Source organism: Euleptes europaea, chromosome 4 (assembly GCF_029931775.1).
Source record: "Euleptes europaea isolate rEulEur1 chromosome 4, rEulEur1.hap1, whole genome shotgun sequence".
Taxonomy (NCBI): Eukaryota; Metazoa; Chordata; class Lepidosauria; order Squamata; family Sphaerodactylidae; genus Euleptes; species Euleptes europaea.
The window spans coordinates 89,484,096-89,628,274 of record NC_079315.1 but is presented as its reverse complement, the minus strand read 5'-3'; the positions used below and the strand labels follow the sequence as shown (position 1 = coordinate 89,628,274).

General features: G+C 42.6%; 3 protein-coding genes across 3 annotated transcripts; 1 reads left to right on the top strand and 2 right to left on the bottom strand.

Annotated features, from left to right (window-relative positions):
• Nucleotides 1-31,079: 31,079 nt before the first annotated feature.
• Nucleotides 31,080-66,195, top strand: POC5 (POC5 centriolar protein). The gene is made up of 13 exons (XM_056848605.1): nt 31,080-31,107; nt 35,189-35,289; nt 39,980-40,082; nt 45,192-45,302; nt 46,121-46,314; nt 48,526-48,702; nt 56,117-56,233; nt 56,968-57,147; nt 58,084-58,246; nt 61,805-61,980; nt 62,663-62,773; nt 64,152-64,328; nt 65,977-66,195. The coding sequence occupies exons 2-13, from the start codon at nt 35,206-35,208 to the stop codon at nt 66,121-66,123; spliced, it is 1,740 nt and encodes a 579-aa protein (XP_056704583.1). The 5' UTR covers nt 31,080-31,107; nt 35,189-35,205; the 3' UTR covers nt 66,124-66,195.
• Nucleotides 66,196-68,865: 2,670 nt separating this feature from the next.
• ANKDD1B (ankyrin repeat and death domain containing 1B) lies at nt 68,866-114,630 on the bottom strand. Its single transcript, XM_056849024.1, has 15 exons — nt 114,501-114,630; nt 107,528-107,631; nt 104,443-104,541; nt 103,532-103,630; nt 103,329-103,433; nt 101,063-101,161; nt 99,427-99,525; nt 95,822-95,920; nt 90,480-90,578; nt 85,339-85,437; nt 83,029-83,127; nt 75,710-75,805; nt 73,035-73,230; nt 69,863-69,994; nt 68,866-68,924 (listed from the first exon to the last, which is right to left on the bottom strand). Exons 1-15 carry the CDS (start codon nt 114,628-114,630, stop codon nt 68,866-68,868), a joined length of 1,614 nt encoding a protein of 537 aa, XP_056705002.1.
• A 4,978-nt stretch (nt 114,631-119,608) lies between these two features.
• Nucleotides 119,609-143,730, bottom strand: POLK (DNA polymerase kappa). The gene is made up of 14 exons (XM_056848095.1): nt 143,590-143,730; nt 141,860-141,979; nt 139,975-140,127; nt 137,574-137,705; nt 135,234-135,387; nt 133,630-133,875; nt 131,317-131,441; nt 130,305-130,471; nt 128,700-128,732; nt 127,430-127,523; nt 123,000-123,171; nt 121,160-122,023; nt 119,816-119,867; nt 119,609-119,702 (listed from the first exon to the last, which is right to left on the bottom strand). Exons 1-14 carry the CDS (start codon nt 143,722-143,724, stop codon nt 119,618-119,620), a joined length of 2,532 nt encoding a protein of 843 aa, XP_056704073.1. The 5' UTR covers nt 143,725-143,730; the 3' UTR covers nt 119,609-119,617.
• Between the last annotated feature and the right edge of the window lie 449 nt (nt 143,731-144,179).

Below are 144,179 nucleotides of genomic sequence, written 5' to 3'. Positions count from 1 at the left end.
GCCCAAAATATTTCACCTTGTACCAGCTCCTCTTACTGAGCAGACAATAAGAATTAGTTTGTACATTTCAAGTTGGATGATTCATCCCTTCTTCTGCACGCTGTCAACTAGTGTATGTACAAAATAAATGATTAATGTCCTTTATAGTTCTTGAGCAAGTCACTGATCATGAAAAACAATACTCTTGACATAAGGAAACTGGAAAAGGTATTGCACCATGAGATAGAAACCTAAGAAATTTATGTTAAGCTATTTAAAGCTGGTATTTTAAATGAGAATACTGAGCCTAGCCCATAATAAGGAAGTGTAATGGGCACGGAAAATGGTGTGGAGGCAGGAGCAACTAGTGGAAAAAATATATGTGGTTTTAAAATTGTACATACAAAAGGATACCTCTGTAATGTTCTGTGCTCTTTTGGTTCCTTACTATGTGTGTTTATTATGTGTATAAATATTGCTTAACACCTATAGCTTAATAGTTAAATGCTAAGAACTATTATTTCTGCAAGCATTTTTATTATTGCACTTTTCCCTTGTATGAGATATTCCTCCCCATTCTCTCATATCTAATAAATATTTTCCTTTCTTGTGTTTAGGGATCCTTTGCTTTATTCAATGATTGAGAGCCAGCGTGGTGTAGTAGTTAAGAGTGGTGGTTTGGAGCGGTGGACTCTGGAGAACCGGGTTTGATTCCCCACTCCTCCACATGAGCAGCAGATGCTAATCTGGTGAACTGGGTTGGTTTCCCCTTGGTTGACCTTGGGCTAGACACAGCTCTCGTAGAGCTCTCTCAGCCCCACCTACCTCACAGCGTATCTGTTGTGGGAAGGGGAAGGGAAAATAATGGTAAGCCAGTTTGATTCTTCCTTAAGTGGTAGAGAAAGTCGGCATAGAAAAACCAACTCTTCTTCTTTTCAAATTATTATCTGCCAATATCTGCATATTGGTTGCTGATTGGTTTCCAAGCACAGTTGAAAGCATTGGGGTTTATCTATAAAGCCCTAATGGCCTGGAACCTGGGTCCTTTTATCATCACCTTTCCCTATGTGAGCATACCCAGACATTAAGATGCTGTTGAGTGTGCTACCATTTGCTGAACTCAGGCAGCCATCCCCAACAACAGGGCTGTTTCCATTGCTTGTCAAATTCCCACTCCACTGTCATATGCCAGGTGCCTTCATTGTCTAGTTTCAGGCACAAGGTTAAAAAAATCTATTTTCATCAACTTTTGATGCTCTGTTTTATGTTGTGTATGACTGCTCCTCTCCTAAATTTGTGGCTGGATTGATAGTATCACACAAATATACATGATGGAGGTATGTGTGAATCCCATGAACAAGGCAGAAGAGAAACTATCATACATGTCAATTCTGGTGTGAAAACTTTACTCTCTTGCCAACTGTAGAACTCTATGCTGCCTGTTATGAAAGCATTAATATTATTACTATTTTTAATTCAGGTGAAGTTCTTTGTTTGAAATGGCACATCTATTTAATATAATAGTCCTGGATATTTAAATAAGCAACGTTGTTCTGCCAAAGCAATATGCAATTTTCCTTTGGCAAAAGAGGAGAAAAAGAAAGAAGAGGGAAATTATAATTCCATCCTCCAAAATGAAATCTTAGGAGAGCATCTTAATAACAAAGGCCCATGTGGTAATTTGAAGAAAATGCAACTGAACTAAGTATAGAGGAATTTCATAGTTTTCTTTCATGTTTTTAAAGGATCATGCTTCCTTTTCAGATTTAGGGATCAGCAGAAAAAAGACATTAGATAGCAGGCTCTGATAAAATTGCTTGAAGAGCTATTTGACGATATTAACTTTCTATCTGTTTAAAGGTACATGGACGTCTTTGTCAGCCTTGATAAAATTTAAAAGCTACAGTTACCTACAGAATGGGCGCAACCATTAGCAAAAATAGCAAAAAAATGTGGGATGCTACGATTATGTATAGATTAATATCCATGACATAAATTAAGAAGGATCACTTTTCCCTGTCCTCCCATGAAGAAAAGTTTGGTGACACAGCAGGTGTCAACACTAATGGATGCATCTCTAGGCTTATTGCAAATTCCATTAGATGAATAGAATTCATTTTTGTGCATCTTTAAATGTGGAGCCCTGTGGTGCAGAGTGGTAAACTGCAGTACCGCAGTCCAAAGCTCTGCTCACAACCTGAGTTCGATCCCGACGGAAGTTGGTTTCAGGTAGCCGGCTCAAGGTTGACTCAGCCTTCCATCCTTCTGAGGGGGGTAAAATGAGGACCCAGCTTGCTGGGGGTAAAGGGAAGATGACTGGGGAAGGCACTGGCAAACCACCCCTTAAACAAAGTCTGCCTAGAAAATGTCAGGATGTGACATCACCCCATGGGTCAAGAATGACCTGGTGCTTGCACAGGGGACCTTTACCTTTTATTAAATGTGGTGCTCCATTTGAATAAAGTTTTCATTATGGGAGAAGAGAAAAAGACATACCTTCAGTTCTTTCACAGTCAATGCTTCACCACCAACTTTTACTTGACAGGCCCTCTTTGCTATGTGATCCCAGCCATTATGTAGTGAACATGTTGATGTCACAATATCATGTTGCCAATCAGATCTGGATACATGAACAGATCACCTCCACTCAAAATTGGTGGTGGCATGGACACATCCTTATTGCCCTAGCACTGAGTAAACACCATATATACAATTTTTTCTTCATGTAATGGTTTACAAATGTAAGTGGAATACAAATACACTAAACTTGTGGTTCTATTCTACCTGGCTTTTAACAAGAATTATTTGGCTCTCTGATTACTGTTTTATTGTTTTTGGTTTGTGTAGATAATGGTTTTTTTATTGTATTAATTGTTATTCAATGTATGTTCTTTCTTCGTTGCATATTGCATCATTCTGTTGAGCAGCAGCATAAAAATATCCTGAATAAACAAATATTCAAAAGGGTGGGCCAGTATTTCATGGGTGGGAGCAGAAATGTTTCCAAAACATGCACCTGTATTGCTAGTTGATCCGGTACTCAAACCTGGCTTTTGAACCCTAAAGAAGTCCAGTCTTGTTACACTGAAGAACCATGAGTTTGGCCTGTTACAGCCCTAGCGGTGATAGTGAAAAAGAATATGTTCTAAGCAGAAGCAGCCTAACCATGTGCTCTCAGGAACTTCAGACACCGTGAAGGCCAAATGAAGGCAATAATTCAACAGTCTTCTTAATGAGAAGACAGTATGTCTTGACTGTATAATTGCTGACATAAAGTTTTAGAGCTGCATAGTTGCTTATCTGATGATCTTGCAGCCTTGGACACACCTTTTTATGGTGATAACGATGGGAGGGACAAGTTAAAGGGTTCCTTAGATGAGAACCGTGGCTAAGGAAGAGAATTTTCTTGGAAGACACTGGTCATGTTGAACCCCCAAAATAAAATAATTGGTTAGTACATTGAGATAATTGGATAAGCCAGAAAAAGTTGTTGCTTCTCCTAAGAATGGGGTGGGGGACTTCCTCTAAGCAATGATCTTTTCTTTCTGTCTTCTTGTCTTGCTCTATTCTATTGCTTCTTTTTGATTTCATTACCTTTTTAAGGTTAACTGTGTTTTTCCTTTTCATCTTGGTTTTTCCTTGTTGGAATAGTTTTGGAGGGTCCCCTTTTTGGAGGGAGGATTCCACCTAGGAAATTTAAAGAAAAGATAGCTATGCAAACTGCTTCGGATCAAGGTAGGAACTCAGGATAACTTAGAGGGCTTAGTTTAGCTTTCAACTGCATGAACTAAAGAATACAGCATTCTACAGATAAATGAAAAAAGTATTTAATACTTTGATTTTATGGGGCTAGTTTTATTAAGAATGTTTTTAATTTGACAGGAGATGATGTTTTGGACATGTTGTGTGCCGCCCTGGGCCTGGCTTTTACTGGGGCAGGCAGGATATAAATTTAATAAAATAAAATAAAATAAAGAGCAGACAGCAGCATCAATTGATGCAAAGACTCACAGGGTCACAAAGATCAACCAGATTGCAGAGTTCCATAAAAGTAATTGAGCAATGGTAACACTTGTACATAATGCTAGTTTTATAGTTTACTGCTAGAATTTCTGATTTGATGCAATAATTGTAATCCATTTATTTGAAAGAGAAGATGTTGGAAAGACAAGCTGTCTCTTCAAGAAGGGCAGTTTATTTATTTATTTTTCATACTTCTAGCCCACTCTCCCCCAGCCAAGGCCGGGTTACAACATTAAAATTTTACAATATAACTATAAAACATATAAAATTGTTAAAACCATTCTATTAATTATAAAATGATGGTCGCCATATATATAAAGTGCCCACTGTTGCAGATGATGCCAACCATAAATTAATACTTAAAAATAGGTTGGCTAACCCCCCCCCCCAATAAGATGATTGTGGACTAGGATGTCTGTCTGTCTGTCTAACACCTGTATACAAATGATATTGATAGCCATCTCTCTGGTAATTCTTCCACCCCCTTCATTTGTCTCAAACACCTGTTTCAAATTTGTTTTATGATGATGCCTTGTGGGTTTCACGTTGGCTTAAGCTGTTTGCTAAAATTCTTTTGTACTTTACTGTTCCCAGGAGTTTTTAGATGTAAATTACCAAAACACCAAAGTCTAGTGTTTTCTTCAAGCCCTCCATCACACCATCTACCTTGGTTTATTAATGGTCACATGATTGAAAAGGTGAACAAACCTTTGATATTTGGGTATTCTTTTTTCCTAAAACTTGTCTTGGGTAGGTCATATTAACGCTGCTAAGAAGTTAACCTCAGTGCATTCTTCAACCCTCTTATAATTTTTCCAGACCTCAGGAGGTAACTATGTACCAGCTGCCATTTGGGCCTTTCAGGCTAAGGTTGTTCCATTATTATTATATGGTATACCTTTGACCATAGCCAAGGTTAATGATATGATTCTCATTTCGTTTCTTTTTTCCGTTCAATGTCAAATTTGCCAATGTGTATTTCTGGTCCTGTAATTCATTTGAAATTTTCTGAACCATCCCTAGAGGCAAGGCTTGGATAGCAACATTCATTTTCAGATTAAAAATCTTCTGTTCTTCAGAAAGATGTTATTTGTATCAGCTTACTCGTGATGGTTTTTGAAGCACATGGGCAAAATTAGTAGATGACAAGTTACAGAAACTTTCTTTCAAGTTACTTAAGCAAATAGAATATACTTCTATACTTAAATTGATTAAATCTACTGTGCTACATTTGGATAAATGGAGTACTTGTTGTAGAGCTTGGAGGGTGTGCTCTCTGTAGGTCTCCAAATCCTAAAGACTCTGCCTGCTTATTGAAAGCTAAGAGTGCCCAAATATTGAACCCAGTTTTCTAAAGCAAAATTAAATGTGTTGCTGTTAGGGAAAATATTGGGTAGGGTTGCAGGGACTCCATTTCCTGAGTGACTTTGTGATTGTAAATCTGGAAAATCAGATACTATTTGGCATTTTTATCGACTGTAATAAATATAGTATTGCCCAAGACAAGTGGATTACAGTTTACATTAAAAAATGTACTCCAGCTTCAGAGCTGGAGATCGTAACTAGGTTGTTAGCTGATATTGATCCTCACGTGACTCTTGCAGTGGTAAAATTTTTGTCTATGGCATTTAATAAAGATAGATAATGTAAATACTGCATTTATAATTATGTATCTTGTATCTTTCTCTGCTTGCTTATGACCAATCAGTTTGTAAGCATTAATAAATTGAATGGAATGAATGTCCAACACTGATAATTGTTTTCAATGATGAGAAGGCTGGATAAAGCAGAGTAGTAACACATTTTAAAAATCTAATTAATTTTTCTCATTTATAATGTTACAACATTTACAAATTTTAAATAGGCTTGAGTGTCTTCAAGCCTTCCATTCCCACAGTTGGTATGAGGGCTGCCATCATCACATGGGGCTCCTTTGGGCTTCATTTGTTGGAAGTAAAGATCTTTAAAAGAAGAAGAAGAGTTATAAATAACCTGATTTTCTCTACCTTTCAAGGAGTCTCAAACCGGCTTACAATCGCCTTCCCTTCCTCTCCCCACCACAGATACCTTGTGAGGTAGGTGGGGCTGAGAGTGTTTGGCGAGAACTGTGACTAGCTCAAGGTCACCCAGCTGGGTTCATGGGGAATCAAACCTGGTTCTCCAGATTAGAGTCCTCCGCTCTTAATCACTACACCATGCTGTCTCTGTCTCAGCCTCAGATTCCAGAAGGGGGACTATAGAGAGTCAGAATGATAGATGGATCAGGACCTGCACATTTCTTTCTTTCTACTGTTCTGATGTTGTCCCTTTGATGTGTAGATTGCTACTCTCAGGGAATCGTCCTTCCAGCTAACACCTTCCCTCTCTCTCCATCTTGCAACCATGGGAGCAGGACATGCTTTCTGCATCTCCATCCATCCTAGTTTAGTTAGTTAGAATGGAGTTCTTCACAATAAAGGACTCATTAGCTTATTGCAGGGATGGGGAACCTCAGGCCCGAGGACATTTTCTGTGGTCCTCGGTAGCTCCGGGGCCAGGTGTGTGTGTGTGGGGGAGGCGTGGAGGCTGGGGCCTGGTTGCATGGGGCTGGCATGTGTGTGGGTGTGTGTGGGGAAGGCTTTTCTTTCTTTTCTTCCTCTTTTTCTGTCACTCTCCTTTCTCTCCCCTTTTCTGTCTCTTTGTCTGTCTCCCTCCGTCCTTTTCTTTCTTTCTTCCCCTCCCTCCATTTCTTTCTCCCTTTCTCCCTCTTTTTCCCTCCCTCCCTTTTCCTCTTTCTCTATTTTCTTTCCTTCCTCCCTTCCTTCCCTGCGGATCGGCTGCGGGCTGCGCCCCCCTGGTGCCTCGTTTGCTCGTGCCCACTGCTGGCTACCCTCCCGCCTGGGGGGGGAGGACGACGGGAGCGGGGGTGCCCTCTAGGCCTTCTCTGCGTGGCATCCCCTGGGGTTGCCAACCTCCAGGTGGTGGCTGGAGACCTGGCAACCCTAGCCTCCCCCCCCCCCCGCGCTGGGAGATCTACACCTGGTTATGGCCCCCGAATGATGTTATAAATGTGCAAATGGTCCTTGGCAGGAAAAGGTTCCCCACCCCTGGCTTATTGCTACAAAAGGTTCTGTGTGGGTATTATTTCCTTAAGCAGCAGCCTAACATATATTCTGCAGTGCACATGTGCCTTGAGCAATCTGCTGATCCTATTAGCGATGAGGGCCACAGAGCTGCTTTATACTTTTTTTTCCTTACCTGCTTAACCACTTATCAAATAGGTGGCTAGTTTTGGAATGGTAGGGTCACCTGGAAAATGTTGGTCCTGCATCACAACATTGCAATGCTTTTCCAGGTTTGAGTATGAAAGAATTTTGTTGATAGTGCTTTTTTGCCATTTCTACCCACTACCAGAGGTTTTGCTGAGAAACAGATGACAGCTATCTGCTGAACACATATTAATATATAGACGTTTCTACTCTGAAGTTTAATTTTTCAGTTTGAATGTCAGCATTTCCTTTAGCTTATACACAAGCGACCTCAAGGTATGGCTACATATTTACGTACGAATATGAGCTCAATTTCAGACTCAAACAATATTCTTTGAGGAACTAAAGTCATCAGCACTTTAAATATTATAACTGCAACATGGAACAGTTTCTTATATGATTCAAAGAAGGAATATTCTCACTGGTCCCTTTATGATTTTTGCCCTTTCTTGATTTCTTCCCCCCTCCTCAGCTATATTTTTTGCCAGCAACTAAAAAAAAAGAGTTCAGTCATTTTAAAAAGTAAAAAATGCCAGCTATCATAGTTTGGGGAATGCTTGGGTGCAGACAAGAAAAAGAATTGAGACATATATCTGACTAATGGGTAACATGTCTGATTCTGGTGTTGGTTCAAAATGGGCTTCCATTGCTGTTAATTTTGTTGCTTTATGTCTGTTTGTGTGGTTATGGGGTGCATTCTGTCAGGAATACTAAACATACTTACTAAGGAGCAAGACTCCCTAAATAACCTTAGTATTGAGCTGTAAACATCATAATCATCAATATATCTAAATCTCAGTGTTTAAAAATGTTGTATTCTTCTGTCAAATACAGAGAGCCCTAATTTCCATCATTTAAATGTAGGTCAAGTTCATTCTTTTTGTATCATTCTCCTCCATAAACATTACTTTAATTTCTTATTGTTTACCAAATTGAGTACTAGGGAGGAATGGTCTCCTGCTTTGGCAGGAGACCTCCTCCTGAGCCCTGCTGGCTTTGCCCGCTGCCACTCAGCAGAATAAAAAGGCGACATGTGGGGTGATCCTGAAGAGGTAATAGTGTACCTTATTAGGGGCAAACAGTTGCCCAAAATACAGTGCCTGAAATACCTTACAAGTCTGTAAATGGTCATTGGATCTTTCAAGGATAGGAGAGTACCATATAGCTTGTTGGAAATCAAATGGGAAACTTCCATCTAAGAATATCAGAAAGAAATACTCCTAGATACCTGGTTAAGAGCCCTGGCTTGGAACAGGTAAAATGTGCACATGTAGGCACTGCTTCTGGGGAAATGATGGAGCATTTTGTTATTGAGTGCATGCCCTTTTTTAAAAAAAAAACTTGGAAATATGAGTGTAGACAGAGAAGCAAAATCTAAATTGGCTATCTTTATTGCAAAACTGGCTACTCACTTCAAAATTCAGAAATAAGTTGGGATAAAAAGTAACTGTCTTCATTTTCCTGCATGTTGCATTGTGTTTTGGAACCATGTCGGTTTTTTGTATCCACAAAAATTATAAATCTTAAGAAGAATTTACTGCGCCTGTTAAAGGTAACATTGCATTGTTTGTAATGGGAACACTGACCTGCTTTATGCATTAACCTGTAGGAAAACATTAAAGGTAAAGGTCCCCTGTGCAAGCACCGGGTCATTCCTGTCCCATGGAGTGACATCACATCCTGACATTTACTAGGCAGACTTTGTTTACGGGGTGGTTTGCCAGTGCCTTCCCCTGTCATCTTTCCTTTACCCCAAGCAAGCTGGGTCCTCATAGCAGGAATCAGGAAGACAGCTTTTGTTCCTTCAAGCCAGCTCATGCTGTTGCAATCAGTACTGGCATTCATTGTGCATGCATACCCAGTCAAAGGCACCGCTGTGAGGAAAAACACTTAGCGTTCCAGTATCTCCTCTCACACTGACTACTAGCTGAAAATGAGTGAGGAACAGACTGAAGGGAACAGACAATGATGTTTCAAAATAATTGACATTTCCACTCACAGCACAATCCTGAGGGGTGGGTGGGTAAAAGTGCCCAGGGAGCTGACCAGCTGCTTTACCGGTGTATCTTGGAGATACGCCGGTGTAGTGTCCTGCTCCTGCTGCACCGTGGCCCCCTGCCAGGGAACTGCTGGTGCCACCCTCTGCTTCAGCCAGGGAAAGGGTAGGGACAAGGGCATGGCAGCAGTTAGTTGGCTCCCTAAGCCGTCCCAGCCTGGGAACTCCCCTCCTCCAGAACCAACATAAAGTTATGCCAGCAAAAACGAGAGCATAATGTATATGCAACAGAAAAGGACCCTAGTGTGCCCAGTGGAACTGCTGATCAAGCAACCATGGCACCCATTGCCTTGCAGGATCAGAGCTCTATGCAACAGTGGAAGCTGATGGAGTAGGGAGTTAATGTGCACGTTCATACAGTGGATGGGTGTTATTTGCCATCTGTCTGGCAAGTCCACCCCCTCACAGGTGCGCTGCGATAGGGAGGGCTTGCCCTGTCTCCTCATGGCTTCCTAGAGCAGCTTGCAGAGACACAAGGGCCATACTAGATACTTCTTTCGTACTTCCCTGCTGCTGTTCAATAAAGTCTGGAGTGATCTACAACACTGTCCCTGTCTGTCACTGAGCAGATGAGACTATAACTAGGAAATGCATCTTTCTGCTAGCAAGGGAAAATGTGTGTATTGTGGGGTATTAATATTGAGATCTTTAACCCTATGTATATCGTGGTTGAGATTCAGACCAACACTCAAATAATGAGGGGAATAAGCTTTTCAAAATAAAAGAGGATTTTATTTAACTGACAGGGAAAAAAATAAGCTTAACAAGATTAAGTGGCTTTTGCAAAGAAAATGATAATTTTACAGAATGGAAAAATAAGGGTGTTTAGTAAAACAGTGAAACCTTTCCCTACTAAGCTGCCTGCCTATGGTGGGGGGTGGGGAGGGAGGCTAAGAAAAAGAAGGGGAAGCCAAAAATCATACATGTCTACTCTTGAAGGCAATGCAGCTCTGGACAGGGAAACTGCCCAAATGGGAGAAGTGCAGCAGAATAGGGTTGAGAAGTAGAGGGGCCAACCAAGAGGCTGGGGTAACAGGTGGGAATCCCAAACCAGCTACAAATTGGATGGACTGAGGGATAACTTTTTATATACACTTTTAGTTGTATTGAGAAAGGGGACAGTGTATTTGCTGTGACAAGGCTGGGTTCCAGGTAGAAACTCTGAATCTTATTGGGGTAATTAGTTTACCTACCCAGAATACCAGTTTTGCCTGGTTTAACAAAGGTCTGGGCAGCGCTTGATGGCCTTTAACAAAGGCCAAGAGATGGCCAATGGGCTAGTTTGAAAAGAAAGTCTTTGTTAGCATCGTGGAGGGGAGTTTTCCTTATAAAGTATTGGAAATATTCTTTTGGGGAGATTGGGAGGTTGGGTGTTGTTAATATTGATAGATGGGTAGTTTACATGATTGATTCAGGTCAGAGATCTTCCTACACAACCATTAAGATGAGGGGGGAATAGCTAGGATTGTCCTGTTGCTTATTGTCTTCTTGGAGATCTGGGTTGTTCATTAAGACCAAGTTATCAGGGAGGAGGGTCCTTGGGGGAAATGGCCCTCTGGCTGACTCTCACCAGAGATGGGCTTTTTGCAAAATGGATGGAGGAGCTGCCTTCATATTATTTTCATGCCCTCAGCATGACTCGCTGCCCTTTTGATATCAGTTTGATGCAGACTCCATCTTTAATTGTTAGGCCCATGCTGAAATGTATATATGTACAATGATAAAAATGGGGACGTCCCCATGAGGGGGCATCCTGGGGGCATCAATTTGTTTGCTGCTCCCATCCCCTCATGCCATACCACTCTCTGGCCCCAACACTCTCAATTTTGTGATTTCTCCATAGGGCATCCCAGAATGATTCCCCCCTTCACACATCCAAGAGGGTGGGCTTGGATGCCATGGAGCTCATGCTGGGATTGATATTGTCAGTCTTCGTAATGCTGCTGGACCACTGGGTGGGTGGGGTGCAGAAGTGCTGCCTGGAGGGACTGTGAAGGGGTGTCTCAGCCAAAATGATGGATGTCCAGGGCAGCCCATCAGCTGTGCTGTCCTGTTCCTCCTTTTTGCAATTTGTGGGGGGTGGGAGAATATCAGCTCCATCACTTTCACCTGCCTCTGGTCTCTCCCCATGTGGGGGCTGAACCAGGAGCCTTAGAGTATGGTATCTCAGTGCCTTTCCACTGAGCCATGTCTATCTGTGCAATGTCATCTGCTCGGTCCCATGTGGCTATTTATGACATCGGGGTTTCAGTATGGTGCCTAATGCCTTATGGCATGCCTCCTTTGCATTTGAAGAAGAAGAGTTAGTTTTTATACGCCAGCTTTCTCTACCACGTAAGGAAGAATCAAACCGGCTTACAATCACCTTCCCTTCCCATAGCAGACACCCTATGAGGTAGGTGGGGCTGAGAGTGTGTGACTAGCTCAAGGTCACACACCCAGCTTCATGTGTAGGAGTGGGGAAACCAACCTGGTTTACCAAATTAGCGTCTGCCACTCAAGTGGAGGAGTGGGGAAACAAATCCAGTTCACCAGATCAGAGTATATGCATCTTACGTTTTTCCCCCAGGGGAAGGGGGTATGTGGTTTGGAGCAAGGTGTATGGTTGCAGGCAGTGATTTTGCTGCCAGTCAGACACTTGCCAAGGGGATGGGTAGGCATCCTATCCGTTGCGTGGCTGCCCTTCCCCTGTGGGCTATGAGGGGTCACTCAGGCCACATGCCTCTGTTGGAGCTGTGCTGTTGCAGGGTCTTTCCTCTCTGTCCCCTAGTGCTCCATGGGGGGGGGAGTGGCACTGAGGGCCAGTGGTTGCATTGGTGGGTGGCTACGACTGTGTGTGCCACTCAGAGGGATGTCATTGAGTGCTGCTACCTAATATGACCTGCTGATATTTTGGCTGAAAGGATAACACAATATAAGCTTCCTGGTGGTGAATATATTTTAAAATGTGACTTTAGAGTTGACTCTAGCTATCATATGTATCCTACCCCTCTTTCAAAGACCGCAGGGCAGTATCCATGATTCATTGTCTACCCATTCCATTCCCTGTCCTATGAGGTAGGTCAGGCCGAGAGAAAGATTGACTGGCCCAAGGTCAGCCAGTAAGCTTCATGGTTGAGTGGGGCATTTGAGCCCGTGTGTTCCCATTTCTGCTCCAGCATTCTGGTAACTCTAGTAACCACACTGGCTCTACAGGTATGGAATGGACAGACACCCAAATAAACAGTCTGACTAATATAAAGTTGGGTTTGACAGGCGTGAGTGACAGTGTTTATGAAATGAAAGTACCGGTACTTGACTTCCCCCATCCTATCTTCCCAGAAGCATCAAAGACAATTTTAGGCAGAAGTGGAACCATTGGTTCAGGTGCTCTGTCTCAGAGCCATTCTGCCCAATGACTTTTCATCATAGAAGGGGCTCCTGCAAACCCTTACTTGTGACAAAAACCCTAGCATGGGGAAAACGTTAGGGGTCAACTAGAAAGTGAGGCCTGAATATTGCAAATCCCTGATGTTACATTAGAAACTTGAGAAACCATCCTTAACAAAGTATAGTTATCCCCTTTTTGCCAGCTTTTTTCTTAGTGTGCAAGTTAACACCTCTTAAGGTTTTACCTTCTAGACGCGTATTCGTTAAAGGAAAACAAATAGACTTAAGTGCATTAGACAGGAAAAATTCGCTTTGATTTTATGAAGCTCCTTACTGACATAAGAGGGAAAGAGCTCTTTCTTTCATACACACACACACACACACACACACACACACACACACACACACTCCTATAGCATCAAATGTAACTGGGGGGAAAGACTACAGGGAACAGAATTTAATGGATTGCGATTACTGTTCTGGAACAGAGTGAACCTCTTTATAGCCCATGAGAAGATGATGTGAACTGAATTCAAACAAAGGGTTGATAATGGATTTTACTGCAAGATACAGTGTTTTTTTAAGGTGCTCTTGTGATTTCTCTCTTTCGAACAGTCCCAATTTAAAAAGAAATATTTAAAGTAAGAACTTTATTAGCTAGAAAAACAAAGGATTTTGTCGTGTCCCCCCCGCCCAATATTTAGTTTTACATTTTTTTTACCATGCCAAAAGAATGAACGTTCCCATTTTGGTAAATGCTAATATTGTTCTGTTTGGATCATCTGAAGCTAATTTCTTTGCACATTCTTTATTGGAGGGACTCTTCTTGCTTGTTTATTCTTCCTTTCTCTAGCCAGCACAGTGTGTAGTTGATAATGGGGCTAATCAATTGTGCCTCAGCCAATGATTTAAAACGAGGCAGAATCCATGTTGGCAATTCCATCTGGTTGTCTCCTGCCTCACTCCAAATCAAACGTGCGGACATTTTGTTCCCCTCTAATCAGCACGGTGATAGAAGGGGGGGGAAAACAATGATTGCCTCAGAGCCTTCACAACCTGCTTGTGCCTTCCCAGAACCATTTGGCAGTTAAAAAACGTGTTGAACCTTTGGTCTTCTCTGACTCAACAGGACCGCACTTACGATTTTTTTCCCCGCGCAAGAACATTAAGCACAATCCACTTGAATGCTCTCCCAAGCAAGATCTTTTAACTGCAGAAGAGCATTACCACTCATTCAGTGGTAATGCTCTTTTGCAGTTGCACAGGAGAACTTGGACAGAAGAACTCAGTACATTGTGCCTCTTATTTCTTCTCGATCAGTTGTTAGGGACGAAAGGAAGAAAGCAAAAATACAAATTTTTTAATGACATTCTGTGCACCAACTCTCTTTCCTAATATTTCATCCCTTTCATTCTCATGTACACTGCCTTGGCAAATGCCAGGAGATTTGGAGGCTGGTGCCCAAGGAGGGCACAGTTTGGGCAAGATGTGATATCACGTCCAGATGATGCCTCTTAGAGCACCGCTACGGACATTCCCCCCGCCCCGCTCAGTTCCTTGGGGGCGAGAAATTGAGGCAGGGGATAGGTAAAGGGGAAGACTAGTATAACTCTTGCAACAGTGGGCTTCATCCTACCAAAACAAAAGCATTGTCCTATTACTGTTAATTTCCTGGGTAGCCATTTGTGTTTCACTCAATTAAGTTTAAACAAATTAACAACTCTGCTGAAGATGGCTGCTTAGTGATGTCTTTGAAGCACAATAGCTCTACAATGATTTCTTATCCAAAGCACCAGCTTACAGCAAATGTTTGTGTGGCATTTACTGTGTGATAATCCATGAAAAACCACATTCACAATATTTAGTAAAAAGTGGTTCTGTATTTCTAAATAACTTTGTATGTCAGGGATAGTTTCTTGAAAAACCATGGTTGACAGAGGCTGTTCCACACTACCTCCTCGTGCCATAGACCAGAGCACTAACTCTTCCTCATCAAGTGAGGAGACTGAAGATTCATACAAGGAGGAGGCTGAGCACCTGGAACATCCCAGATGGAGACGGCTGAGGTGCTTCTAAGAGCTCCCTTCAATGTCCAGGCGTCTGAGGAGCCAGGATCAGCTCCCTCGTCCTGGGATACAGCCTTGCCTTCTTCTTTGGATTCTGACACCCCACCCCAAGCTCACTGCAGCCTCCAAAGTCTCTTTCTAACTGACTCTTCAAGCCCACAAGGCTAAGAACCACCCCAATTCTGTTGGATCACTCACTATTGTAACTATGCATGGTGCCTTTAAGAACTAGTAGCTTGCTGCTAGAGCAGTGGGGCTTGCATCCCCCTTTCCTTGCAGGAGTATTTAAGGCTTCAGTCCACCCGCAGCCTTTGCCATAACATCACCTAAGCTCTTTGTGTTGTTGCCGCCAGTCCCATTATGATGATGCCTTTCTTGACTCCTGGACCTCAGCCTTGAGCAGGACATCTTGGTCTGGAATTGCTGTAATTTGTTCATGTGATTACTAAAGAGAATCCAAATGATGTTGCTGTCAAATGGTTGTAGATTAGTGTTTTCTGTGTTGTTCTGTCTGTTTTTCCCAGACCTGGTTTGTGGCTATATTTTGGGCTTTGAATGGAGGGGCAGCACTAGCCTGTGCAGAGCCAACCGTCAAAGCTCTACTGATACACATTGCAGGAGTGGCCCAATTGTGACATGGTTTCTAATGTCTCATCATTTCTTGTGCTGCCATTTCAAAATGTCCTGCAGTGCAGTCCCCTCCTGGCTTACAGTCTATGGTTGCAAATAGGAAACAGGATCAGGAAATGTTTAATTAAAATCCAATACTCTCTGAGACCAGTATGACACTGAGGGGGAGCATAAGCTCATAATTCCCCCCCTTGCAAGCACAGACATTTTAAAAATTACTTTCAGTCCCATTAGTGCATAACAATGAAATAGCACAACTGACAGATTTTTTTAAATGAAAAAGTGGTGAGATTGCAAAAATGAAAAGAGATATGGAAATTATTAATTTAAGGATCAATTACACTAACCATGCTGGTGGGCCATGGCTCGGTGGTTTTCATGCAGGAGATACTAAATTCATCCCTGGCATCTCCAGCTAATCTCTCAGCAGATGCCAAAAAAACACCTTTCTCTGCCTGATAGTCTGCCTGTCATAGTAGACAGGAGCGAGTTAAATGTTCAGGGGGGGAGCTGTTTGGTGCCTTTATTTGTAAGTAGGGGGGGAATCAACTTTCCAGAGTGGTGTTTTGTCATGGACAAGGGTACTGGTACCTCCCCCCGGAGGGTGGGGGAACCATTACATTCTGAAAAGGAAGAGTCTAAGGGCATCTCCAGAAGCCCCCTTCGATGTCCAGGATGTGTTGGTTTTCTCACCTTGGTAGGTAGCCACACTTTTCTCCTTGGGCTCAGATTTCAAACCCATAATTCCACAACCAGCTGTAGCCTGAACAGTGTCGTCAGGCCAAGCCTAACAACTAGGGTTGCCAGGTGCCCGCTGGTGGCAGGCAACCCCCCGGCAATTTACCACTCTGTCCACCGACCACCTGAGGGTTGGTGGGCAAACGGGCACATGCGCGTACATACCGCGTGCACGTCACTTCCGGTTTAGAACCGGAAGTGCCACCTCGCAAGGGGCCTTATATCACCCAAACTCTTAGTTTGAGTGGTAAAGGGCCACTTTACCACTCAAACTAAGAGGTATAAGGCCCCTTGCAAGGTGGCACTTCCGGTTCACGCACATTCCCGATAGCAGCCGAATAGCCTCCCACTGGAGGAGAGGGGGGACCTGGCAACCCTACAAACAACCAGGAGGAGGGTTGAGGGTGGAGACATGGGAGAGCCAGTGGTACGAGTGAGATAATGTCACTTCTGGCAGAAGATAATTCATAGTGGGTAGCCGTGTTAGTCTGTTTGCAGTAGTCAAAAAGGGCAAGAGTCCAGTAGCACCTTAAAGACTAACAAAAATATTTTCTGGTAGGGTATGAGCTTTCGTGAGCCACAGCTCACTTCTTCAGATACAGCTAGAATGTGAATCCATTGGTCTTTAAGTAGAGGAACAGTATGTAAATATGAATAGCAGGCTTGATGGGATTAGGTGTGATATGCAGAAGAGTCTGTTATGTCCAGGGGAGAGATGGGTGTGGAGAAATCAGCATTGGTAATGGGTCATGAATGCAAGGTCTTTATTCAGCCCAGGTAAATGCATTGACTTTAGTTTGAATATCAACTGTAATTCAGCAGTTTCTCTTTCCAATCTCCCTTTAAAATTCCTTTGTAAGAGAACTGCTACTCTTAAATCTGCAACAGAATGTCCTGGAAGGTTGAAATGTTCACCCACTGGTTTTTGACCAGGGAAAGGGCCCCTGCGTGGAAGCAAGGCAAAGGCAAATTACTTAAATATCTACCTTTAATAGAAAGCTAAGATGCTGACCCCTTAGGATGCATCTCAAACTGAAACCAAACCTGAGAGTTCGTACAACTGAATTTGTACATGTTAATTTTTTGCCACTCAAATTCCCCAGGGCCATTTTTAAAAAGCTGCATCAGATGATGTTCTGCAAAAATGGCCTGCAGTTTTTAAAACTTTCAAGTGTCAATAAAACAAGACAACCCATGATGGTGGATTTGTCATATTCATGGTCACGTTAAAAGTTTTTTCCCCCTATTAAAATGGGACTAGGTATATTTTCTTTTCCCCAGAGTTTGCCTGCTCTCTCAGCAACGCCTACACTCTTTTACTCCTTTCGTACTCTCTGCCAGCCTCACAGGCATTTCCAGTAGGAAGACTCATACAATTACCTAATGGTGCAGAACAAGCACGACAGCCCTCTCTGCTGCGTGCCCCATTTCGACAAGGATATGTTCGGCATGACTCAGAATGAATCAGACCGTAGAAAGAGAAAGCAGCCTCACAAACAATAGATGACAGTCTACAATTTAGAGCCAGAATACCACACTGCCTAATCATCATTACCCGACCACCAATTGTACTGTTCATTGTATGTCTGTAATAGAATGTGTGTGTATACCCATGGTTATGCCCAGAAAAATAAAAGCTGTTGATTAACAACACTGTGACCTAAATCACCCATAATCCATGGTTCCAAAACACTGCTTTATTAAAACCTACTAGTCAGTGACGTGATGGAGCAAAATTCAACCTTTTGGGGCATAGGACTCGAACAAGAAAGGGAAAGAGAGCACAAACACGTCTTTGCTTGCTTTTATCACAATCAGCAGTAAACAAGCATCCCCCTAAAGTCCATTTCCTGTTCCTACAAGCTCATCACAAAGATGCACTAACCTCCATATTTTAGGCCCTGTTCCTGGGCAGTTGAGGGTGAAGGTGATCCGTAGTCAACAGTATTAGGTCTCCTAGCTGCTCAAAATTAGCCAGCCAGCAAATTTGACCCACAGTCTTTTAACAGCACTCTGCAAGTATCACCAAGCCTCCTCTGGCCCATTACTTGGCGCAATGAATCTTGCTGGACAGCACAGCTAGGGCCCTTGCCTGTTCCATTCTTTAGTGCACAGAATGAACCTTTGCCTGATATGGATCAGGTAGCCAGCAGCACAAGATTTATGGTAGGCTCAGGTCCTGACACAGCGAGAGCAAAATCAGGGCAGGGAGGCTTATTTCCTAAGAACAGGCAAAGCAAACATATCAATGCAAATAATGTAATAAGCAGAGAAATAATACTGCAACATTCAATGTTCAAAAGCAGACAGCAGGTTGTGACTAGCTGGTTAGCTAGACGACCAATACTGCAGTCCTAAACAGAGGCCTTTTATGCACAGGTTGTTTCTGTGGCGATCACACATATACACCCCTGACTATTTCAGGACTTTGTTTTCATTATGCACGTCTTTTCCGACCTTTAGAAGTCCCTTTGCTGTCTCCCCGTGTTCCCCCCACATTTTCTGGATGCTGCTTCTGGCAGCATCCAGAAAACGCAGGGAAAATGCGTGGAAAGAGCAAAGTAAGCCAGCGTGGAGTAGTGGTTAAGAGCGGTGGTTTGGAGCAGTGGACTCTGGAGAACCAGGTTTGATTCCCCACTCCTCCACATGAGCGGCGGAGGCTAATCTGGTGAACTGGATTTGTTTCCCCGCTCCTACGCACAAAGCCAGCTGGGTGACCTTGGGCTAGTCACACTTTCTCAGCCCCACCTACCTCACAGGCTGTCTGTTGTGGGGAAGGGAAGGCGATTGTAAGCTGGTTTGATTCTCCATTAAGTGGTAGAGAAAGATGGCATACAAAAACCAACTCTTCTTCTTCTTAAAAGAATGGCAATGATGTACATAATGCAAACAAAACTCTGAAGTAGTTGGGGAGGGGAGATGATCGCCATGGAAACAACTCATGCATAAAAGGCCAGAATTACAGCTTTCTAAGCCCAGTGGCTCGGGAGCCACATGTGGCTCTTTGACATGCCACCCATGGCTGCTCTGAGCACCATTCCCCGATATGGCACCCACCCCATATTTGAAGAAAGTAAGCAAGGCTCCTGTCTAGTGAGGCTTCCGGTTGCTGCACCAGCTACCACTGGCAGGACAGAAGGATGGCTAAGCTGCAAGCCTCCCTGAGGTGTGGGCATCATGCAGTGACAGAAGGGCCTCTCCAACAAACCACCTGCCCTTCTCTGCAGTCTCTCCTCTCTCATTCCAGCACCTGGTGCCAGGAGGAGAGATCACAGGGAAGAGAGGGTAAAACCACCATCACCACAGCAGTCATCCAGCAAAAGAGCAAGCTGGCCACAGTGGGGAGTGGTGGTTCTAGCACGATCTAGCACAGAAAATCTCATGATGGTTCCCTCAAACTTGTGGCCACTGTACAGCAAACATTATCTGTAGCAGAATCAGCTGCCTTTCAATGTGTGACAGATCCCAGACCCTGGGTCCTTTAAAGAGACTATAAAGACCTTTCATCTTATACGTGCTTGTTGCAATCAACATGCCTAATTTTATTGCCTTTTAATTGGTTTCTGTATAGAATTCTGCTTGTTGTGACTCTAATAATCTTCTGATTGTGGTAGAGTGCATTTTGTGGTTTCGTAATACCCTCTCTTGAGAAATATGCCTATTTCCCTCAAGTGGGTAGCAATTGCTGTGAATTCCTAGGGGAATTCAGTAAGTAGGTAGGATTCTGCTGTATTTCTGATTTATAAAGGCAGAAATTAGTAGAATTTACTGGCGCTCAGTGATAGTTTCATTAGACCATAAGGTCTCTCCCCCCGCCCTTTCCCAACAAGATCTCAAAGTGGTTTATAGCTACATTAAGATGATCACTCAACACACCAGAACTTTTAATATTAGTTAGTTGCTCTGCAAGGAACAAAAGCTGCTTCTTTTGATCAAAATATGAACATGGTGAAGCACCATCTCAGGAACTGTTCAATTCCATAAGAGGAGAAACCTGGATATTGTGCAAACAAAAGGATCAGACATATCCTTCCTCTAGTATTTGTTATGAGAAAGAGTTTTAAACATAAATAGGTTGATCTACAGCACTATGAACAGTCAGATGAGAAATATTGCAAGTTGCTGGGAGAAAAATACAGGTTGGCTAGGTAGTTCATTCCCACAAATTTGTATAAATTTGGGTGTTTTTCCCCCCAGAAACAAGAATGATGATGTAAAGAGGCAGCACAGTTGTCCTCAAAATGCCATTGTTCTGACATACACTCTTTCCCCCAGTACTCAGACTACTTGCTTACTAATACATTCCAGAAAGTCTGGGGTGGATCCAAGGATGCACCTCCACTGCCATCATGAAAACTAACGCTGGTGGAACAACCCTTCCAATTTTTGCCAATTTCCTCCCTCACTTAACCCCCTCCCCATGCTGAGCCTCCTAAATCCCAGAAACAGAATTAGGGTGAGGGTCTCAGTGGGCTATTGTACATCAAAGTCAGTATTGTCTACTCAGACCAGGGTCTCAGGTAGAGGTCTTTCACGTTGCCTAGTCCCTTTAACTGGAGATGCCGGGGATTGAACCTGGGACCTTCTGCATGCCAAGCAGATGTTCTACCACTGAGCCAGGGCCCCTCCCCATATAGTAACATTTCTTTAAAGAGTTATTTCCTTTGTATTCCCTCCCCAAGTGCTATTGTGTTGTGTTTGTTTTTTTAATTGTTGCTGAGTCTCAGGTCATAGCCCTTGTGTTCCAAGGCTCAGTTTGGATGATATACCTTCCTTTGGAGCTGGTCTGTTATCACCAGTCTCCTCCCTCAAGCCTTTTAAAGACCCTAGCCAGGCCTGGGATATGCCTGTGGCCTCCTGTTACCCAGAAGCCCCATGGATGTGTGGCCAACTCCCTCACAGAACAATACCAACCCATTCCAAAATTAATCACATTCAAAAACACAGCTAAATATCTATCCCTAGAATATCATCCAGTTTGTATCATTATTTTTATAAAACAATATTAAAGTATGTTCTGCATGCTTCTTGTTCCAGCATCAGTGCATATATGCTGCTTTTTTCTCCCTCTCCCCAAAGAAATTCCTGATCATTCCACAGTGCAATAGAAATGATTGCAGGAGCTCTTATGGTCAGGTGGACAAGCATCCTCAACAGCCACAGCTGTCTGGGCAGCTGGAGATTTTAAGAGCAAAGTAGGTCCACAGGAGCTATTGGAAAGTGTATGTGGAAAGGCATAATGTTGCATTTCCTTAAAAAAGCAATTAAAGTATGTGCTGGGCACCCTAGTACCACTGAGCACATATGTGCCTTCAGAAAAAAAACACCATTTCTTTTCTGGGAACGGAAGCAGCATAGTGGTAAGGAGAAGGCGATTTTTTTACAGATAAAGATGTGGGAAAGAATGGGAATGCTATTGCCTGCAGAATGTGAGGGACTACAGCGGGTGAAGGGACTGATAGGAATAAGGCAGAAGCCACAACTGCATGATCTCCCACAACTTTTCTCGGTTGCAGCATGACAACCCTGATCCAGCTTGATTTGGCATTTGAGGACCATGTTGAGGGGGTATCAGCAATGCTACTGTTGTATCCCTTCACATGAACCATTACAACTGGACTGGTTTCCCATTACCCCTATCATTTGACTTCTATATGCCCCACCATTACTTTCCACTGTAGTATCTAAGAAGAGTTCTTCATAGGTGTTGCATGTTTGCTTTAAGCTTGGATACTGCAGCAACTCATAGGGTCGCCATGAGTCAGAGGCGACTTGACGGCACTTAACACACACACACTGCAGCAACAGTATCCTTGTTAGTAGCATACTCAACAACTGCCTGTACTGTTAAGTCTCCGATCAGCCCCAATTTCAGTATGGACTTTTCAGGATTGGAAAGTGAAGAAACGAAAAGTGTCATTCTCTATCACGGAACTTCAGTTTATTTCCCATATAAACTGAAATGATGTCCTTGGGATTTGTAGTCTGAGATGGGTCTCTCTCTCATTAAACTAGACAAAGGCTTGCGACTTGTACCAGAGATATAAAAATCAGTTGTGATTTTCATCATGTGTAGCTGAGAATCTTATTGCTATCCCTTTTATTCCCCCCTTTACTGTTATCAGGACCTTAACACTTGCTCATATCAATTATAGGAACAAAACCTGTTTGACAGTACTGACTCTTTATCACCTCTGTTCCAGTAAGACTCAGCTTTGTAGCTGTTTCTTCTCACAGTTCCTTATGTATTCCAGTCACTTCCTCAGTCACTACTCATGATCATCCGTCAGCTCACTGGAGCCTGAACAGTATGATGTGTTGCCACCTGCTGTAGAAGCGATGAAAATTTCTTCAGCAAAAGAGAAGTACAACAGCTGGGCACATCCAGTGGATTAAAATCATGTTTCTAATGGGAGAAATGTTATTCAAGTTGCAAATACATTATTATAAATAAGTGGAATACCTGGGGAAGGTAAAAATGCAATTCACACAGCAGACAATAAAGTGCTGTAGTTTGCCCAGTCTATAGCTAGCAAATGCAACTACATTCATATGTGCTTTTAAATGGAGAACTAAGTGAACACTGGGGTGGATGGAACCAGTCCTATCCTACCACTTCACTGAGCTAATTTTTTTAAAAAAATATTAAAATATTTATACCGCATTTTTTTTGAGCTCAAGTTTGAAGCCTTCCTCCAAATTAAGGGGCCACGCATCCCCCCTCAAAGGCCAAAACAGCCCTGAAAAAGGCCCTCTCTCCCCACCTTTTACTGACAGAAACCAAAGCTTGAAGGTTGGCAATACTGTTGGGATGGCCTAGCAAAGGCTTCTGAGGGCATTTGTTTCTTCAAGAATTGCTTCTATAGTTTTGGAGGGCTTTAACCCAAAGTTTTTTTTTCTTTTTAGATTTCAGATTTTTCTGCAATTCTGAAGCTTTTTCAGGGTTGTAGAAGCAGCGGATCCCTCTGGGGGGATCCGGGTTTGCTGGCCCGCGGGGGTGGGGAACGGGGGGGCAAGTGGGGGTCTCGGCTTACCGGCTGCCTCGGCTGGTCGGGGGCGGTGGGGCGTTGGCGCCTTCCCCCCGTGGGGAGGGGGTGAGCCCATGCTCTACGGGGGGCGGCCGGGGGGAGGCAATGGCGGCGGCTTGCTCCCGGCTGCCCCCGTGGCTGTCTCCCCGCCCCCCGGGCTGGTTTGGCGGGCCTTTCAGGGCCGTCACAGGACTGGGCAGGCTCCAATGAGATCAGAGCTGGCCGGCATGCCGGGGGGGGGAATAAAACACGGCCCCGCCCCCAGCCATGCTTCCCACCACGCCGCTTGTCCCGCCTGCCCTCCCCTTGGTTTCTGGGGTTAGGGTGGGTCATCTGTCACAACTGAGGGTTGGCGGTTTGGGCATGGGGCCGGATCTAGATTGGGGGAAAGACGGCCTGCGTTCCCCGCTTCCCACTCTGGGGACCCTAATAAAGGGTTTTGGGGGGAGGCCATGATTGGTAAAGCCTGTCTCGGGCACTGCGGTTTGGCCTCCTCCCAAGCGGCAGTGGACCACACAGTTGGCTTCCGCCCATGTGGGGACCCAGCATACTGCCATCTCAGGCTGCGCCCAGCAGACGGGTTGGGCGAGGGTGCTATCAGCTGACAGATGGGTCAGCTAATCCCTGGATCCTGCCCTTCATGCTTGCCAATGCCTAACGCTGTAATCAATAAAGTTGTGGCCTGTTTCACTCCAGGTACGTGTACTAGTCATTCTTGGGTAGGACCACGGGTCAGTCGCCAGGTTATGGGTTTTCTCCCCCGGGGTAACGAGCCTCCCCGTCCCGTCCCCCCCACAGGAATGGGGCCGCAAAGATCTGTATTTTTTGTCCATGGCTCCAATTTCTGGATTTAAGTATCCACATACGTGGCCACACTGAGAATTAGATATATTGATTTGATAGGCTAAGCAATTATTCATGTTCAAATAACAAATGAACAACTAATATTGGTTGAAGGCTGGTAGGAAAAATCTCAGGTAAATGACTGCATAACTATATGAATACGTTTGTGTTATATGACTGGCATGCAATTATGTTCATACATACTTATCTTTAAAGCATCATTAACTGTTAAGTGGATAGTTTGCCTTTTTTACTGTCTTTATAAACATAAAGTGACCATTATATTTGAAATGATTTGTGTGTATTTTGCCATGTAGGAAGGAAATTAGATGATGTGTCTTCTACATATGTTATAATATACATACTTGTTTTGTGTAACTAATTTTGCTTAAGAGAGAGAGACAGAACATCTGGGAAGGCTCAAGGCTAAATAACAGAGGCAGTGCTGCCTCAGTCCCTCTCTTAATAGTGTATCTTGATACACGGAGATTCCCATCTGGCAGTTCTGCTGTTTCAGCCTCTCTATAACAGAATTATAGAGAATTATAGCCTTTGAAAATGCAATCCTTACTGTTTTCTTTTTCTTACTCATCATACTGTGAATAGAAGAACATTTTCTAATGGACATGTTGCTCTGTTCCAGCTACCTAGTCATTATGTACGAGGATAATCTTTGAAGAGGTTCTTTAAGTTGTATGGTGGAAGTGCTTGAAGCCTACCTTTAAAAGTGGTACACGAACTGCTGCAAGCAAGAAAAACAAAATAAAAGCAGATCGTCCTTTCATAAATAATTCTGAATAACAGATTTTAGCAGAAACCTCAGCTCTGTTCTGAAAGGTATTGCTAATGTGCATGTTATGGTCCTTCATTACTTTGTGGTTGTAGTGGAAATCCGTGGCACTCGAGGCAAAATGTGTCATCACAAATATGTTCTTTATGTACAAATAGCCATTAAGTCAGTCTCCAGAGATGCTGATCTTTTGATCTTTTACACAAAGTGATTTAGCTGATCACCAGTTCTCTTCCATTTTAAAAGCAGCTTTTCTATAGAAGTATTCAACTGACCAGAGTCATTCTTCTGTGATGCAAGTTTACAAAAGAGAAAGGCTTAACTGTAAATAAGCAGTGAATTCTTTCTGACATTATAATTTTTTTAAAAAAATCCTCTATGCTTAAACTTTAAACTGTTTATTATTGTGTATGTGCTAATTAAGGAATCGGGTTAGAGCGGAATGGTTCTTTGTAGATTACCAAAATTATTTTTTTTGAAACCCTCACTAATATCTATATAGAAAAAACTTTAATGGATTTTCATTTTTCTAAGCTTACTTATGTTGCCTACACAATGGGCTAATACTGCGCGATGCCAGAAGCCCTGACAATAGCATTGAACGAATCCAATGATCATGTACACCAATAACTTTTTTCACAAGACCAGAAGCAAAAAATTGTCTACACAAATGAACTTTTGTAATTCTTTATCAACTAATGCAGACAAATAGGAAAAATCATGCTTAAGGTCACTGAACCATTTTCTCTCCTGTATTTTTAATATTTGCATTCTAAAACTATTGGTCCACAACAAACGAAAAAGTTAAATATCTAAATAAAAATTAGGCAATGTACAATAGGTAAAAGACAGTGTTCTGTACATTCATCTACCCTTACTGGAGCATAAAAGTATCAAAACAAACAATGTGTATGAAACGAATGTATGAAGCACTATCTTCTTTAGACAACAGTAGCATATTGACTGTCCTGGATGAATTCTCTTGATTCATTACTTATATGAGATAGTTGCAGAGGGTAACATTGTTGGCCTGCAATAAAACAGCCAGAGATGCTGTCCAGTAGCACCTTGGAGACTAACAAGATGTTTGGGGTATAAGATCTTGAGAGTCAATGTTCCCTTTGTCAGATACTAACAAAGGGAGCTTTGACTCTCGAGACTTTATACCTCAAAAATAAGTCTCTAAGGTGCTACTGGACTCAAATCTACCCATACTTACATCAGAGTTTCTGTTGCAGGCTACAGGAAATACATTCTTCCAACCATGGAGGCCTCTTGATGGATTTATCTTTCCCTTCCCCATTCTATACTCTTTCTCCACAGACAGAATTATCAACTGAAGGTCCCCTCTTACCTTTACAAAAACAAACAAACCCAGCCCAGTGCCTCCTAGGAACTTGTTCAGTTGCTACAAAGACAAACAGGACTGACTGAACTTGATAACCTGACACCCTTGGCAGGTTCACGATGCTACCTGGCTGCCTTGGTGGTAGTGGGGATTGCCCCGCTAGGAAATCCCTGAGGGCCTGACAACCCAGAGGGAGCATAGCCCCACCCTCATAGTTTACCCACCTGGCTAGGCTGGCAAAGTTTAAATAAGAGACCAGCTTGTGAGCTAAATGTAATTGAAAGAAGGCATTCTTAACAACAGTGCTGATCTGGCATTCATAAGGCCAGATCTAAGAGCACCAAGTGCTTAACTTGATCTATTAAAGAAAGCTTAAGCCCATCTAAGAGTGGCAGATAAAACCAGCTGAACACTCTGCCTTCCCAATCAATATCACCTCCAACTCATCAGTTTGGTCACCTGAAGGCACTTGACCACATCCCCAGGACTTTCACAGCTGCTTCTGGAGGCTTAGATAATGATATAAAACAGATGTTAATTTCTGAATAGCAATTCTGAGTGACAGCTATGATCTATAAATGGGCTGGGATCAAGATACCACAAGGACCATTTCTTTCGGATCCTAGATTCCATTAAGATCTCCCTCCAATACCCACTTACGGCAGGTAGTTATCAGAGATAAGGCTTTACATTGGTAGTTCCACATTTCTGGAATATTTTTTTCCTGTGAAATTCACCTGATGGCTCCATTTAGGTGGCAAGTGAAGCTTCTTTTTAAATTGTTTTTGGGTGAGTGTTTTGAGTTGCCGGCAGCCTTTGATGCTCTGCTCCATGTAAAGTAGATGTTTATCTTGTAGATTCTGGGTGACCCTCCCCAGCCTCATCAGCTTCTATGCAACTCATGCACTATGATATTTTTTCATTTATTAACATCTGCTGCTCTAAAATTTATCTGCAATTGATTAATCTACTTATTTTGTTTTAACTTTGAACATGAGCCACTTTAAACAATAATTGGAAAAGCGGGGTAATACAGTAGAGCAATAGAGATAACTTATACTAAGGTCAGAACGTTGGTACATCTACTTTAGTATGTCTGTTTTGAGTGGCAGTGCCTTTCCAGGAACCCAGGGAGAGAACAGTCTTTCTCAACACCTGTTACCTCAGAAACAATCTCCAAGAACCCACAATATAACATAATCACCACACACATGCACTTCATTTGCAAATATTCAGCGTTATATCATTTAATTTTCTTTTATATATTTACTTGTAAAGCCATAGTGAATCTCGGCATAGCAAATATTGATTAGACTTTTCATTACAAACCTATTATAAGCTTTCTTTTCTTTTGTCTCGTCAACAGCATGTATCATATTTGAAATCATTATCATAGGTTATATGATGTACTTACTGACAGGATTTTCAGAATTATCCTAGCGCTCTAACTCAAACACTAATACCTGAGATAAAACTGATAAAACAATTTAGCAAAAAACAGGTGAGACTGTTTGAAAACACTTTCAGATAGAAAAGTCATATTTTAAGCTCTTCTCTTCATGCATGAACAACAGAAGCCTAGATGAAAAAACTAAATTTAAGAATTCATGATCGCACCAACTAGGAGGCTTTAATGGTAAGAAGTGTCGCCTAGTGTAAATGCAACCACCAGCAATGCTGATATTTTGAGAGGAACTTCTGAAACTGAGTTGCACATTCATATGCAAGCTAATTGTGTAACTTCAAAGGTACTTGGGATATTCTGACTTGAACATGACAGATTGACCCCAATATACCCTACATGGTACGGTGGAAGACATGTGCCTCTACAATATGTAGGCAGACTTAAGGCCAAATTCCCTCCTTTCCCCAACTTTAAAGGTTGGTTTTTTTTGTAAATTAATGTATAATATCAGTGAGGAAAAATAAGTTTTGAAACTTAATTGTGGTATTATTTCAAACTTATTGTAACTGTTCTGCCACATCTGGGTATTATTCTTACATTGCCTCCTAGTCTCGGCATTAAGAACTTCGATTCCTTTAGATTAGTAATATGTGATCATGCCTCTTGTTTGTTCAGATGTATTGAATGATTACTCCTAGATAGGAGTGGGGGGGGGAAGCCTAACCTACTGTCTTTTCATTTAGTCCTTCCTTATTTATTTTCATCTGGTTCATGCATCCTCAACAGCTGTTTAATTTTCTGCCCTCATAAATTGTTGGTTAAGATTAAAAAGTTGAAGATTAATTTAAAAATAGCATGATTGGATATGAATTTAGTTGTCAGAACAGATACACACACCCCAATGTGAGTTAAAGCCCAAGCAATAACCTTTTTTGATAAGAACATAAGTTACCATGCTACATCACATTAACCAATGGTCCATCTACCTCAGTGTTCTACCTGCTTCCAGATGCCTCCACAAAATGCAGACTGTGTTTACAAAGCAAAAAAGCAAAAAGCCGGAGGTACTTTTGTAGGAGTTTTTAGGGTGTGCTTTACTTCTTGGAATGTTCACCTGTGTTTTTAAAACAATACATTTTCTTCTCAAGCACGCTATATTCAGCAAGGACATATGGAGATATACTGGAGTTTTTCTTGGATCTGCTGTTCACTAGTCAAATAGATGGAGAGGCAAGGTGAGTAGACGAAAAGCAAGCATTGCTGCTGTTAACATTCACAGGAACAAATACAAGAGTTAATGTGCTACCTTTTTCTAAAGAGAAGCCTAAATTATTCTTTCTTCACATGAAGTTCTCTCCTAGCATCATAGAATCATAGAGTTGGAAGGGATCACCAGGGTCATCTGGTCCAACCAAATGCACAATGCAGGAAATTCAGAACTACCTCCCGCACACACACCCCAGTGACCCCTACTCCATTCCCGGAAGATGCCCTCCCTCTCATTATCTGCCTAAGGTCATAGAATCAACATTGCTGACAGATGGCCATCTAGTCTCTGCTTAAAAACCTCCAGGAAAGGAGAGCTCACCACCACCCGAGGAAGCCTGTTCCACTGAGGAACTGCTCTGTTAGAAAGTTCTTCCTAATGTTTATATGGAAACTTTTTATTTCATTTCAATCCGTTGGTTCTGGTCCAACCTTCTGGGGCAACAGAAAACAACTCGGCACCATCCTCTATATGACAGCCCTTCAAGTACTTGATGGTCATCATATCATCGTTCAGTCTGCTCCTCTCCAGGCTAAACATACCCTTCAACCTTTCCTCCTAGGACTTGGTCTCCAGACCCCTCACCATCTTTGTTGCCCTCCTCTGGACACGTTCCAGCTTGTCCACATCCTTCTTAAATTGTGGTGCCCAAAACTGAACACAGTACTCTAGGTGAGGTCTAACCAGAGCAGAGTAAAACTCAAAGGTACGTGAGTTTAAAAATGTTAAGTAATTAATATATATATTGTTAAATTGAAATAACCGTTGTCTGAATGTGGCCCAAAGAAAATTCAAGGGTGAGACATGATGACAACTGTTAGCCCTGTTGTAAATCCTCAGCATAAAGTTACCAATATAGACATACTACCTGCAAAACTGCATATACCGGTACTCTAGATATACAAATCCTGCACAGATTACTATTTCACTATATATTGGCGATTGGTGTGTGATAAAATTCTTCCTCTTCTCATTAAACCAACTCACTCTTTGTTGGAATAATACAGATGACCTACAGAAGTAATATTTCCCCCCTTCGTTTTTATTCCACATTTGTAGGGCTAACTCTATCCTTAATAGCATTCAAGGTATACTCAGTGCAGAAGGGCTCAAATTAAAACCAGCTGCTACCTCACTCCCCTCAATTCTAATCAAGCCATTTTTAAAATTTAAAAAAAATAGTAAAAGTGAAGGGTCTACAATGAGAACTTGATAAAAAAATATATATATTCGGATTCTGCAAGCCTTGGGAGGCATCTTCCTCCTCTGAAAACGTAAAGCAGAAGGCAAGCGCACTACTACTCATTGCGGGACAATTTCTTCAAAGGGAGACCTCTTTTGTCGTTTAAATAAAAGCTTCAGTCCTGTGCACCCTTACTTGGGAATAAACCATGTGCGTTATGTGCGGTCATGTCACTTTGATTTATGGAGACCCTATGAATTAACGTCCTCCCAAATGTCCTATTGTTAAGGGCCTTTCTCAGGTTTTGCAGACTAAGGCTTCCTTTATAGAGTTAATCCAGCTTCCTTTTCCCCTGCTGCCGTCCACTTTTCCTAGCATTATTGTCTTTTCTAATGACTCTTGTCATCTTATACTTGTCTAAATAATGCCAGATAAATAAACCTAAAACCAGACGAGCAGCAATAAAAGAAGAGGAGTTGGTTTTCACATGCCGGCTTTCTCTGCCACTTAAGGGAGAATCAAACCGGCTTACAGGTGGGGCTGAGAGAGTGTGACTAGCCCAAGGTCTCCTAGCTGGCTTCATGTGTAGGAGTGGGGAAGCAAATCCAGTTTACCAGATTAGAGTCCGCCACTCATGTGGAAGAGTGGGGGAATCGAACCCGGTTCTCCAGATCAGACTCCACCGCTCTTAAGCACTACACCACTCTGGCTCGCTCAACACACCTTCCTACACTGCCAACGCCCTGACTCCGACCCCCTAGCAACCTCACTCTCGCGGCCTCGCCCTAACCGCCTTTTAACCACCCGCCTCTCAGGCCCGGGCTAGCATCAACCGACCAATCAGCACGCGGAGCCGAGCTCAGCCTCTGACGTCAGAACCCCGGCTCTGTTAGACCTTCCCAAAAACCCTTCACAGAAACTCTGCGAACTTCCAGGCTTTCCATTGGGGTGTCGTCATCCGCCAAGCCCCGCCTCTGAATGGTTAAAGCGGCCTGCGGATTGGCGGCGAAACAACTGGGGACGATTGTCCTGTCAGCGCGCGTTTCACAAAAGGAGCGGGACCAATCGCGTCAGTTTTTTTATTTCGCTACTGGCGGTTTGAAACTGCCAGGGTTGCTTTTGCAGAGAGAGGAGGTGAGTTGTAAAGGGAGGAAGCGCGGCTGCTTCCGGGATGGGGTGTGCGCGTCTTTTTTTTGTGGTTTGCGGGTGAGGAGTAGGCTGAAGAAGTTGGTTGAGGAAGGACAACTCCTGGGGAGGCGTCCTTTGCCCGTCCCTTTGGCTCCCAGGTAGAACGCAACCTGTTGAAGCGCGCGGGGTTTCTCCCAAACCCCCATGCCCGCCACTTAGCTCTGCTGGTGGCTTTCCCACCGTTCCCTCTCCTCGACCGACTTCGGCGCCTTCCTAATTGCACTTTTGCTGGTGCAATTGGCTCGTGGTGCTTGCAACTCTGCTAATTGTTGCCTTAGGAGGCTGGTGTTTTATTTATCCCTAGCTAGGTGCAGCCCTGACCTGGATGGCCTAGGCTAGCCTGATCTCAGAAGCTAAGCAGGGTCAGCCCTGGTTAGTATTTGGATGGGAGACCACCAAGGAAGTCCAGGGTTGCTGTGCAGAGGAAGGCACTGGCAAACCACCTCTGTTTGTCTCTTGCCATGAAAACCCCAAAAAGGGGTCGCCATAAGTCGGCTGAGACTTGACGGCATTTTACACACACAGCTAGGTACAACTCAGTGTCCGAGAAATTACTAGAGGCAGGGTAGTTGGAACAACTTGGGAGGGTGGGCAGATTGCAAACCAAGTTCGCAATATGTGCACAAATGTGTGGCATTGGTAAGCATGTTGTCAACCCTGTAGTCCCATTGCACGCAGTAATCCCTAATCTGTATCTTGCACTCCTGTTGCCCATGCACTCATCAGGGAACTGTACATTGTACATTTTATTCTCACCACTGTTGTGAGGTAAATTAGGCTGGCTCAAGGTCAGTGTGGTGTAGTGGAAGCCTGGGTGACCTTGGGCCAGTCATGGTTCTCTCAGAACTCTCTCAGCCTTGGTAGAAGTAGAAAAGGGGAAGAGTCCAGTAGCCCCTTAAAGACTAACAAAAATATTTTCTGGTAGGGTATGAGCTTTCGTGAGCCACAGCTCACTTCTTCAGATCTTTCTTCAGAGCCTTGGTAGAGTCGGCGACAACCACCCACCCCTGAACATCTCTTGCCCTGAAAACGGGGTTGTAATAAATCAGCTGTGACTTGATGGTACACACAAGGTCACCCAACAAGCTTCCATAGCCAAGTGGTGATGTAAACCTGGGTCTCCAGGATACTGGTTCAGCACTCTAACCACTGCTCACACTGTCAGCCATATACCTTACAGTACACCCCTCTGGTTACGTTTTATACATATCAGTGCTCACTCCTGTGCCTGAAGATAAACAGCTTTGGTGTGTTGACTCAGTTGCTTAAAGCTCTCTACCTTTTTCAAGACTATTGCTGATTCTTTTCTTCCATCCCATCTCTGTACTGGTGAGGTTGCTCATGAAGCCTGTTCTACAGTAAAGGCTTCACTTCTAAACTGTCTCTTGCTACATCTTTAATTTACCTTTGAGCTGACTGGTTTGCTTTAGGCAAGCTACTGTCTCAGGTTCAGCCCCTTGTATGAAATATGGGATGACTACATTGAGCTCCCATACAGCGTTATTCGTGTTTGTGACATGGTTTGCAGGCACTAAGAGGCTTCATTTGTTGTTGTTCTTGTTATTATTATTATTAGAGGTATGTGCACATTATTATTTTTACAGGTACATGCTCATGAAACAATGTGGCTGTAGTTGAAGACAAGTTTCTAAAATTATTTTTGTTGAATGGTTCACCATTATTTAAATGGACAATGGAATAGTCAAATAAACTAGAAATTATCTGTGTGACATTTTTGTTTCATGACACTTGTAGAAAGACGTGTAAAATCTATCCTGGTCTTTCCCTGTGTTTTCAACTGTTGTGTATTAGCCTTAAAGTAACATCTCAGAGCTGGTTGAGACAATATTGCTCTAAAGAAGAGCTGGGGATGGTGCATGCTACTAATGCTTGCACTTGAGTAACGCTCCCCTGAGAGCAGCAAACTACCCCATTTGTCTAAATCAAGATTTGTGGGTCTTCTTCTATTTCTTTAAATTAGAAGACTCTTCACAATATTGCTAAATATATTTTTAGCCCACGGGCTGTAGATATGTTGAAATCTTTGAGAAGGATGCATGTCCTATCAAGTTCCATGTATGGAGGATGAAATATGAGAGGTATGCTGGTATGAAGAAGCTGGTGTTTAAGAACCCAGTGGGGTTATTTCAGTTATGGTAGTAAACTTGTTTCTAATTATTTTATGAGATATATATTGGACAGTGTATAATGAATTAAATGTAAATTATTTTCAAGCAGATAGGGTATGTTGGAGTTAAGAATTATGCTATGTTTTATTTTTGCATTCTTTATTTTTGCAAATTGTGTCTGTTTTTGCTCCTACATTTGATTTTTGTGTTTTGTAGTGCCATGCAAAAGATGTCAGATCAATGTCTGCCCAAACCTGAAGGTGTTTGGATGCACCTTATTCATGTGTTTATTCCAACAGGCTTTAAGGGTTTGGGGGTAATTTAATTTTATTAAGCATTTATATACATTTAATGTTTTATGTGTCCATTAGGATTTTATTTTAGAGCCCCGTGGCGCAGAGTGGTAAGCTGCAGTACTGCAGTCCAAGCTCTGCTCATGACCTGAGTTCAATCCCAATGGAAGTTGGTTTCAGGTAGCCGGCTCAAGGTTGACTCAGCCTTCCATCCTTCTGAGGTCGGTAAAATGAGTACCCAGCTTTGCTGGGGGTAAAGGGAAAATGGCTGGGGAAGGCACTGGCAAACCACCCCATAAACAAAGTCTGCCTAGTAAACGTCGGGATGTGATGTCACCCCATGGGTCAGGAATGACCTGGTGCTAGGATTTTATATATCCTAAATTCTTGCTGTGTGGTGCATTAAGCTGCACTGTATCCAGTTCAAAGTGGGGTATACATTTTATGAATCCCATACAGTAATAAGTTTTTCTGCTTCACCTGTGAGAACACAAATAATTGTGTTCTGAATTAATTACCTTTTCTAAGAAAAAACCTGGGGGGGTTGTATATAACAAAGGAAATCCTATGCCTGCTTACTTTAAATCCCACTGGAAAAGGTGGGGTTTATTTCTGAATATAAGATCAGGTTGCAAGATAGAACAAAACATGACAGCTTGGACTATTCATTCGTAATGTAGAGGTGCATGCAGCCTAAGGAGCTTTTTAAGGTCCCTGAGATGGGAACCTGAGAGAAAAAAGCCTGTGAACTGGCTGTCACTTTTGTTTACTCCAACACAGCTCTCTAGTACAAGCAGAAAGGTAACTCCTGTTGTGTGTGTTCTACCTTGGCAATCAAATTTTCATCAAAAGTCAGGATAGAAATGTCTTAAATATATTTCAGATTAGTGTGAAGAGCAGCTTAATACTCTGCTTCCTATCTCAGTTAATGTACCAATAATATGTATTTGCTTTATTTATAGCCCACCTTTCTCACTGAGACTCAAGGCAGGTTACAGCAATGTAAGGGCAATGTGCTCCTACAGCGTAAGACATCTAATGAACGATGCAATAGTATAGAATTAAAAGACAATGAGAACAACAATCTGCCTAAGGCAGGGTATGCTATAAACTATGTAGTAAGTAGTATTACAACAGTAGCAGTGAAAGCAGGATAATACCTAGAATACACTAAAATTCTATTGTATATGCAGGTGTTCTCCTGAACTTTTCCAATCAGCCAGAGTTCTAATCTCTTCATAAAAATGTCCTTCTGAACATTTCTGTTTTGCACATTCTTCCTGACCTCCTTGGGCAGATCATTTCCACAAGGCGGGAGCCACCATAGGGAGAGCATGTAAATGAGCAGTTGCTGGTCTTGCACATTTGTATGGAGATGAGTGAAGCTGTTGTGGTGGGGAATGGCGGGAGAGGTGGTCCTACTGGTCTGTGGGTCCAATACTAAACTACAGCCGTTGATTGAAAAATGTGGGCTGCTTAATAATATGATTTAAATAGAACATTACTGGATATTTAGTAGCATATAGCACTAGAGGAAATTTTTGGGCAGTCACAAGAACTGGGCTTAGATGGGAAACTAAGTTTACCTTTTGGAATTTTTAATAGGACTGTGTTAATGCAGAATGTCATCATCTGAGGAGAGAACCACAAGTCCTGTTTTGCCAAAAGACTCTGACCGAGGCAGCTCTGTCTCTTCAGATCTTCAGGTAGGCCAGAAGCAGCCTCTCTTGAACTCATGTAGTGTTTTCTGACAGCACATTTTTCATCGGTCTTATATGGCCCTTTAATGTTCATTCAGTTGTGGATCTAGAAAAATAATAGAAAGTAACACAAAATATAAGAGGAAAATAAGTTGTGCATATTTTGCATTTTTACAAACAGATGTGGCATGCTGACTTTTCATATTGCCAAAACTTACTCTGATGTTCAAAATTCACTTTTTCTGCTACTTGTCTTTCATGGTGTAGTGGTTAAAGTGCCGGACTAGGATATGGGAAGCCCAGGTTCAAATCCCCACTCTACCATGGAAACTTGCTGGGTGACTTTGGGCTAGTCGCACACTCTCAGCCTCCACCCTGGCCAGTATTTGGATGGGAGACCTCCCAAGAAATACCAGGGTGACATGGAGGCAGGCAGTGGCAAACCGCCTCTGAAAGTCTCTTGCCTTGAAAACACTACGGGGTCGCCAAACGTCAGCTGTGACTTGATAGCAAAACAACAACAACCGACAACAGTAGCATATTAATTGTGATAGCCTGATAAAAGATTGGAGGTGAACATCTGGTGACTGTTCTGCACCTGCTTGAGCAAAGCATTCTGTTGGGAGTTGTGCATGCACATGTGTTTGCTCACTGATGGGGGGTAGAGTTCCAGCAGTTACTGTGCAGGCCAAGGATGTACAGTTTTAATGTTTAGACTCCCCCATCCCAATGGTTCGTGGCCTCCTTGCCAAGTAAGAGAAAGCCAGAATTGAGATATTACAGTGAACAATAGTGGTGGTTTATGGGGGTTGGGGGGGAGAAGTTGAGAAAGCTGATATTGTATCTGTGCAGTCTGATGCACATTCCATCATTGCCTTCTCCTCCCCTGTCATCATAGCTTGCACAGTTTCTTTGCCGCTGATATTACTTTGTAACTGAGGTAATCTTACAAGGATTACCTTGTAAATCCTTTAGATTTTGTAAAGACATTTTGATGCACTATGTCTTTCCAAAAAGTTTGATGGCATTTGAGATTAAGCATCAGTAATAATTTGTTGAAACATAAGGAAGAAATTACATTTTCAGTTTTTCCCTGCGTTGTATTTACAAAATAAAGCTCCAGTGTCTCTCTGAATATGTATTTTCTGTATCAAAAGCCACTGAAATATCGTGTTTAAGGTTATACTGAAAATGACAATTTTATTAAATGCTATTCCTATCAAAATTTAAAAATGAAAAAGTGTGCTGGAAATATGCTGTAATGAAACAACAGTGATTCTTCTGAAGAAACATGGGTTATGAGTCTAGAGTTCTGAGAATGCCTGCTTGAGCCTTTTGCATACGTGCTCATGCATCAGATGGTCATTGAATGGAAAAGGTGCAGTGTGAATGAGTCATAGTGTAGCCATGTCAGTGAAGACCAAGTAAAGAATTGAGGGAAACATTTGACCTAGCATTAATCCAACGCTGTTATGTGTGCTTTCAGTTTAAATCTCCAAAAGTCTGCATTCCTCGCCTCATAGGACAAACTTTTAACACATATTCTATTTTCTTAAGCATAGCAGTCAGCGATTCTTCTTGCGCTAAGAGTGAGATAGATAAGGTAGTATTCTTAAAAGTATGTTTAAAAGGAAGCATTCTTAAAAGTATGTTTAAAAGGAAGCATAGATTGCTTTTCTATTGGTTACAAGTTGGTGCAGTACTGAGTTGTCATTGTTTGTTTATTTGTTATGGCCAGCATAAAATTACAAACCAATACAGGTGTGTGTGTGTGTGTATACACACACACACACCGATAACTGAAGTGATAGACAGTTGAATAAAATATCCTAAAATGGACAAGTTAAATTACATTTGTCAGCATATTAAAATACAAAAGAGAAAAATACATTATACCATGCATCACCCATCGCTCATCACCTGGTGCGTCGCAAAAAGTATAACCCTTTTTATTTTGAGTGTTCCTTTTAGTAATGGCCTTCCAACAAAAGTTAGCTACATTGTAAGATATAGCGGGATTTTTATCCTCGAGCAGAAATTGAATGATTGAACTCTCATTGGTTATAGATTGATGTAAAAGGCCAAATTGTTGTAACCAGGGGTAGATTATAGTTCTTCTAAATTCTAGGTAAAATTCACAGTGTAATAAAATGTGTGCCAGGGATTATTCCTCTCCCGCCCTCTGTACATAAACATTTTCTCAGCTCTCTAGGTTGATTTAGAAATCTTCCTAGGAGAACAGCCGAGGGAAGGGCATCAAATCGTGCTCTGGAGAATGCCCATCTCAGTTGAGGTGATATAATGTTAAAGAGATATGGGGCCATGGCTTTGCCACCACAGAATAATAAATCCCTATACTCTCCAGAAAGTTGTGCAATCTCCGATTGGAACTCCATATCACTCAAGCGCTGGAGGACTATAGCTTTTGCTCTGTCCAACCCTAGATCCATTAAATGCACAGGATTGATGCCAATTGAAGAAAGTTTATGGATTATCCTAGCTGACCACTGTGGATACGGTGTAGCTGATAGAAGATATCTTAATAGACCAATTGTGTTAAGATGCACTTTCAGCCAGTAATTGATAGTGATACGCCGTATCATTGTTTCTACTTTGGGGAGGCCAGCCTCCAATTTAAGTGCAGCATTCGGTATACAGTTAAGTGCATTAAAAAGAGCGCTAAGATAAACAGATTGGACTCTTTTCAAAGTAATGAAATTATTATAAAATCCCAATTGTGCACCGTAACAGAGTTGGGATAAGGATTTGGCATTAAAGACCTTTATGGCTGCAGGGATACATCCCCCACCCCTTGTCTTGGTGAACCTTAAAACAGCAGTGGCACTCCTCTGTGCTGACGTAGTCACCGAGTTGTCTTTGTGTAATTGGTGTTGCTCTAAAGAGGTACACGTTTCACAGGAGATACCATGGTCTCGTGTTAGATTCAGGGCATGTTTGCTATTGGGACTGGACATGGAACAAGGATGTACCTGAACTAATTTTCTTTGTAATCACTTTGTATATGTGTCTTAACATCGACATGTAGTGTGGATCAACATGGCCACATCAGCTAAATCTAAAAAGTGAGCAAGGTATAACTGACACAGCCACTTTTAACAATGTGGACCTGTTTCTCAAACAGTACAGAAGGTCCAAAAACACCAGTAAGGTCTTAACATGATTTGCAAAAGAAAGACTTAACATTATCTGCAAAAGAAAGGGTGCCATGTTATTCAGTGGGGCTTACTCACAGAAAAGTCTCCTTAGGATTGCAGCCTGAGAGTTTCACTGTGTCAAAAGCTGCTGAAATCCTGTAGGACCATTTTCTCACTCTGAGGGCGAAGGCCCCTTGACATGGGTGAATCCCATCCATCCATCAAGGAGGCGGGACTAAATATTTTCCAGACTTCCTGTCTCCTGAGTGGGAGACAGGAGTCCCCAATCCTCAGTTCTCTTCCTGCCATGTTAGGGAGAGCAGGTGTTTGGTAAAGGTAAAGGTCCCCTGTGCAAGCACCGGGTCATTCCTGACCCATGGGGTGACGTCACATCCCAACGTTTTCTAGGCAGACTTTTGTTTGTGGGGTGGTTTGCCAGTGCCTTCCCCAGTCATCTTCTCTTTACCCCCAGCAAGCTGGGTACTCATTTGACTGACCTCGGAAGGATGGAAGGCTGAGTCAACCTCGAGCCTGCTACCTGAAACCGACTTCTGTTCGGGATCGAACTCAGGTCGTGAGCAGAGCTTTTGACTGCGGTACTGCAGCTTAACACTCTGCGCCACGGGGCTCCTTGGTGTTTGGTAGGAGCCGCTTAAAAAGGGTCCTACATCCTAGCAGAAGGTTTTTATTCTTCCTTTTCTTTCTCCATTCTGTCTTGCCTCTCTTTCCTTCCCCCCTCCACTGGTGGGTAATGCAGCTGAGGCAATGGAGAACCCAGAGGGTTTCAGTGAGGCCTCAGATGGCTTCATTTCCAAGGAGGGTGAGGGAGGGACTGCTCTTCATCACAGTAAAGCAGACAAAGACCTGTGGAAAAACAGTCAGGTGTGGAATAGGAGAGGTGGCGAAAAAATCAAGCCACACGATGTGACTGCTCCTCAGAGGAGGCCTGTTCAGTAGCTACTGATTTTGGCAGGGAAACTGTGCACCAGGAAAAATTGCAGAAACAAAGGCTTGGTATTGGCGCTCACAGTGGAGCAGTTGGGGCCTCTGGTGCTAGGCAAGAGATGATCAGAAGTGGTTTACCATTCCCTGCTCTGTGTCACGACCCTGGTATTCATTGGTGGTCTCCCATCCATCCCAATACTGACCAGGGCTGACCCTGCTTAGCTTTCAAGATGTGATGAGGTCGGGCTAGCTTAGGCTGTCCAGGTAAGGGTCACTACAGAGCAAAAAAATGGTGCCCAGAATCCCTGCTGAGCCAGCTGCAAGGGAAGAGAGAAGATCATGGGGCAATGCAGAACAAATGGCTTGTGTTAGAATGGCCCAGTTCTGCCCATTCCTGGTGAATGTTGCAAATATTCCTTTAAACTTTTTCTGAAGCATAAAATATAAAGGTTCTCTCTTCTCTTGGAAGTTAAAAAAACAAACCTAGTTGTAAATTTGGTTATAATGTATTATATTTAAAAATTACAAAAAAGCAACGTTTTTTGTTCCATGGTTTGACTTGGCAACAAATTTTTATTGCTTTGCTGTTATGATAGGATGAATATGAAGAGCTGCTTCGTTATGCTGTAGTGACGCCAAAGTTTGAACCAAGTACATTGCGACAGTCCCATCATATAGAAGTTCATCAGAAGATTCCAGGTAATGTGTAATAATTGGATGTTTGTTAAGATATGTGGGCCGGGTTTTATGAAAGGAAGGAAGCCCAAGGTAAAGGCAGTCAAAATGAGAGAAGCCAGAGTAGGAACAGGGCTTTACCATTGAACATAAAAGGGGAAACCCCTCCCGTGCTTCCCTGGACACTGTTCACAAGAGTGAATAAGAATCACTATAACTTAGCTTTATGCCCTTGTGTTTAGGCAGTATCTGCCTCATAAAACTGTTGCGGATTACATTGCGTTGTGCTAATTTAAAATACACTGAGCAACAATTTGCCTCATCTTCACTAAAACTTTAAGTATTTTGTGCTTTGCCATAGTCATGACAGCTAATGCAATAAGGCATCATAATTTATAATAAGCATTACTTCAGTGAGATTACACACCACAGATTAGTTTGTCACTTTGTATGTGCTATATTTTATTTGTTATATTTTTATCCATTCCCTAGACAGAGTAAACTACTTCTTGCTAAGCTACACATACATTTTCTCGTGTCTGGTCATTACATTCCTAAAGGTTTTGTGTGGTGTGTGTAACAGAGTAAAAGATGCTGAATAATTTTCTTTAGTCATTCTTTAGTTAGCAACTTTGCCTGGGGCATTTCTAAAAATAACACTTACATGAAAGTTACCTAGGGTTTGTTAATTAACAAAATACAAAGCTAGAAAAAAATAAGTGGAAAATAACTGTATGGATTCAACTACTTGCTTTATTTATTATGATTTTGTCCAGCTGTATCCCAAGGGTTCAAAGTTGTTCTTTTTTACAGCACTTTTCCTCATGGAAATGTTTTTGTCCCAAAAGGGCTCACAATCTAAACAGTCTCTGGGGTGGTGTTGAGGACCCTTAGGCTGGTTGTCCTGGAGGACTTGAGTAGCTCAGGATTTCATGGTCTCAATGACAACCATAGGCCTGTCTCAGGTAATTGGTCCTACACATTGTGCAGGTCACACTGTTAACCTGGAATGTGATATGAAGGTGGAGAAATTGATTACTGTTTCTTTGTCATAGACAGATCATTACCTGCTTGGGCTTAGATTTACAGGGATACCAAGGTTCTGCAAGGGTAGGGAATCTATTCAGTTGATCCATGCACGAAGCCAAATGGATCCAAATGATTTTCTGATGTCTCTGAGGGTCCTGCTGATGGCCTGGTTGACCTCTGGAATGAGGAAATGACCTGGGCAGTTGACAGAATCGCTCCAAGGTGCCCAAGTGTTAAGTCCAAGTAGCCCTTGGTTTATTGAGGGGCTGGGTTGTGGGCGATGAACAGACAAGGGAAACAGCTAGAGTGACAGTGGAGGAAGACTCAGGCCGAATCCAATAGGGCATGGGCAAAAATCTCATTTTAAAATGTACCCTGTGACAGTGATGGTGGCAAAGAAGCAACATTTTCCCACCACCATTGAGTCTGCACTGTGTAGACCAGCAGAACTGTTCCAGAGGGTCAAAGGCCTGTTGGGAAGTGGACTGTTCGGTGGCCCGCTGTGACCATTTTGCTCAGCACTTTCAAGATAAAATCTCTCACATCTGTTCCAACTGTGACTCTACATTAGCAAGGCCAGGATCAGATGGTGCCAGAGTGGTGACTTGTGCAATTGTTTGGGATAATTTTCAGTTTATTCAGTCTGAGGATGTGGACAGGATCCTTGGAAGTTTGACGCCACCTGTTTGTATGACCCTTGCCCTTTGTGGTTACTTAAATCTTCTGGTCCTAAATACACATTTTAATGAAAAGCAATGAGTTCCACAGAACTTACTTCTGAGTAGACACATTTAGGGCTGCATCGAAAAGGCCTCCCAGATTCTGCCTGAAGTAAGATGGGGAACAATCCTCAGAGTTATGTTCTTCTTATCCCTTCCTCCACCTCACCAAGGGCAGGAGGTAAATAACTGAGTTATCCTGCATTTATTGGCGGGGGATCTGTGTTGTTTTTTCTTCAGTTAAATAAATGAAGTTAAATAGTTCAGGTAATAACACGAGCCAGCATGGTGTAGTGGTTAAGAGTGGTGGTTTGGAGTGTTGGACTCTGATCTGGAGAACCAGGTTGGTTTCCCCACTCCTCCACATGAAGCCAGCTGGGTGACCTTGGGCTAGTCACAGCTCTCTCAGCCCCACCTACCTCACAAGGTGTCCGTTGTGGGGAGGGGAAGGTGATTGTAAGCCAGTTTGATTCTGCCTTAAGTGGTAGAGAAGTTCGGTATATAAAAACCAACTCTTCCTCTTCTTTTATATGTATATAAGTTTTACAACAGTGTATGTAAATAAGCTTTATGACTTATTATGACAAGCTGTACGGGGTTCTTTTCTGTTGTAGAACAAACATGGGTCAGTATACCCACATGCAGAGAAATCTTATTCAACAGCCAACATGTAAAATAACAACACTGCTAGGATTCAAATAATGCCAGAACTCTAGAATTTGAAAATAGTTCCAAGAACAATTGCAAGATGATCTGCTGTTGGGTACTCACATCCTAACTAGAGATAAACAGTGTTTAAAAGGTCAACTCTTATTTGCTGCAACATTACATTCCCAGACCATGGGACAAAACACAGTTTAAGAATTTTCTCCTCTTTCCGCAAATCTTGTAAAGATTCATCTACAGAACTGTCACTGTAAAGTACTGGAGATTATCACAGCTTTCCTGTTACCAAACAGACATTAGAGTCTACCAACTGCCTTGAGTGAGTCTAGCTTAGTCTTTGCTGACAAATGTGTATACAGTAGGTGATATAATTTTTGGCTCTTGTTAAATGGCAGTAGGAAAATTAGGGGGATATTCAGTGAGCAACCTTTGCATTACATGACTTTTTTTAAAGAAGTAATTACAAGCATGGATTGTGAAATATCAAACATGTAGCTGTGTTATGTATTACCTGTACGAATTGTTTTTTCCTTTAAATATGTATTTATGTCCCTCATGTCAAGATCCTTCTGTCTTCTGTCTTTTTGTGGACCCTGATGACTGACTTAATCAAAAGCATGAGAGTACCAGTCCTCAGAATGTAAAGACAAAGTTAATGTAATATTCCCTTATCTCAGGATTTTTGAACATAGAGTGTCGCATGTGCTTGTCCCCAAACAGCTGCTCAGACATAGGGTGTGAAAAGCCTTATATAAAGCGTGCAAAATATGTGGACTGGTAGGGAAATAGATGAATTGGAAACTATAAGCTTTGGAAGAGGAAGAGTGCAGCAGGTGGAGACAAATGAGTATATTTCCATCGTACCTGAGAGTCCAAAATAGGAACTAGATTGGAATACTTTAGGAAATCTTGACATTTTATAGTTACTTGAATGGAAGTTTATCGGCATGATTTATTCATGACTACTTAAGTTAGTTTTTTAGAGTTATGAACTACCATAATCTCGTAACATGCGGAATTATTGGTGTTTACATCTAGGGAATCTGATAATTGGGAAAATTATTTTGTGAATTAGCTCTAATAGTTCAAGAAAGCCAGTTACTAATAACAAGACTTCCTTTCAAATAACAGATCTAGTGATATAATTAAAAAGAATTTTCCAGTCTTCTAAGAAAAATTAAATTAGAACTGTTGAATCTAGCATTTGGATGCTTTTAATACTAAAATTTAATTTCCTGGCAAGGATTATTACATTAAACCTAGGAACTTGTCAGACTGCCCAGTCATTTGCAGTAGATCTGGTAGTGGTAACTCATCTACAACTAAATGATGCATCTCCCTAAGAGACTAAGCTTCCAGACTGGACTATTGTAATTAAGTAAGTTCACTTGCAGCTCTTGTCTTTAGAAGTACAGTGCTAATTTCCTGCTGGCTTCAGCAGCTGCTTATGCTTATTCTAAAGATTGGCATGTATTTGATTTTCATGGAAAAATAAGAGAAATCTCCCATTCATCAAGAAACAGTATGGAGAGTATTTTCAGTAGCACATGATCGTGGGAAAAGTGTGTAGCATATTCTAATACCCCAATGCAAAGCCTATGTATAACCTAGTTGATTGATAGAACTGAGTCCTAATAAGTGTGCTTAGGGTGGCAGCCTGCCTGCAGCTCTCAGTAACTTCTTCATCTCACACGCATACTCCTCCCTTATTATGACAGCAAATAATAAGTGTACAAGCAGGGGACCTGCGAGGGGGGGCATCTCATTTAACCTTCCGCCACTTTTTCCTCTTTCCCTTCCCTGCAGCCCATAGCCTGTCCCCTTTTCCTGCTTTCTTCTTTGTTTCTCACCCACCAGTGAACCTACCCTTTGACTTCCCCCCATCTTTGGCTGTATTGAACGATATTTATTTACTTCATATGTACCCTGCTTTTTTCCACAATGGGAACCCAAAGTAGCTTACATCATTCTCCTCTCTTCCATTTCAATCTCACAATAACCCTGTAAGGTAAGTGAGGCTGATATGAGAATGTGTGATTGGCCCAAAGTTACCCAGTGAGCTTCTACAGCAGAGTGGGAATTCGAACCAGTCTCCCATATCCTATTCTGCAACTCTAACCCTATGCCATACTGGCTTTCATGAGGTGACTGCTGTTAAACTGTAGCAAGTAGCTGGGCCTAGGTGAGTCTTACAAGTCATGTGGTAACAAGTCATTCCAGTGGTTGCTGCTAGGCTAGCCCTCATGAGGCTTCCCTCCAGGGCCAAAACAGTCCTGGAAATGGCCTTGCCCCTTCCACCAGCCTTTCACTGACAGAAACCATAGCTTGAAGGGTGGCAATACTATTGTGGTTACCTAGCAATGGGCATTCATTTCTTAAAGCTTCAGGCACTTCTTTCATTTTGGAAGGTTTTAGCTTGGGGCTTTTGTCAGGTTCATAGAAAAAACTATCTGTTCATGGCTCAAGTCTGCAGATTTAAGCACCCACAGAATTAGATATGATGATGATGATATGAGGCCATTCACGTGGAGAGCTTATCTTTATGTAGCATGCTTCATCCTGTTTCTTCCAACTGCCTAGGACAGACTTGGTTCAGGCAAAGGCTATCAGTTGCTGGCCCCAGTATAAGAAATTGTGATAAATGGCAAGAGAAACACAGAACACTGGCCTACCTTACACCAGCCTCTTTAAACCCAGTTATTCCTCATGTTTGAAATAGGAAGAAGTCCAGTAATGGATGAACGCAGGCAAAGAACTGCAGCAGCAGGCCAGAGGAAGCCTGGAAGAAGTTCTGATTTTGCAACATCTACTCGGACAACGAGGATAGAAGGTATAACTCTACTGAGGATGGGAACAGGATGTTAGCTTGGAACTCGATTCCCCAAAACCTGGAAAAGGGGTCAGCTTAATTTACAAGCCAGTCCCAATAGAGATTACTTGTGCATTTTACAAATTAATTCCTGTAGTGTAGCTGAGGCTGAGATATGTATCGAGAGCCGCTCAGTGTCCCACCAGTAACCTTCGGGAGGAGGTGGGAATTTAAAACCTGATCTCTCCAGTTACAGCACTGCCCCTGATTTTAAATCAGATGTCATGCATGTGATAGATGGTGTTTGTATAGTGTGTACATGAAAACTACACTATAAACAAGTATGGGAAGTGATTCTTCTCTTGTTTTTTCATGATCCGTAGCCCCTGTGCAACATCTCCAGGTACTTTCTTTTCTTTTCTTAAAAAAGCAGCTGCAAACAATTGGGAAGAATGTGAAGAAAAGCCTCCCTATAGAAACCTCAGTGTAAAGGAGTTCTCTAGTTGGCCCATATGAGTATATAATATGAGTTTTTGTGCAGATATATGCAAAGAGAAAAGCAATGTTTTTTCTCTCTGGAATAGCTCCAAGCACTATGAAGCATACAGACTTTTCTAACGTGGCACAACTAGCACAAAAGCCTTAAAATTAAAGGCTCTGTCTTAGTATCCTTTTTCCCTCTAGGAATTGCTGATGAGGTTTAAAGGATTAATTTCTTAATGTAACACGGTTTTACATTACATTAACGTATAGGGGGGAAATCTGCCTTCTAAATGTTCAACTTGTGCTTATTTAGGTTTAATAATATGTCTGAGAGCCAAATTGTTCTTTGTTTTCAGTTTCGACATCTGTAAAGGAGCCAGTTCGTCAGGACATGGAAGAATTTTGCGCACTCCGTTCAGAAGAGACTTCTGAAGAATCTTCATCTAGTCAGAGAGAGCTCCAAGAGACGAATGTGACAGAGTTAAGCCTTTCTGATGAAAGAGTGACCCAAATAGAGAGCATACTTGATCTCTGGAGCGGGAGCCTGAAGGTATGTATTGTCTGCTGATTCTAAAAATAACTTTTTGTAGATAACTTTGCAGTTTGTTGTGAAGGTTTGTCAGCATAATGGGACTGGACTATCCCGGGAAAGTGTTTTGTTAGACATAAAAAACCTTTGGGAGCAATCCTGTGCTGGTGTGAGAAAGAAGTTTATTTCATGTTTGCTTCTGTCAGTGGAACTTAGTGGTTCTTACGGTGTAGCATCAAAGAATTATCCTTGATTGAATGATGCCTGTATTTTAAAATAATTATCTTTTGTCTTCACAACTAATAGTCATACCGCTGATGTTGTTTCAAGGAAGAAAGTGAGATTTTGCTTACTCTTTAGTTAAGCATGTACACTGGAACACCTGTGCTAATTTTTAAGCATCTTAAGGAGAAGTGAATTTAGAGTGGAGAAGTCCCCCCATGGGGATGTTTAACCCTTTCCCACTTCTGTTTCTACCTTGGTAAGGTATTGCAATACAGCTTTGGGTGGTGGTTGCTTCAGAAAGTGGTCATGCCCAGATCGTCAACAGCTAATCCCACCCTGGTTGAGAAATACTGCTATTTGACATCTCATTAATCAGAATGACCTCTTCCTTCAAGTAAGAATGTAGTATTCATCTGCTGAGATTGTTCGTTCTACTTAGAGGAGGACATCCTGCCTCACACTGAGTTAGAGGGGGGAATGTTCACTGTCTCTATATCTACTCAAGACATCTGTGGTGGTTATGGTAGGAGGCTGAGTAGGATGACACTGAGGCAACTATACTCTAGGCTCAGACCTTTATTGTGTTTAGGATTATGATGTATTGAAACACCTCAGATTCCCCTGAAGTTGCCTGGAATCTTTCTAAAGCAGCCTCAGACTTGCCTCTCTTTATCTTTGAATGGCCCACAGTCATGAGAATGGGTGATATGAATTTATGATAAATGTTGGTAGCGTGAAAACTGGTGCCCCGCCCCTCCCCAGTTCTCTTATTCAGATGCCGTTGTAACAATACTGGATGTGTTCATGAGGTAAATTCAGTTCCCCCTTTTCTGTGTATTTGACTGGGCGGATAAAACACAAGTGAAGCACAACATGTTTTATTTAACAGAAAACAACAAGGTATTCAGTGGAGTAAGTGTTAAGTGTGGAATGTTTCCGTTTATCAGGATAAAGTGACGCTCCACTGCTACTCAGCAATTACAACCCTTCTCCCACAAGATTAAATGTTTTGTAACTGGGCCCAACTAAAGTACATAAACACTGAGGAGAGTTTCTTGCTTCCTTTCCTCAAAAAGTTTTCCTCAGGTTAGGAGGTTTACTGAACCTGGTTACCAAAATGCACGTTTCCTCCCTTTCACCACACAGTCTCTGGTTCTCAAGAGACTCCCAGAGTAGATTTGATGCTTCTGGCTTTTACCAGGGTTCTTCTTCAAAAAGCTTTCTCCTAAGCCTACACACCCTAACTTTAAAAAACCCAGGTAAAAATCCTTGCTAATCTGATGCTTTTAACGATACCCTCCAAGCCCCTATCCGAGGGAGTTTTTTCTCCCATTTTTTTAAACTGAAGCTTGCTCACTCCCTCTCAGCCGGTAGAGTTCTCTGGGCTCTGGCTGACAATCACTTAGATCTGCCTGACACTATAATCACAAAGGTTGGTTCCGAGCCCTGGAAGAGAGGCAGGACTTTTAGAGATCTTGCCGTGTCTTTTCTGTCAGAGGGAGTTTTCAAGTGTACTGTACATAGTTAGCCTTGTGCAATTAATTTCTTCCATGGGTCAGGTTTGTTCCGCTTTGGACTCAGAATGACAGTTCTAAGAGAGACTCCTGGCTTCTCATGACTGGATTTGCATGAGCAGGGGTCACTAAAGCAGATGTGAATTTGACTGAACTATTGAAATTTGGCTTGGTATTATGGAGTGCCAAAAGGTGGATCCTGAATTTGGTCACAATACACACACACACACACACATCATTGCTGAAATGTGATGCCTTTTGCATTCCTTCCTCCCTCTCCCTCTCCTGTTCTGATTCAGCATTCTGTCTTGTCATGGCTGAATTTTCAATAGACCTCTCTGTCAACGAATGCAGAGTTATTTTTAAAGACAGTAGTGTTGCGCACAAACATCAGTATGTGTTTCAGTGTGCATGATCAGTCATAGATTCTCACCAATTGCAAGTATGGACTGATGCTTGTTTCTTCATTAAAGCTGCTCCTTTAATTCTCCAGACAAATGTCCTGACTGAACTGAGGAAATGGAAGCTTCATTTTATTGAACATCACAGGCTAGAAATGAGCCAGGAGAGAGAGAAACATGCGGCACATGTGAGACATCTGACAAATCAGCTGGAGAACCTGAAGGAGCTGCTACATACGTATGAAATTTCAATAGGGAGAAAGGATGAGGTAATGTATTCTGCTAATTGATTGCAGTAACTGCTACAAAAACCATTAGGGCAGAACTGTATGTTAAATTTAATTATGTGATTACTTGAAGACTTTTTTTCCTGTCCAAATGCAGTCCCTGTGGGGGAGAAAGGCATGGTGGGAGAGGATGCTTAACTCTTTCCTCTTCTACAATTTTCTTGCTGAAAAATGCCACCCCTGGACCAGTTTTACCTCCACTACAGAAAAGTTAAGCGTGCTGTTAATTGTTTTTACTTGCATGGAAGTAAAAGCGGCTCAGGGGAGACTCTTAAAGAGGGAAATGGAATGATTAACCCCCTCTCCTTCTTTCTCCTTTGAAAAAAGCTGCCCTAGTGGCAGCATCTGGAAGAGAAAATAAGGTCTTTTGAAATTATTATTGATCTTAAATGGAATGTGCAGTTCCATCTTTATTTCCTAATGCCAAAAACCAACTGCAGCTAACAGTTGTGTCAGGGCCTGTTCATTCCCCATCCTCACCCAATATATCTATGGCTAGTAACTAATGGTCCTTGCAGCCTGTTGATAACTATCTGTTTTTTTCCTTAAAACTTGCCTGCCAAATGGAACTTAGACCCGAGGTCTGGCATGATGCCTGCTGTGAGAGATCCCCCTCTCTGAGTTTGCTTCTCCAAATCAGTTGCTCAGACGTTGATACAGAAACAATAGATTTATTGAAGCCTTCAGGAGATGAGACAGGCACAGGTAGAAAGTTGCAAGTGAGGGGCTATACGGGTTTACAGAATATATTGACTCCAGGGCACTGGGGCACTGGGGTTCACACTTATTGTTATGGGAAGTTACAAGCTTGGCATAATACAAAACATCAGACGGATCCCAGGAAGTCTGGTGCGGCTATCACACTTCCAAGGCCGCACCGGCCTGAGGGAGTACTGGCAGGAAGAACAGCGGGGGGGAAGATACATGGGCCATCAGGCCTGGCGCCTGAGACCAGAAGGTGTGAACTGCTTTTACGAGTTCACTGATAACACCGCAGGTGATGGAAAGCAGAGACACAAAGACAGAGACCCTCACATTCTGCCCCCCTTAAGGCCCCCCTCCGAGAGGACGAGGCTTATCGGGATAAGCGAGGTGGAATTCTCGGACCAAGCGAGGAGCTGCCATGTGGGGTGCGGCCACCCATTCGTCATGAGCGGAGCCAAGGTTTTTCCAGCGAACAAAGTAAAACAGTTTCCCTTTCTTCCATTTGGAATCTAAAACCTTGGATATTTCCAAATGGGTATCCCCTCCTACTACGGTAGGAATCTCATGAGCGGGAGGGGGGTGGAACTGGGGAGCTGCTACATAAGGTTTGAGGAGGCTTATATGGAAGACTGGATGAACTCCCTTGAGAGTCTTAGGGAGACTCAGTTCCACGGTAACCTCGTTGATTACTCTGGTAATGGGGAAAGGTCCTACATAACGGTCGCTCAGTTTTTTGCAGGGGCGAAGAGAGCGGAGGTTTTTGGTGGACAGATAGACTTGCTCCCCCACCTTGAGTTCCCATCCCGGAGACCGGTGTTTGTCTGCTTGTTCCTTGTACTTGCTTTTTGCCCTTTCCAGATTTTTGAGCAACCATGGCCAGGTGGATTTAACCACCTGAATCCACTCCTGAAGATCAGGGGTAGACTGGAGCTCTGGCGAGACGGGGGCAGAACCGAAAGGGCCAAAATCCGTCCCGTATATAACTTGGAAGGGACTAAAGCCGGTAGAGGAATGAGGCGCATTGTTGTACGCATATTCGGCAAATGGCAGCAGGTCGACCCAGTCGTCCTGGTGGAAATTTACATAGCAACGCAAATAACATTCTACTACCGCATTTACTCGTTCCGTTTGACCATCCGTTTGGGGGTGATAGGCGGAAGAAAGGCCCTGTTCCTCCACTCCCATTAACTTTAGGAAAGCCCGCCAGAATTTGGCAACAAACTGGACCCCCCGGTCGGAGAGGACCTTCCTCGGGATCGAGTGTAGCCTGAGGACGTGCGTGATGAACAGTTTAGCTAAGCCCTGGGCTGAAGGAAGACCTGCACATGGAACGAAATGAACCTGTTTGGAAAAGAGGTCTGTGATAACCCAGAGAACCGTTTTCCCCCGACTTGGAGGTAGGTCGGTGATAAAATCCATGGCGATGACTTCCCAGGGACGGGAGGGGTTCTCAAGCGGTTTGAGAAGCCCCGGGGGTTTTCCCATCCGTTTCTTGGCTGTGGCGCAGGTGGGGCAGCTGCGCACATACAACTCTACATCAGATCTCATACCGGGCCACCAGAATTGCCTTCGAACCAGGTGAAGCGTTTTTATGAAACCGAAATGACCCGCTAGCCTGGCCCCATGTACAAGTCCCAATACTTCTTTGCGAAGGGAAGATGGGACATATAGTTTCCCCCCTTGCACCCACCAAGTGTTGGTTCGTTCCAAGCCAGTGGGGAGGAGATGGTGCTCCTCCTCCCGTAAGGAGGCGTCCCGGAGTCGCTGTTGGAATGCTTCCGGGATACCTTTGAGCGTAGGGGGGGTCTCCGGTTGGCGGGCTTGGGATCGGGTGGTGACGGCCAAGCCAGGGACTTCCCCTCGCTGTTCGGGAGTGAACAGGGAGTCGACGGGGCGATCGAAATCGTTGCGATACTGGGGAAGTCGTGACAAAGCATCAGCTAGGGCATTTTCTTTGCCAGGGACATGTTTGAGGGTGAACCGGAATTTTGCAAAAAATTGGGCCCACCGAATTTGTTTGGCATTGAGTTTTCTAGCTCCCTTGAGAGCCTCAAGATTCTTGTGATCTGTGCACACTTCGAACGGCAGCTCGGCCCCCTCTAAGAAGTGTCTCCATATGGTAAGGGCATGTTTGACCGCTGCTGCCTCCTTCTCCCAAATGGCCCAGTTGATTTCGGACTGGGAAAACTTCTTGGAGAAGTAGGCGCATGGCCTCAACCGTCCCCCCTCATCCCTCTGCAATAGGGCCCCGCCCATGGCTACATCCGAGGCATCCACCTGCACCACGAAGGGCTTGGTGCAATCCGGGTGAGCCAAAACGGGTTCGGATGAAAAAAGTAGCTTTAAACGTTCAAAAGCTTGCTGGCACTGGGGAGACCATTGCAGACGGGCTGAGGGGAGTGCGGCGCTAGCCCCCCTGTCCTTGGTACGCAACAGGGCAGTGAGGGGAAGCGCAACTTGGGCAAAGTTGGGAATGAAATTCCGGTAAAAGTTGGCAAACCCCAAAAACTGTTGAAGTTGGCGGCGGGTAGTGGGGGTTTCCCAGTCCCGCACCGCCTGGACCTTGGCGGGGTCCATTTCCAACCCTTGGTGGGAAATCACATACCCCAGAAATGTAATAGAAGGTTGGTGGAATTCACACTTGGACACCTTAGCATACAGTTTGTGCTCCCGCAGCCGCTGGAGCACTTCTCGCACTAGGCGCACATGTTCTTCCATGGTCTCAGAGTAAATAAGAATGTCATCGAGAAATACCACCACCCCCCGAAACAGTAAATCATGCAAAACTTCATTAATTAATTGCATAAAGACACTCGGAGCCCCCGAAAGTCCGAACGGCATGACCAGGTACTCAAACATCCCAAAACAACTGGAAAAGGCCGTTTTGGGTTCGTCTCCTTCTTTGATGCGAATGCGGTGGTAGGCTTCTACCAAGTCCAGTTTGGTGAAGATTCGGCCCTCCTTTAATTGTGCTAGAAGGTCAGGAATAAGAGGGAGGGGGTAAGCATTAGACTGGGTGACTGCGTTCAGTCTGCGAAAGTCAATACACAGTCTTAAATCTCCCGTCTTTTTCTTTACAAAGAAAGCTGGGGCTGAATAAGGAGCCTTGGAGGGGCGTATGAAACCCCTCGCCAGATTGACATCCAGATAGTCTCGCAATACAGTCTTTTCACTAGGGCTCATGGGGTAAACCTTTCCCTTAGACAGTTTGCCTTCCCCTACAATCTCGATGGCACAGTCCGTTTCTCTGTGGGGAGGCAGTTCGTCGCACTCTCTAACATCGAAAACATCAGTAAACTGCGAGTACTCAGAGGGTAATTGAGGAGAGACTGGGGCGGGGGACCCTACCAGTGCGGCGGCTGGAGTTCTGAGTACCCGTTCCTTGTCATGCAACCCACAGGGGTTTTCGGGGAAGGAAAGCACCCGTTTAACCCAATCAATGGAGGGATTGTGTCCCCTTAACCAGTTCATCCCTAACACCACAGGGGTTACAATAGGGGCGATGGTGAAATACAACCGTTCCCAATGTTCCCCCACGGACATAATCACGGCTGCAGTTCTGTGGGTCACAGGGCCCCGTTTAAAGTCACTCCCGTCCATTTGGGAAAAACGGAGGGGTCCCGGAAGCCGCTTGCGCCGGACACCCAACTTCTTGGCAGTTTCCTCATTTATCATGGTGCGGGCACACCCCGAGTCGACCAACGCGGGGACCTCTAACGGGGGACCCCCTTTGGGTAGGGACAGATGAACACGCACAAATACATTGTCCTCTTGGGCGCTTACCATCGGTGGAGCTCCTTGCACAACGATAGGGACGGTCTGCTGCGGAGCCCCCTCTACAGCAGACCGACGGCGTTTTTTGCCGGCTGTTCCCACTCTTCCTCCTCGCTGGAAGAGGGGGACGGGGTGGTGGCTTCCGGGGAGCCGTCCGAATCAAAGACGGTATTTGTAATCCGGGACCCCGATGGGACCGTAGAGTCGGATGCCCCATCCTGGGGGCGCGCGTGGAGAGCGGAGGGTGCGCCGGAGCGCCGGCTCAGTGGTCCACTTCTGCGGCGAGGCTGGCTGTCGGCGGCCGGTTTCGTCGGCTCGGCCTGGGTTTGGCGGGGGGGGGTCGGACGGCCTGAGCGAGAGGGGCATTGCGATGCAAAGTGACCCTTTCCCCCGCAGATCAGGCAGACGCCGGCCTCGAACCGCTTGCGGCGTTCCGCGGCCGAGAGACCCCCGCCACCCCCTTGCCGGAGTTCCCGGCCACGGTCACCTCGGGGCCTGGGGTCTCGCCCAAGCCGTTGCTTGGACAAGTTCAGGAGTTGTTTGCGATTCTCGATGTCAGCAGCATGGCGAACCCAACCTTCCACATCCGGGGGGTTCCCTTGCATGAAGGCCCAATGTTGGAGGTCTGGGTTGAGACCCTCCCTGAAACATTGTACCAAGGTAGCTTCACTCCAGTCCAGAATTCGGCTAGCCAGTGACTGGAACTCACTTGCATACTGCGCCACCGACTTAGTCCCTTGGCGCAGTTGCATCAGGGAGGCTTTAGCCCGCTCACCCAGAGTCGGGTCCTCAAAACGGTTTCGGAGTGCTACCATGAACTCGTCCAGGGTTCGCAGCACCGGCGAGCGGAGTTCATACTGCAACACCATCCAGGCAGCCGCCTCCCCTTGCAGTAAGGAAGCCACGTACTGCACCCGGGACTCCTCAGAAACGAAGGTTCGGCCTTGTTCCCGCATAAAAATGTCTACTTGGACCATAAAAAAGGTCAACTGGTCTCCCGACCCGTCATACGTGACTTTCAGGTCCCGACGGGCCGGGGGGGCAGGGGTTGCGGGCGGAACTACCGGCGCCCCGTCTGGGGGAGCACCGGCTGGAGGTTGCAACTTCAGCGCATCTAGGGTCGTGGCCATCTCACCCATTACGCGTTGCATGATCTCCATCTGCTCCTGCATAGCCCGGCGGTCTTCCTGCCACTGCTTTCGTTCTTCCTCCATGAGGGCCTCTTTGCGGGCCGGGTCCCCTTCGAGTCCCGTGCTGGGGAAGGCCAACCGGCGATCCTTCGCCGCAGTCCGCGAGAGCGACCAGCCCTTGGGAGAGTCCAGCCAATAAGTAAGCCCCCGGGGACGTCCGTCCCGATCTTGGTCGGGGGCGCGATCCTTCGGTTTCTTTGGCTTGGCTCCCTCCTCCTTCGGGTCCGGCTTCTCCGGCTCGTCCGGTTCCTTGGGGGCATCGGGGTTAGGGGTGGTGTCCTCGTCGGCTGACATTCTGTCCAAAGCGGTACAGCTGCAGTCCGAGAGGCAAGGACTTGCAACTTAATGTGAGAGATCCCCCTCTCTGAGTTTGCTTCTCCAAATCAGTTGCTCAGACGTTGATACAGAAACAATAGATTTATTGAAGCCTTCAGGAGATGAGACAGGCACAGGTAGAAAGTTGCAAGTGAGGGGCTATACGGGTTTACAGAATATATTGACTCCAGGGCACTGGGGCACTGGGGTTCACACTTATTGTTATGGGAAGTTACAAGCTTGGCATAATACAAAACATCAGACGGATCCCAGGAAGTCTGGTGCGGCTATCACACTTCCAAGGCCGCACCGGCCTGAGGGAGTACTGGCAGGAAGAACAGCGGGGGGGAAGATACATGGGCCATCAGGCCTGGCGCCTGAGACCAGAAGGTGTGAACTGCTTTTACGAGTTCACTGATAACACCGCAGGTGATGGAAAGCAGAGACACAAAGACAGAGACCCTCACACCTGCTCTGAAAGGGAGCTGCAGGGAGTAAATACAAAGATTGCCCATGTTTTTGATGTCGTTTCCTCCATTAGCTGGCTGTAAAATCATCAGAGAACGCCCAGAATCTATCTTGCAGGAAGTGTTACATATTGTTTCCTGGAGCTTCCTCTTTTTTCCCATCCCAGAACAAACATTGTACCCATCAGATTTTTTGAGCCAAGTCAGCTCAGAGAAAAAAAGGAAATGGAATGAATAAGTTGCCTTTCAACATGAGCACTCAAGCTTGCTGACTGTTATATTAGGCAGTCATGAATTTCTTAAGCGGAAACAGAAACAATTGCAAGTAGCTCTTGCACGAAGTCAGCTTGACCGTATCTTGTCGTTTTGTTTCCTCTTTCACAAAACAGTAAGATACATTTCACAAAACCCCTTCCATAATGATGACATTGTTTGAATCAAATCGTATCACACATCCAAATTGGACTGCATCATGCAGTATTTTGATGTACACAGCAACATAGATCAGAAAAACAAACGGATGTTCTCACAGTAGCTTTTGTGAATGCTGCACTGTTGCGTGGCAGGATCCAGTCCGTATAAACTGCTGAGCTCTGATTTGTGCCTTTCTGTGTTTTCTATATATAGATGGAAAAATTCCTCAGAGTGGGAAAACAGGGAAAATAGTGTTTTTCTGAATGTTTTTGGGGGGTTTCCTCAGGCTTTCACACTTGTATTTGTTCATGATTGGCTATCGTGGTTTGATGCAAATATCACAGTCGAAGAACAATCATTCTCCTGATTACTTTTATGTTCTTCTGGGTTTCCTTCCATGTATTTGATAACATCTTATCACTTTCAGTTTCCAAATACTAGTGAATTTCAATGATGCCTTTTAAAATTATAGTGGTCAAATGTAATTCACGCATTTTTCAAATACAATGATATTTCTATTTACTTCCTTAGGTCATTGCCAGTTTGACACATGCAATTGAGAAACAAAAGGACAGGATAGAATTAATGAAGAAATTCAATAAGTGGCGCCTTCAGCATTTCATGAGTAAACAAGAGGCCAGACACGAGGTATATGTGGGTGTTTTAATTAATCTTTGAATGGAAAGAACTACTGCATTTTAAAAACAAAATCTGATCTCTGATTTTAAAAACAAAAAACCCACAACTTTAACTGACCAAGTCAGCAGTCCCAAGATGTTCATAGGGAAACCTGGTTCCTCTTTTCCTGAATTAAATCGCAAATTCAGTGTCTCACAATTGGGGTCAGTACACATCATGATGAAGCCGTCCCATGAGGTCTTACTTGGAAATGTTGAAAACATATTGCTGGATTTAGCAGAAGAGTTCTGCAGACAGAAAGGAGATTTTTGCCACCCTCCCCGCATACACTGCAAACCTCCAACCCTCCATCAGCAGAAATCTCTGGTGTATCCGAGCCGTATAATCCCTTGGACTATTGCCCCCAAGTATATTCTCCTTGCAGCGGCAATGGGGCATGCTTGTTTGAAATTTAAGGTGACCGATATGTATGAGATCATTTTTGGTCACTTCAACATGGGCAACATGCTCAGTTTCATTTAATCTTCCCTGTAGTAATCATGCTGCATTTCTCTAGATTTAGTATTCTCCCATACTCTTTGTCCTGCTGTTTCAACATGTTGATAGTAGGTATAATCCTAGCGTAGTGCAATATAAACAAGTCACGTATTTATATCTTGTTAGTACAAGATATTGTTTAATAACTTAAATAGCTGTATCCATGGTGCAAGAAACTCACTCCTCACAATGACGATGTATTTCAGGGATATGCAGATCGACTGGCTAATCGGCTTTATGAAATAGGTTTGTTGAAGAAAGCCTGGGGAATTTGGCGCTCTGCTAGCCACACAAAGTGGAAAGAGACCGTGGAAATGGCCTGTCAATCGAGTGCTGAATCTGTACGTGTTGAGCTATCCAATGACTATGAAGCTAAAATTCAAATGGTAAGGAGGTTTCCAAAGGAATAAAGTTTTGATAAACATTTCAGAACAGGCATTTCCTTCCCCTAGAGCAGTGGTCGGCAAACTCATTAGTCAACAGAGCCAAATATCAACAGTACAACGATTTGAGATTTCTTTTGAGAGCCAATAGATAAAGATGCTCCACCACCACCTTAAAAAAAGGCCTTCAAACTGAGAGAATGGGGCTTGCTGATCGCATGGACATTTCGGCAAACAGCTCCAGGCCTGAATGCCCCGTCTGCACGAGGGGGGGGGACGGAGGCAACGGCTGGGGCCTCCGGCCATTATGCTGCCCCATGAGCCCCTCCCTCTGCCGCGGACCGGGTGCAGCAGGGCGCATGAGTTGGCGGCGCCTGGGGAAGCGCCCTGAGTCCCCGAGGGCGCTTCCTGTTGGGCAAACGCACCCAGTGGTTTCACGGGAGGGAGGGGGCAGGGGGGCGCAGCCGGGACAGCGCGTGCGCACGCGCAAGGGAAGCCCCGCCTCCGCCACTCAGCGCTGCAGACCTGGTGCGGCGAGAGGTGCCCAGCTGGACAGAGGTGGCGTGAAGCTGCCCTGCGCCGGGGCAGGAGTGGAGTGGCTCGGGAGCCCGCACTCAAGGGGCCAAAGAGCCGCATGCGGCTGGCGAGCCGTGGTTTGCTGACCACTGCCCTAGAGTAAGAAATAGTGTCCTATCCCTGCTGTATTAGTATTGTGTTATCTTGAGGCTTGCTGTTGATGAAGAGGGATGATCAATTCCAATACCAGCCTAGATTTCAAATCGTTTGCTGGTACTCTTTAAATTAGTTAAAGCTGCTGCAACCAGAAAATATACTAAATTGTATTACTTTTCAAAAGAGGACAGTGAATCTAAGGAATCTTGTTATGTGCTAGGTTACTCAACCCTCATTAATGTGAAAGTGTTCTTATTTCCTTGGTAGTTAACTGCTGCATTGGAGGAGGCAAGAAATAACCTCCTAGAAATCCAGAACAAAAGGCAGGATTATGAAGATGCCATGAAGAAGGCCTTCATGCGTGGCGTCTGCGCGCTGAATCTAGAAGCAATGACCATATTTCAGGGCAAGGAGATCAAATTGGACCACGGTTAGTATTGCACAGAATAGTGGTTAAAACCAGCCAACAGCATGTGTTGCGCTTTTAAAAAACTATTTTGGACATAAAAGGCATTTGTTCAGATTAGCGGGGTGGGGTGGGGGGGGGAGCCAACATAAATCCATCATTGTCCTATTTCAGTGATTTAATTGGAGGAGGGCTTCAATTAGGATAGTGAAACTGATGCTTGCAAGACCTCCATTTGAATCTTAGAGTGGGCCATGGATACTTTAAACACTCCACCGCAGAACTGATTCTTCAATAAAATAATTTGCATGATACCCGTCCATATTTCTTTTCCATCGATGCCATCAATTCATTCTTGCATCTTTTGAGATGTCTGTTGTTCACAAACGCCATTCTTTGTCAGTTCTGTTGTTCACAAACGCCATTCTTTGTCAGTTCCCCAATCTTCAAAAATAATTCCTCCACAGGTCATTCTCACTCTTGAGAGAGAGGCAGTTAACACATAGCATGAAGAATGGTACAGGGTATGTTGCTAAACAGCTATCAGAACCTATTAAAGTAAGAATTGGGCCCTTTCTGCTGCTACCAGTAACCAGTAAGTAACATGAAAATGGGCAATAGTGAGAGCGTGATTCACACTTAGAAGGGAACAAGGACTCCTCCGGGGCCCTTTGAACACCTAACGACATAATGGAATTTATTAAGGAGTGTCTATTCACAATCCAGTTTTCATAAATTAATAACCCAAAATACAAGAAAGCCAGTTGATAGGAATGTGGAATATTTGCCAGCTGAATCTGTTCCATGTTGTGGAATCAGGGGCACTGTGTTTTTTGGGCTGTGGCTCAGTCGTAGAGCATCTGCTTGGCATGCAGAAGGTACCAGATTCAATCCCTGGCATCTCCAGTTAAAGGGACTAGGTGAGTAGGTGATACGAAAGTCCTCTGCCTGAGACCCTGGAGAGCCACTGCCCGTCTGAGCAGACAATACTGACTTTGATGGACCAAGGGTCTGATTCAGTATAAGGCAGCTTCATGTGTTCATTTCCCAGAGCCAGAGGGGTTGACGTGTGTGATTCTGACCACCAGCATGGTATTCTACTATTTTGTGCATGTGCTTTAAACCAGTATGTACAATACCTGATATTCTCAGAAGAAAAAGGAGATCTGATAAGGTGTTTCCAGTGGCTGGGGTGGTGATGCTTCAGTATGCCATGTGGCTCTTATAGTCAATTATGTTACACAAAACAGACAAATAACTAATAACATATCATTTATGCAAACAAGTATTCAGGCTTTCCTTGTGCAGTGTTTGGTTTCTTGTAGCATGTGTTTTAGCATTTTGGTTTTAACTGCAGGTCATCTGCTCTTGCTTTTGGATTTATCAAATTTATTTAATTAATTTATACCCTGCCTTTCTCCCCAGTGGGGAACCAAAGCAGCTGACACCATTCTCCTCTCCTCCATTTTATCCTCACAACAACCCTGTGGGGTAGGCTAGGCTGAGGGATTGTGACTGGCCCAAGTCACCCAGCAAGCTTCCATGGCACAAGTGGAGATATGAACCTGGGTTTCCTAGATCCTAGTCTGACACTCTTAACCACTACACTGCGCTGGCTCTCTGTATAAAATAGACTCAGGTTAGTCTGGGGCAGGAGTGTTCTTGTCAATTTACACCTCTCTTTTCTGCCACTTGCTGTTCAATTTTCTTATAAAAACAGAACAGCAAGGAATGGCTAAAGAATCAAAGACCAAGGCAGTGTTTTATAAATTTTAGACAGGTTTAGCTAGCGGCCACATGGTGGTACTGTAACCACACAGAATGGCTTATGATAAGCCCTCCAGGAGTAAGCAGAAACCAAGCATCTGCTTGGTAAGGGTGTGTCTTGCACAGTTCCATTTTATTTTGGTTTGGCTCTTCTCTCTCAAGTTTGCTTCCTCAATTATTCAGCCATGTGGAGACTTTCCTCTTTGAACTACACATAAGACAAGATTCGGGGGGTGGGGGGACGACTGAGGAACAAATACAAGCCAGTTCAAGCCAGGATGCCTACTAGCAAGTGTTGGGGAGACTGCCGAGATTGATACTTGAAGAGCATTGCATGGGGGGGGGGGAGGCTGCTCAGGGACGCCATGAGGGATGAAGTCAGTATTTGAGCAAATATATTGCATGAAGAACAGCTGTCGCACGCAAGTTCCCCTAGACTGGAGTGACGCATCCTTGCTAACATCACAGCTCAGTTTCCAATGTTGAGGTTAGTGTTGGCAACAACTGGAGGTCTTTTTATTCCAACTGACTCTGGTGTAGATTAAGAGAGGGTCTTGTTAGGGGAAAGGGTGGCTGTGGTATGAATATTCTGTGGATTACAGCCTTGTATTCTTCAGCTGTACAATAGGCTACTTCTCCTAGTGTTTCTTTGCAAACTGTTACGCTGGAAACTCCCACCAAGAACTGCTGCGTAGTGTTGCCTGCTCTCTTCTCAGAACTGATTGTCTGAAGGTTTTGGGCATCCCTTAGTTCATACCCCCCCACACACACACACTGCAAGTAATCAAATGCATATATGTATGTGCGCCCCCTGTTCCCCAACCTCTTACTTTCTTGGCCTCCCTTTCTGTCAGTCTGTCTCACTCGCTTTGAAGTTTACATTGTAAGCTCGTCAGGCCAGAGACCTTTTTTCCCTTAGATGCTCTGGGAGGTGTCATGTATAAATGAAGAGATATACAGATTATGATGGTGATACATAGATGGTGCTCTTTAGCTGTCTTAAGAGCTGCCATATAGAAGGCTTGTTTTCTACTACACAAGAGCTTAAGGCCAGAAAGATGGGCTTATCTTACAAGACGGTAGATTTTGGTTGAGTGTGAGGAAAATCTTTCTTATGGTAACAGTGGCTTGATAGTGGAACAAATTACCTAAGGGGTGGTGGGCTCTCCCTCAGTGGCAGTTTCTAAGCAGAGGCTGGACAGCCACCTGTTGCTGTTTTATTTTAGATTTGGGCTTCCTGTATTTGGACCCCTTTGAACTCCAGAACTCCGCAATGAATCTTCTTTCTAGTATATTTTTCACTATGCCACTTCACTGCCAGAGTGGCGTGGATGGGAAATTAGTGTATCACTGATGCTGTTTTTATTATTGAAATAATTTTTAGACTGCTTTTCCAGAGCACCTGAAGAGGCTTAACATTTAAAAACAAAAATACAATCCTGTAACAATGAATTAAAATAGCCCATAAAGTAATTGCTAAGCACTAGGTACTATTTGCTCTGTTTTTAAATAGATACTGTGTAATGTAGTAGTAAAAGAAACAACCTCTTTTATAGGTTGCCCTTTTTCCACCATGCGGCTCAGGTTCCTGAGAAGTCTCCCAACTAAGTGCTAAAAAAGACCCAGATGTGCTTAGATTCAGCAAGGTGGCTGTATCATATGCCTTCTTACTTCACCCAAGGCCCCATAGAGCAGCAAGACTTTTTAGTTATCTCTGTGACTTAAACGAAAAATTTAAATTGCTGAAGTGGGGCTTGCTAGCATTCAATGGAGCTCCTAAACAGCAGTCTTTTCTTTTTTGTAATTTGTTTATAGTGTTTGATCTGTCAGATAAGAGAGCAGAACCTGGTTCTGGTGGTGCTCCAGCAGTGAAACCCTCTCAGTCACAATTTGATCGTCCTTTACCTCCTCCACAGTCCTCCTTGCCACCACCACCTCCTCCACCACCACCACCAACAGCTTGTCCCACCTCTGTTCCTGCTGAGGATCTGGTGAGTAAGGAGACATTGAAAACCACTGTTCTTGAGAGCAAGTTCCCAATCCCAACAATCCTATGTGTTCATACACAATAACAATGGTGAAGTGTAGTGGTTAAGAGCTGGTGGTTTGGAGCGGTGGACTCTGAGCGGTTTGATTCCCCGCTCCTCCACATGAGCGGCGGAGGCTAATCTGGTGAACTGGATTTGTTTCCCCACTCCTACACACGAAGCCAGCTGGGTGACCTTGGGCTCGTCACATTCTCAGCCCCACCTACCTCATAGGGTGTCCGTTGTGGGGAGGGGAAGGGAAGGTGATTCTAAGCTGGTTTGATTCTCCCATAAGTAGTAGAGAAAGCCAGCATATAAAAAAAACCTCTTCTTCTTTTTAAAACTTTTTAAAAAATCTCTGGTGTGAAATTACAAATAATTTTATGAGTTTAACAGTAGAGACTGACAGGTCAGATGTCTTAAAAAGAATAGTGTGGCAGGTTAATGACTGTTGCCATACCAACTAAAGTGGTTAGTGGACCGTTCAACTCTTGTGCCACCACATGCAGCAAGCCAACATACGTTGGCATTGGAGGGGTATTTCATTTATAAAGCAGGCTTACATGTTGGTGATAATGGTTAGGGCTTGGAAACATAGTGTGCCTGTTGGATCTAATAGGGTGGTTTTTTTCCTGTTGCTTTACAGTTTTCTTCCCATCAAAGCCATGCAGTTACCTCTCACACCAGATTAGACTCAGCCAGTGCATTAATAGGCCTCGGTGCGGCAGGAGCAGGCACTGCAACGGTCTCACAGCTGGTAACAACAAACTAGATTGTTTATTATTATTATTTATTGCATTTCTATCCTGCTCTCCCCAACCGGAAGGTCGAGCTCAGAGCAGCTTACACAGTCTAAAAACACAATAAAACAATAACCCATTAAAATAGTTTAAAATACAATTTAAAATAGCCCAATAATGTCTTGAAGTGTCTTGAAATGAAGTCCATGGGAACTACCCACTGGGAATGTTTCCTATACGAAACCCCTTTGGGACAAATGGGAGCTGTGTAAAAACACATCCCATGATTTTCCAGTGGAAAAAGTTCCAGGCACCTTGTATACCATGTTTTGTTTCCCCCCTCCCCCCATTTATGAGTATTTGGGAATATGTACACATCAGTATAAGAAGTGTTTTTAGAAAGTTGACTGGGTACTGGTTAACCTTGCAGGCCATAAGTGAGGGAAAGGCCAGTGTTATTTCAGTGTAGCAGAAACATCTGTTCATTACATCTTCCTTTTCTCTTATGTTCCACTGTGCTTAGCTGAAAGGGTCACATGATCATTTCTTGTAAAGCACATTAAAATACCACTCAATCAAAACCAGACATGTTGGTATTACATCCTTATGTATGTTATGAGAAATTATCCTTTTAGGGATGTACCTGAATGTGTGATTGGGAGGCAGGAAGAACCATGTTGCAGAACCCTCCCCCCCTCCCCAAACAGGTATCGGAGTGGATAAGGGCATCTGTGAAGCAATACAAAGTTTCTCCTTGAATTAATGTCAACAAAATTATACACTTTTCCCATTCTCAGACGTGCATAAAATAAGCCTCTATATTTATTATATTGAAATAAGTGCCTTGTTTAATTTCATAAATTTGTATATTACCCTTTAACAATGATTTCAGAGCAGTTCATAGCCCAAGTGTAAAAACAGTAATTGTGAAACAATCTACTAAAAATGCTGATAAATCCAAAAACCTCAAAAAAAAATCCAGTTGGAGCAGTAAAACCATAATGACAAATGGCGGCAATAAAGTCCGTTCAATTGTTTTACAGTTCTTTTACCCTAATTCAACGAAATGCCTGTCAGAAAGGAAGGATCTTTACCTGCCCCTGAAATTACATCAGAGAGGGGGCTGGGCAGGAGAGGGCAATCGGTAACATTTCAGTGTGTTTCCCTGTCTAAATTCCAGGTACATCAACTGATAGGATTATGTGGGTAGCTATAGCTGTTGGCAGCCTTTGACCGAGTGGCTTGTAGAGTTTTTCCTTATGGCCACAAGATCTGTAATCCCTGGTAGTCACACTATGGGGCCCAATTAATGAAGGAGCTTGAGAATATGCTTTGCAGCTTGCGTTTATATATATAAAATTAAATACTAATTGGGTTGCTATTTGTTTGTCATAGCCCTTGACGAGAGTTGTGACGTCAGCACAACAGAAGGCTGGAAGGACTATCACTGCTAGGATCACTGGGAGGTCTGATTTTGGACCAAAGAATCGATATAGTAATAACTTAGCTGTATTTGGAGTTTCGCCTCCCATGAACTCTGTTGTTGTGGAAAAACATCATCCAGTAACTCAAGTAAGTCATGCAGTATTTATATAAAGTTGGACCTTTTCCTTTCTCTACGTAACAGCTTCTTTAATTTCTCTCTTAAGCCAGGCCTCATACTAAATGGGGGATTTCCTAATCATTCAGTTATTTTTGAGCTATGTAGTAGCCTTTTGGCTGAGATTCTTGGGGTTTGATAGTGGATTCTGACCAAACCAAGTACATGAGGAGGCTAAATCTCAGCGAAGAGCAATCTTACCTAGGGTCATAGAGGGTGGGTAGATTTGAACAGACAAAGCAGTACAACCAAACTGCTCTCCTCAGCCAGGGCATAGCCACAGAGATATGGTGGAGAGAGGTCAGGGTGCCTTGAACGGGGCAAGAGGGGCAAATCATACCCTTCTAAAACTGTGCCTGGGGGGCCAATCAGATGAGAGGTAGAGGCCTGAAACTCCCTTGTCCACTTTAATTTGAGCACTGTTTTTAAACACTTAAAAGAGTGTTCTCACAAATAGCAAATGAGGAGGCAAGCTTCTTCCTTGTTCCTGTTCCTTTACATTGCTAGGTATGGACTGCTATGATTGATCCGATAACTAGAAAACCAGCATGTCATAGAGGATAGGCTAGAAACATGGTAGTTTTCTGTATATAGGGACAGTTTTTATATGGGGAAGCATTCAGTCGTGTGCAGCCTAGACACAGCTTTATTGCCTCATCTGTGGGTTTGTGAGAACTAGGTGGTAGATTTAAGCCTATCTCTATTGCCCATTGCAAGGCAATCAGTTTTTAAGTGTGGTGTCTCTAATGCACACGAAGAGAGGGAAATCTGAAAAACCAAGAGGTAAAGAAGACAGTAGGGGAAAAAAGACTTTTGGAAGTTAGTATTCCTTAGAGATATTCAAAGTAAGGCCATGTAAGGTTAGGGAAGTGGATTTTTGAGGCGTCTTGACTAATAGGGCATTAGAAATTATTCTAGATTACTCAAAAGGTGATCTCAGAATATACTTTCTGGAGTTTTGTGTACTTGTCCCCACTCCTTCCCTTTAAGTATATCTGTAGATCGATGTCACTCAGATTCAAGTTTCTTCTGTCTCTTTCCTCTACCTGCTAATACAACAGAGGTCACCTAAAGCTTTTTTGCGATGTTACTTGTCAGTCATAGTATACATTCTTGGGTTTGAGTGAATAAGTATGAGCAGGATCAGAGGCAGTAAGATCAGGATTGACAGGAAGATTATGTATCTTTTCTAATGACGAGCTGTCAGTCAAGTTGTTTGGCTGACACAATAGAAAATTATTAACAAGGGCGAGTTTGGGTGCAGTAAGATTTCATACTTACTGGGTGTAGCTGGGGGAGAAAGTGTGCATATATGAGAGTGATCCTTCTGAGCCCAAAAAGCAAAAAGGCTTAGGGCGGTGGTATGGAGAGAACTGCCTTGTCAGAGAACTTCAGAGTGAGAGACTCCATTTGACGATTTATTTTTATAACTAAACCAAACCCACAAAAGCCTTTACATAGCATTATCCTGCAGTAACCCACCCTCATTCCCGGTCTGACCCAGCTCTTTGCCTTGGAAGCTCTGCATCAATCTTGTGTATTTTGATATTAACATTCTGAAATAGTTCTGTGGGGTTAAGACAGAAAACACATGGCTGCCTCTTGCTTTGTATGTTTCAGCAAACTATATCTCAAGCAACAGCGGCTAAGTATCCTCGAACTTTGCACCATTTCCCCAGCAGCGCCAGCACAAGGCCTCCAGGACACAGTGGGAAAACTCCTTCCCAGCCCCACAGCATCATCCAGTCAATAAAGGTTGTTGACTAGATTGACAGGTTGAAATGCTTATCTTTTACCTTAAGCAGGTGAAGAGGATTTTCCAAGTTGCAGTTTAAAGTACTCCCTGACGTTTCCAGGTGTTAACATAGCAATGTCCTAAGGATGCATCATGTTTTCCCCCCTTCAGAAATGTGATATGTATAAAAATGTTTGAGACATAAAAATAAGCCCCTTGAGTTTGTGCTGTAGTTTGGTGTAACTGCAAATAAGGTCTACTTGAAATTCTTAGTTTCTTAACCTATTTTAGTAAATGTGTGTGCTTATTTAAGAAATCGACTAAATGTTTTTAATAAAAAGGATGAATTTTTTGAATTGTCCTAAGGCTCATGAGTATTTATAGTGCTAGACCCATAGTGGCTATTATGCATAACTTTTACTTCTGAAATGGGTCCTAAACAACTGATACAGTGATCAGAGATGAAATCAGAAATACATTTTGCAGAAGGGAAAACTTGTCTTCACCAGCATTTAATTGAAAAGTGCTATTGTTGCCGTAAGAGAACCTGAGCCACATACAACATGTAATAAACTTGTTTAAAATTAGTTAGGAGATACAAGTAGATGTACAAAACGTAGATAAGCAAAATACATATCAGACACACCTATACAGTGTCCCCTGTTAGCACCAGTTTCTTTTGTTTCTAGTTCATGCAGTTCATTTTTGGCCCATCTGTTTGTTGGAGGTCACACAATGTATTTGTCCATGGTGAATTTCTGAGTTTTACGTGCCCCTGTAGTACGGCCTCCATGGGACACTAAAACATAAAGGGTTGGATCCAGACTAACATTACCACAGGCACAAGGATTTCTGTCCAGTGTGTAATCCCCCCACTTCCTTGTTGCCACAGCAGCCCAAAATGGCTCCAAAGTTCTGTTTCTGGGATGAGGGGCGGGGGACCACTGAGAACAGGATTTATAGGGTCATGAGAAATGTGTGCCGCTGTTGCTCCCCAGCCTGTGATAATCCATTTTGCTTGAGGAGTGATGATGTCATGGGCAGTACCTATGATCTTGACCCTCAACATTATGGTACCAGTGCAAGAAAGGGCAGAAGCTGCAGCAGCTTCAGTGCCACTTTCCTAATATTGGGAGAGACCCAGAGGATGAGTATCATGTGCAGTCACTCCTTGATGTCAGATGATGGCGGACTCGGGTGAAAGGCTATAGTGGATTATTAAACACTGAGGACAGAGCTTTGGGGGTTACCTCCAGCTTGATACTTTTCAGTGGAGACAGTTAATACTCGCAGCTGCGAATTAGTGTCGAGTGAATAAGTCACGGGTGAAGTTATGTATGTGGACGTGAGTCGCCTCAGCCCCAAAGCACACTTACTTGAAAGTTTCCACTTAAAACTAATGATGCTTGTTGATTTGTGCAGATTCTGCAGTTGGAGATCCAGTTGTAACTGATATCCGGGGTTTGAATCACACATTTAGCTATGTGTGTGTTGAATGTAATGAAAGAATTACTCAAGGCATGTGTAAAGAACAACCAAGTGAACAGGGCTGGAGTGGAAGTGATCTGGTGAGATCTCAAAGAAGTGTAGCCAAGGCTTTTTTGGGAGGTGGAGGTGGTAGAAGAGGCTCTCGTGGCAATTTAGAGCTGGGCATCTTTATTCCCCTTAATCATAGTTGAGGTGTCTCCATCTTCCAAGATTCTACTGAAACCAGGCTGCTGACACAAGACTAAACCCAGCACTTCAGTGTGGGTTCTAAAATGTAAGAGCTTTTCATATTAACAAACTTGGTTGATTATTTACTCAGGCATAAACTGAGTTCAAAGTGATACTGCACAGAAAGTATACACAGTATTTAAACTGAGGCTGTAATCCTCGCTTCGCTACTAGCTGATATTCAAAGAACTTCCCTAAGGGACAGTTGTATGCACACTTTCCAATTTTCTCCTCTACCAACAGTATATTTAATGCTATACCAGACTGCGCTGGATGTCCAAGAGCATGTTTTTGGGTGGGACATAAGTATCTTCAGGTAGAAGGGGCCTGAAAAACCCACATAACCTGCATTCCTTTCCTTGCAGAGGCCTGGAAGCCTCTGTGGAGGTGGTGTGGCTGCCCTGCTCCTGACCACTGCCTAACTCCCCCCCCCTTCAAGAACGGGCTGCAATACTCCCAAAATATTATGCCTGCCACTTTGTTCTGGAAATGGTTTTTAGGGTCTGCTTTCTCATATATACACACAATTTAGTGGGGGGGAATTTCCCCCCTTTAAAATATATTTATACAGGAACAAACTGCCTATGCAAGGAATTGTAAAAGAAGAACATAACTTGTGTTTCCTTCAGCACTAAACATAAGCCAAACCACAAATGGCTTGATACGGTTGCCAACCTAATGAAAAGGTTGTATTTGCCATCTACAACTTTTAGCTTAAACTTCCAAAAGTATTTGCTCCATATCTAACATTAAGAATATAATTCACATGTTCAACATGAGGTAGTTACTCATCAGAGAAACTTAATGAGGGAAGAGAGAACATCCTACATTTGTCTGGCCTAAAACAATTGGTCTTGGAAAATATTGTTTTTGTACATTTTGTACATTTTGTACATACAAAATTAAGGTTCAGTAGATTGAAAGAAGCATTTGAACTACAAAGTTTCTGTTATATAAATTTAAGGACAGGAGGAGTGAAGGCTGCTTGCAGCAAAGAGAAATTGTTGCTTTTTCAAATTATTATAGAACATGGCTTCAAGTTCTCTTTGTGGGTGAATTCATAAGATGGCACATTTCTTGGATTCTATGCCAGCATTATTCTCTGCTCGGATCTTCTCTGGAAGAGGAAATATAAAAAAAACACCAGATTGCTAATGAGAATGTCTATGTAATCTATGACAGATGTGAACTAACACAACTGGGCTCTCAGTATCTAGCCTACCTTATGCTACAAAACACATATATTACACTTTAAAGTGAAACCAGAGGTAACTATACAATTATTTAACTTGCCCCTCCCCCCAAAAAAACCCCCTCAAAGTTAGCAGTCTAGCTGTTACTAAATTTCAGAAAGGCATATTTTGCTCTTCCACCTTGGTTCCTATATTTGTCATGTGTGCTGACTGATTAGACTGCAATTGGACTCCTTCACAAATCTATGCCACGTTATGTTCTTTAACTACTAAATATTTTGTAACAATTTTTTCCTTCCCTAGGCAGCAGGGTCCTGCCATTTATGAATTTAAATTGTTCTGAAGACTACAACTTCTCCTCCAACACTTAAAAACACATCTTCTTGGAAAAGGGGACATCACAAAGTAAACGATGCCCACGAAACTATTGTATGATTTGCATTTATTAAGTTCTGCTAAGTGAATATAACAAATGGTACGATTTCTGTAAAAAGTACTGATGGATAATATTGGAACATATCTCAACTGTACGATGTTTAATCTACTGTCGCATTTTTATTTTGTATTTGTTATAATAAAATAGAGTTTAAAAAAACATCTTCTCTATAGGCTGATATCTAGTCTACTTGTCATAGATAATGGGTTGCTATGACACTAGAGCATGCCACAATTGAAATCTGTGTTTTCATTCATCATCAGTCCTTTTTTTGTAAAAAAATATACACTGGTACTCATATATAAGGTTGTACTGATTTCCACCAGTGTCCCTCTCAGGGCTTGGGAGAGTGCCCCCTCCTTTTAATCATATAAAAACATTTTATAGCTACAGGACTTGTATTATTTACTTGTAACTGTTACTCACCAGCTAGATGTTGGAATCCTCCTCTCCTGAGATCTTCATATAAGTGTTTAACGGGATTCTGACCTGCCATTAGGACACCATGTAACCATATCAGAAACATTCTATGTCCATGTTCCTTGTAGCTCTTTTTCCCTAGATATTAAATATACTAAATTTTAGTTGCCTAAAGAAAAAACAAGTTTCTGTAACTAGTTCTTTGAGTGATCATCTGCATTCATGCTGATGTGATTTCTGGCTGCACACAGTTACAATTTGGAAACTTCTAGAACAAGCTTTTAGGTGCAGAAATCTGCTCTTCAGAAATGCAGCCCCATATGCACTTGCCCAAGGGGGTCAAGTCATACCTTCTTTCGTTCTTTCCAAAACTAGGTTATGTCAGAGCAAATTAAAGAGTTAAGAGCTCCAGATGTTTGAGATGGAAAGATCTCTTCTGGGGTGATTGTGACTAGCTGATGGTATGCCTACTACAGTGGGTGCCTTATCCCCACAATGAGACATCTGTCATGATCAGCTAGATTCAAGTCCAATAGCACCTTAGAGACCAACAGAATTTTGGGGGGTATAAACTTTCACGAGTCAAAGCTTCCTTTGCCTGACACGTGGTGTATACAAAGGAGAATACATATTCAAAAAATATGGAGTAGGTTTGGTCTGGGAGGGAAGTTGGGCCTTTCAGAGAGTCTAAGACTGGGGTCCCCAATCTTTTTGAGCACTTTCAGAATTTTGACACAGCATGGTGGGCACAGGTACAAAATAGGTACAAAATAGGAGGCGACGCCAGCCACAAAATGATTGTCACAGCTTAACCAATAATACGGTGCAGCTTCTTGTGCTGTGATGGCAGCTGCTGCCAAAACATCTTTTTAAAAATCTGCACAGCCAATTAGAAGCCTTGTTGGGCAAAATCCCTACCTGGCCCCGCCCATTTCCTGAAAATACCATAGACAGCAGAGAAGCCAAATGAAAAGCGACAGGGAAGTGAGAAATTAGACGGAGCAGAGAGACAGATTGCAAGAGATGACAATACTACTAATTTTAAAAGAAAATCCTAATCCTCAGAAGGCAACTCTGAAGAAAGGTTTTTGCTGTGGCATTTAAAAGAACTGAGTGGGACCTACTGGTTGTGGACTGTAATAATAAAGAACTGAACTGAGTGGGAAGGTACAACTCCACCTCTTTGGCATCTGCAAACAGCTGCATGTGAAGGGATAGAATTTTTACACCTACTAAAAGCTAGCTCTAGAAGTTTCCAAACTAGATCTGCACAGGCACAAAGCCCATCAGCCTTGTGTGCAGAAAACACAAAGAAGTAACATATTACTTTACAGCACATATTATTTTCCACAAAAGTAATTCCACTTCCTTGCTGACTAGGTTTACTTTTTTTCCATATACTTTATTTCAAAGAGACAAGAGGGCATTCTACAAAACAATTTTTTTGTCACAGAGCCTTCATTTTTACATTTAAGACAGTGAAATCTTATCAGACCAACAGTGCAATCCTATGCAGTTATTCCTACTGAAATGAGTGTGCTTAAACTGCAGTTACTCTTCCTAAGATTGCCCTGTTAAACTTGCTTATGACTAAACAAAATTGTAATAAGCTGTATGGCTGAAATAAGGGTCTACAGGAAATCTCTTCAAATGTTGCCCGGAAAGGACATGCAGCTAATTATAAGGAAATCTTGCATTCTCAGTCCATTCTTGACTGATTGGGTGGATTTACTTCCTTTGGGTTAGCAATGCTGATTCTATGACCTTAGGCAGATCATGTGAGGGAGGGCATCTTGGCCATCATCTGGGCATAGAGTAGGGGTCACTGGGGGTATGGGGGGGGAGGTAGTTGTGAATTTCCTGCATTGTGCAGGGGGTTGGACTAGATGACCCTGGTGGCCCCTTCTAACTCTATGATTCTATGAGGCAGGGACAAACTTCTAGTTCCTGTCTCCACCACAGGGAGCATCCTCGCCTGCCATATCATTGTTTGCCTTGTGTGAAAAGCATTTTCTCTTGTATTTGTCTTCGTTCTGCTTCTTTCACTTTTCCCTGTTAGCCCCTCACCCACAAGCCTTGCTATATTGACCAAGCCACCTCAGCTGAAGCCATGATGATGCAGTGAGGATGCTTTTGACAGAGCACTGCATCTGATGCCAATGCATCAGTAGCGGATGTTTGTAACTCTGTAGCCTGGGCCTTAAGGTCAACCTTCATCTGATATTACAAAATCGATGTAACTGCTTCAGCTCTGAAGCAGGTGCTCTGACGACTTGTAACAGCATCCAACTCACCCTGATGGATATCCAATCAATCTAGCATGTCTTCCTCTTCTGAGTGAGAATGGCACATTGAATTTACCATGAGTGCTAAGGAGGTGGAGACAGGAAGCTAGAAGTCTGTTCCTGCCTCAAAACCCAATCACTGATGTCAACCAAGGATGCCCTCTTCTTTCCCTCTGAACAAAAGAAGTGCTTGTGTGGTAGATCTAATGTTCTGTTCCTGGCATACAGGTTCAGGTCATTCTCAGATCCCCTGTTCTGCCTGAGGTGATTGAGCATTACAGCGGGGGGGGGGGTTCTGTTTCAGGTGGGTAGCCGTGTTGGTCTGCAGTAGTAGAGCAAGATTAGAGTCTAGCAGCACTGGACCTGAATCTGGACCTTTCTTTTATAGCACCAAGACCGTGGAACTTCCTTGCCCACTAGTCTTGACAAATCTGCAATCTTACAGGCACAGGGCAAAAATGTTTTTTTTTTTAATTTACCTAAGCTTCTAGGTAATTGACTGCCTGTGAAGTTTTATCAGAAAAATCCATCTTCTGTTATCTCTGTTGGTGGATGCTGATTACCTCACTGTTTTTAGGACCTGCTTTTAAGGACAGTTTTAGATCTTTAACTTATTGATGTTGCTTTTAATAACTTTATTAGCTTGGTTTTGTTATCTGCTCAGAACCAAACTATTTATTACCTTTTTTATACTAGCTTGGGAAATTTGATACAATATGCAGTAGTGTGTGTTTTTTTAACCTGAAGTTTGGCTTCTTTTTTAAGCACACAAACAGAGGCAGGAGTGTGGTTTGGGTGAACTATTTAGACCAGCCGAAAACAGACTTTAACTGAAATGTCCCATATCCTTGTCTTCAAAAAGCATACAACCATTTTCAATCCAGTATATTAACCTGTCCACTGTTCTTCAATAGCTTTGATTTGGTCATCTGTAAATTGCCAGAACCGTGCAAGTTTTTTCCATTCGTGCATTTTTAACAGGTTGTAAGATAGATTCCAGAGGGAGGAGCGGATCTGTTTGGTCTCTACTCTGTGATCTTGTTTAAAAGACAGGATCTCATGGGGCAGATTACCACTTCGGAGATACTCCTAGAAAGTAAAGAGTCCGTAGATAAGCTGTACAGGTTTAACCATGTGACTTTCAAATGATAGGTCTTTACAAATGTTAAAAACTCCCCTGGATGCTAATGTTTCACTAGGACACACCCAATCATCATACCAGTGTTATGATAGGACATCTCCATCCCACCTCCAGGAACAGAAGAGGAGAAAGGAGCATATCCTCAAGCAGAAAGAGCACACCAATACAAAAGAGTGGGTATGGACCACGGTTCCCATTCAGGACACCCAGAGGCCCAGATCAATGGTAGCTAAACATCTCTACACCCACCTCCATCTATTTGTGCAGCATATGAAAATAAATGGACAGAAACAGACTAAACAGAACAACTGGGTTGGGTCCAGATTAAAATTTCCACTCACATGATGCACTTTAGTTAATGGGACAGAATGTTCCTTCCTCCCCGACCTTGCTGCTGCTTCCCAATGGTCTCCCCAAAATGCTGCTCCTGAGGGAAAGGGAACCCTCAGGAACAACATGAGGGCCAGCACCAGGAACTGGTGGAAATTACTCCACCCCTTCTTGTTAGTGGAAAATTTAGTTGGGATCTAACCCCATGGTTCCTTCCAAATTTCTGTTGGGATTCAATGGTTTTCCAAATGCCAGCGGAAAGAAATTAAGCAAAGGTGACCGATTGCTTATAAGGTGATCTTTAGTGACTGTCTCCGAACATCAGACCAAAATGTTTTTCCCCCTCTAGCATTAACAAGAATTGCCAAGGGACATCCAACACAAACATTACAACAAAGACAACCTCAGCAAAATGTCTCATCCAGTTCATATTCTCTCATTTACTCATCCAACAAAATGTGTATTTTGTTATTTAATCTTTTTTTTTGCGCAAAGTGTTACTTTTAAACTAATTTTTTATCTTCTAAACCATACTCTTTTAGAAGTTTCTGAATAAAATTACAATAAATAAGACCATTATATCTTGGTAACATCCAGAGCTGCAATCCTAAGAACACTTTCCTGGGTATAAGCCTCACTGAGTAAAACAAGACTTACTTCTGAGGAGAACTGCTTAGGATTTCTCCCTCTTATGCCTACAATGGTAAGAAACGTAATATATTCCAATATTCATTTAGCATAGTAGTACACTCTCAAAATTTGCAGCTGCAGAAGACCATGGTACAATTTTATGACCCCATTATCTTGATACTTACAGGACAATACTTTTGCAGGACAATAGCTCAAACCCAACCCCTTTCTGACTATATATTACTCTTCCTACACCCTTGACACTGAGAGACACTGTCCTTCAGTGTTACTACTCTGAAGATGCCTGCCACAGTTGCTGGCGAAACGTCAGGAAAGAAAATTCCAAGACCACGGTTACACAGCCCGGATAACCTACAAGAACCAATGAACTCTGACCGTGAAAGCCTTCGACAATATAAGTGCATAAAGTCCGTTTACAACTGGCACATCACATAAAGTCCTATTGCTGGAAGGGCGTCATAAAAAACACTCAAACGAAAGATGCATCATCAAAAACACCGAGCAGAAGCAGCAGACGGTCTTCTAGAAGCATTCAGTTTCGTCATTAGACTTCTTCAGTTCCTACTGGCTTCTGATATGTATGTAATATGCCTAAATTTTACCACAGTGACATGCTGCTTACATACAGCATTCATTCACAATGTTCCAAAACTGGATAGTAGCGGTTATACAGCTTAATTTGATATTGTGGTTCATTGTTTGGTGGCCTGCCTATGTTCCTTTGCATTGCAATTATAATTTAACATTGTGGTGCTAGTTTTGAATACTGTAACATAGCTCAGACAGAAGACATGTCTAATGAATTGTCTGGTCCATTTATGGACCATTTCAACTCAATGACCATGATGGATGTTGACAGGATCTTGGGATTTATGAAAGCTGCCACCTGTACTCTGGATCCCTACCCATCCAAGCTGCTGAAATCATGTAAGGACTTTATGGGAAACCAAACCAAATGTGCTACATTGGGTTCTGTTGCATGGGATCCCAGTGCCATCAGCTAATGAAGGATCTCTGTTCCCCAGCTCCTGTTGCCTGCTGCCATTCAACTGGGCAGTGTGAGGAAATGCCCAGGAAAATGGGGGATGTGATCAGCATCCCCAGGCCAACATCATCTCTTCCAGCATGACCTGGAAATGACATCATCATGCCAGATGATGCTCTAGCATTCACCAGAATCTCTATGGTGAAACCCCACTGCAATGACATCTCTTCTGTGTCACACTGGAAGTGACATCAGTACTCCAGGGACACCAATCACACTGCCCTGCAATCCAGAAGTCCCCATCCTGTACACATCTTCCTCAACACTTTATAGCAATCCATGCAGAGGCCCACCTCAGACATTAGAAACTTAAGGCCTGGCATGAAACCAGCTCTTGCAGGAGATGTTTTATATTCTGAAGCAATCAGTAGGTGGGTTGATAAATCCAAGTTACTTCTTACCTGTTTCCACTTGAAATACCTCTCAGCTTTTATAATCATATCCACAATCAAGGCGTGATTGCTCCTAGAAGCCACCGCTAGTGCAGTTTTTCCTTGCTGAAAATGCAAACAGTGGATCATTGAAAGCACATAAGAAACCTCACACCATAGATGAGACGTAGACAAGTGCACAAACCACAGTCCACAAAGCACAGAATCCAACTGCGGACTACACAATCTGATGGGTTCCTGAAAATATTTAAAAGGATGAAGTCCTCTTGGGTAGCTGTGAGCAGCAATGCAAGTTTTTTGCTGTATTTATAGTCCCCTGGACTACAGTGATTTCTTTTACATCTCTTGAGCACTAACCACCCATTCTAAGAAGACACCTTATATGAAAATCCAAATGCAATACTACATTTACATGGGGAAGCACTAATGGCCAGAAGTTATATCCTTGTTGGTTCTTGTAGGTTATCCGGGCTGTGTAACCGTGGTCTTGGAATTTTCTTTCCTGACGTTTCGCCAGCAACTGTGGCAGGCATCTTCAGAGTAGTAACACTGAAGGACAGTGTCTCTCAGTGTCAAGGGTGTAGAAAGAGTAATATATAGTCAGAAAGGGGTTGGGTTTGAGCTGAGTATTGTCCTGCAAAAGTATTGTCCTGTAAGTATCAAGATAATGTGCTAATGAGGATATGGTATGTTAATATGGAACCATTGTATCCTGAAGTGATCTGAAGATCACTTCAGGATACAATGGTTCCATATTAACATACCATATCCTCATTAGCACATTATCTTGATACTTACAGGACAATACTTTTGCAGGACAATACTCAGCTCAAACCCAACCCCTTTCTGACTATATATTACTCTTTCTACACCCTTGACACTGAGAGACACTGTCCTTCAGTGTTACTACTCTGAAGATGCCTGCCACAGTTGCTGGCGAAACGTCAGGAAAGAAAATTCCAAGACCACGGTTACACAGCCCGGATAACCTACAAGAACCAATGAACTCTGACCGTGAAAGCCTTCGACAATGTTATATCCTTGTGTTTCCACAGGCCTATTTGCTTAGGCCTACTCCTTTTAAAAAATTAACACTCATATGGTTATAATTGGAACCACTTCCTCACATTTGTATGTCCCTATTTCATGGGAAAACATAAACAGCTCCAACTGGGCACTTTGCCATACTGTTAAAAGTTGAGGAGGCTTGAAGATTTTTTCCCTATAATAGAGTCACTGATTCAATCAGAATGTTGATTCACCTCTACTTTAAGCATAATACAGTAAAAACTAAATAGGATCAGACAACCTACACCTGATAAATTTTTATCCAACTATTCCTTCATGGGGTTGGTCCACATTATCTGCACAACATTGCGGGAAGATTGAGAGGTAATCACTTGCCAAATGTCAGTTGGTTATTCATGACAAAACAGATATTTAAACACTGCTTTTTCCAGCCTAAGTTAGACACTCTGACATGGTTCCAACGTAATGGCAAGCCACTGTTCTGGTATTGTGTGAGAAACTCTACTGTGTATATGTGCATCCTTCCTGTACTTCATCCCTTCTCAACTATCAAACTAGAACTTGGCTCCTCAGACCCATACGCTCCTGCAGTGCCCTCTGGGGGCAGTGGAACATCATACCTGGAGTCTTTGGATCATGAGCCCAGTCACTATTTCCTTGTGCAGGTTGCTTTATTTATCAATCCAGACCCCTGAAGGTGTGGTTCCCTTCACCCACATCAGAGTTACACTACATTGCATAGGGGAAGCACCACAATGCTGCAACCTGCCTTCTCCTGCCAGCCTCCTCTCAGTCCCTCTTCCTCCCTTTTTATAGCTCTAGCTTCACACCTGGCCCTTGAGTTAAGCTCCGCCCTCTGTCCCCTGCCCTGCCTTAAAATACCTGGGCCCAGAGAACCATTTTTCTTCCACCCAGGCTTGCTTGCTGCCTCTGCACCCTTTGTGCTTCCTTGGGTCAAGCTACCAAGGCTGTTCTGTTGCTGAGGCTATCCTGACTGCACCTTTTTGCCCTTGGTCCCAGCTTTCTCTACCCAGGTGAGTCTTGCTGCTAGACACAAGGGCCTGGCCTGCCCTCCCTGGCAGTTTATTTCTGGGTTGCCTGCCACAGCTCCACTCACAGAAGGGGATTTTTTCTCCTCACCCTGTCTCTTATAGCCACATACCTGACCTAAAAAGCTGCTCCTGAGGATTGGGGAACCCTGGGCAAAAGCCAAGGATGCAGAACTTGGAGAAGTGTTTCAAGAATGTAATCTGTGAAAATAGTAGACTCCTGCCTCCTTTGCTTTCTACTCATGTAAGGGGCCTTTTGGATCCAATCCAATGGTTTGTGCTTCCTTTGCAAATCAGGATTGCAAACCATGACCCAAACCATGGAATGCAATCCTGATTTGAAAGATAAGCTGTAGTTTGCCAGTTTGGATGTCATGAGATACTATTACTTGCACTGAAGTGGAAATTATTCATTAGTGCTAACCAGATGAGGGAAACAGTGAAGAAGATGGAGGAAGAACCACAGGATATGTTTGCATGGTGCCAGTGCCACTATCTGCTACATTACTCTAGCTGTTAATGGTTAGGCCATTGCTTTAAAAACAAAAGTGTACAACAAAAATAACTGGTCTCTAAACCTGTCATGCACTTTTTGTCTTCTTGTTGCTATAGCTGCACACTGCCACTGTTCTCATATTTTTCAATTGCCCTAACATGCGGTAACACAAGTCCTTGACCATGGACAGGGCTTTTTCTGCTTTGACCCCTGCCTGGTGGAATAGTCACTCTAGTGAAACCAGGGCCCTGCGGGACCTTAAGGAGTTCAGCAGGGCCTGCAAAACAGAGCTATTCCACCAGGCATATGGTTGAGGACAGCTACAGTTTATATCTGCCCCCTCCCAGTTTCCATCTCGACATATTCCTTGAACACATGAAGCTGCCTTATACTGAATCAGACCTTTGGTCCATCAAAGACAGTATTGTCTACTCAGACCGGCAGCAGCTCTCCAGGGTCTCAGGCAGAGGTCTTTCACATCACCTACTTGCCTAGTCCCTTTAACTGGAGATGCCGGGGATTGACCCGGGGACCTTCTGTATGCCAAGCAGATGCTCTACTACTGGGCCACAGCCCCTCCTCCTTGTTATATAGGGCAGAGCCTGACTGCCCACAGGTCCTATGAAACCCAGACTTTATCACACAAGGGTGCCATCAGTGTGCTCATGCTCAGATACTGGGAGTCTGGGCATCGGTATACAGTTTATCATTTTATATTTAATGACGATTATGGGGCTGTTTTAAATCTGTTTTGACTGGACTGTTTATGTGTTTGTTTTAAATGCTTTTATGTATTTATATTGTTGGATGAATTTGTTGTGAAACGCCCCTTGCCAAGGAGGGAGAATTATAAAAGCACTAAATAAATAAATAAATAACAAAAAAGTTAACTCAGACATGTCCATGTCTTTTTAACCCATGAACTAATTCTTCTTGACTGTAATACATGCATCATTTGAATTGCCTCTTTCTTGCTCTTTTATAATAAATGATTACAATCATTAGCTTTTGTTTGCCGTAAGAGCTCTGGTAACACATTTGTAAGTAAGTGTAAGTCTAGGTAACAGCTGTTACTTCCATAGCACTGCAACTCCCTGCCAGCCACTTGAGTGTAATCCAAGTACATTACTACTATTCACAGTACAAGGGGGCATGTATTTCTATGGCTTTAGTGGGTTATCTCTATAATCCTTTTTTATGTTAGCGGATTTACACTGAGAACAGCTGCCCACAATATGAACACTGAATATTGCTCCCCCCACATGTCTTAGGAAAGGGATATGTTGTAAAATGTTTAAGTGGCATGAGGGGGAAACTCATTCCCTCCTGCTGGTGCAAAGAGGTAACCCTGATGCTAGAATAACAGCGTCTGCTGCACATACAAGGATTGAATAAGAGTTTTATCTACCTTTTAAGGAGAATCAAACTGGCTTACAATCGCCTTCCCTTCCTCTCTCCACAACAGACACCTCATGAGGTAGGCAGAGAGAGTTCAGAGAGAACTGTGACTAGCCCAAAATCATTCAACAGGCTTCATGTGGAGGAACAGGGAATCAAACCTGGTTTTCGAGATTAGAGTTCAACACTACAGTGCTGGGGGGGGCGGGGAGGTAGGAACATTCGGTTCCACTGACATAAATGCACTTCCCAAAAAAAAAGAATTTAGTTGATTCAGCTTGGATAGTATGGGCTATGGTCTCTATAATGGTGAATCCTTTCCTTTTCCTTTTATCCCTTAGAAGCTCCTTGATCAATTGATCTTGAGCAGCATATATCTAGTGTTGGAGGGATATAAGGACTGAAACAAATCTTGCCACTGACAATGTAGCCTTGGGGTCCCTATCACTTAGTAAAAAAGGCATTATGTCAGTCACAGAGGCATTGGATTTGTATATTAAAAGGGGGGAAATATAGTGCGATCGAAGTTCCTCGTAAAAGCGGCATTCCAAAAGGGCATGGGCTAATGAGTCAATAGAGCCAGAAGAGCAAGGGCAGATCCTGTCTGAGTATGGTATATTCAGAATTCTGCCCTGCATTACCATAGAAGGGTTAGCATTCAATCTAGCCAAGCAAAAAGCTCTACAGAGACGAGGAGTTGTTAGATAATATGTATAGGCAGGCAGACCACGTGGAGGGGGTATTCCGAAGAACTGGGATGAACAGACACGACGAGCACGAAAAGTAGTACTGTTATAATCGAGCTCATTAATGCGCTTTTTAATTTTGGCAAAAGCTTCAGTTTTCCCAAGATCTGATAACATATCCTGCAAGAAGCCCAACAACGCCAGTTTCTCATCTAAGATTTTTTGCCATGAGGATTTAAAAGGGTCATGCTTCAGAGAAGCTAGGAACCCCTCAGTGCTAAAGCACAGTTTAAGATGGAGTTTAAAGGCGGCCAACCACGCCCTAGCTTCAAGTGACATTTGGCCAAACTCGGAACGAAGGGTAACGCCAGCAACACATCGAGGGGCATTTAGAAGTTTTCGTAAGAACTGAAGCAGTGGACAATCTATAGCAGTGATGGCGAACCTTTTAGAGACCGAGTGCCCAAACTGCAACCAAAAACCCACTTATTTATCGCCGAGTGCCAATGCAGCAATTTAACCTGAATACCACCCCCAGAGGGGGCCCAGAGGGAGAGGCTAGGGTTGCCAAGTTCCTCTTTGCCATGAGTGGGAGGTTTTTGCGCCTGAGGAGGGCGGGGTTTGGGGAAGGACTTCAGTGCCATAGAGTCCAATTGCCAAAGTGGCAATTTTTTCCAGGGGAACTGATCTCTATTGGTTGGAGATCACTTGTAATAGGAGGAGATCTCCAGCTAGTACCTGGAGATTGGCAACTAGTTCCTTAGTGTTTTCTCTCTACATATCAAGACAAATGGAAAGGTGTTTGGAGGATGGCTTGTGGGCACTTCAAAGGTGGAATAGGACTGCACGCCCCTCCGCCCGCACAGACCCAGAGGGCGCCGGAGAAGCCGCTGGAGGGAAAGAAGGAAGGAAGGAAAGAAGGGAAGGGAGAAGGAAAGGGAAGGGAGGGAGGGAGAGAAAGAAAGAAAAAGAGAGAGAAAGGGAGAAGGAAATGGAGCAAGGGAGAGAAAGAAAAGTAGGGAAAGAAAAGGACAGAGGGAGACAGAAAAAGAAAGAGGCCATTTATGCATGGGAGGTTTTGCCTTGGATTTGCCACTCGGTGGGGCGTGGCGGCGGCGGCAGGCTAGTGAGAGGCGAGCAGGGTAGGGCAGAGGACGCCTCCTTCGCACCCACCGGCCAGCCACGCCCCTCCACCCGCACAGGCCCAGAGGGCGCCGGAGAAGCCGCCGGCCATGCCGAGTGTGGGCGCTCGGCTTCTGTTCCCCGCTCTCCCATCCACCTGGCCGGCCACGCACGCTCGTGGCGGCAATGGCGGCAGCTTCTGTGGGAGAGTCCGGGGGCCACCGCCAATGATGTCGGAGGTTCCCCACCCCTGGGCTACAGCCTCCCCCATCCGGGGCAGGGCAGAGCCGGAAAGGCCAGCGGCTTGGAGGAACCGCGCGTGCCGGCAGAGAGGGCTACGAGTGCCGGAAGTGGCACCCGTGCCATAGGTTCGCCAACACGGATCTATAGATTCATTGATGACTGTAATCCAGATGGCAACACCAAAGAGGATAATTGGGGTAATTTTCAGGTTAAAAACCTGAATAGCCCCTGGAATATATTTGCCACCTTTGGTGTGAAAAAAATTGACAATAGCCCCAACCCCAGATTTAATTTTGTTGGACACTGCTTTTTGATGGGCATTCCAATTTAGGTTATGGGAAAACAGAATGCCAAGGTAAACAAACTTCTTGACTTGGTCAACCTCAAAGCCATCTAGTACCCAGCGAAAAAGAGGCATTTTTCTCCTCTTAGTGAAGATCATAATCTTAGATTTATGATGGTGATTCAATCTGCATAAGTCATCTATGCACCAAGGGAGACCAGTATGACATTCATCGCTCCACAGTGCCACCCTAAGCAGAGTTACACTGTTCTTAAGCCCACTGAAGACAATGGGTTTAGGACAGGTGTCACTCTGCTTTAGGATGGCACTGTCCGTTTCTGGTTTGGGGTTGCGTGAACTGGTAAAAAAAAGGGGGGGGGAACCTGAAGTGTGTCCGCAAATGCTGTTTGGATTAAAGGCTCCAAAATGGCTGCTAGATGGCACCAAACGAACTGAAATGGGAAAGCCCTTTTTCAAAAAAAACAATTTCATTATATTATGCTTGGCATTACAAGAAGGAAGAGCAAGCAGTACTGCGTGTTTGACCTTAAAGGTAAAGGTAAAGGTCCCCTGTGCAAGCACCGGGTCATTCCTGACCCATGGGGTGACGTCACATCTTGACGTTTCCAAGGCAGACTTTTGTTTACGGGGTGGTTTGCCAGTGCCTTCCCCAGTCATCTTCCCTTTGCCCCCAGCAAGCTGGGTATTCATTTGACCAACCTCGTAAGGATGGAAGGCTGAGTCAACCTTGAGCCGGCTACCTGAAACCGACTTCCGTCAGGATCGAACTCAGGTCGTGAGCAGAGCTTTGGACTGCAATACTGCAGCTTACCACTCTGTGCCGCGGAACTTACAGAGAGCTTTTCACTAAATTAAATTCCAGACCTTTGCAGGTTTCAAGAAAGAATCCTAAATCAAGACTTATACTTTAATGATGAATACATGGAAATAACAATCTGTTCTAGATACTGGGAAATGTAAAACATTTGTATCTTCATAAAAACATGAATAAAACTGCATACTTGATCCACAATGTTGAGATCGCACCCTGCCTTCAACAGCATTTCCATTACTTCTACATTTCCAAGGTCCGCTGCCAGGTGTAGAGGTGTTTGATGTCTCTTATTTGAAATAAGAGAAAACAAAAGAATATTAAAATGGCAGAAAAAGTCAATATTCAGATCAAGTGAGAACCCACGTAGACAACTATATAACAGAACTATGGTTGTAATTACCTGTTATATTGAACATCATTTTATTTTTTCCAGGTAGACGCCCCCCAAAAAATTATCAATGTTTAAAATGTATCAGGCTCAATTCAAACTAGCCCTTGCAAAAGTGGACAGCTCGCACAAACTACTCTATGCCGTCAACTCACAACCAACTCATGGTGACCCCAGGACCATGGGGTTTTCAAGGCAAGAGGTGAGCAGAGGTGATTTGTCATTGTCTTCCTCCGCATAGCAACTCTAGTCTGCCTTGGTGGTCTCCCATCCAAGTACTAACCATGGCTGACTCTGCTTAGCTTCCAAGCTCTAAAAGACTGGGCTAGGCTGGGCTATCAGGCTACTCTGCACAAATAAAGGGGCCATAATTTCTACAGTTTTGCCCTTGAATTTCTGCCTTCCATTCTGTATTTCATACTATTCTCAGGGTTATGCTGACTCTCAGGGGCTGCAGGAGGAAGAGGGAGAGACCTGTTCTGTGAGACCCATTCTCCACTCATAGTTCTCTGGATCCAACCCAATATCAAGAACAAAAGTTACACAATATACATTTATACTTTTCAAAACAGCTTGGGCCCAGATGTTGATCACTGTGAGATTTAACCCTCCTAACTGTTCTTTTCAACTTTCTTTTCACCAGGTTTCTCATTTTAGAGAAGTTCCCTCTTTTAAAGTCAAAGGTAATTGTGTGAGATTTCCCAGGCACTTTCCCACATACATATACCGTATATACTCGCGTATAAGCCGAGTTTTTCAGCCAAAAAAAAGGGCTGAAAAAGCCGAACTCGGCTTATACGCGGGTCAATACGGTAGAGGGGGGAGGGGGGAGGAGGGAGGGGGGAACTTACCTCCATCACCGCCGCCGCCGGGCCCAGGCGCCTCCCTCTGGCCGGGAGGGGCCTGCCTGCGCAGGCAAGAGGCCCCCGCCGGCCGCGCGCCGGGCCGCCTCCCTCTGGCCGGGAGGGGCCTTACGAAGGCCGCCGGCCGCAGCGCCGTCGGCCGCGCGCCTGGCCGCCTCCCTCTGGCCAGGAGGGGCCTTGCGAAGGCCCCCGCCGGCCGCGGCGCCGCCGGCCGCACGCCTGGCCGCCTCCCTCTGGCCGGGAGGGGCCTGCCTGCGCAGGCAGGAGGCCCCCGCCGGCCGCGCCGCCGCCAACCACGCGCCTGGGCGCCTTCCTCCGGCCGGCAGGGGCCTCCTGCCAGCCCAGGAAGGCCGCACCGCCGCCGATTCGCCGCCTCTTCAGGTAAGTAGGGGGTTCAGGGGCTCTTCCCCCTCCCCCCCTTGGATGGCACTGGGGTCGGGGTGGGTTGGGGTGGGTTGGGAGGGCCCGGAGGCCGGCGGGAGGGCGACCTGGGGCAGGGGCCCTGCGCTCTAAAATGGCGGCCGCCATTTTAGAGCGCAGCATTGCCGGTAAAGGGAATTTCTTATTGACCCTCGGCTTATACGCGGGTCAATAAGAAATTCCCTTTTCTGGCCTCAAATTTGGGGGGTCGGCTTATACTCGGGTCGGCTTATACCCGAGTATATACGGTAAATTAAATTTGATGCCATTGTGGTCACTGTTGCCAGCTGGCTCAACTACATCCACATCCCGCACTAAGTTGCTGGCAGCACCACCAGAGTATTAAGTCCAGGATCGCCTCCCCTCGGGTTGGGTCCATGACCAACTGTTCGAGGGCACAGTCATTGAGGATGTCTAGAAATTTCATCTCTTTGGCTTGACTGGAGCATGCATTTACCTAGTCACTGTGAGGGTAGTTAAAGTCTCTACTTCATCACCTTAGCATGCTTCCCTGATTTCATTCTTCATCTCTAGATCACTCTTTTGGTCAGGGGGCCGATAGAATGTCCCCATTGTCTTCATATCAGCCCTTCATAGAACTCCCATGGGGACACTTTGTTGCCAGTGTAAGTGCCTCTGCATTTGCAGCAGCAATTATAAGGAAACAGAGAATCCTTGCTGTGTGGATGCAGCCTATGACACATGCCATGCAACTGATAATGTCCCTCTCCATTTTGTACCTTGACCATACAGAGCATATCAACACAGACAGAAAAACACTCTCTTTCATCTCAAAATTGTAAGACTCTAAAGCACATTTTCTCACCTGATCGAGAGCATTTATGTCATGGTTGGAATCTACTAAATTGTTTACCATGGCCAGGTTATTTTTTATGATGGCTAAATGGAGAGCAGAATACTTTTGCTGTAGATAGAAGAAAAGGTTGTTATAATAGCGTGATTAAACTATTGTCCTAAGCTTGCAAGATATTTTTCTTAACTAAATTTTTTGAGTTCAGGAGGGGAACTACTCTTCTAAATGCATGAGGAAGCTAAATTCTTTCTCCCAAGGGACTGAATTTGCTAACTGTGCAGGCAGCCAAAGGGTAGCAAAACATTATATATAATAAACAGTAAAAGATTATAAATGCATCAGGGCCATTTCCACATGGGTTATCTGCCACAGGGGAGCAGGGTTTTTCCTGCTTCCCCAGAACTGTTGGAGAGCAGGATTTTTCCTGCTTCCCCAGAACTTCATGGTACGTTTGTGACCCTCCTGGGGTCCCCCTAACTTTTCTTTTATCTTTTAAAATCCTGCTTTGCTACAAAATTTTGGAAAAGATTGCAGTAAAGCCTGGATGGCTGCTGTGAGGATAAGAAAAACTGGATTTTCCCACCCACATAGCTATCATTTTCCCTGCCCCCATGGCAGCCATTTCCTCCCCCTGCCACCTGGTGGCTTTTTTAATTTAAAAAAAATGGCACTAGAATATTGTTATAGGCCATTTATGCAGGATCAATTTTGGTGCTCGCTCAAAGCTTCTTTTTTAAATCCAACCTTTAAAATGCCTATTCACAGTCCTGATGCAAGAGGAGAAAATCAAACAAATTCCACCCCCCACTTGTCTGCTCCTTCGTTTGCATAGCCATTAGCAATCATCTCTTGAATAGCTAACCTGTGGTGTGATTCTTCATGCTTCCTTGAGTGGATGCTTCGAGGCAGGGACAGCGCGAATAAAAAAAGGTCGTGTTAAAGGGGCGCTTAAGAAATGCGAAGCAGGTATGTGCCGGCTTTGCAGTGACTTCTGAAATGATGGTTCAGCGTGAACTCGAAAAAATATGCGAGGCACTTCAACCTGGAATGCACTGCTAATTACCAAGCATAAATGGCCATAGTGATATGCCACTGTAACAGTAGATGTAACAAGTTCTGTGAATTTTCAGGTTTTTTAAAGGTAAGTGGCCCTTTCTCTTGTGGAGATGTAAGGCATATCTTAGAAACAGAAGGAGCTAGAGGCTTTAAAAAAATAAAAGCTGGGAATTCACAGAACCCGTTACACCTATTGTTACAGCAGGATCTTGGTAAAACAATATTCTAGTGCAAAAGCCCTGGTGGCCCAAGATGGGGGCGGGGGGGGGTGGCCATTGCCAGGAAGAAGGCAGGGAAACTGCAGGGAAACCTGCCATGTGGAAGCCCTGTTGATGCTACACTTTATCTGTAGCCCCACCAGCACTGGGAAAACCACCAGGGTGAAAAGGAAGGGCTCAAACAAAGTGGAACTCTTTGAAACCCTGCTTCAACTCTTTCTCATACTCTCTCTTTCATACAAGACAGACACAGAGAGAGAGAGATTATTCCATTTTATTAAGAAAAAGTTTTTTAAAGGAAGGAACAGAACTTAACCACTAATTTTTTAATCTTACTATTGCTGTAGACAATATTGCTATGGACAACTAAATATGAATGAATACTATGTGAAAAGCTGAAGCCTCAAGTCTACAACCAGGTATAAGGGGGAAAATACAGTGGGGTTTCATTATGATTTCCATTAGGATAACAGTAGTGGCCTACCTCACTGTCATAAGCCTTTCTGAGACAATGTACCCAAGTGAAATATTTAGGAAATGTATTACATCAATATTGTGCATTAATATTTATATGAATAATAAAGATTTGTGTAAGTTTCTCATAGCTTTAATGATCAGTCAGGAATTAAATCCACATAAATGGTAAGCAAATATAATCCAATCATTTTCCATACTGTGCTACAAAGGATATGCCAACAGTCCATTTCCAAGGTGTTCCTAAGAAAATAATGCCTTTATTGCTTTGGGACCTTCCCTCCCCCACCCCGGTTGTTTTTACTTTTAGGTATCTACCTTCCTCACACACCCAGATAGCGTACATGATCTCACCTCCGCAATCTGAAGAAAAGGCCAGCTGTCAATTCTCACCACAACCACCCGTTTCACTAAATTATTTAATATGTCTGCACACTTTGGAGTTCCTTCCAAAATCAATCTAAAACATGTTTTCATTTCAGTGATAGCCACAACATGACAATTTTAGAAGCAATATTAAAAATTTCCTGTAGGAACGGAATGTAGCTGAACCTTATCTACCATTACCAGCTGGTGCAAAATTAAATAAACAAAACTGTACTTCAGCAACATTTGAAAATATGAGGAAAATCCCTTAATAGAAAACCATATATGTTATTCAGATGATACCAGTAAGTGTTCTGTTTTTACTTTTAAAAAATTGGCATATCGAGCATATATTACTTTGCATATAGTCTGAGCTCAAAATCTGACACAGCATTAAAGTCTCTCTCATTAAAAACTTTCTCTCACATGTAAACAGCACAAGTTTTCATTTTATACATATAACTGACTGTAGCAACAGTATTGGAATATAAAGATCTTTGTGTAAGAAAACATTTATACTATGAAATTTAGCATACTACATATTTTGAGGGTCTTTTATTTGCAAATTAAGCATTCCCATACTAAATAAAAATGTTTTTAAAATCCTGTCAGAATAAGACACTCAAGCCTAGTTGATTTCAGTAAGATAGTCAAAGACCTGTTGAAAGCTGTCCTCTTCAAATCAATGGAGTTTAAAATGCCTGAACATGGGCTGAACAGGAAAGGAGCCTTGTGGCACCTGAAACATTTATTGTTTTCATGGACAACTATATTAAGTGTGTTCTCTGTTGGCAAATGTGTATACATAACCCAAGGGAAAATAAAATTATAAGTGGCAATGCCAGAGTATAAGGTAAGGACAGTGACAATTCACAACAGTGGTCATAAGGCCATCTTCATCCTCGTTATTTATTGGTGTGCCTCCTTTTGAAACAATAAGTTTTTATGTGTGCAACTTTATATTTCCACATTTCTATCACATGTCCACTTAAAGAACAACAGCCACGTTGCTCCTTCTGAGCCTCAGAGGAAGAAGTCTAGTTCCTGTACATTCACTAAGATAGGGGTATTCTTCACGGAAATTTGCTGCTGTTTTGACGCTGATTTGCGTCGGAGTCAAATTTTGGTTATTCACTGCAGATCCGTGTTCCCCCCCCCTGAGCAAAATAAGCTGGGTTAAAAGAGAGGCAATCCAAACCACTTTTGAGACGATCTTTCCTGAGGATGGGTGTTTTGTTGCACGGATGCCCATGAAAAAATGTTTGCTTCGCTCCCTGGGACGTCTCCTTTCTCCTCCCCCAAGAACGGTGGTTGGCTGGGGGAGTTCTGCGCTCGGACAAGAATACTGCCCCTTTGGCTGCCTGCCTGCCTGCCTAGAATCCTGGCACTTCTCTCCCTCCATCCCCACACGCCTTCCCCGCCCCTCGCCCGGGATGGGCCTTGGAGCTGGGCCCACACCTCCAAGCCCAGGGGGCGTCGGACGGATGGCTCCAGGGGGAGACCGGCGGGGCCACGCCATGTGCTCCTCGTGCGCTGGGGGGGGTGGCAGCTCAGTCTATGGCAGCTGGACCCGTGGGGGGGGGATGTTCAAGGGAAGGGGCTGTTGGCCCCTCTGCCCCAGAGGGGAGGGGGGATTTTTGAGAAATCGGATGGGAAAAATGTGCATCCTGAGAGCGGAAAACCCAAGGCGAAACTCCCTCCCATCACTCTTCTGAAGAGGGGCAGCCAGCCTGCTCTTATCTCCCTCCTCTCTCTTGATGCACTGTGGCCGGATCATGGCCGGCGCGCAATCCAGGGGCCTTCTTTCCTCCCCCCCCCCCCCACATTCCCACTTTCAGCTAAACACTTCTCTGGGCACATGGATTCCCTGCCCCCCCCCCATCCTGTCTATCATTAAAGGGCAATGGGTTCCACACCTATAGAAGATAGAGGGAAGCATTAAGGAAAGCGCTGCCTTGCTCCCCCCCCCCCAATTTGGAATCTGACTGTTCCAAAAGCAGAACAGAGCGAGGGTGGAAGAAAAATGGAGGAGACCAGAGGGACTGGTGCTTGTTTTTTGCGCTGGGGCTGGTGAACCGCACGAGGTAATCTGCTGGGCGGAGTTGGGGCGGAGCTGGGGGCAGGCATAAACAATGAGCCTGTTGGAAGGGGAGGCCTCCTGCAAAAGGGATAGACCAAACCGTTGTAAAATACAGCGTACTTTGTTCCCATGAAAAACCAAAACTACAGATAATTGACAGGGATAAATCGCGGCCATGAAAAAAAAATTTAAATCGTGTTTTTTTTTAGTCCGTGGCAAAACAGAAGCAAAATCTACCGTGAAAAATGCCCCTGTATAGTTTCAGGAGGACAGCTGTGTTGGTCCGAAGTAGAAGAGCAAGATTTGAGTCCAGAAGCACTTTAAAGACCAACAAGATTTCCATGGTATGATCTTTCAAGAATCGACACTCTGTTCATCAGATCCAAGACACAGATACTTGTATTTGACAAAGGGAGCTTTGACCACTGAAAGCTTATACCCTGAAAATCTTGTTGGTCTTTAAAGTGCTTCTGGACTCAAATCTTGCTCTTCTATACATTCACTAAGGCTCTGTTTTTGCAAATGGTATTTGTGATGAGTGCCTATAAGGCAAACAACATCTAAACAAATGGTAACAATTATATTTCCAGCATACAAACAGGTTCACATTTTCCGCTCAACACAACATTTACAAACGAGTAGCACCTCATTACTTTTAAACTTTTTTTTAAACAAAGAATGTGATTCTTCCCCTCACTTTCTCTTAAATGTTGCTGGTGGGGAGGGGCACACAAATTGGCTGAAGGTGATGCTGGGACAACACCAACATTTTCTGCAGTGCTTCTTAGACTAGATTGACATGAACCCAGATCATATTACATGGCCACCTACAGAATGGAGATGAAGGTAGATTGAGTCCTAAATCATATAAAGCTACTCCCATTTTTAAAAAAAACTATGAAGAAAATGCTCACCGATATAGTATATAACATGAAAAAATTAACAGCAACCCAACTCACCTCAGGTTTAGGATCAAGATGTATATTTTTACTGATAAGAAATGCAACCATGGATGTATGTCCATTCTCAGTTGCAATATGCAGTGCACTGATATTGTCCTGAAAGAAATACAGTGGAGAAAGGGAAAGATCAAAGACATGGATGCTCTTTGAAGGCATCTTTAAACAGATGAAACTACATTGTGTACTGTACAGTTACACCTTTCTTAGTCCATTGAAGTCAATGGGCTCAGAAGGTTGTTATTCTTCTTAGGACTGCACTGCCATCAAACCAGTTTGATGGATGCTGCTGAAATGAAAAAGCATATGCATTATCAAGAGCAGCCATGCCCTAGTTGCCAGGCCACCCACAAACCACTTAATGCTCTTCTGACATGGTAATTCCTGAGCTTTTCATGTAGGGCAGGGGTCCTCAAACTACAGCCCGCGGGCCGGATCCGGCCCATCAGGGTCCTGAACCCAGCCCCTTTAACCGGTCACTTCCTCCCAGCTCCCTACATACAGCCCCCCTCCTGCAAAAAAAAAGGTTAAACGGACACGGGCGGCACGAAAGCAATCAACTGTACTGTGTGGCGGGCGGCGAGGCCCTGGGACTTCAAGTCCCGGCATGCAAAGTGGCGCGCACGTGCCGTTTTAAGCCTGCGAGGTGCAGGGGTGGCTGGCCGTAGAGCCGAGATTGGAGCAAAAAACTGAGAGGGAGGAAAAATTTCTGTTGTTTGGTCCCGGCTTGTCTGGAATGACGCCTCCGTGGTGCGTTGGGGGGGAGAGAAGCGTGGGGAGGTAGGGGTAGCGGAGCGGGCGAGCGGGTGGCAGGTGACGCGCGACTGGCATGTGTGAATACGTATACAAGTGAATATGTCTTTCTCTGCAAGGTAGGGCAGAAGGGGGAGTATATGGGGTTTAGGAGGGGGGAGTTGTGCATTAGACGCCTTTGGAGCTAATGAGGGAAGGAAGGGGTGTGTGCAGGGTGTGTATTATTGGTCTGGGAGCCATGTTGCCAAATTCGCATTGGCCTCCGTGTAGGGTGGCCGGCCTGGCCTGTTAGGTGGGGTGTGATCTGCAGAAATCCTGGCATGGAGCGAAACATCCGAGCCTGCCCGCTGCAGGTAAGCCCCCCCCCCCTTTCATAGGGCTTCTTCAAAAGTTGGCAGCTCTGCTGGGAGGTGGGCAACTTTTTATTTTATTTATTTACTTACTAATTTCATCCCCTGCCTTTCTCCCCCACGGGGACCCAAAGCAGCATACGTCCTTCTCCTCTCCTCCATTGAATCCTCATGACAACCTTGTGAGGTAGGTTAGGCTGAGAGTGTGTGACTGGCCCTCCTAAGAGGGCTCATGCCACAGCTGCATAATGGGTGGAAAGCTGCAGGGGAAGCGGCAGGTGCTTTTTTCCTAGTGTGGAGAGTCAAGACGTGGGAAAGGATTTGCCCAGGGTTGCACAGCCTGGAGAAAGTGTGCCTTTCAATGGCCTGATGCAGCGGGGTGATAGCTTTTTCTCCTCTGGCTCTTTTGTCCATCCTCCTTTCCCCTGCCTGCTGTGCAGTTCATCTTCTTTCAGCAGGCAGGCAGAAGGAGGCAGAAAACAGTGTTGAAGGAGGACCAGGTGAGAAATGCAGCAGCTGCCCCTTCTCCTACTGCAGAAGGGGCTTTAAAGGGATGTGTTGCAGACCTGTAGATTGCAACCTTCACTTCCTGATTGTTGCCAGCCATGCAGCTGCTCAAAGCGAAAGTATCTGGGCAGCCAACAAGTTGGCATCCTTAGGTTGATGGGGGAGAATTGCAGATCCATGCAGGCTCCTCCAGTAGTTCCCTTTGAACTATGAACTCCCAGAGTCACCTGGCAAGCTGTTGTTGGAAAAAGACTGCTGAACTAGATGGACCTTTTGCATTAATGCACTACTGAACAAATAGTCCCTGTTTTTAAGCAGCATTTGTTAATTCCTGAATGAAACATCTGAAATCTCCAACCAGATCCAGACTAACTGATGAACACTTGCATCACTTGCTACAACTAGCAGTGACAAATATGGAACCGGATATTGACCATCTCATTAGACAAAAGCAGGCCCATACTTCCCATTGAAATATTATAAGTTTATGTTGATTAAAATCATTCTTCGTTTTAAATATTGCATCATTTCTCTTATTTTTTGTGCACTACAAATAAAATATGTGCAGTGTGAATAGGAATTTGTTCATATTTTTTTCAAACTATAGTCCGGCCCCCAACAGTGTTTGAGGGACAGTGAACTGGCCCCCTGTTTAAAAAGTTTGAGGACCCCTGATGTAGGGGGTATATCACAGAAGTTCCTTCCAAAGTTAAAATGAAGTAACATGTCTTAATGAAGCCTGTACCATATCTTAAAGCACATGACTAATTGAGCCTATGGTGGGCAGAAGTCCATAGGACCTACTAGACTTTTTGATGCACTTTAGTTTTCAATTCACCATTGGACTGTAACAACCTAAGAAGGAAAGCAAAGTTTCTAAGAACAGCAATAGTTTGTTTTTGTTTTTTAATTTTGGGTTGGATCCACAGTAGCATGAGCGGAGTGGACTTTGCACTGTGCAACCTTCCCACCTCACCCTCCTGCTTCAGCCCACTGAGACCCTTCGAGGGGTAAGGGGTCACACAAACAATGTGATGGGCAAAAGGGGGGATTGGCAAACATTTCCCCTCTACCAATGGCAAGGGGGGGATTGGCAAACATTTCCCCTCTACCAATGGCAGCTTCTTCCACTAGTGTAAGTGCTGTTATGTGAGTGGAACAGCATCTTTGGCTCAATCCTCATATGTATTTGTTTGTTTAAATATATACACATGCACACACCATTGTGGCTTCTGTGCAGACCCACACAGAGACTGTGCGTGCATCAGGCCAGCCTGCACATATGCAGTTAAAGTGTGTGTCTGCACAGAAGACCACTCAATGAACAATGGTTACAGTTAAGGGCAATCCTGTTTTCTTCACTTCAAGCACAGGCGTTCCAGTCACCACCTATTTCTTAAGTGATCGCTTCCCTGACAGCTATTCCATGCCACTAATTTCAATTGGGCCAAGAATGCTTTAGCAAAAGGGACATCATTAGCAAGTAATTAGACATTCCAATGTATACGCTTTTTAAAAACCTTACCAGGGGAAAAAAGAGTATTCCTTTCTACTTCTGCCAAAAGCAAGTCAGGCATGAATTTTTTTGAGCTTCCACATGACTGGAAACCAAAAAGATCAGGACTCTTTTTTCAGCTATGAGAAGAAATTATTAAAGAAGGAATGTGACAGAGGAAAATGGACGGATGAGGATGAATAGATTAGATAAGGCAAATAGGAACCAAGTTTGGCTTTTCATGTAAAAGGCACCCAAAGAAAGGCAATGTACAAATGAATGTTAAAATCATCAAAATACTTTCTGTATACATTACACTTTGATTCATTTTGCTATCTGAAGCAATAGTTCAAAAGGCATGAAAACAATAAAAATAGCAACAATAATAATTAGACACTAAATGGAAGGAAGGTATATCAGCTGTTAGGGAAGGTGAGGCAGGTATTCAGCCTAATTCATATTACCTTGGGACACTTACAAGGATGGCAGCTTTTCAGGATCCTGGCTTGAAATTTAGGCCACAACCAGGAGTGTGGGATATTTTGGGGGAGGAGGGAAAGCAGAAGAACCTTTCTCTGAAGCTCATCTTCTAAAATCACTGGATGTACAAGAAGCTGAGACTAAAGAGGAATAGAATATAAAATACCCTCCCTTTGGAAACTCCTGGCTTCATTATTTGAATCCTTTCTGAGGCCAGTAAAAACATTTTTGCTCTGACGTTTCAGGGGAAGGACCTAGACAACTTAGATAGAGATATGTACGTTTTGATGTGTTTAATAGAACCAACTTTAATAATGTTTTCTCTTCATATCAGGCATCTTGCACTGTAAACTAGGGGTGTGCCGCAAAAAATATTGGTATTTTTTGGATCCCAATATATTAGACCTGAAAAAGATTGATATTCCCAGTTTCCAAATACTGGTATGCTATTCGGATCCAGGGATTTTGGGGGTTCCAATATTTTTCAGTTCCATTAATTCCTGTGGGGATCTTCCAGGGGGCTGGGAGTGTTTTTAAAGGTACTGGCACCAAAATTGCAAGGAAGCTGCTGGTGCCTGTCCTTTGAATAACCTACAAATTTCAAGTCAATTAGACCAAAAGGTCCAATTCTATGGGGCCCCGAACAAAGTGCCCCAGCCATCCTCCATTGTTTCCTATGGAGAGGAAAAAACTGCAAAAAATATAAAACCTCAGAATCTCCCCCCAAAGGCTATTGCAAGCTGTTGCTAAGTCCAACCAATGTAAAGCCCAGGAATCTGAAACAAGGTAAAACCCAAGAATTTGAAACTATGTAAAACCCAATAATCCACCCAAAAAAAAAAAAACCCACCAGCAAGCCAAATACAAATCAACTCCAGCAAAGAACTTAAAAAAACACACACAATAAAACACTTGAAAATTACAGAATCTTACCTAAATCAGCCTGGCAAGCTGATACCAAGCCCCAGGAGACACAGAAACAAGGGGGGGGGAGGGAGGAAAAAACAGTCCTAGGAGCCTGCAAACACCTGCTCCCAATATTCCTGGTTAATTCCAAATACTTCTGGGATTTTTCTGAACCCATTTTTTGGTATCCTGAAAAACCCCAGATATATTTGGGAGACATGATTATATCTGAAAAATACTGATTAGGTATTTTTCAGTTATATATTCGGCTTGTTTATATCCGAGCACACATCCTTACTGTAAACCTCTTTGGAAACATCTTTTACTGGTATACAAATGTTGATAAGCCTAATAAAGTTCCTTGTATCATTAACAACATCTCAAAGCATTTTGGGTTGTGTGCAGTTCTTTAGATACTGGCCCATTCACAAGGCTGTGGCAGGGCAACCCTTAGAATGCTTTCCTGAGAGAAAGCCCATCAAATACACCTGAGCAGGATTCTGAGAAGACCTGTTTAGGATTGCTTTCTAAATCTTTGCAAAAAACTGGTTATGTTTTGGTGTGATTACTAGGAAATCCGGCTGCGGTACTTACAAAGTTGTCTGCAATGTCAGGCATTTTAGTACCAAAGTACACCTTTTTTAAAAAGGTGATCAGCTGTAGGTGCAGTGTTGCAGGTGGCAAAGTCTGAAAACTGATTTTTCTTTTTTTTAAATCTGCTCAGAGCTGGTTATGCACTCACAGAGTTCAAGCTGCCAGCTTTTTCTCTTTCCAAATGTGAAGATTCCCAAGATCCCAGCAACTGTTAGAAAATCAAGGGAACATAAAGTGCACAGTATTGAGGCACATACTTTCTTTGAAGTATTGATATCACTTCCTGCTTCCAGCAGGAGTTCTGCACACTTTTCATGGCCCTCTTCAACAGCCAGAAAAAATGGTGTTTCTTCATTCTGAAAGAAGACAATACATTAGAAGGAACATAGTTCTCTGACATTCAAATAGACTTGCCATTAGGCTTGCCGGTAACCTCTCATCTGTGACGGGTAACATCTGCCTTCAGGTAAATATGCTGTTTCTGTAAATCTTGAGAGAGTACTTCTTTTTGTTCAATCTCTTGATGTGGCAGAAATGTGGGGGCTTACAAGCTAGAAATAAAACGTGTGGGCATATAACTGTTATGGACTAAGGGTCTAAGTAGATGTGTGTGTGTGTAAAGTGCCTTCAAGTCGCAGCCGACTTATGGCAACCCCTTTTGGGGTTTTCATGGCAAGAGACTAACAGAGGTGCCTTCCTCTGCATAGCAACCCTGGTATTCCTTGGTGGTCTCCCATCCAAATACTAACCAGGGCTGACCCTGCTTAGCTTCTGAGATCTGACAAGATCAGGCTAGCCTGGGCCATCCAGGTCAGGGCCTAACTAGATACTTCATTTTATTTATTTACTTCATTCACGCCTCACTTTTCTCCCCAATGGGGACCCATAGTAGCTTTCAACATTCTCTCCTTCCCCATTTTATCCTCACAACAACCTGTGAGGTAAGTTAATAGTGTGCAACTGGCCCAAGGTTCTCCAGAGAGCTTCTGTGGCAGCGTGGGGATTTGAACCTAGGCATCCCAGATCCTAGTCTGATATTAATTGCTACATCATGCTGGCTGTCTGGCCACAAGTACAGTAGCAGCTACACATAGGTCTGATTAAGAGTAGACTTGTTGCCACTGCTGCAGTTGAACACCATCTCTTAGCTTTGCCTTCTCCTCATCTGGTGCCACCTCTGTCCTTCCCTCATTCCCTATTTTACTATGAGGCAAATTAGGATGTCATTTCTTTAAGAGCATGCATAAGCAGGAGTCCAGGCACACAGCCCAGCATATGAAGGGAACTTTAGCAACAGAAAGAGAAACCTGCAGTTGTTCCTACCGGCTTATCTGGCAAGCAGAAATGAAATTTTCCAGTTAAGTGGTGGGAGGAGCCCTGAGAGATATTATAAACCTGTCATTCTTTCAGGGCTCTTTCCCTAGCTCCCTCAAGGAGGAGGTGGTGGCACTTCTCCTGAAGGAATCTTCTTTAGGTAAAAGCAGTGGTCGGCAAACAGCGGCTCGATAGCCGCATGCAGCTCTTTGGCCCCTTGAGTGCGGCTCTTGAGTACGGGCTCCCGAGCCACTCCGCTCCTGCCCCGGCGGAGGGCAGCTTCTCGCATCTCCGCCCGGCTGGGCGCCTCTCGCCACGCCTGGGTTCCTCCCACCGCCAGGACCCACCCGCACCCGGGCTACACGTGGTGGGAGGCTCCGGAGCCCTCTCGCCCGCTCCCCGGGCGTTCCAGAGGAGTGCGGGGCCTGCGGAAGGCCGCAGCGCTTGCCCATCGACTCAGCCTCGTTCCGAGCCGCGCCAGGTCTGCAGCGCAGTGTGGCGGAGGTGGGCGGCAGGGCTTCCCTCGCGCGTGTGTGTGCGCGCGCTGTCCTGGTGCAGTCCCCTCCCTTCCGTGAAGCCGCTGGGTGCGTTTGCCCAGCAGGAAGCGCCCTCCGCGTGCTCGGGGACTCAGGGCGCTTCCCCAGGTGCCGCCGACTTGTGCGCCCTGCTGCGCCCGGTCCGCGGCAGAGGGAGGGGCTCATGGGGCAGCATAACGGCCGGAAGCCCCGGCCGTTGCCTCCGTCCCCCCCCCTCGTGCAGACGGGGCATTCAGGCCTGGAGCATCTTTATATATTGGCTCTCAAAAGAAATCTCAATTGTTGTACTGTTGATATTTGGCCCTGTTGATTAATGAGTTTGCCGACCACTGGGTAAGAGGAACCTAGCCAATTACCACCCAGTCTCTAATCTTCTATTTCTGGGAAAGGTAACTGAGCGAGCCAGGTAGCTCCAGGTTTTCCTGGATGAAACACTGGAACTCGATCTCTTCCAGTCCAGCTTCAGGCCGGGCTTCAGAACTGAGACTGTATTTGTTGCTCTAGTGGATGGTCTCCTGCTCCACCTTGACAAGGGCTGTTCAGCACTGCTGATCCTTTTGGATCTGCTGGCTGCTTTCAACATAGTTGACCATTTGGTCCTGGTCAATCGCCTTGCTTCCCTGGGGGTAAGGGGCACTGCCTTGCGGTTGTTCTCCTCTTTTCTCCAGGGATGCTATCAGAGGGTGGCCATTGGAGGGTTGACATCGACATAACAGCCCCTGAATTTTGGGTTTCCTCAAGGCTCTATCATCTCCCCGATGTTGTTTAATATCTATATGCACCCTCTTGCACACGAGGTTTGGATTTGGGTGCCACCAGTATGCTGATGAGATGACACCCAGCTCTACCTCCTACTCGAGAAGCAACCAGAGGCCATGATCTCGGCCTTAGCCTCCTGCATGGATGATGTGGTAGAGTTGTTGGGGAACAGTTGGCTGAAGTTAAATACATCAAAAACGGAGGTCATGTAGCTGGGGAAAGCTGGGGAACAGGGATGGCTTTCATTACCAATGGTCATAGGGGTCCAACAGACTTCAGTAGATGCTGTAAATGGCTTGGGTGTGACTTGACTCTTCCCTTGCCCTGGACAAGAGTGTGCCCATGGTAGCGAACATTGCACTCTACCATCTGCACAAAGCCCATCAATTGCCCCACTATTTGTCCTGGTCAGACCTTACCTCAGTGATCCACTTGACAGTTACCTCCAGATTGGACTACTATAATACATTCTACATAGGGCTATCCTTGAAGTTGCTTTGAAATTTTCAGAATGCAGCTTCTAGGCTGTTGACTAGGTCTCCATGGTCAGCTCATATCACCCATTTGGTTTCCCTGAACTTAGTTTATATCATCAGGCATATCTGTTAACTTGTACTGATTATCTGAATAGTTCCTCATTGGACTATCCATCTTGGGCTCTTTTGAAGGCTTCCTGTCTGGAATGCATTAAGGTCTACTCATACTACAGTTGATCTCATTCCTCCTTCAATTTCATCAGCTACAGAACAATGGCACATAATGTCATAACAATATCAATTTGATCCATTTTCACATACTAAATTAACATTATGGGACAATCCAGACCTAAAAATTGGGAAGAAATCTTTTTTTATGGAAGGCTTGGACTGATAGGGGGATTTTTACGTCGGACCAGTTGATAGACTACGATGCCACTTTTTGCGGCAGCCATTTTGTGGTTGCACCCACCACCCTGTGTAGGGTTGCCAACCTCCGGTGGGGGGCTGGATATCTCCCAGAATTACAACTGATCTCCAAATTACAGAGATCAGTTCCCCTAGAGGAAATGGCTGCTTGGAGGGTGGAGTATATGGTAGTATACCCCACTGAGGTCCCTCCCCAAAATCCCACCCTCCCCAGGCTCCACCCCCAAATCTCTAGACATTTCCCAACCCAAAGTTGTCAACCCTAACCCTGAGTCACAGTTCCAAAGGTTCCCGCAGGCTTGAAAAGTTTGGGAAACCCTGATGTATTTGCTTTGCTTTTCTTTTTACCTGATTGAGCTCGTTAATTTCTTCCCACTGCTGAAGAAGAATTTCCACCACCTCACTGTGGCCATTTTTAGCAGCTAGATGCAATGCAGTGTTTCCTTGCTTTAAAATAAAACATACAGAAATTTATTGTATATTCACAATAGCAATAAAACAAAGTTTTGAGCGAAAAAGTAAGTAGATTCTACACGCAAGGTTGTACATATACTCTGCATTCTCAGACTTGGCACAGAATCTGCAATCTGGCATGGAATATAACGAATAAGAATGAATATGGAATGCTGAGATGGCAAACTTGTGACTGGGATTTTTTGCATTTTGTACATATCTTTTAAATACTTCATTATAAATGTAGCCACTTGTTTCTCTTTTTAAAAGCAAAATTTTTAGCCCTTGTAGAGAAAAGCTTGGCATTGTGTGAACAGTCTGATGAATGCTCAGGAACAAAGAGAATGGGCACCCAGTAGTCAAAGGTTAGAACATTCGCTTATTGCATAGCTCTCTTTTCTTCTGCCATGTTCTGTTTCTCTCTAACCCTACTAGCCTTTAATTTCACTCTCCACACCTTTCCTTCCATCCGTGACCTGTAATTTATCTGTTCCAGATAGGCATAGCGTCCGGATAGTAGGAAAGGCATAGAAACTTGAGTCAACAAACCTTTATAAACTTTGGGAAGGAATGTGTAAAATGAAAACACAAAGTGTCCTCTGAACCATAAACAAAATGTAAATACAGCTCACCACTTTAATTGAATCAATTAAACATCATTATCTTTCGATGAACAAACTCTTGCTATGTTAATCCTGTACATTGCAAAATGAAGTGCCAATCCTGATCGGGACAATTTGGAAAACTATATAGGAACATTTTTTTTCTTACAAGCTGAGGAATTTTGGATGGGGAGAACTAGATGGAAATTTCACCTCACTCCTCAAAATCTCCCCCTCAAACATTCTATAAGTTGTGTTTGTAACCGTAGTTTTGCTATGCTTTAGTAACTGATGGATTTTACGGTATTTTTTCTGTCCTATACTTGTTACCAGCTTTATGCTGTTTCTCCTCTTCCTCCCCTTCCCCCTTCTTCCCCCCCCCTTTAAGTCTAAACTGTTCTCAGCACTCTGTACTCCTGGAGTATACTCAGTCCTCACCAGACCATTTTGGGGGAGCATTTCCTCCCCCTTTTTGGTTAATTTGAAGACATTTTTTAATACCTGGGGGAGTTCCCTGGATACACAGCAAGGGTGGATTGTCAGTGGGCGGCTTCTTCTTGGTGCTTTTGTGTTTGGCAAGGCAGCCAGTCACTTTATAATAACAGTATAAAGCATGTTTTTTAGCGTTCAACTTCAACATGCATCACATGAGGAACAATATATAAAAATCCACAGTCAAATCTAGCAGCAACAGCTCTAATATCTTAGTGGTTTTATTACCAGATTACACTAATTTCAATACCTCATCATGGGTAAGTTTACAGCTTTTACAGTACCATCCTAAGCAGAATTACACCCTTTAAAGACCACTAACTTCAGTAGACTTAAAGTTGTAACTCTGTTTAGGATGGCACTGTCCACTGTAGATGTCACTTATCATGAAGTACATAAAGCCAAGTCATTATTGGAATTTATTATCATAAACTTACATTGTCCTTTTCTGAAGTGAATAAGTTAAGGAAAATCAACTCATTGATCATTTCCACATGGCCCATTTCAGCTGCCAGAAGGAATGGCTTTCTACCTTTCTAAGAAACAGTAATTACAGAGATTGTTAGCACTGAAGGGGGAATAAACTCCTACATATGTTTCGCTGAGACTTCCAATACACATGCACATTCCTGAACCAGTCCACATGACTACAAACAGCTGCACAATTATTTATTTATTTAAAACACAGATATGCCATTTCTTATGAGCTCCTCTTGAGGTGATAACTCTTGAGAGTTATCCCCTCTGAGTTCAATGGGCTTAGAAGTATGCAACTCTCTTCAGAAATGCGCTGATTATCATTGCCACAGGCTTATGACCCACCCGTTGTTCACTATCCGATCTCTTCCCCAGCAGATACTACTGAGTATAAGTATACAGTACTATTTAAAAAACCTGTGCTGATCTAGGGTTGCCAGCTTCAGGTGGGACCTAAAGATCTGGAATTACAACCAAACTCCAGACAACAAAGGTCAGTTCCCCTGGAGAAAATGGCTCCTTTGGAGTGTGGAATTGATAGCATTATACCCCACTGAGGTCCCTCCCCTCTCCAAACCTCACCCTCTCAAGCCTTCATCCCCAAATCTTCAGAAATTTCCCAACCAGGAATTGGCAACGCTATGCAGATCCTATAAACAAATAATTCACGAACAGTGAAAAACACCATGCACTGAAAGCATTAGTAGCAGGGATCCTGTGGGTAAGAGTCAGATGGCAGTAAGGGTATAAGTCCAGGTAAAGTGAGGATACAGTAATTTAGGGAAGAATTTGGTAAATAAATAGATCATGAGATTGGACTCAATGGTGGAGGAGGAAACAGACCAATAAAATGGGGAAATTGTGTTGACTGTTCTTAGCATACGTAAAACATGGGCACTGACATGGAACAAGAAAACAGAAGGACTTATAGCAGAAAGCAAGAAAAGGCTAGGACAGATAAAAGAAGAGTTTGGTCATGGCCAAAGAGCTGGAGAACTTTAAATATGCAAGACTAGAGGCTTGAAATTGATGTAGAGCATGACAGGATGGCAATATAATGTTAAGAACAGTAACATGGCCGTAAAAATAGAGGAGGGGTAATTTAGCAGGTGTGTTTTGTTAACAAAGCTTAACCTGCAGGGCCTAAGTTAACACTCATGTAGAAAAGTTCTAAGCACCTAGAATAAAGTTCTAAGCACATAGATTCAGTGACAACTTACACTGATGCATTCCCATTGTGGGCAGAGTACATCTATTACCAAAACTACATTCATCACCAATGTTTTGCAAGAGATCCATGAGACACAAATACTAAACCTTCTCACTACCAAAATACAACTTCAATGGACTTCTGCTTAGGATGGCACTGTAAGTATATGAATTACAACTTTTGCCTGAATCCCAAAAATCAATGGAGGATGACCTGAAGATGACAGATCTTTTTTATTTGGGAAAGTATCAAGTAGATACAGACCAAAAAGCTTATTTTAGTTCATTCTCTCTCCCCCCTCCCCCCCATATAATTTATACATAATCTTTTAAATTGTCTTAATGGTGTAGTTTTATAAAGACTAATACTCATTCTAATGTTCTACAGAGTCATGAAATGAAAATGAAGAAGAGGAGTTGGTTTTTATATGCTGACTTTCTCTACCACTTAAGGAAGAATCAAACCGGCTTGCAATCACCTTCCCTTCCCCTCCTCACAACAGATACCCAGTGATGTAGGTGGGGCTGAGAGAGCTCCAAGAGAGCTGTGACTAGCCCAGGGTCACTCAGCTGGCTTCATGTGTAGGAGTGGGGAAACCAATCCAGTTCACTAGATTAGAGTCCGCCACTAATGTGGAGGAGTGGGGAATCTAAACCGGTTCTCCAGAATAGAGAATACAGAATAGAATCACTGCTCCAAACCACCACTCTTAACCACTACACCACGCTGGCTCTCAATGAAGCCAATAAATCAAATACATGTATAATCAAATCCTGCATGGCAAAGGTTTCTGCCCAATATGCTATAAACATATAACTTAGCTAAATAAATCATGAATAATTACGGGTAGAAAGGAGTACAATAAGAAAGTAATCACTGAAGGAAACATCTATTGCCAGACAAAAATGTAACTGCACTATATTCATATTTACATTATTTATAATGAAAAGTGTTAAAATATTACAAATGGTAATCTACAAATACCCCATAATGTATTGTATATATATGGCAGGTACCTCATCAGATTGATTAAGATCCAGCAAATGAAGGTCTTGGATAAAATAGTCCACTATTCTAACATTATTGTTCTGAGCTGCAAAGTGCAGGACATTCCTTCCTTCCTAAGGAAAAAGCAGAATAAATCTGTAAAATGGAATCAGAAAATCTTCTGTTGTACAAAGAGAAGTTGGTAGTGCACAAAGGAGTTACATTAACGAACCTGGTTCTTCGCTTTCTGATCAGCACCTGCTTTAATTAACATCAGCATGGTGTCCAGATTTCCAGACCAAGCAGCAAGATGAACCGCAGTAAGTCCATGCTTCAAATAAAGAAAAAAACGCAAAAAGTCACAAGGTATTGCAAGGTCACAACAGAATTCCAAACTATCCTGTTGCATTTCAGCAGCATGGCATGGTATAAATAATGAACATAACAAACAGGGTTTAACCAGTTTACTTCTACAAAAAGTGGAAATCTCCACTTAAAGAGTACATAGCTGGGAGTAAGGCTTGGCCTACATGGAGCAGAATGAGGTTGTAGAGTGCCGAGATGGCAGAATGGGTTGACTTCTGCTTGGTCCCCTTCTCCTCTGTTAATGATTAAAACCAGCCAGGCTATAAAAACAGCATAAAGCATTGAGTGGCTTTAAAAAGAGTCTCATAAAACAGTTCTTAAGCTAAAAGCAGTCTATCAAGACTAAAGATGCTATAGAGAGAATGAAGTAGAAAAACTGAGAACAAAAGTGATAAATAAGCAAAGCAAATAGTTCCTTAGGGTTATTGGCAAAAGGCATGACATGACTGGCAGCTCTCCAAAACACTGGGACTGAAAGAAGAACCCAGACAATACTTGCTTAACACAGAGGACTCTTTTCCATATTGTGTAGCTTGTCTGCTGCACAGTTTCTAAACTAACAACTCTGTCTCTGGAAAGACAGACACTACCAACAAAAATTACTCGAATTATTGCCACTGACAAGGAAAATGTTCAAGTTCTACATTTTTCAGTCAGAAAATGACTATTTGTTAATAGTGAGGGTAAGAATTATCTATCACTGTCAAAGTTCTCATACAAGATTCCTAGAGCTCAGTGTTAGCAAGGATAAACTAATGAAGGAACATTTTTGCTCACCTTGTCCGCTATATCGACTCTAGCTTTGTGATGAAGAAGGAAGTCCACCGAAGAGAGATGATTTCCAGCAACAGCAAAATGGAGTGCTGTGCGATTCAGCTAAAATAAATAAGAAAATTGTGACATTTTAAAAAATGATAAAAGAAAAAGCACAGGATATTGCTAAGGTCCTCTGATCAGTGCCATTAACCAATTTAAACATACTCCTTTACCATAACCAAACTTGTTGTTACGGACATCTTCATAATTCCAGATTTCTACTTTTCCTTTTCATTAGTACCGGTCAACTCCCCAAAATACAAGTTTCAGAGGGTGGCCATGTTGGTCTGCAGTAAAAGAACTTGATTCAAGTCTAGTAGCATCTTAATAGACCAACAAGGAGCTGGGTATGTTTAGCCTGAAGAAGAGAAGACTGAGAGTTGATATGATAACCATCTTCAAGTAGTAGAAGGGCTGTCATATAGAGGATGGTGCCGAGTTGTTTTCTGTTGCCCCAGAAGGTCACACTAAAACCAACAGGTTGAAATTAAATAAAAAGATTTTCCGTCTAGACATTAGGAAAAATTTTAATTAGAGCAGTTCCTCAGTGGAACAGGCTTCCTCGGGAGGTGATAAGCCCTCCTTCCCTGGAAGTTTTTAAGCAAAGTCTAGATGGCCATCTGTCAGCGATGCTGATTCTATGACTTTAGGCAGATCATGAGAGGGCGGGCATCTTGGCCATTTTCTGGGCATGGAGTAGGGGTCACTGGGGGTGTGGGGGGGAGGTAGTTGTGAATTTCCTGCATTGTGCAGGGGGTTAGACTAGATGACCCTGGTGGTCTCTTCCAACTCTATGATTCTAAGATTTTCAACGTATGACAAAGGGAGGTTTGACTCTTAAAAAATTAAACCCCCAAAATCTCATTGGTATCTAAGGTGCAACTGGACTTGAATCTGTCTCCAAAAATACAAGGAATATTACCAAGATGACTTGCTGCAGTACACAGAACAGAGATACTCAAATAAGTAAATATTTGTAGATAAAAGTCAATGGCTACTGTGGAATAGTAAAATATTTGTTCATAAGGAGGCTGAAGAGTATGTGCAAACAAAGCTATTTTAGTGCATATCAAACTGTATAGTCAGAGAAACAGAGAAGGATATATGTACCCAAGTGTTGCACCACCACAACAGCACAGATGCTAATGTAACCTTTTATAAGGTATAGGAAATATTTAAATGAAATTAATATGAATATTATAATAATACATTATTAACTTGGTCACCAATATGAAAATATGTATTTTAATACTAAAATAATAAATAATACATTATTCTCTTTCTCCTCCTAAGATCTGCAAATGATCATACAAAACCAAGACACTTCCATGGATTTTTTTAAAAAGACACTTGACAAGTAGCTTGCCTTGGAAGATAGTTCAGAACAATTAGTGGGTTCAAAACGTGACAGCAAGGTCATTCTCTGGCATTGATCACAGGCAACGTAGTTCACCAGTGCTTAGACCTTCAATGGCTGCTGCCTACTCCTTTCTGGGACCCAATCCAAGATACTGGTTTCATCTTCAAATCCCAAAACATTCTGGGCTTTAAGGGCCCTAATAAGCCTGCCTAGGCTGTATCATTATAGTCCCAGGTCCCGCTTTTTCCCCTCACCTTCAGAGGCCCTGTGGGTGACCATGACAGATTGTGCCTTTTCAGATATGGCGTCTTGTTTGTGGAAAGCCCTGCCTAATTGGTACCAGACTTTCAGAACTAGACCAAAACTTTCTTTATTTTGTCAGATGTTTTCATTGTAACCCCCCACCCCTAGTCGTCTATACTTGTCTGCTGAAATCTTATTTACTTCTTTTTATCCAGTGCACTTTACACTGACTTGCAGTTTCGGTTTGATCTTAATGGAACCTGCTGCTTTAAATTGTTTAAATATCACATTTCAATGTTTAAATAAATAACTTGAGAGCGTAGAGCATGGAGCCCACTTTTAACACAAATGTATCACTGTTTTTAAGAATTATACAAACCAGTGAAGCTTGAATACTTTGGCTTTCAAATAGACTTGATAAGTTTTTCTCTCCACACATGTGAGGTTTCAATTAAATTGGACTTTAAATGGAATAAATTAACGGAATTAAATTGGACTTTAAATGTAAATATAAATGTAAATGTTTATTAATACGGCACGAGCCAGACAACAATAAATATATACTCTTGTAAAAACTGCATTAGTTATGATATACATTCACTTTCTCTTCTGTTATTCTCTCCTGCATACAGGAGAGTACAAACAGGATGAGAGAATCTCAATTTTTTTAATGTTCGATGTGAAAGAACTCTAGCAGCCCACCCCCACTGCATGTTTACTCAGAAGCAAATGCCGCTAATTTAACAGGGACTCAAGTAAGTGTGCATCAGATTGCAACCTAAGCATTGATAAATGAGCTAAAACTGGGCTATATACACGCTCTTCAATATCTTGTTAGATCTGGAAGGTGTTTTTTTGGGGGGGGGTCAAAGACCAGCTTGAATAAATACAACAGGACAAAATAAATTAATGTACCACACAGCAAAGGCTCTACAGGTGTATTTTTAGCAATCTTAAAAGTATTTGCCTTCAGCCTCAGATAACCTTGGCTTCCTGTTTTGCACACTCACTGCAGTAGATCTTCACTCTTCACAAGGGATCAGTTCCTGGGATCACCACAAATGGCAAAATGGGTTCTGCCTCCCAATAGCAAAATAACCAAATTTCATGTGATGGTGCAGTAAGTGTAAAAGCAGGCTACAGATGACATTACATGACTGGACAGCAAATTAGTGAAATTGCAAATCATAAATTTGCAGGTGGCAAGGGCCTACCGTACCATGCTACAACAAATGTTTCTAAATATGGCACAGAAATTACTACTGTTGTTAAATTAAATGGAAAAAGGTGGAAGAAACAGAATTTGCTTATTTCTGAACTTCTCCACAGAAAATGTCTTCTTTATTCAAAAGTTACATACAGTGGAACTTTTCATAGCCTGCTTAAGGTTAGATACAGTTTATATTGTTGATTGCTGCATTATCATATATACTTTATACTTACATCATTTACAGCATTAATGTTAACATGTTTCTTAAACAGTCTTTCCATAGTGTCCAGATTATTAGTTTTAGCAGCATGCTGAAATTCTCTCTCAGCTGGTAGCACTATAAAACAAAACAAAGCCTATTGTATTAAAGAAATAGCCACAACAAGCATATTCATTATGTCCTCAATGGGAACCCAAAGCAGGGAACCCATCGTTCTCCTCTCCTCCATTTTATCCTCACAACAGTGAGGTAAGTCAGGCTAAGAGTGAGCAACTGGCCGAGGGTTATCCAGTGAAATTCCATGGCAGAGAGGGGATTCAAACCTGGGTCTCCCAGATCCCAGTCCAGTACTCTAACCACTACATCATACTGCCCCTAAGCAAGCTTCAATTAATTGTTCTTATAGCTATTTAGCTGTTCCATTTTATGTATTATTCACTTATTTTCTCAATATGACTCAAAATCATGTACAGCATTTTGTGTATTAAGAATCTCAAGCTACAGTCCTAAGAACATTTACCCAGGAGTAAGCTCTACTGCATAAAATGGTACTTACTTCTACATAAATATGCATAAAAGTGCACTGACAGCTGTTTAAACTGGACATCTTTAACAAAGATTAGTTCATAAAGCATATGTAATATTTAGTATATAACTAGAGGAAAAGAGATTTCAGATGACGAAATACCTTCTAATTTGACTGTCATGTTTGACTTCAGCAAAGAAATGTTTGAGAGAAATAGAACCCACCCAACTTTATTAAGAACTACAAGAAAACGTCATCTCAATCAAAGTTAGATCCAGATGAAGAAGGTCGATATTACTGAAGCAACAGTGTTCCTGTTTCTAACCTCAAGCCTCATAGCTCTACTGACAACAAGCAAAACAACAAAGAGCCTTGTATCATCTCAAAAGCTAACAAATTTACAGTGGCATAAGCTTTTGTGAGCCTGAGTCCCCTTATGCCATAATATGTTTGTTGATCTTTAAGGCTCTTTGTTTTGGCTAGAACAAACTTGTTGCTGGAATTAACCACAATTGGTATCGACTTGATATTGTAGAAGGAAAAACATCTCACTTTACAACCTCTTTCATTGTTGTTTGTTAAAACTACATGTGACCATAGGGTTGTCAACCACCAAGTGGTGTCTGAAGATCTCCTGGAATCATAATTGATCTCCACATGACACAGATCAGCTCCCCTAGAGAAAATGCTGCTTTGGAGGGTGAGGTCTGTGGCATTATACCCTGCTGATGTCCCTCCACTCCCAAAGCCCCACCCACCCCGGCCTCCATCACCCAAATCTCAAGCAATTTCCTAACCCAGAGTTGGCAACCCTATTGTTTTCAGAGAGAGAGAGAGAGAGAGAGATTGTTTTCCCATTGTGTTAATAAGTCATGTATTAAAACAATGAAAATAACAGAAAAAGGAAAGGCTATTTGTCTTTCCATCTCTTTGCCTGGAATGAAGCACCAGACAGGAGGGTCCGGTACTTCAGCATTCTCTCTTTCAAGTGTTATGAGTTCAATAATGAACTTTGGCCTATACCTTATTTTCAGTTTCTTATTTTCTATCCACAAAGAAAAGCCAAACAGACACAGCACACAGAGATTTTGGCTGTTTCAAAAACTTCTTAGGAATTCTTCACATTTGAGGAATTATTGAAGAAAATAATGACAAAGAAGGGTGCTCTTTATTTCTAGGTTGAACAGAAAAAAGACAAATCTACCAAAAGCTGCAGATTTGAATTTCCTCACTAACTGGGGAAATCATTTTCTATGTTTGTTCTGGAGGAACAGCCCAATGTCCCAACTAGGGTAACCAGGTCCCTCTTCGCCACCGGCAGGAGGTTTTTGGGGTGGAGCCTGAGGAGGGCGGGGTTTGGGGAGGGGAGGGGCTTTAATACCATAGAGTCCAATGGCCAAAGCAGCCATTTTCTCCAGGTGAACCGACCTCTATCGGCTGGAGATCAGTTGTAATAGCAGGAGATCTCCAGCTACTACCTGGGGGTTGGTAACCCTAGTCCCAACAATGTTCAGTGATTTCCCCCCCCCCAATGCATACTGCATAGAAGGGCCTTAGAAGACAGCACTGGGTCAGACCAATGGCCCACCTAGTCTAGCATTCTGTTTCACACAGTGGCCAATTAGATGATCCCAGAAAGCCTGCAAGCAGGGCACGGAAGGCAAAGCCTTCCCATATTGTTGCTATATTGTTGCCTTGGTCATCCTGGGGCCAGGGCTGCCAGTTTCCCCTGGGGTGTGGGATTCCCCATCCCAGGCTCTTGTTTCCCTCCACTGCTCCTGCAACCGGCAGGAGAAAAATAACAGGAATAAGTTATATCAGATACAGCTTGATGCTGCTTCCGGGGAAACCCAGAAGTGACATCAGTCTGCTCTGGGAATCATTGGAAACTTTGTGGGTTTCCTTGGAAGTGGTGTCATACAGTCACTGGTGGTTCCCCCATGTCTCCACCTCCCGGACTTCTGTCAGTAGCTGGCCAGTGGCTGGCAATCCTACCTGGGACCTATAAAGTTAGGTATGTCACACAATGTTTTCCAGATGATGATTGGGTTGGGTCTGGGTGGTATAATGGGGAACAACTGAAGAAAAGGGGGAACAAAGAAACTCAACCTAAAAGTCAGGGGAAACCAAAGGCGTTGAGCTAAACACTATCTAATATAACAACCAATAAATCTATTTTTATTATATATTGTGCACAATTATATTTAAAAACACAGGGCCTAAAATACGGGCTTCCTAAAAAGCATGAAAATGGTTACAAATATTGCCAACATACAACAGTTTATGTTAGTACATAAAATGACCAAAATCGGACAACACGCGTTTCGGCCTTTCTCAGTGGTCATACATACACAATTTTACAATACACATCCTGACATACCCAAACACTGTACAAGGCAAAATATATATAAAAGCCTTTTATTCTGTGTGGCTTTATGCTAAAATAGTTAGTCCATGTGTCTTAAAACATGGCTCATGGCTCACACCTTATATTTTATTTCGTTTCAGGATCTGTATAACATCAACAAATGTGAAGAAAAGAATCACCACTGAGGAAGGCCTGTAAAAGACTGAAATGCGTCTGGTCAGATTTTGGTCATTTTAATGTACTAACATCAATGTATTGGTAATATTTGTAACTTTGTTTGTGCTTTTTAGGAAGCCTGTATTTTAGGCCCTGAGTTTTTTACATACAATTGTGCACAATATATAATAAAAATAGATTTATTGGTTGTTATATTAGATAGTGTTTAGCTCAACCCCTTTGGTTTCCCCTGGTAAAATGGTGATCCATAGCAAAACTTTGTCTGGGGTCACTGCCTCTGAATATGGAGGTTTAATTTAGTCATTGTGACTAATAGCCATTGATGGACCTATTGTCCCTGAATTTATCTTTTAAATCCAGCTAAACTAGTCATCACAACAGTTGTGAATTCCACAACTTAGTCACTTTGAGTAAAGGACTTCTTTTTATTTGTTCTGAATCTACTGCACCGCTATTTCATTGGATGCCTGAAAATTCCAGTATTATGAGAAAGAGACATATCTGGTTGTTTTATTAGGGGAATAATGAACAGGAGGGAAGTTGAGGGGGTCCATATTTGGTTGGAAAGAAAGGCATGGTTTGGTTATTCTTCAAAAGGATACCCTTAGGAAAGCAGAACAGGACTGAATTTCAAAGAACAAGATTATTGGTACTTTACATGTTTATAACGTTTTCTACTTCTATAAGCTGCTCTGAAGTAACGTTTAAACCAATATGAAAAACACGAATTCCACAGAAGTACTGATACATTTGTGTAACATTGTGCAAAATTTCAGCTTTTATAAGTAAATTCCACACCATTTCAGTTTCTTCCAGTCCTTTTGTTGAGATAATGAAGAAAAATAAAGCCAAAGGTCTTTCCTTACATTAATTTAAAACAAAACAATTACAATGTTTTTTCTTATAATAAGGGAACTGTTACTTCTAAAGAGGAACTTGTGGGAAAACAGTCTGCTGATCTAGGGATGTGCGCTCGGATATATCCAAAAAAATACCCCCGAAATACCTTATCAGTAACATCCAAGGCCAGTGTTTAAAAGCACCAAACTTGAGAGTTTGTTTGTTGCTTTTTGCTGGTTTCCTGGGCAACAGGAGGGAGGAGGGAGGGAGGCAAATGGGATCACGTTAGGGGAAGCTTGGCAGGTTGGTTCTGCTGGGATTCGCTGGTTTGGTGTTGGTTCTGTTGGGCTCGTTGGGGTTTTGGCCAGAGGTTGCTTACTGTTGTGTGTCTGGCTATTCTTTGTCCCGAAGAAAGCATGAGGTCCCCCTCATAGTAAACAATGGAGGATGGCTGGGGGCCCTTTGTTCAGGGGCCCATAAAACTGGATCCTTTGGCCCAATTCACTTGAAATGTGGTGGGTCTTTAGGGGACAGACAGCACTAACTCTGCTGCAATTTTAGTGTCATTTGCTCAAAAAAACAGCCCCTCCATCCCCCCAGAAAGTTTTCCCGTAGGGAATAATGGATCCAAATAATTTTAGAATCCCCCCCAATCCAAATCTGGATACCAAATTGGTATTTGGGACCCAAATAACCCAGAATACTGGTAGTTATGCCCTCCCTGATATTTGGATCTGGGGAAAAAACATTTTTTCTGGTGCACATCCCATCCCTGATCTGATCTGCTAATTCAAATCAAATTATCTATTTCAGACTGTTCTACAAAGCAGGAGGCCTTATACTTAACCACAACAAGACTCCACAATCGAAGGCAAGCAGCATATAACAACAAAGAAGCTGCCTTAGACCTGGTTCACACAGTGGAAGAATGAGACAGGAATGAGACAATGAAGCTGCCAAGATGGTAGAATGAACTGCACTCCTTCGGACTGAGGGTGTTGGTTTTCACCTTTGACTGTTCTTTCATGCAAAAATTTCCATGCAAGTGCAGAGGGAGGAAAAGCTCTGCCCCTTCTCTTGGATTGCTGTAATGGCTTTCAGTTTGCAAGTCTTTCTTTAACATAGGGATGCACACTAAAATCTGATCCTCCATTTTTAATCTTATATGGTCCAGTCCATTATGACATCTCATTCACCTGCACATTTAAACTAAACTAGGTTTACAATGGTACATGCATGAAGGGAAATGAGGTGACAAGTAAAGTGACAGAAAACCAGGGTGGCAGAATGGACTGCACCACTTCAGATTGCAGAGGGAGGTTCACATTTTGCCCCATGTTTTAAAAAAATCTGCACATAAAAACTCAGTACAGCAAGCAAATAGAAGTGCTAGTTTCTATTTGCAATGAGTTTTTTTTAAATGCAAAGAAACTTTAAAAAGTGGAATCCGCCACCTGTAGTCCCAAATAGTGTAATTTATTTTATTTACTTCATTGATACCCCATTATTCTCCCCAATGGGAACCAAAGTGGCTCAACATTCTCCCCTTCTACATTTTAACCTCTCAACAATGCTATGAGGGAGGTTAGGCTGAGAGTGTGTGTGACTAACTCAAGGTCACCCAGCAAGCTTTCATGGCCAAGTGGGGATTTGAACCTAGATCCTAGTCCAACACTTTTAACTATGACACCATAGTGGCTCTCCATTCCACTACCTCAGGACTCTGACATCTCCTTCTGCAGTGTGTGTGAATCAGGCTGAGCATTAATCCATGTAGCCCAGTTCAGAGTACTCCCGACAAACAGCAGCTGTCCATGGTCTCATTCATTTGTTCTGCTACTTGTATGTGTGTGTGTGTAAAGTGCCGTCAAGTTGCAGCCGACTTATGGTGGCCCCTTTTGGGGTTTTCATGGCAAGAGACTAACAGAGGTGGTTTGCCAGTGCCTTCCTCTGCACAGCAATCCTGGACTTCCTTGGTGGTCTCCCATCCAAATACTAACCAGGGCTGACCCTGCTTAGCTTCTGAGATCTGACGAGATCAGGCTAGCCTGGGCCATCCAGGTCAGGGCTACTTGAGATCCTTTTAAATACAGAAGCTAGGATTGAGACTCGGACCTTATCTGCCCATTCCCCATTTCCATTGTTTTCCAAATGTCTGCTTGCTAGGGAAAGAAAATGGCTTATAGGAAGTCTAGGTTTACAACCTTTTCCCCTTGGAAGCATGTTTTAAACAGCTACCAGAAATACAAATCCTTCCCAATAATGGGGTTTCCATTTGCACTGTAAATATAAATGGATGTTGACCATCGTGGAACCTCTACAAAACAGTGCAAAGAAAATATATATGTAACACTTTCAGCTGTATGAATCAATATCCCTGCTGTTGAAGAAGAACCATTTTGCTCATGCTTACTTTCCATTAAACAAATATTAATCCTCTTTATGTCTGTGCTTAAGTGCTGTCAAGTCGCTTCTGACTCAGGGTGATCCTCTAGACAAAATATCCTGCTTGGGACCATAATGTCTGTCTAGTAAAGATGTAAATCTGTTTTTTTAGTACAGGTCAAGTGCTGTCAAGCCCATGTATGGCAACCCTGTAGGCTTTTCAAGGCAAAGGTCATTCAAAGGTGGCTTGCCATTGCCTGCCTCTGCATGGTTACCTTGGACTTGCTGGGTGGTCAGTCTCACACCCAAGAACTAACCAGAGCTGACCCCGCATAGCTTCCAGGACCTCATTACAACAGGCTAGCCGGAGCCATCCAGGTCAGGGTGGTCTATAGCACTTCTTTTTTTCAGGACTGAACCCAAGCACTGGAAAAATGGGGGCAAGCCCTCCAACACACCTTTTATCTCACACGGAATTCTGCTTCAGCGCCCACCAAACCCGGCGCTGAAAAAAGAAGCCCCAGCTCCTTGCGAGAAAAACGTTGAAGTCGCGCAAGCGCAGTCCCGTCCCTCCTTTTACAGGAGAGCTCTTTTGTCCCCTCCCCCCCTCCCCGCGCAGGCGCGAGACCGCCAAATGCAGCCTCGGCGGCGGCAACTGGGTTGGAGTCCCTCCGCTCTCCACACACTCACAAGTCTCGGCATTGGCCGCCTCCGCTGCCGCCGCCGCCACTTTGGGACTACTTTCTTCTCCGGGGTTGAGGCGGAGGAAGCCCCTCAGCTCCGTCAGCCCTCGCGTCACCCGGCTCCAGCTGGCCTCCATGGCGCCGCCTGCCTTGCCAGAGCGGCGGGCGTGGTGGGGACGAGCCGGGCTGGCTGGGGAGGGAGGTGCCTCCCGCTGGGAACGGCCGGGCCTGGGTGCGCGAGCGCCCGCCGCCCAAACCCTGCCTGCAGGTGTGTTTGCCTTGGGGTTTTCTTTCTGCTTCCTTGCTCTCCGCCAGTTAGTTAGGAATGTGCAGTTCTGGCCACGGAGCAACCCGCAGAAACCAGCCAGAATAAAGTGGGCGCTAGGGTTGCCAACCTCCAGGTACTCAGTACAGGCGCGAAGTGCATACAAAGTGCAATAAACTTTATAAGCTACCAAAATGACATAACAATACAGCTATAGTAGAAAAGGGCAAGAGTCCAGTAGCACCTTAAAGACTAACAAAAATATTTTCTGGCAGGGTGTGAGCTTTCGTGAGCCTGGCTCACGAAAGCTCACACCCTGCCAGAAAATATTTTTGTTAGTGTTTAAGGTGCTACTGGACTCTTGCCCTTTTCTACTATAGCTGTATTGTTATGAGCTGTAGCTCACAAAAGCTCACACCCTGCCAGAAAATATTTTTGTTAGTCTTTAAGGTGCTACTGGACTCTTGCCCTTTTCTACTACTGCAGACAGACTAACACGGCGACCCACCGTGAATACAGCTATGCACACTATATACACTACTAAGCTGAAACATACAAGCTAAGACACACAACGTGACTGTACAAGGTGGGGGGAAAGTGTCAAAACGACACCGCTAATGTTCATAGAGTCTCAATTGTAGGAGAAAGTGGTATCCAAAGGATTTTCGACGAGGTTCCCAACGAGGAGACAATCGTTTCGAGTTCACAATGAACAGATCTTCGTCAGTCCTTCAACGTCCTCTTGTACATTCATTCATTCAAATATTCTCCCATAACGGGTAAGATTTCAAAAAAAATGCCAAATCATTATTATTTCCCACGAAGGGTAAGAGACATAGCTGCTACACTATAATCCTTACCCCAAGTGGGAAGTGATGTCTCTTACCCTTCGTGGGAAATAATAATGATTTGGCATTTTTTGAAATCGAGAATATTTGAATGAATGAATGTACACGTTGTTTGTCTTAGCTTGTATGTTTCAGCTTAGTAGTGTATATAGTGTGTATAGCTGTATTGTTATGTCATTTTGGTAGCTTATAAAGTTTTTTGCACTTTGTATACACTTCGCTCCTGTACTGAGTTCCTCATCCTCCTGATATTAGTACAGTGGTGTCTATTTCTCCCCCCAACCTCCAGGTTCTAGCTGGAGATCTCCTGCTATTACCACTGATCTCCAGCCAACAGATTAGTTCACCTGGAGAAAATGGCCGCTTTGGCAATTGGACTCTATGGCATTGAAGTCCTTCCCCTTTAGGGTTGCCAGGTCCTTCTTCGCTATTGGCAGGAGATTTTTTGGGTGGAGCTTGAGGAGGGTGGGGTTTGGGAGGGGAGGGACTTAAATGCCATAGAGTCCAATTGCCAAAGCAGCCATTTTCTCCAGGTGAACTGATCTCTTATCAGCTGGAGATCAGTTGTAATAGCAGATCTTCTGCTACTACCTGGAGGTTGGCAACCCTATTTCCCTCCTCAAACCCCACCCTCATCAGGCTCCACCCCCAAAATCTCCAGGTATTTCCCAACCCGGAGCTGGCAACCCTAGTGGGCACCGGACAAAAGATAAATGCCCGCATCCAGTAGTGGCGGAATGGCTGGTTGAGTGGCATGGAAGCAGAATGAGATGGCTGTGGAGCGAAGTGACTTTTTACTGCCTGCTGGGCACACCTAAACCTATAGAAACTAACCGGTTTAGTTGTTCCACGGTGCACAAGATTGACCTGTTAGAGGGATAGTGGGAAAACAGGGCAGGAAGCAGGATGGAAAGAGGCTAGTAGGTAATGTAAGTCAGTGATCTGGCAGAAAAGGGACCTGCTAAATCTCTCAAAAGTGTGCTGCTTAAATGTGCTGGATCTGCCTCAAGTGCTTAGACCAGTTCCAGACATCAGATTGGAAACAATATGCACAACACAACTAGTTTTGGGGCAGTATCGGTAACCTCTTTAGATGAGGTGGGGACTGAACTCCCCACTCCTAAAATGTGGGAAACTCTTTTTGTTTCAGTTGAGTGAATAGGTGCTGATGCTTTAACAGCACTGATCTGTTGGGCAGTGAGCAAGCAACCCAATGTTAACTGCATGCAAATCTGGATTGGATGGTCATCTCTTATGACTGTTTGTGCTGTTCTTTCTCATGTCGCTATGACCTCTGCAGTTTATATGTAGTGTTTCATTTCCTGGTGTGGCTATGCTACTTTCATTCTACTCAGAACACCGGACATATGGCCAAGCCACAAGACTGTGCCATTTTATGATGGAAATATTAAGGTCATTAGATACCAGCATTAATTGTACACCCTCAAAATAAACAGCAGAAGTGACTCAGTGCCAGAATAAATACAGGCAAGAATGCACATACATAAATTCAAGGATAAAATTACATGACAAGTTACCTGAGATTATGGACTGTACAGGCAGTTTTAGAAGCTGTTTGAAATTCCTAATTATATAATTATATATTAGGATTAATATATTTTGAAGAAGGAAAATCAGGCCAAGGGGAAAAGATGAAGGATCTGAGATTTCCCCTCCCCCAGCTAGTCCTATGCTCCAGATTTCATAAGAACTACTTGCCCTGTAAGAGTCCCATGGCAGAGTGGTAAACTGCAGTACTGCGGTCAGAGCTCTGCTTATGACCAGAATTCAATCCCAATGGAAGTTGGTTTTGGTAGCCAGCTCAAAGTTGACTCAGCCTTCCATCCTTCCGAGGTCAGTAAAATGAGTACTCAGCTTGCGGAGGGTAAAGTGTAGATGACTGGGGAAGGCAAAGACAAACCACCCTGTAAACAAAGTCTGCCTAGTAAACATCGGGATGTGACATCACCCCATGGGTCAATGACCCGGCGCTTGCACAGGGGACTACCTTTTACCTTTCACTTTTTACTTGCCCTGTAATGAGTTTTAACACTCATGATTTGGTTCTTAATGACCACTTGTCCACCCCAAATTCAGGATCAAGCACATTGAAGGAAACGATGAACCAGATTAAAGGCTTCATTTAAAGTCCAAATAAGATAATCCTGAGTAGCCTCACCCAGCCAACACACACCATCAGTTCTGGTGTTCGTTTCAAGTGTAAATACAGTATTTGGACAGGAGACCTCCAAGGAATACCAGAGCCGTGACACAGCTGCAAACCACCTCTGAGCATCTCTTGCCTAGAAAACCCTATGGGGTTGCCATGAGTCAGCTGTGACTTGGTGGTACTTTCCACCATACAATCAGTAAGTATCCTCAAATCAGCCTTTTTTATTTTTTACTGATGCAAAAGTTAAACTATTGTATTATTAATCCTAATATCGCTTTCAAAGCTTCTGAACATTTTCATTACATTGAGTTTTTTTAGCAATTTCAGAAATTGCATGTGATAAAAATATTTTGGAAATTAGATTACATGATATATATCTGGTTACCCTCTAATTTTTCAAAGATAACACCATCACTTTTTTTTGGCACATCTCTGTGTGCCATTTGAAACCTATTTTGCACCCAGTACCACCTAATCCAAGTGAGTCTACAACATATCCTAAGTTACATTCTAAAACTCTATCAAATGCAGACTAGGGTCTTTCTCTATTATGGCCTGAAATATGTTTGTTTTCCCATAACCCGCAGTGGTCCCCCTCCTCTTTTTTTATTCTGAATAATCAGCTTGATGGAAAGTTCTGGAGAAGCCAAAAGTTTGCCCACTGTTCTGTGATACTTGTCAATGAAAAGGTACTACTCAAGTGTTGTTTTGGGGATTTTAATGGACTACATGGCTCGTATCAGTCTTCATCGATTACATAGTATATAAATAAAATATATCTGGAAAATATATTAGATTGTGAATATATTACACATAAAATGTTAAAACACCATACACAATTTATGTAAACACAAATATATACTATTTATGTTTAGAAAGTGAAAAAGTAACACATTTTTCTTTATATTTAAGATATGGTCGGTAAAATCCCTTCATTTTAAAAACACTGAGACTCGCTTATTCTTAAACTTCATAAGATTCATTATTTGAAGGTTAGCTATACAAGCACATTTAATGATTCCATACTGGTTAACCTTACAAGAGTGAACTAAACAACACCAGTATTAAGTGATAAGTGAATCTCTCGTTATAGTGAAGTCAGTCCTTGTTGACGGAAAGCAAGGAATGCTTTTGGGCAGATGCGCTGAAAATGGCAAGAGCACAGCCACAACAACTCAGGTCTGTTTTACAGTCTGTTCCAAGGAAGCTCTTAGATGCTGGCAAACTCTTTAAGAGTATAAAGACCACCCAAAAAAGTTGTGTTAATTTAATAAGGTGCATGAAATTGTGACCATCTACAAATGGAAAGCTGGCCTACAAAGGAACACAAAGCAGCATTTGAACGTAAGATTTTCAATGCACTATGTGTACAAAGAACCATCATTTCCTCATTTTTATAGTACCATGAAATGTAGAGAGTCTTAAACCTTGGTCTTTCAGCCCAGATTACCAACTAACCACAGTCCAAATTAATCACATTTGATTTATGAAGTGGATGATCTGTTAATTAACAAAGCGATGTCCAATCCTTTCATTTTTCTTTCCTATCCAAGAGCTATGAAAATGACATGTTGAGAGTTACTATCATTTAAAGACAAGCTTGGTAATCCTTTAAGAACCTAGCGTTTGTAGCCGACTAAACAAACAAAAATATTATGTTCACTTTCATCCCACAAAATATGAAAAATTATTGTAAGGTACTTTGCAACTAAAACATTAATTTGCGTACTACAAATTCATCTATACATTGTGTAAACAATGGGAAAATTTGAGTGAAATACTCTTCATCCGCATTATTGTGCTATAACAGTAACCAAAACATCTTTCATAAAATATAGTCATCTAAAAAATGTTTCTATAGTACACTTTGAATTGCTTGACTTGGCTTTTTTGGCTGTGGACTGGGGACCCATTGTTCCAGACCTAAAAAGAAAGAAATATACACATGTCACTAAGTAAATTAAACAACTTTAGTAGCAGTACAGTTGATAGAGATAAATTTTAGAATAAAAATTAACTTAGCATTGAGCACTTACCGTTTTGTTCCTGTTGTGGAATTTGTACCATATTGTTCTCTGTCCAGGTTTCCTGAGGAAACAAATGTTTTAATTGAAAACCAAAACATACACTGTGAGAATTATGTATAACAAGTTGGGGGGGGCTGAGAGCGGGGCAAAGGGGGAAAGAAGCCCTCCCTTGTCTCCCTTCACATCTACTGCTCTCTGCTTCCCCCTTTTCCTGCCCTTGCTCACCTCTTCTCCCCCGCAGCAGCCCCCCCACAGCCCCTCCCTCTATCTCATTTTGTGCCACTAGAGGAGGAAACACATCTACTTTGAATGATGCTGTTTAGGTTGCCTGAAAATGCAGAAAACACAGCTGGTCTCAGGCAAGGGTCAATTATGGATGTCAGCAGGAAAGATGAGTAGTCAGGAGTAAGGGGATGGACAGCTTTTGCAATTGATTCTGAGAAGAGGGAGCTGAGTGCACTCGGCCCGCTTTGCTGGCAAACCAGTCATGGAGGCTGACATCTCATGGCACCCAGTCAAGCTAGGACCTAAACTGTTTCCCAAAGGGGGTTACGCTGGGCTGAGGGCTAACTACTTTTCCTGTTGGGCCCAGGGCCTTTTCTGAATCTCAGGGAAGAATGCAACAGGTCGTGTGCTTTCCATGAGGCCAAGGCGACTGAGCCCCTGTAATCAATTTTGGGTTCAGTGAGACCCTGAATTAGAAGATGCATGCCAACTTAATTATTCCAAAGCCCAAACAAATCCCCAACTATTGATTTGGGGTGACTGAGTGTGCTTAGTCCACTTAGGCTTCTCAGCCTGTCTCAGGGGCTTGTACTAGGCTGAAGGGAGGCAGCAGCTACCAGGATTCCCTCACCTGGTGAGCCCAGAGCTTCCACCTGTGCACTGCCCTCTGCTGCTGAGGATACTTCCCAAGCAGTTCTGAGAACTCATTATAAGTCTTAATAAAGCACATTTTAGGTCCAGATAACAAGTGCCAGAGTGCCTAGTCCAAATTTCAATGTGGGTAATAAAATGAACATACAACATGGTTCTTGAAAGGATTACTGAAGCCATATGCAAAGCACTAAGTTGACTATTAGTCGGTACACTTATTTGACAGGTTCTGCCCAGAGATTGGAGACTTTGCATCTTAATACTTCCAAATAACTTGCATTGTAATTCCTTATATTTACATCTCACTTCCTAAAGTAGCTTTCTAAGACTCCTGAAGCAGCTTTCATTTTCCTAAATAAAAATGACACAAAATACAAAACAATCAACTCTTCCTCATGAAAGTTTACTTGCCATGCTGTATCTGAGGTATTCAAAACATGCTTTAAAAAAACCATCTACACAACTGATAAAACTCACCCATGTTTTTTGAACTTTCTGTCAACTCCTTGATAATGCCTTTATTTAAACAAACATCCACATGTTTGTTAAACAGCACAAGATCCTTTGTATTCTGTTCTAAGTTGCAGACTGGACAAACTAAAGACTTGCTCTCAGTAGTGGTGGAAAAACATGGTAGTTCGATTTCTGCACAATTGGACTCCTCATAATGTTCTTTTCCCCCTGATAATAATTTAGACGAAATGTCCGGTTTTGCAGGCATACCAAATATAAAGTCATCAGGACAGCTATATCCACTTTGACTACTGTATTCCAGCTGAGGGAAAACATCTATACTGCTACTGACAGAGTTGTCGTCTTTATCTGTTGGCTGCATTTCTACACGTGGCTCACTTGTTTTATCTCTCTGGCATTTGTTCTTTTGGCTTTCCAGAGACAGATCAATCTTGTTCTCCCATAATTTGCTGCCATTTGTAATTTCTGCATTATCTTTTTCTACAGTTTCATTGAGGCAACTGTCAATGTGCCTGTTAAATGCTTCTAAACTGCTATCCCGATGCTCTTTGAAGCAAACAGGACAAACGAAGATCTGATGGTCATTATCTTTTGCTTGTTCAATGGATATTGCTGACTTTACATCTTGTGGACTCTGCTTGGTTGAAGACTCATTTATCGACATTTCTTGATTATCTTGCTGTCTTGTAGCTCGCTTTCTGTTGAAGAAACTTTCTCTCTCAGGTACTTTTGGAAAAATTTCCTCACCAGATTTCCTGGGAGACAGCCTAGAAGCAGAGTCTTGTTTTCCTGGCTCTAAGAAATGAACAATACTCTTTTGTTGGTATTTCTTTTCTTCTTCATTTAGAAACCCTGATACTCGTACTCCTGAATATGATAAACAAGTCATACAAATTTGATTTGTAACAGAGCTTAAAAGCCTCATCAAAATTAACATTTAGCTACATGCAATTTTTTTTTTGCAAATTTGTTTTTGCAGATAGACCATATTAATAAGAATTACTTTGCAAGCCTCAAAACTGCATGCTATTTTAATCTTATTAGGAATGACAGTCTGTACAGTGATACAAAGTGCCACAAGTTTCATACAAAAAAGTTAGTTGCTAGAGGGACCATTTCTCACAGAATACCTATTTATTGAACAATGATTTCTTGGGAGCTTTGATCTTTAAATGTTAAATGATATTTAAAGAAGAAAGCCATCAAACGCAAAATGGAGATCTCAATACCAAGAGCAATCTCCTAAAGCAGATATAATTTTTTCGTATTAAAAGAATTAATCGCACTAGCCTTATTCAATATTAATTATTTATATTTTGTACTACTGGAAAATTTTGGAAGAAAGTGCTTAATAGCAAGACATTAAGTAATGGGATATGATGACCATGAACAACAGTCAAGTAATATCTTTTTCTTGAACAATGGGCCTGTTGTAGATACTGTCTGAATGCTTTCAGTTGTATCTACACAAATACAAAAACAAAAAACATATCTTTATAAGTACAAGCTGAGAGAAATCCAAATTCTACCTAGAATTTCCTGAACATATTAGCAACTGACAGCCATCCCTATTCATGACTAATGGGACATCAAACCTCTCCCAGAAAGGTAGGTATTTGCAAAGAAGTTGCAAAAGTGAAGAACTACAAATTCTTATATTCCAATAAAGTATTCTAGCAATTCATATTCTTGCACAACAGCTTTTTCTAGTAAGAATGAAACGCACGTGAATGGAAATTTAAGAATACCCTGTTTATTAAGAATATTTCTTCTTAGAAACATCAACTGTTACTATAATGCATATGGAATTCAAACAATCAAAATGATTTTAAAGTGATATTACCCATCAGTCGGAGACGTAAAGGCTGTGGGGCCACAGCTTCCATTTCTGCTTTCAGTAATTCTTTAGCAACAGCAAATATTTCTTCTCCAGTAGAAACTGCAGACAGTACTGTAGTAGCTCTTGTTTTCATTTCAAAGTTAACATTCTTCAATTTTAAAGTAACAGTTCTAGCCTATTAAAGAGAATAAACTTCCTCAAACATAATTCTAAAGTATTTTTTTTGCGGTATTACAGAATTTAGAAATCAGGAATATGGCTTAAAAATAAGATGCAACCCTTATGCAGTAAGTATAAATCTCACATAGTTATACTTTCCATCATTTTATTCCCATCACACTTCTAAAATCTATGGATGTCAGCATTTGATAATTAAACTATATGCAGATGCATTGCAGCACATACTACTGGCCAGTGTCCAGGCCACATCTCCACTTCTCCTGTCTATCGTAACAGTGGGAATTTTGCTTGGTAGTTAAAATAAATAGAATGGCATGTCTGGTAGTTGTACTTGGGTACTAATGTCCCAAAAGAAACAAAATCACTGTATTAATATATATTAAAACATGTTAATCAAAAACAGTATGTGTATTGTTTACAACCTTGCCACTGGCACTGAATACCCTTTCAGAAGGGGCAACTAAAATCCATATTTTAAATCACACACACCACCTAATCTGTTTTTTATTTAAGTTAACTATAGTGTGTCTTTCTCACTTGGATTCAAGGCGGGTTACACAGAGTGAGTTAATACAATCGACAGGAGGGGCTATTCAATGAACAATGCAATAGGAATTAGGGTTGTAGAACCAACCAGAAGTCTAAAAACAGGACTGAAGCAAAACATAAGTATTAACATGACACATTAAGTGCGCAATCCTAAAGGGGGGTAGTTGGGAAGAACCCGGGGATGGTGCTGCTGTACCACCTCCTGAGTGGGTTGCTGCTTTGGCGCAGCAAGCCGAAAATAAAAAATACTTCCAGGCCCCATGAAACAGCTCCATACAGTTCCACGGAGCTGTGGCTCCTTTTTTATGCAGGCGTAAGTTTGTACCTGTAAAAGGAGGGGCTCCCTGAGCTAAAGGGCTCAGGGAACTGTCTAAAGTCAGCCCCGCCCCCGGAATGCCTCCCTTAGCGCCAACGGGAGCCCTTGTGCTGGGGAATCACTGCCGTAGCAGCTGCACCAGCGCCCATGTGTGGCGCTGCCTTGCAGATCCTAGGCGCCAGCACAAGTGGCTCTAATACTGGCACAGGAGTCACGCCGCTTCTTAAGGCCATTTGACCTCCCCCTTTGTGGATTGCTCTGCTCATGATGCAAATTTTTACAGTAGGATCCTAGTTTCAGCAAGCTATACGCAGCAGTATAGACCAAAGTCCCTAATAATTTATCCAAGTAACACTGTGAAACATTTAATATGGAGCAACTCTACTGTCTGTGTAGAAAAGCCTTCTCAAATAATTCCGTTGTACACAATTTGCAGAAAGCCAGGAGAGTGGGAGCCTTCTTGACCTCCGTTCCATAAGGTAGAGCCACAGTGGAGAAGGCATGTATACGGGCAGTTGTTGATTTTGCCCATTTGCAGGTTGGTACCTGCTGAAGACCCTGTTCCAATAATAATTATGGGACTTAGGCTGATATTATGAACAAGCTTCTACTCTCCAGAGGTATAAAACGTGACTTGCTGCTGTGCTTACGTACTCCTCTCCCTCCTTCCTTGGCATATGGAGAGCAATTGAAAGTTTCCTGATTTTAGAAGCCTTCAGTCAAATCCTTGTTGGTCTCTAAGGTGCTGCTGTACTCTAATGTAACTGTGCTACTGCAGACCAATACGACTACCCTCTAAAACAGTCAAACCCCAAATCATCTTGACATCTTAATGCTGGTACCTGGACACTGGAGTTTATTTCCTCCCAAAAAACTAGGGTCCTAAACCATAATTTAATCCCAGTTTGTGGGAAAGAAGCAAATTTCGTTTTGCCCAAATGGCCTTGATTAAGAAGCCATGGCTTCCAGAACTAAACTAGCCCGATAGCAACTGGTCATGGGACATGAACAGAGATATATGTTTGTAATGTCTGACTGCAGTCATTGACTTTTTGTTTGGTTTAGCATGGGGCAAAAGTAGTCCATTATGCCTCTCTAATTATCTGTTTAGATAATCTGCCAGCTACACATTGATAAATGATCAACAATATAGGCAGTCTGGAAGCCAGAGTCTAAAGAAACCAAATAAGATGTTTTAAACAGACCAAGTGAGCCAAGCATGCCAAGTGGGTTGTGTTCTTCCTGCTCCTGCATTTACTTACTTTTTAAAAATATTTATACCCTGGTTTTTCCTCTTAGGACAGAGCCCAAGGCTTTTATATACCTTAGAATTATGCTTGGGCTCTGCTGCTTTGCTTTACTTGAGCAGCAACATACAAGCAAAGACGTTATGATTTATACATACATGTACCCATGCAAGCCACTGAAAAAGTACAGTGGAACTCTCCCATAATACTAGAACGCGAGGTCATCTGTTGAAGCTGGAGGGTGACAGATTCAAAACAGATAAAAGGAAGTATTTTTTTCACGCATAGTTAAATTGTGGAACTCCCTGCCCCAGGATGTGGTGATGGCTGCCAACTTGGAAGGCTTTAAGAGGGGAGTGGACATATTCATGGAGGAAAGGGGTATTCGTGGTTATTAGTTAAAATGGATACTAGTCATGCTACATACCTATTCTCTCTAGTATCAGAGGAGCATGCCTATTATCTTGGGTGCTGTGGAACACAGGCAGGATGGTGCTGCTGCAGTCATCTTGTTTGTGGCTTCCTAGAGGCACCTGGTTGGCCACTGTGTGAACAGAGTGCTGGACTTAATGGGCCTTGGTCTGATCCAGTAGGGTCTTTCTTATGTTCTTATGAACACAAAAGGCAGTTTTCAAATTAAACTGAATTCTTAAAATGTTTATTTTACCACATAATAAGGGAAAAGTAATAAAAACTTTATAAGTGAAAAAACGGGGGGGGGGGCTTTCTTTCAGAGTCAAATCTAGCAACTGAAATTTATGAAACCTTTATAGAAGATATTCCAAAGTGTTTTGCGTGAGCTGCCCTTGAAATCTGTTCAGAAATGCAGATACATTTGAATGCTGCATCTAGCTTCCTGACCAGGAAGGGAGAGGTTGAGAAAGACAGAACACAAGAGGTCTCTCCACAAAGCAAATGCACCTGAGTATACCAGTTAACTTCCTATCATGCTCACAATTCAGGGAGTTTAAAAGCCCTGAACTGCATGGTTCCCATACAACTTCCAGACCAACCCTTTATTTTTCCATTGAAATCTCAAAAGTTACTTAGAACTAGCTTCATGAACCACTACATGTACAGATGTATAAGGATGCATCAAGAAGTATATTCTGTTGCCAGCTATCTGTAAAAACCCTCAGTAGCTGCTAAAAATGTTTTAACCAGAGATAAACATTTATTCGGTGGCTTGGTAACTGTTACCTGCCCCAAAATCTTCAGAGATAGGGTGGCCCAGAGAATCGAAATAACTAATAGCAACTAGTTCCAGAGTGAGGCTGTGTTGGGACTGCAATAGAATGAAGGGAACAAATGGAGCTTTGACTCTCAAAAGCTCATATCCCAAAAAATCTTGTTGGTCTTTGAAGTGTTACTGGACTGTTCTAATAGCTGCTAGAATTCTTCTAGATGTCCCCCCGACTCTCCCCCATTTCCTTACCATAAATATGAAACAGTACCGATGAAGTTCTACATATACAGTATATTTTATTAAACTAGTGTCTGAGCTGCAACCATTATGAATTAGATAAGGAAGAATGGTACATCTTTTAAAAGTATGATCATTATATATACGTTTTACCAGAGTAAAACCAAAGGCAATCCATTACTGTCACTTTTTTTCTAATTAGCAGCTTTTACTTAAAACTACTGTATGCAAAATTACTGGAATTGTTTTTGAAAGACACAAAATAAGTTTAAATAAATTCGTGTCTAAATAATTCCTATTGCTAAGGAAAAAACAAAGAAAAATAGCCCACGCTGTAAATGCTTTGCCTAAAGTGGGCATATGCAAATAGCCCAGGGGGTGGGGAGATGGAAACAAAAGGCCAGAGATTACTGACAGTAGGGTTGCTAGACCCAGCTTGGCAAACAGCAGGAAACCGGGGGGGGGGGATGTAGGGGGCATCAGCAATGCTGTGATGTCACACCCCTTTAGGAATCTCTAGCAACACTATGGTTTTACCACAGAGTTTCAATTCCTAGAGAGACATGACATCACTTCTGGGTTTTCCTTGACGGAATGTCACAGGGATGGCAATTTTTTTCTTTCTCCTGCTGGCTACTGGAGTGCGGGCAGGCAAAGCCCACGGAGGACAACCCTGACAGACATATAGAAATTAATAGTTTATCACAGAGTTACCTACTTTAAGTGCTTCCTTTTGCAAATCCTCAGCAAGATCGCTGCAGAGTTCTTGACACAAGCTATACTGTTCTGGAGCACTTATTTCATTAAATGTCCTAGACGCCCAAATAAATAAATATAGCATTATATTTAATCTTGGAGAATTTCAGCACTAATTCTGCCCTCAAACAACACAGGGAAACCGGACAGTTTTTTACTCAGCCATGTGCTGTAATCAAAATAGAAAAAGCTTTGCAGGATAAATTTGGGAAAAGCTACTGAACACAATGATTTTATGTAACCGTTTCAGTGTGGCCTCTCAAAATTAATTCATTAACCTCTTAATATGTAATATAGAATAATTAAAAGAAAATATCCAAAATTATAGTTCCTTTGCATGCTGCTGCTGCATAAGATAAATAGGAAGCAATGCTTGAGAACTAATATACAGCCAAACAATACTAAAGACAGAAAAAGACTGCATATTGATTTAATCTACAGTTTATTTTATATTTTTCTCACCAAGGCTCAAGGTAGATTACATGTTGTAAAACAATGTAATCCAATATCATGAGAGATCTAATAAGCAAAACAAAAACAGTACAAAAAGAATCAGACATATGTCAAGTGATGCAGAAAATGGAATTACAGAAGTAGAAACAGTGTAGTAACAGCACGGCACATTCTACAAATAGATAACATATAGCATACACAGTGACGCAGACTACAGTCCTGTTCTTTTTATGAGCCTTCCTTTTGAAGCATTTGTATGGGCTTCCAGATTTGCAGGGTGGCACCTCCAGAAGGCTTTGTTAGTAAAGTATTTTAATATTTTTGAAAGATGGCTAGTCTTTTGTTACTAAGTTTTCTTTGAACAGTAATTTGCATTTCTATGATATCACTAACCACAGAGAAAGGATTTTTTTTTTAGTATCACGTTTGTATGTTTAATTGAACTAGGCCTAATTATGCAAGAAAGCCAACGTTCACTTTTATTCTGAAGTGCTTTAAGCCTTTATAAAGCAAAGTCCTCATGGGAATATACACTATATATGAAGGCAGGAGTGGGCAAATTTCCTTTTTCCCTTGAATGAAGGAAGATGTCACGGGAAAGAGGCAAGGCAAGCCATAGGCTGAACATAGTAAAGCAGCTTCACACTTCATGTAACCAAAATGTTTGCTAAACATTAGAGACACATTAGTGCTTCCATCAGTAATAAAACTTTACAGTTGTTTTATTTATCAGTTCTAGTGATGAGATCATTCACTTGGATAGAAATATTAGTACATACCTTTCAGTGCTCATACTTTTTCTTTCCCCATCCCTTTAAAAAGGCAAAAAAAGTATGAATGTACAGTCAAGCACTGATTTTTTTAAAACATTAAACCATGAACACATAAAGCTGCCTTATATTGAATCACACCCTTGGTCCATCAAAGTCAGTATTGTCTACTCAGACCAGCAGCGGCTCTCCAGAGATTCAGGCGGAGGTCTTTCACATCACCTACTTGTCTAGTCCCTTTAACTGGAGATGCCAGGGATTGAACTTGGGGCCTTCTGCATGCCAAGCAGATGCTCTACAAACTGAGCCACAGCCCCCTCCCCTATTTAAACCAGATCTGTTTAATGTTTTTCTTTAATAGTGTACATTTTCCTTGGTGAATTATAACCTAATGTTTTATGTAATATTCATTATAAAAAGCCATTACCAAAAATAAATAAATAACATCTTTCATATTTACGGGAATTTTACCAGAGAAAATTTTCCCAGACAAAAAAGCGAATGCATTGTTAGCCTCAAAATACATCTGTGAACTAGTGTGGCGTAGTGTAGTTAGAAAGTTTGACTTGGTCAGATCCCATCTTTGCTAGGGCCAGTCATTCTCTCTCAGCCTAACCTACTTCCCAGGGTTGTTGTAAGGATAAAATGAACAATGGGAGAGAACCATGTATGCCACCCATGAAGTCCATGGAGGAAAGCCAGGAAGTAAATAAATGAATACATCTGTTTTAGAGCAGTCTTATATATGAGCACTGTAAAACTTAACTTATAAAAACTTATCAGAACTTGGTTCATTGAAAGATATGGTTTTTAAAGATATAAACATGTGTTAGTTTTACATTTAAGGATCTTGAGAGGAGGGCTGAACAAGCCCCCCACCTCCTCCCCCCTTTCCCTGGCTACACTTCCTTCAGTCCCTGCCACTGCAGTTCCCCCCCTCCCCACACACACACTCTTGCTGCCAGTCTTTCCTTCCCCCAGCCTTCCAATCATCAGTGCTTCTATCCTTCCTGAACCTTCCCCCCCACCGCTGCCCTTCCTTATGCCCTGCCACTTCCTCCCCTCCCCGCTACCACCACCAACACCTCCTTCCTGTGCCCAAACCGTTCCACTGCTGCTGCCATTTCAGCAATATTTGGGGCTGTTAGGCAAGCCCCCAAATCACACCTGGTTTTTTTTCCTGAAAGTTACACTGTCTGTGGAAGTGCACATATTGCTGCAGTAGTTTTTATAACACTTTTTTTTTCATTCTCTGCACTTTTTGCAGAGCCCCAGGTTTGTAGAAAAACCTTCTGTATTCCTGGGGGTCCCCCCCTGCAGATTTTTTGATCTGCAAGGGTGAGCCAGGTTCATAGTTATATATATAAAGCAGATACTGGGCTAAATAAACCAGAGCTTTTTTTGTGATGTCATGTCCTGGGGGGAGAATTGATGGAAATCGTGCAACCGTGTATATAAGTACTGGCACCTCGCCCTCCCAAAAAAGTACTGAAATAAACTGTTGATTTAATCAGTATAAGACACTTCTGTTTGTTCCCTATTAATATAAAATGTAACGTGCTAACTTAATATTTAGAAATCTGAAGTCAACATAACCAGCTACACATAAAATACCTTTCCAGGTGTGTGGAACCCAAACCAAGTGATATTTCCAGAAAACTGCGCCAAGATGTTTCAGAAAAGAGAAGCGAAATTAGTGCCCTCTGCTGGTAAAGGTCTGTGCAAGTCACAATGCCCAGTGCTTTAAGCATTTTCTCTGTTACTTTTCCTATGCCAGGCACCTGAAAGAGAGTAACCAGTAAAATAATAAGCTTCCATTAAATCCACCAAAGTAAAATACTTCCTGGAGAAACGAAAATATTTATTGGTTTCATTTGCTGTCAATGAACAACTGAGTAATTATATTCTTGGAATTAGAACCATTCGTTAAAAGAATTTCACAAACAGCAAGTATAAATAGCATGGATTGGTTGAGCACTGCCCATAGCTAGTAAACCTAGTACATTTTTCTGCAGTGACACTGAGCTAATCCTAATATTTTGAGCTACAAAATAATGCACACAAATAAAGAGGTTTGGCTCCATTCAATTCATGTTGCTACGGCTGGTGGCCCAAAATGGTATGTTGATGTATTATAAATGACAGTTAGTAATCAGGAGGTGGTTTCCATATCTTGTTCAAAGACCCATCACATTTGCAGTCTCCAGTTTTATTGATTCATTTAGTGCATTTTTTATCTTGCCTTTCCTCCTTTTTTACAAGAACTCATCAGAGGCTAGGATATATTACGGTATGTTAGCCCAACCTTTGAAAAACCCTTCCCTTTATCAAGACTAATACAAAAAACAATTTTTTAAAAAAATCCCAGAAAGGGCTGCAGAAAAGAAGTTAAGCATAACTATGGATAACAATTACCTATGCATTTTTATAGTATGCAAGTTTTGTTTTATGCATCATGTACTTTTTCATTTAAATGTAAAATAATTTTCTTAGCTAGTGTAGGCTAGATACAAGTATGGAAGATAGGAAAGTGGGGAGATTAGTGCTTGTACCCTCGAAAGAAGGTACAAGCACCAAATAAACAATACTAAAAACACTGTATAGTAAATTTTCAAGCATTCCTTACCTTTCTAATGGGTAAATCTTTGATGAAGTTCATCACAGCTTCCCTTTCTGGGGGGATTCTGAATTGACCATTAGGTTTATTTTGATCACTGCACATTTTTGCCAACATCATATTTGGAGCAATTCCTAAGCAAAAACAAACAAAAAGAAAACCCTCTTTGATTTCCATTTCCCATGATTTCAGAGATAAGGATGTGGAATTACTGTCAAAGAAACAGAGTGTTATGAACTCTGACCATTAAAATGCCCTACAGACATTCTTACAAGAATTCTTATACACCTTCTCTTTTATAAGTTAGCAATGAAATCACAGAAAAGTGACCACTATGTAAAATGAAATAATATAGCTGCAGCTTTATACAAGATATTCTGCAACTTTGGTTAATAAAACTATAACTAATGTGGAGAGACAATGAAAAGTAGCATTGTATACAAAAGTTTTGTCTAAATCTAAATAAAAGATCTGGATGACCTTCAGCCAGGCACTTTCTTCCCACCTAATCTACCTCACAGGGCTGTTATGAAGATAAACAGAGGTTTTTGAAGGCCATGTATGCAACTCTGGGCTCTCCTCTGGAGACAAAAATAAACACTACATTTCTAAATGAAGTTACATACTTTCTAAACCTATCAAAGTAAATGGTCTTAGAAGAATGCAACTCTGTTCAGGATTGCACCATCATGGAGTTATGGCTCTAGAAGAGCATTACAATAACTTAAAAGAAATTGATTCTTTGTGAATCTTAGTCAACATTTTGTTTTTCAACACAAAAATCACATTCTTCTCTAAAAACCCTGAAAATCTGAAAGCTGCTTTATAAGTTGTTATTTTATTCAATTCCTAGGAAGAAATGTTGGTCCCAGGGGAAGACAATACCTATAGGTGCCTGGTTTCCCCCACCCACATTTCCCAATCATCCTGATACCCAATCTCTTCTAAGGTTTTCCTAGTATACCGTCCAAATTGTAGCAAATAACTGGAAAAAGAAATGAAAACTTATTTCAGGGATTTTAAATCAGTCAAGATTAAGCAATAGTAACTCACCATTTAACCAGGTATAATAAACTCTTAAAATAGAGCTAATGCTCATGGGATTGTTTATCTCCTTTCCTGCAAGATACCTCTCTTTTACAATATGGATAACTATCTCTAAGCTGGTTCCTAAGTATCTCTACTTGTCACACAGCAGCAGCTGCTATAATTGCTCCTATTGTTCCTAATGTTGACTTCCAGATCTTATCTTGCACCAACAGAAAATCCTGTGGTGAAATCTGAGATTTGCTCTTCCCTGATCTAGTGCACTCTTTCATATGATTATTATTTTTCCATTCACTTGACTTTCAAGCAGTTACCTAGTAATGAACTTTAATGTGTGTTAAGTTCTTGGTTTCCCCAGAAGAGGTTAATGTTATATATACAAAAGGATAACACACAAGCGAAAGGAACTGCATAAAGAACAAACTTACATGGAAAGTGTGACTGAAGGCAATTACAGCAGCCATATGTTGACACTCAAGTCTTTCATGAAATGAAGGATCAGGATTACACTTGCCTGCCCTGTAGCCAATATTCACATATTTGTCTGCATCTTTACATTGTGACCTACAGATGTAGAGCCCACACATATATCCAAGTAACCTGTACACAACAAAATTAAGGTGTACACGTCACAGAGATAGAAGCCTATGCATGGCAAGTTCTATGCACAATTACAAATATGAAGTGCAACAAACATACATCAAGTGGGGTCTAATTGGCATGATCCTGATTCTCCAACAATGGTAAGATCTGAACATCCACATGGGTCTTATACAGTTAAATAAAATAATTATTAGCCACCCTAATAATAAATAAAAACAATGAATTGTATAAAAAAAATTGACCTATTAGTTTAGCTGAATGCAGAATAACCACCTTATTGAAAAGTGAATAGTTACATCCGGCAAGCAATGCTTGTTATTCTTGATCACCCATGTCTATTAAAAAGATAAAAATGGAAAATAATCCCAGTTTTAACACTACAATATACAGCCATGTGGTGAATGTCCATTTACTGGTGCTATTGCAAAGTAGACCTGGCTTAACCAGAAGGCTTCTGGAATGCAGATTTAAGCCTGAAGAGTCATTAAACTGCATTTTTTATAGTTAAAGCCCCTGACTTCGAGATAAGCCATTTTAGCAAACCACAGTCTGTGTCCGCTAATTTTAATTCCTTCACATCAGAGGAATGCAATGAACCCGCCTCTAAACTCCAAGGTGTACATGTACCTTCTGAAACTCAAAAACATTACTATTAATATAAATGTATTTTACCAGCACTGGCCGTCAGCCCAGTTCTTTCTTCAATCCTAAAGCGAATTTCCTTCACAACTTCTTCTGCCAATATCCCAAAAACAACTGAATTTTTTTGACTTGTTGATTGCTGGTGGTCGTCTGGGTCCAGCACAGAAGGATCCACAGTCTGCTTATGCACTGGATCATCATCAAACAAGACCGGTGAAGAGGTGTGTGCATCTCTGCTCCACTGTGGCTTGTCACATGTAACTGGATCGTGTTTGCCTGGTTATGGCAAAGGGAAACCAGCTATCAGAACTTATAAAACAAATCTAATGGCTGAATTCCATTACACATTTAGTAACAAGACGTATTTTGTCACTCTACTTGCCAAGTTCTTTAATTTTTTAATATACATATATAAAATTGCCTCATCAATTCTGTTATTGCTTCTGCATCAGACATACACACTCAGCCTGGTGGATAAAGAGGTAAGGTCAGTTAGCATCACAAGAAAGGGAGTTATTTTTTTTAATGAACACTCCATCTAGATGGAGCCATTGCTCAATGAAGATTAGATGGGGCATAAACGTTTTAATATAAATAAGTATATGAGTTGCATGCTTACAATAAAAAGGAGATAGAAGATAGATAGAAGATAGATAGAAGATAGATAGAAGATAGATAGAAGATAGATAGAAGATAGATAGAAGATAGATAGAAGATAGATGATCGATAGATGATCGATAGATGATCGATAGATGATCGATAGATGATCGATAGATGATCGATAGATGATCGATAGATGATCGATAGATGATCGATAGATGATCGATAGATAGATAGATAGATAATTTCTTTAGGTTAAAGAAAGGCTTGCTTCTTCAGTAAAGTCAGCCAGAGCTTCAGTTGAGTCCTGAATGGTAGTCTCTACATATCTACTTACCAAAAAAATCACTGCTCATTAACTTATTGGATTAGTAGCCAACACGCAAGAAAACTACATAGGACTGAGCTCCATTTATTTAGTGGAAATAACAGAGTGCAAGCTGTTGGGTGACTTAATGCATTGTGCACTGGGTAGGAGCGACACCCTAGTGATCAGTTGCTTGGCAGTGAGCAAGAATGCAATGAGGTAATCGGCTATCGTCATCAGCACCTTTCAGAGTCAGTCACCCAGCAAACAGGACCAGGCATGAAACTCCCACCACTGAAAAATTAAATGTGGACCTTCTTATACAGAAGAGCTGGCCCATCATTCCAATTCTGGGATGTGGCATTTGTCTGTTGATCCCATTAATAGATGAGATGAACAACTGATGCTCTTTTTTGAAACTGATAATTAAAAATGAATCAAAGTTGTGGATAAACAATTATCCTGTTAAAAATGGCTAAAACATTTCCCTTTTGGATACCTTAATTCTATTACAGTTAATTGGAATGGAAATAGTAAGCAAGACACTGTGCTGTGTTTTCCAAAAGGGTTCCAGCTATTCTGAGGTAACATTACAAGCAAACAACTAATAATTAAAATTATATTTTAAAATATTGCTGTCTTCATATGATTTCCTGGCTTATAGGATGACACAATGAAAGCAAGGTAAGATGTTCTTTTGAGCTGGCACTTCCACACAATCGCTTACCATTTACAGCAAAGCTGTGTGGTTTGATGAAATATCTTCTTTTGTCTTCAGGCCAATTCTTTCTTTCGTCTAAGTACTCTGTTATGTTCAAGTATGCTTCATCAAGACCCATGGGCATAAAGTGAGGATCATATTCAGCTAGTATTTCCCTAACCTTGATAAATATAAATACAAAACAAAAAAGTTGTGCTGCGGTGGCAGAAAATCCCCCAAACCTCTGAAGTATTATGTGGCCAGTCAATATAGTATCATTCATTCTTTTAAATTCCATTACGATTGATCAATAGTGAAAAGAATTTTAAGGTTTAAATTATTTATTGCCATCCAAATTTGTATTGCTTCTGGTTCACTTTTAAACCAGTAAAATATGCTAGAAATGAAACCTCCTCTCTGAGACACTCAGATGTGATATTTCCATACAATTACTTATAATAGTACTGTTTTCATAATCTTCCAGTATCAATTTTTTTTAGTGCAGCACTGCTGAGGGTCAGCTAGCAGTGGCCACCTTGCCTGCCTGTCCAAGTCGCAATGCTGCAAACTGGTGCGGCCACGTGAGTTGCCCATCTGGCTGGCAAAGTCAGTGCCACTGCACAAGTTGCCTGGCCAGGCAGGAGAGGTGGGCGCCATTGCATGGGTAACCCAGAACTCACACTTCCTCCCCATATACAGTTCTTAGAAGACGGCAATCGTACGGAGGCAGAGTGTAGGGCCAGCACACTTGTCCCTGCTCTCTCTCCCAGTATGCGGAGGAGCCACTTGAGCGAGACTAGCCATATTACGTGGTTGGGCCATGGACCACAAATAAGTGCAACTGCAAGTTGCAAATAATGAACGTCTATGGTAACACAATGTCATATGCACAATTTTAAGCTCTCCAGAATTCTTTGCTGAAAACAAAGAAAACCTATAAATTCCTTTAAAAGTCCAGTGTGCTCTGTGTTGTGTTAGTTTGGTCTTAATTTCTATTTGATTTAGCAAATTCAACTGAGCTCATGGAGGCCTTTGAACTTTGTAACAAAGGGTAAAAGAGCACTAATTATTGAGAAACATCTCAGACAGGATTGGGACCTTTTGGTTAAAGATGCTGGAAGGAAATGTTCCCTGCTTTATGTGGGAATCAAATACTCAGCTAAATTTGAACTCCTGCAATACTTTTGTATGCTGATGGTTCCCAAACTGAGGTGGCTGTATGTGATAGCATGCTGCAATGCATTGCCTACAGCTCAAATGAAAGGTAGTTTCCTTAAGATGCCTCCAGACCAGCGCCATTGCAACTGTGCCTTACTGTCCAAAATATGCCACAGCCAGGGAGAAATTTCAGCCAGGGAGAAATTTCTTGCAAAGTGGCTACTAAAATACTCAACTACCTCAGATGTTCACAAATTAGGGTTATTTTTAAGTGGCTATAGCAAAAACTGAACAGTTGACATGGCTAAATTTAGTCTTGCTATTATTTCTATTGCTATTACTTAAATTCTTTTGGTGTATGGGCTATTAAACCTCAATAAAGTACAGAAAGTACAGAATATGACAATTCAGCAAATTTTTCTGAATTTTTACTGTTCTCATATTTCTTTTTGGAGATACTGTTTACTAATGTGCAAGCGACAAAGCCCTAAAAGGAAAAAATATTGTAGAGCCACTACTCCATGCATTGTGTTCCCCCAAAAAAGGAAAAGGGGCAAATGTCACCCCAGAAGATGGGTAAAGAAATTTATGACTTTGCTGTTCCATTCAACTGATTATTAGGAGATGGTAATGGAGTAAACAATAGCTGCCTTGTCTTAAAGTTAATTTCTGCTAGGTAGTGTTGGCAGAGTAGTTAGCACAGCAGAGGTGCACAACGTATTAACGTGTAAATAAAGCTTTATTCAGGAATACCATATTTGATAGTGAAAAAAGAGACAGACACAGGGTCCTAGCTAAATCACAAGCGGGGCGGGCGGGAGGGAGAGGCACTTCCAAGAAGCAGGATACTGCCCTAAGAGTAGCAATCTGGAGACATATAAGAAATGATACATAACAGAAGAGAAGGTGCTGACATCACTATCCTATCTGCATTCTTGCTGCTCTCTGCATGGTCTTCTTCTCTCTCCTTTGCAGAATAGACATTGCCTATTCCAACAGGAAGAACCAAGCCAATTATAGAAACCATTCTTTTGTATCCTCTCTCTCCACTATATCTGTTATTGCAGATAACTATACACTTTATTCAGAATCAAAGTACTTTGTGACAATGTGAAACATGACAATAATTAGTCTGCAATTCAGGAAATACATGTGGCAAACTAAAAACATCTGATAAAATGTGTGCTTGCTATGGGATACCTCACTTACCTCTTTACTTACTTCTTGGTATTTCTTAAAATTTAATGGCACTATTGTAAGATGTGGACAGAGTTTCTTAGCAATAAATCCAGGCATAGCTGCACGGACCCCAAACCTCCTAGCATGATAATTTGAAGTGGACTTAAAGGAACAGAAACACAAATTAAAATCAAACCTAGCACTTGTTTGACTTATAATAATAAAATATTTCTAAAGATGTGTATTTATGGCCATAAGCCAGTGCTCACTTAGGCTTGTTTCTCTCCCTCAAACAAAACAGAGTGGGAGGGCTAAGGGAGCCTCGTGGCCCGATTTGGGGGAGAATGCTGGGCAACAGTCCCCAGACTCAAGGTACCACAAACGGAAAGCAAAAACTACAGCTGTATAAAAGCACATTGCTCCAGATAACAAAAGCAATGAGGCAGGTCAAATACATATAATATGCCTATATTGCACATTGGCTATTTAGAATACATTGGTCACATATAATAGTGGAACCAAGTTATTAATCAAGGTCGGCTGCTGCATCCATGGAACAGAGCACTTGAAATAATAAAGGAAGCACCTCTGAGCATATGTATACTGCTTTACCATTGTCTCTGAGCAACAAAAAACTCCCCCTCTCTCATAAATCAGAATAAAGGAGGTCTACAGAGCAAGTATTTGGATGGGAGACCATGAAGGAATACCAGGGTTGCTGTGCAGAGGAAGGCACTGGCAAACCACCTCTGTTAAGTCTCTTGCCATGAAAACCCCAAAAGAGGTCGCCATAAGTCGGCTGCAACTTGAAGCCACTTTACACACACACAGAGCAAGAGCATACCTCCCACACAAACTAATGGCCCCACACCGATGTAAGCACTGACTCCTGCCTCTATGAGTAACAGAAACAGAACAATAGTTGTTCCCTTCTGCGCAACAATCCACATCTTGTTTCCCCTCCATCTTCCACAGCAGTTCACAAAAAAAGATTGACCCCCCCACCCCCAAAATTATCTCTGCCTTTTTTGTTACAGGCAACACCTCCTTGCCTGTTCTGCTTCCTCCTTATGACTTAATTTGTGCCAAGGATTCACCAGGGCTTAGCCCAGGAGTTCATTTTTAGCACTGGAGCTGAGAGTTGGAATATGGAAAGAAAATACTGAGAATGTATAGAGTGTCCAGGGTTACAAAGAAGGGGGGGCTAAGGGTACAGAATTCTAGGGACCCCAGCCCATCTGAGGGCTCAGGTAGCTGGACAAGATGTGACTGGTGGATGGTAGCAGCACAGCTGTTCCGATCAAGCTTTTTGTGGGTGTTCTTCTAAATGTGAGGGGGGCCCAGAGGGTGTGTTGGTCTGGGAACCCATGGTAGCTCTTGGCAGCCCTTACTGCACCTTTCGCTCAGCAGTGAATAACTGCCGTCCCCTGCCTCTGAACACAAACTTGGGCAAGGTTTTCAAGAATAAGGTTTTGCAAACCCACAAATGCTTTGCTACATTAATTTTTTTGTAAGCAGTTAAACTGGTTTCTTCTCTTCAGTTCCTCTTTGTCCTTTCAGCAGTAAATATAGCTTTTAAAAAGCCAACTTAATAGCATATTGGAAGAAGGCATTTTTAATTTTAAAATTAATTTTATACTTTATGAATAAATTAGTGTATGTGGGTGAATGAGTGCACGTGGAAAAATCAGCAAATTCATTTAAAATAATGTCTTTATGCCGGTTTCTTTGCATGCCTCAATTATCAGCAATTTTAGTATTCTGGCATCACCATAATGTGTAACATCAAAATATGGAAGTATATATACCAGTTTGGGAGGCAACCTGTGTGTGATCACCTCATGTCACCTTAAGCTTTGGTTGTCACAAGCACACATAATGCAAAAGAAAAATTAAAATCAAGTAGAGCCATTGCTTTATAATCAGGATATCTGAAGGGGTGGGTTATCCCAGTCGAAACGGGACAGTTGGAGGGTATAATGCTCAAGTAGGATGCCAAGTACACAACTGAGAATGGTGACTGCCCCATATCATATGTATTACCCCTCTGACTCATAGATAAAGCCTGTACAAATGCAAAAAGACAATGGTCATTGTGACTGATCTGGAAAGTGCCCAGTCAGGTATCTCTGGATCTGTGCTCCATCAATCCTTCATCATCCAGCAATTTATTATATATAGTGTTTCAACACAAGCCCAAACAAGGCAAGCATTCTAGTTTGCCCACAGAACACGAATATGTGGTATTCTGTTCAGAATGTGATCGTTCAAATTAAAAGTTTGCCACCTGACTGTTTTGCTTCTTTAAGACATTATAGAATGATCAACAGAAATAAATCACTTAGAAACTACAGGGGGAAATTATATACTCTCCTAAAGAAAGGACAGTTTATGCACCTGGTTCTTGAAGTAACATCACCTTCCACCTTACCAACATACTCAATGATCCCACTGCTATAGGCTTGTCCCTTAGTTCAGGATTGTCTCTCATTTCTACTGCTGCATAAAAGGCATCCATGTCAATGTGTACAATAGTGCAGCTGAGATCACGGCTCTGCTCCAGTTCCATGGCAAGTTTATTCATCTGTGTTTAAAAAAATCACATAGTTGTATAAATGACACCGTGATACCACTATGGCACACTATGGCTGTTATCAATACAACTTCATAAAGGGAAGTACTATCATATACAGAGATTAATGAAAAATGTATTTCTGGGGGGATTGTGCCATGTAGGAAAATGCTATCTAATTTAGACACAATAACAAATACATCTTTGGCATTAAGGGCTGCTTCACACAAACAAGCAAACAGTGTAAAGAAAGACTGGGGCCTGCTACATGCTCCCTCATGCTATTCCATGCTTTAGCGTTTGAGTGAAGCTGTCTTTATTAAGAACATAAGAAGAGCCATGCTGGATCAGACTAAAGGCCCATCAAGTCCTGCATTTTGTCCACACAGTGGCCAACCAGCTGTGTCTAGGAAGCCCACAAGCATCCTCCTGCATGTGCTCCCCAGCAGCAGATACAAAGAGGCACACTTCTTCTGGTACTGGACAGAGTAGACATCCATCATGACTAGTAGCCATTAACAGCCCCGTCCTCTAGGAATTTGTCCACTCCCCTTTTAAAGCCTTCAGAGTTGATGGCAATCACCACCACCATTACTGTGGCACAAGAAAGAAGTATGTATATATATGAAGGGTGGGGATCTATTATCTTTGATAATTTGGTTAATGATAATTGCTGCAATCCTGGGTGTGTGTAGAATCAAGCTCAGAGTAATTCCCACGAAGATTTAGTATACACCTCATCTGTGCAACCTCTGCAAAACTACTAGATGTGTGCCAGATGTGCTCTGACATACAAGGCAATTAATGACAAAAGATGCACTCTCATTCCTTATCCAGAGGCACCTTGCTTTTCTCTAACCCATTCAAACTGTGTGCTAACACCTATGAGAAAAGACAGTAGTGGAATCTTACACACGGGACTTTTGCTGGCATGCAGTTTTCAGAATCAGGGATAGTCTACACTTGTTAACAATATGGAACATATATTTAAGAAATCAACAGTGTGGATATGGACATTAGATACCTTGAACACAACCATAGAAACCTATTTTTGTAGTAAGGCAAAATAATATCAAATGTAAAATTATCTCCCACAGCTTCCTATTCAGTTTTCACTGAGTAGGTGGTACACTGTAATAATTACAACAATGTATAAAGCACTTGCCAAACAAAGCAATTTACAATAAACAGAATTTTTAAAACTGATTTTTACTGTGTATTTGCAGTCATTGACCTACTAATGTTTAGAGTCAAGACTCTGGAAAGGCATGTACCAATTCCCCTCTGCCCCCATCAGAACAAAGAAAACAACAGATTCAAATAGTTTCTGGGGATATTGAAGATTAGCAGACCTAGAAAAACCAGTTGAGGAACTCCTGAAGGTTCATGGCATTTGGACAAGAGATTGATATGGCTGAGTGAGGCAAGAACACAGAAACTTACTTTTGTTTACTTAACAACAAATCCTTTGTCAAAACTTAACTTTACTGCATGTTTATACACGAGGCTGATACCATTCTTTACAAATGCAGTTTTGAAGAACACAGGACTGCAATCTTGTGAACGCTTAAGCAGTAGCAAACCCCCTAAATAAAAAGGCACAAGCTTCCAAATAAACCGGTGCTATTCTGATTAAATCAAATTACTCAAAATTGTACATAACTGAGGTGGGCAGCATTGGTGGAATCCTTCTACCTCTTTCCCCCTGCATGGTCCACCTCTCCCAAAACGAGTTGGATATTACCTGCAGTTGTGCTTTCATAATCTGTTGGTCTGTAATTTTATTTTTTAGCTTCAGGATTTTTTCAATTCGTTTGTTCACTTGTTGATCCTTCTTAAGTTCATGTTCATAAAATTTAGAACCCTGAGAAAGAGATTCGGATTGTTTAACATTTGTTGTTGGCCATATTCTGCCTAATTAGAGCTTTTAAAAAATTAGAGCTTTTACAGCATTAGAAAAGCAAAAATAAGAAGTTTCACCTGACCCCAAGGTTTGCTATCCTAGTGCTTAGAGCAAAGTACTGTGGCAAGATATCTAACAGCAGAATTACTGAATGAAAAAGCACAAAAATATATACTGAACATCAGTGGAAGACTTTCAAAATACTCCTCTACACATGTACACACACATTTATTTGGATTATGATATATTATTGTTGGCAGAGCACCTTGGGTTGCATCCAGACTAATGTTTCTGCAGGCACAATTATTTCCGCCCACACAGCCTGATTTTCCTACGCTCCCCCAGCAGCCCCAAATGCCTCTCTGACGGGATTTTGGGAGGCATTTTGGGCTGCCACCGGGGGAAGGGGGCAGGGAAATCATGCTCTGTGCGCACAAATCCTTGCACCCATGGAAACTTCTAGTCCAGTTCCAAGCACGAGATAAAAATGTTATAAATACTAACTAAAGTATTGAACCAGTGCAATGTTAACAAAACATGACAGATAATATGCACTGCAACACTACTGCTGTGCTACAGGCAGATAGATACGCATAATTATTTAGGATTTGAATGTTCTAGAATTCCTATTGCTTCCAATGAACTTAATACATAAATAAGCATGTTTGGGATTAGGGCACAAGTTCGCTTTCATTTCTAATAACCAGTGCAGAACTCCAGGCTAACTTGGGTGCACCATTTACCTCTCCATATATGAGCAAAGCTGTATATCCATTTGCAGACCCCCACTGTGCCTAAATGGGGGGGCAGCATAGGAGCAGCCCCAGCCCTCGCAGGGAAATCAGTGCAGAAAAACCACATGAGCACACAAAACAGGCAACACCAGCCACTAGCTGCTCATAGTTGATATGTTTGTGCTGCTGGAGCACATATTCAGAGATAGAGAGCACTGGGCAGATGTTAGCCCTCAGTTGGCTTGGGGTAGGTCTATGGGTGAGTGAAGGGAAGCAAGAGGCTGCTTGCTTCCCTTAGGCCTGGAGCAAGAAAGGGAGGGAAGAAACTGGTCTCTGAGGATATGAGCATATATGTTCCAAGCTCAATTGCTGCCCCGAAGAGCATTTAAAAAATTAGGGTACTGCCCTTTCATTTAAATTATTGGTGAACGGGGAGGAAACTGGCCTCTGAAAATGTGCTGCCAGCCTCTTCCCCAGAAATATTATTTCTCTCTGTGGGAAATGATGGAACATTACTTCTTTAATGATACATTGTATTCACATATACAAGTTTGCTAAGTCCTTAAGGTGCCACAGGACTTTTATTCAGGCTAGAAGGCTCCTCAGTTCTAAGCATCGGAAGCCTAGGCTAAAAATCTGTCTCTAAACTCCAACATTCTGTGGGGAGCTCTGCCAGAGCACATGGGTACGACTTTAACTTGTAGCCTTATAATGACTAGCATACCTTACCTTCTGTAGCTACACAGGTTAAAAAACAACAACACTCTGTGGTCTTTATTGAGTGCAATCAATACCTGTGAATAGCTAACGCATTGGAGAAAGCTTATACAAACAAACCTTGGAAGCTTCCATTATGACTTTGTTGATCTTTTCTTTATCCAATCCTTGCATTCCAGCTTTGTTATCATTGAGGCCCATTCTAAGCAGAAGCCCCGCTTGAGAAGGGGTGCAACTGTTATTTGGACTTTCCATTGCTCAACCATGAATAGTTTCTCAAATCTTACCCTGAAAGAGACATACTGTATGGTTTGGATCAGTGTGCTTTCAGCAATATTATACAATAGTATAATTTAAACATTGTTTATTCAAACAAATATTATTATTTATCTGAATGCAGTTTAACTCCAAATATGATCAACCAACCTGAAAAAAATATGAAGTATTGATATCTGAAGATTTAAGCAGTAGACAAAATCTTCTTACAAAAAGGGAGCCACATTTTTCCACAGTATTTTGTTCTGTACAAAATGTGGAATTATACTTTAGGTTATTTTAGCATCAAAGAGACACTGCCTATTTGTGTGAAAGCTTTAAAAAGTTTAATAGAAGAAAAAGGAAATGCTGCTTAGTAAATGCGACAATAAGGTGTTCTATTTTCAAGCAAAAGTCTTGTTCATGCTATTTTTCTCATGATAAACAGTAAATTT

Bases quoted from the DNA above. Each gene is read 5' to 3' on its own strand.
- ANKDD1B (XM_056849024.1), bottom strand. From the start codon at position 114,630: ATGGAGGCCAGCTGGAGCCGGGTGACGCGAGGGCTGACGGAGCTGAGG. The intron at 104,542-107,527 runs GTAAGTATAAAG...TATTTATTTTAG, and splicing joins ACATTAATGCTGTAAATGAT to CTGAATCGCACAGCACTCCA. The intron at 103,631-104,442 runs GTGAGCAAAAAT...CTTTATTTGAAG, and splicing joins GAGTCGATATAGCGGACAAG to CATGGACTTACTGCGGTTCA.
- POC5 (XM_056848605.1), top strand. From the start codon at position 35,206: ATGTCATCATCTGAGGAGAGAACCACAAGTCCTGTTTTGCCAAAAGAC. The intron at 61,981-62,662 runs GTGAGTAAGGAG...GTTGCTTTACAG, and splicing joins CTGTTCCTGCTGAGGATCTG to TTTTCTTCCCATCAAAGCCA. The intron at 62,774-64,151 runs GTAACAACAAAC...TGTTTGTCATAG, and splicing joins CTGCAACGGTCTCACAGCTG to CCCTTGACGAGAGTTGTGAC.
- POLK (XM_056848095.1), bottom strand. From the start codon at position 143,724: ATGGAAAGTCCAAATAACAGTTGCACCCCTTCTCAAGCGGGGCTTCTG. The intron at 140,128-141,859 runs GTAATATCCAAC...TTTTAAACACAG, and splicing joins TTATGAAAGCACAACTGCAG to ATGAATAAACTTGCCATGGA. The intron at 119,703-119,815 runs GTAAGTGCTCAA...CTTTCTTTTTAG, and splicing joins TCCACAACAGGAACAAAACG to GTCTGGAACAATGGGTCCCC.